Raw genomic sequence first — 144,179 nt, forward strand, 5'->3', positions numbered from 1 at the left:
TGATATCATGTATCAAAGGTACAAACAATCAACACTATTTATGACTGTTGATGCTAACCTTGATCACCTGGCAGAAGTAGAGTTTGTCACATTTCTTTACTTTAAAATCAACTGTTCATCTCTTTGTCCTTTTCCCCCATATGTTCTTGATAATTTCCAAAATTTTATTACCAAACCCTTTAGTAACAACAATAATAAGCTATCATAGATTAAATTTCCAAGAGCTCTTTCACAAACTGTTTTTTTTTGTTTTTTAGCTTTATTGAGGTTTAATTGACAAATAAAAGTTACATATATTCAAGGTGTACAAAGAGATCATTTAACATATGTATATATTCTATAATAATTACTACTGTCAAATTAATCAACACATCCATCATCATAAATAATTACCATTTGTTTGGGTGGGCATGTGTAGTGAGGATACTTAAGATACACTTTCTTAGCAAATTCTCACACACACACAAAAAGTATTACTGACTGCAGTCACCGTGCTCTACACAAGATGCCTAGAATTTATTCATCTTATAACTGAAAGTTTGTGCCCTTTTATCAACATCTCTTCTCCTTATTTCTCCTATATCCCAGCCTTTGGAAACCACATTTTTATGCTCTGCTTCAATGAGGTGGATGGAGTAATTTTAGATTCCACATATAAGTGAGATCATACAGTATTTGTCTATTCTGTTGCTTTAAAATATGGCATCCTCTTCTTGCTCCATAAATATATCATTAATCATATTAATCATATTTATTTGAATTTTCTTCTGTGCCTTACTATCTCTATCTCCACTGAATCACTTCTTTCAATAAGTTTGTTTCAGTTTTTCTCTGCCATGCTGAAGGCATTCCTCAAATATCCAATGATTCTTATTTAGTGATCACTAAGAAACCAATTGGATACTCTATGCATGTATGCATATGTTTGGGAGTTGAGGAAGTAAATCTTCAGGCCCAGAGGCTTTATTATAGGATGAGCCAGTAATGAGTTAACTTTTTGTTGAGGGCACCAAAATGCCAATATCAGTGGGTCTACCCTGTTGTCACGTCAGGTTTTTCAGAGGAAGACTTTTGAACAGCCCTTCTGAAATACAAAATGTGGAAACTGGATTTCTGGGTTCTGAGTAAGGGAAAGTACTTGGAGTGGGGAAGAATCTCATCATTTAGAATCCAAACGTTTAAAAATGTTCCTGTTTCCAGGGCAGCACTCCTCTTCATCTCCTTCTGTGTTTAATACCTCAGATTGCAAGACTCTATAATGCAAATTTTCTAGAGAATGTACTTCTCACCTTAAGTTGAGGATGAGAGCAGTAGTCAGGGTGATTTGGAGCTGACCTTCTGGTGGCCTAAAGATTTTCAAACAACTTTCTGTTTTCGGCATCCAACCTCGTCCAGCTGCAAAATAACCAGGTCTCTTCAAGGACTGAGTTGTCATATTGGTCTGTAGATATAATTAGCTTGATTCTCACCCGTTTTGCTTTTCACAGACAATTAAGTTAAAGTTAATTTGTTTTATTTTACTAAATCATTTATAATTTTTCCATCTATTCTATTTAATATTGTATGTTTTGATGTTACATATGTTTCATAGTTTCACTGAAAGTGTAGTTAGGAATTTCTGGGTGTTGTTCTCCTTGTCTTAAATAATTGGAGAAGGGAAAAATCTTTTTGAGCTGTTGTCTTACTATCAAACCAAACACAAAGTGATAGAAATGAATGAAATAACCGTGAAACCTAGTGAAATTGAGGAAATAAACTAGAATCTATTACTATACTATTTAATTAGTTGTTCTTCAATATAAATTCCTTGCTTGATAATTCTAATTTAGGTTGGAGGAAAGGTTTACTGGTAAATTCGATTATGCTTTTGTAATTTCTAAAAACTTTGAAAGTCACATTTTTCCTAATTCAGCAGGGACATCCAGTCCAAATAGAAGTTCAACTGCAGACACAGATGTGGCATGACAGAAGTGTTCATCATCCCCGCAAACTCATTGTCACCTTTGTCTACCTTGTTAGAAACCTCAATTTTTAGCTCTTGAAATGGGAACCAAAACGAACATGATATTCCTCACCTTTTTTTGCAACCAGTTGTGTTTACGGGGTTAAGTTCTGGCCAATGAGATATGAACTCAAGAAGGTATTAATTAATGCTTCTGGTTTCCTCTATTCTATTTTTCCACTGCCTGGAATGTAAAAGTGTTGTCAGTCCATCCTCAATCATGCAAGTGAGGGTTGTACACTAGAGAGAGAAAAATCAACAAGATTGAAAATATCCTAATTCCTTTGTATCTTGTAGCCCTGGACCACTTATACCTGGAATGATAGGTTTGAGAGAAATACACTTCTGTTGCATTTAAGCCACTGTTATTTTACTTTTTTTATTAGGGCAGTTAATTCTGACTTTTGCACATGGCATGCACATATTCAACTATTTCATGTATATGCATACAAGTAACAATGGGACTTCCAGATAAGTGACAAGTTACAACTTTTTAATTATCTGTGTAACTGCATTTTATTTTGTCACTTGAAAATGTACTATCCTGGTCTTCTGCCAAGCCTGGCTGGGAATTACTTTCGAGATAATTTTGGACATGAAATTGGGAATGGAATGTATTATGGTCAGAAACATTTTGAACACAAACTCCAGATGTTCCTATGACATTTTTGGAATCTGTTTTAGGGAAAAAAACTCTTAAATAATATAGATATTAAACATCCAACTTATATTATGACTGTGTTTTCTCAATGAGATGTTTGACATATTTTCTCTGCCAATTTCTAATGTTAAATTGATTTTGTTTCTAGTGTTTTTATTGACTATGCCTGACTTTGGAACATATTTGAAAAGTAGAACTGGGACTATTTGTTTATGTATAAATCTTAGAAAAATTGGAACCAGTTTAGAAATGTATCAACTAATTATCAATGATCTAAAAGGGATTTTGTCTACTTTTTTTGTGGAGAGGTCCAAGTGACTCTTATCATCTATGATGTGTTCTTTCCTCTCTGAGAATGCCTAAGAACAAGTTGTATATTTTGCTCCTCTGTGATTGTCAAACAGCTCTTTACGGTTTTTTCACTGATCAGATACAAATTCTTATAGTTCTGGAACTTAGGACAGGGTTGAAGATAGTGGCAAGGTTTTCTAGGAGCAATTTCAAGGAACTGAAACACATAAATATTAATAGTTAGAATCGTAAGTTGAATTTTGTACACATATAAACGATGACAAGAAACTGATTCTGGGCAGCACTGTCTTTGCGCAGGGAGGTAAGAAACTGAAAAGGAGCAAATATGTATTTCTTCATGTTCTCATGAGTTGGAACTAAGCAATGGGTACATATAGACATAGAGTGGAAAAAGAGACACTGGAGCCTACAAAAGGTGGGAATGTGAGAAGGAGCAAGGGTTGAAAATTGCCTCAGGTGATGGGGACACTAACAGTCCAGACCTCACCACAATCCATAGAAGACAATGTGGACTTGTAGCCCCTAAATGCATTATTTCTTACAAGTTAAATAAAATATAATAGGTATTTGCCAGAGACATTGCCCATGACACTTGGAAAGATAACTTGCATTTGTGAAAGAATACAGGAAGTATTAAGAAGCATAAAAGGCTGGGCATGGTGGCTCACGCCTGTAATCCCAGCACTTTGGGAGGCTGAGAAGAGCAGATCACTTGAGGTCAGGAATTCAAGATCCACCTGGTCAACATAGCGAAACTCTGCCTCTACTAAAAATACAAAAATTAGCTGGGCATGGTGGTGCACGTCTGTAATCCCAGCTACTCAGGAGGCAGAGGCAGGAGAATTGCTTGAACCCGGGAGGCAGAGGTTGCAGTGAGCCAAGATCGCACTACTGCAGTCCAGCCTGTGTGACAGAGCCAGACTCTGTCTCAAAAAAAAAAAAAAATCAAAAATTCAAATGATTTATAAAGACATGATTCTTCAATATGATTTACATTATATTCATCTTTCAGTAAATCTAGGCTTGGACTGTGACAGCAATTGAAAATCAGTCTCTATTTTATATCATCCTATAATAAGGCTATGGAAAGTATCCATTCACACTCTTGACACTGAGGTGTTTGAGGTAAGAATAAACCATCTTTATTTAAGTGGACTGAAAGGAAAGTAATGTCTCCCAGGGGAGACATTATCTGGTTCAAGCGTAGTGTGATAGAGGAGGTTTCACTCTTGACAAGGCAGAACGTCTGGGTCTAGACCTGTCACCTTCTGAAGGCATTCAAAGAAGCACAACTCATTTTTTTTTTTGCATTTATTTTACTTTATGATAAATTAATAAATAATTCTGTATATTTATGAGGTATACTGCAGTGTTTTGATTTGAGTATACATTATAACAAATCAAATCAAGCAATTAACATATCCATTGCCTCACCAGCTTATCCTTTTTTTTTGGTTGGGAAAATGTTAAAAATCTATTCTTTAAGCAATTTTAAAATACATAATATGTTATTGTTAACTGTAGTCACTATACAATGCAACTGATCACTAAAATTTATTCCTCCATTCTAAGACTTTGTACTCTTTGATCAACATTTTCTATTTCCTTATTTCTCCCCTTTGCAACCAAGCCTCTGGAGATCACCTTTCTACTCTCTGCTTATATGAGATTGACTTTTTTAGTTCCACATATAAGTGAAATCATATGGTATTTACCATTCTGTGCCTAGATCATTTAATATAACATAATGTACACTAGTATTACATTGTCTTGAATGACAGAATTTCCTTCTCTGCAAAGGCTGTATGGTACTTAATTGTGTATATATACCACATTTCTTTACCCAGTTTTTCATCAATAAACATTTAGGTTGCTTCCATATCTTGGCTGCTGTGAAGAATGCTGAATTACAATGGAACTGCAACTATCCCTTTGACATAGCAATTTAAATTCCTTTGGATGTATACCCAGAAGTGGATTACTAGATCATATGGTAATACTATTTTTAGTTTTTTGAGGAACCTCCATACTATTTTCCAAAATGTTTGTACTAATTTACATTCCCACCAACACTCCACAGGATTCTCTTTTCTTCACATCCTCACCCACACTTGTTATCGTTCATCTTTTTGTTAATTTCAGAATGAGATATTATCTCACACATATTAGAATGGCTACTATAAAAAAAATAGCTTGTTTCAGGTGGAGTGCTTTATTTCTCTAAGTCCCTTAATATTCCCCCTTGAAATAAGCAAGTCCAATTCCCCAGGATTAGATTTTCTTATTTTTATCACTTCTTTTCAGGCAGGCCCATGCTTTATATCAAGATTCCGAAGCCAGAGGAAATTCTCACGCCTACATATTATAGAAGCTTTAAAGCATCCAAGCACCAGGGTTTAAGAAGAATGAAACAAACCAACAAACAATTCTCATGTTCTTTATACTACATGTGATCTATGGTCTATTCCTATGGTGGATCTCCACATTTTCCCACAAAGCATAGAGTGGATTAGGTCATGCATGATGCTCATTTCTTTAGCAAATATGCTGGCTACCTACTCTACTATATCCTCTCTTCTAAGCACTATTGTATAGCAGTGAATAAACAAGTCCCAGCTTTCATGCAGAATGCATTCTAGTGAAACAAGACAGAAAATACACAAATAAGCAATAGATATTTAGCATGCCAGATAAGTGCTAAGAAGAAATACAAAGCAGTTGCTAACTATGACAGGATTCAAATTGTGAACGTGGGAATCGATAGCTGAGATGGTGTGGAGAAAAAGATAATCCATTAGGGATGAAACCAGAAGTTAGGCTGTTGGATGCTTCATCCAAATAGCTGTTGGTATTCAAACAGATGAGAAAGTTTTTAAGAAGGAAAGCAAGAGTTTGAATGGAGTAAAAGAGTGTCAACCACAAAATAAATTCTTAATAAATAAGAGTGTCCATAAAGGCAGAACCTGATGGCTACCAGAAGAGGAAAATATGGTACAACTGGAGAATATCTCTTCAAAAAAGGAGTTTTGGGTTTGTGTGTATGTGTGTTTTGGGACAGTTGTTTGCTTGTCTTTTTTATACAGGATTTCGTCAACTCTGGATGTAGAGATGTGGTCTAAGAATTAAAACATCAGGTCCATCCACACTTCTGACACTGACATCTCTTAGGTTACAGTAACCAGCTCCCATTTAAACAGACTGAAAGGAAGCTAATGCCTACAGTGGCATATCTGGTTCAAGTGCAAGTTTCTCTCCCGGGACCTGGGAGAGTATGTGGGTCTATAGCTCCCACCTGCTGAATACATAGTTAGAAAGCAGAGGTTAGAAATATGCTTATAAAATTCTTGAGGCAGAAATGTGGAAAACAGACCCCTCCACTACATGGTTCCTCCTGCTGAGAAGCTCAATGGGGGAGGAAGGATCCTCAGCTCATTATTGGGAACACAATTGCCAAACCTTTTCAGATCCAACCTGGTGATATTACATAACCAAAACAAACAAGAAAATGGCTAGCCTACTCAGAATCTAAAACCAGCACCATTGGTTTTCCATCTATTTGTCTCTTGTTTATATGATTGGTTTGTACAATATCTTGGGATCAAATTCCTGTTCATTACACATTATAAAAAAAGTACTCTTTTTATTTATTTAAAATATCATATTTAAACTTTAAAATATTTGATATTATTAAGTTCATTAAGTTTATATTGTGTTTGAATGTACTCAAAGGTGTGTAGAATTTTCCTGGGTGAAAAGGGATACCTGTGTCAGTCTGCTCTAAGGGAAAGTTTTATGCACTAGAAAATTTATTTGCATCATCACCAGAGTGTGGAGAAGAGAAGCTTGCAATCAGTAAATAGTCCATTAAAAAGAAATCAAGTGGATGTTTGGTGCTACAAAATAATTATTGTTAATTTTTACATGTGACCAGGGTATTGAATTAAAACCGAATGTAGATGATGGCGGAATGGATGCAGCAAACCACCGTGGCACTTGTATACCTATATAAAAAACCTGCACGTTCTGCACATGCACCTCAGAACTCAAAGTATAATAAAAAAAATGAAAAACAAACAAGAAAGTTCTTACCATTCAGAGACATATGCTGATATATTTTTGAAGTGATGTGATGTGTACACAACATAGGGTTACAAAATGAAGGTTCTATGGTGTGGCCTTTGGGAAGAAGTCCGACACCTCTTGCCTTCACTCCCAAACTATACCATGTCGCCGCGGTTTTCTAAAATAGACATAATTTCCCCACTGTCCCTCGTGTTTCAAATCACTAGAGTGGGAAAGTGATCCAGAGTAAAAAGGTTCATAGCCGCTCTAGTGGACTCTTGATTCTCTCCTAAAAACAACTACACAGCTACTCACACAACAACATGACAAACTCTTAACCACAGCAATGTCCAGATTTGGATGCTGCAGGCTGACAATTCCCCCTGCAAGTTCTGCTGGGGCACCTAGGCAAGGGCAGAGAAATTACAGCTGGAGGTTAAAGAACCAGAGTTTGCTGCCTTCCTCTCCCCGCCCCCACTAATTTAGCTGCACCACGCTCTTCCTTTTCCTCTCCTCCGTGGCCGTTCCCTAGCCCCTTCGTTCCTTCAGGCCCTCCAGGGCCTCTCCCCTCTTCCCCTCCTCACCAACCCCTGCTCCTCTTCCTCCCTCCCTTCCTCGGCAGCTGCTGGTGGAGACGCCACAGCTGCTGCTGTTAACTGCCTCTGCAGCAGGTCTCTGTCAATAGCACCCGCCCACGCCCGATCTGGATGCTGAAGTCGCGCACTGGCCTGGAGATGAGGGCGGGGGAGAGAGTGGAGTGGCTGGGAGAGGGGAGGGAGGAGTGGAGAGGAGACAAAAACAGCTTCCAAGCAGCGGGCGCGGCTCCACTGGACATCTGGGCAGGAGGGGGTCTCTGGGTCAGCGGCTGGAGAGCCGCCCCAGTGAGTCGGTGTCTAACTGCAATTCAGTGGGGCCCATTTACTGCAGAGGCACAGCTGATGAGGGTAGACGCCAGCCTAACGACACCTTCTGTACAACTAGAGCTCAGAAAACCCGAGAGATCCGTGGAGAAAGAGAAGCCCAGGAGGAGGAAAAGGCCCTAAGGAGCCCTGCTCCTGCGGGTTCCCTCAGGTGCTGGGGGAGACGTGTCACTTCGTAGCAAGTAAGTGCCTTTTTCTTGCTGTTCTGTGCAGTCCCAGAATGGTGATAGTCACTATCTGCCGCCAGCCTATCCCACCCACTCCTACCTGCCCCACCCCTTACACACCCTTAGGGTCCCCAGCAGGAGGATGGAGATTTAAAATTTTGAACATGCATTAATAGAGTTACTTCAAGAGTATTCTTAAACAGCAGCCGTGGTCTGTGGGCGTGTGCATGTGCGATCAGTTTTCTGATTCCATCAGGTAAGCTTCTGAAACCAACATTCTCTGTTAGTGTAAAATTCTAACCCTATATGACAGTGACTTATATTACACGATAGCATGACAGTATAAAATGGAGGAGAGGTTATGCAGATTGGTGTACACCTCTAGGAACCCTATCTCTTATTCTAAATAACAGAGATTTCAAGATTGATTTTTACAGAAGAATAGTCAGTATAAATGTAGAGAAACTGATATGACTGAAAGTGGTGTGCTCAGTTTAGTCAGCTGCGCATTTTGGTATTGACTAGATCAAGAGTTTTTGTTGTTGTTGTTGTTGCATTGTTTAGTTCTGTAAAACGCCTACCTTCTGGAGGTTTGCTTTTAGAAGTGATAATGTGACTCTGACTGTATTACCTTCAAAACTTAGGACACTGGTCAAAACAAGACAAATGATGAACCCATGTGGAATGACACATCAATGGGCCCCTTTCATTAATGAAAATGATGAGTTCCAGTTTGGATATTGGACTGAAAAATATCTTGAAGTGGAAAAGAGTTTAGATGGTGTTTCTCGAGGATACTTCCCCCCATGGTGTTCATTCAGGAGAGCAGTTTATGGCAAAGTAGAAGGAAACTGGGTCCTGTAATAAACACAGTCCTGGGCACCATACCTGCTATGACTAGTCTTAATTAAAGATGCTATAATCCAGCTGCTGTTTTACAAGTAAGACCTATAAGGAATAATTTGCTGAGGCTACCTGCCAAATCAGTGATTGAGCGGGAAGTCCAATGAAGAAATCTTTGGGATTTAGAGCCATAAAACTTAATTTCAATTTTTGTACAAATTAAGCCCGTTATTTAACTTGAGTAAGCTTTATCTTCTTTATTTATAAATGACACTCCAAAAATTCCTGATAAAAACTAATGGACAGAAATGATATGAAGGGTTTGTGAAAGTAATATGTGTAACTGTTGATTACATAAGGAATTATTCTGTGTTTTTATCTACTTCACTATTCTGGTTTTCCTTCTAAGTCTGGTTGAATATAAACATACGGAGGGCTTTGACATGCATCTCTAGAATGCACTAGAGGACGTGAAATTCAAATCCATTTCTTGCTGTCTTTTCAGTTTAAAGCATATTCTAATCGGAAAGCCTCTATCCTCAAAAAAGTGAAAACTGTGTGCTTTGGCTAGCTATGAATATTTAAACACCTTGTCATATTCTTCAAATATGCTTTACCTGCTTTCTGTTTTTAGTTTTAAATTTCTTTTTAGATGTGTAGTCCTGTTTCCTAGAGATGAAGCCATCACATATATTGGATATTGCTGAATGGATTTGGTCCATTACTTAACATAGAATAAATCAAAGTTTAGGCATAATACTTTACTCTTGACTGCAGAGATTCATTAAAATCTTACACCTGGGGATTAGGTACTATGAGTCCCTTCTTTCCCATGGATATGCTTAAAGTAATAGAAGAAAGACCTCAATCTGAACATGGGCTCAGGAAAGGGGTCAACAGATCCCAGATGGCACATGACCCTTGGTCCTTCTGCTGCATGTCAGTCTCCATTGGAGAACTGAAGCCAGAGTCAAGCACTTCAAAACTGGACATTATGTCTCCATAGCCTCCAGTGGTAGAGGGTGTGGTAGGGGATATACACTCTCACTGATTTTCCGAGAGTAGGGATATAAATACCTGCCCAAAGCATACTAGAAATAAAAATAACAGTATTTTCCCCAATCCCTTTCTCAGGGAAGAAGAATCTGAATACACTCCAGCCCTTGATCTCATTGGGCTGAGATATGCATCACAACTGGGGTATTCAGAGATTGACTCACCATCTATCACCTTAGGCTCCCTCCTGAAAGCTTATGGTGGAGACATTGGAGTAAAAGGGACATTCTTGATTTCTGGGAGTCTGATCCAATTACTTCCACTAACCATTATCAGTATTTGTCAGTGTGAGAAGAACATCTACAACCTCTGCCCACCCCTACCCCCACCCCAGCTATCAGCAATGCACCCGTTATCACATGAGAAAATCTTATACAAACAGATCTCACTTTTCTTCTCCTGCATTGGTTCCTTCTCTTCTATTGGTGAGGACTAACCAACCAGACAATTGAGGTCTCATTGCAGCAACATTGAAAGAGGGAACCTTTGAGGTTAAAGGTAAGATTTCATCTGAAGGCTTCAGGGTATATTTTTCAATTGGTGCCTATCTCTTGACCCAGCTAAGATTATGATTTACATACATTTGTTCAATTACTGCTTATTATAAATGAGGTTCCATCTTCTCATATTTCATCCTAGAATCCCTAGCAAACAGGTATCCCTGTCGTCTCTGCAGTAATTATAATTGGATTGATTCAGCCTGGTGTTGGCTAAGGATAACTAGCTCAGTGAGTGGTTCTGATGATAGTTTGAGTCAGGTGCCACACTGACCGCATAGGCATCAATGAGCTTGATGAAAATGCAGAAGCTGGGGGCCCCACTCATGGAAATTCTGATTAGAAAGGTCTGATATTATGACAGAACATTTTGTTTTAAACTAGAACGGAGGTGATGCTGATTTGGGTACCATAGACCCTGGGTGAATATATTGTGTTAAGTAGAAAAGTCTGTCTTTTCTACTTTAAATGCTAAGGTGAGGCTTCCAGTCCACCAGCTGCTCACTCTGAGTTCTCCCAGAGGCCGCATGGTCTAAGCACTTGATTACAGTCTCTTTCCCATATCTACTCTCTTTCTCTGGCTCCGGGCCTCTATGTTGGACATTGCTGCCCAACTCAAGAGTGAGACAAAAACTAAATCATGCTCACCTAATATGCTTCAAGGCACTTCTCTAGTTTCTCTCCAATTTGAGAAGGGAATGGATATCTATATGTTTGGTTCCACATTTGAAAAGCTAAAGGAGCTTTGGGGAGGGTTTTGGGGAGGGTGGGTTGGAACCCTGGAAAAACAGACATTTTCAGAGTTATCAGAAGCAGAGATAAATAGCTAGTTCTAAGAAGCTTCCAGGGTTTCAGTAAATGTGACAGTTCTAGATTTTTTTTTTTAATTCAGAGAAATGCCTGGCTCAAAAATTTTTAAGAATTATAATCCAAACAAAATGGCAATGCAAATGACAGAGTTTCCTTTTTTAAAAGTCTGAATAGCATTCTATTGTGTATATATACCACATTTTCTTTATTCATATGTGATGGATACTTAGGATTCTTCCATATCTTGGCTATTGTAAATAATACTGCAGCGAATATGAGAGAGCAGATATCTCTTTGACAAACTAATTTCAGTTCTTTTGGATATACATCATTTGTGACAACATGAATAGACCTGGAGGACATTATGCCAAGTGAAATATTCCAGGTATTGAAAGACAAATACTGCATGATCTCATGTATATGTGAAATCTAAGAAAGACAAATTCTTAGAGGTAGAGAGCAGAATGGTGCTTTCCGGAGACTGGGGAAACCTCAGCACTTTGGGAGGCTGAGGCAGGCGGATCACCTGAGGTCAGGCATTTGAGACCAGCCTGGCCAACATGGTGAAACCCCGTCTCTACTGAAAATACAAAAATTAATCAGGCGTGGTGGTGCGTGCCTGTAAACCTAGCTACTCGAGAGGCTGAGACAGGAGAATAGCTTGAACCAGGGAGATGGAGGTGGTGGCGGTGAGCCTAGATTGCACCACTGCACACCAGCCTGGACAACAGAGTGAGACTCCATCTCAAAAACCTGATATAAGAGTGAATGAGGAAAGGAAAAGATGTTGGTCAAAGTGTGCAAAGTTTCAGTTAGAGAGGAGGCATAAGCATAAGTGATCTATTGCACATCATGATGGTGATAGTTAAATAATAATGTATTGTATATTTCAAAATACTAAAAGAATAAATTTTAAATGTTTCCACTACAAAGAAATATGTTTGTGAGATAATGGATACGTTAATTAGCTTGATTTAATCATTCCACAATGTGTATGTATACGTATATATTGTATATATAAACAACATCACCTTGTATCCCCTAAATACATGTAATTACTATTTATCAATTAAAGATAAAATAATTTTTAAAATAGCAGTGCATATTTATGCTTTTGAGAAAGTTGCTTATTTACCATTTTCTTTTGCAAGATAACATATTCTAGGAGTTTTGGCTGAAATTGTCAGAGTGAGAAAGTTGAGTCCAGAATTAAGTGGACATATTGTAGAATAGAACCTGAACCAAAATGGACTGACCTATGAGGAAAACATAGCTGCAGTCAGAATCCAAGGGGAAAGTAGCAAAAGTCAATTAAGTCAGCCCAGATAAACTGTTTGCCACAGACAAGTAAAAAAGTAGGCATCAGATAATCAAAACCAAATTGGAAGTAACCAACCCAAGTGAAAAAAAAAATCCAAAAGCAAAATTCAAGTGGGTCGAAGTCAAGAGGTATTTAAAGAATGTTTATTCACACAAATGGCTGCAAAATTTCAAGTGGATTGATGTCATTTCAGTCAAGCTGTCCTTTATTCCTCAAACTTCAGCATGCATGCAAATTTTCCATTTCTGGGCTTTAGTAATACATATACATGGTGAGTTATATTCAAGTAGTATAGAAATATTAACTGTAAATGAACAGAATCCTCTGATACCTTTTTGAACTCTTTCCATAGATGTAACACTTTACTCGCTTCCAGAGGGGAAAATAGTATGATCATGCTAATGTATAAACTTTATGTATACAATCATTCTAAAACATTTTATTCAAAGGCCAATGATGCAAGTTGTTCTCAACTTTACATTTTCACTTAGTAATTGATTTGGTGACACTTTCCATATGAGCACAGACATATCCCTCTCATTTCTTTTTGTAACTAACTAGTATTCCATGACAGCAATGTACTCAAATATTTTGTTATTAGCTCCTTAGGGTAGACACTTTGTTTCTACTCTTTGAAATTAAAAGTATTAAACATCCTTGCAAATGTGACTTCTCAAACTTCAGCAAGAATTTTTATATGGCAGTTTAATTGCTGGGCCAAAGAGTACATGAAACTTTATTTAAGAAATTGTTGGCCGGGGTGGTGGCTCACACCTGTAATCTCAACACTTTGGGAAGCTGAGGTGGGCAGATCACCTGAGGTCAGAGTTTGAGACCATCCTATCCAACATAGTAAAACACTCTCTCTTCTAAAAATACAAAAATTAGCCAGGTGTGGTGGCTCATGCCTGTAATACTAGCTACTCAGGAGGCTGAGGCAGGAGATTAGCTTGAACCAGGGAGGCAGAGGTTGCAATGAGCCAAGTAGCCTTAAAAAAAAAAACTGCACCAAGTTACCTTCTCACCTGCACTGTGTGAGGGTAGCTAGCCGTTGCCTCCTTGTCCCAGCCTGTAAATGGTCATATTCATTGAGGTGAATCTAAATTATGTCTTACAGAGTTATACTATTAAAATATTGGTTGAGGCAATTTTATGTGTATTCTTTAGAATTTCATTAGCTTTAGTCATCTTTCTTCATAGGTTTCTGCTTCCTAGAAGTCATTGATAAAATTTTCATAGACTTCCATAAAAATTAGAAAAGCAATGCATTTAATATCATTTGGGTTGTAAACCCTGAGGGGAAAACATTCTAGTCAGAAAGCTCCAAGAGAAAGCCCTGCATTAAATAATTTAGCTGTGAGTCATTGTGGAATGTGAGAAAGATGAAATATAAGCCGTAATATGTCTATAAAGTGCAGTCAAGTTGACCAGATTAACTAAAATGTCAGTATAAGTTGGTCACTAAATTGCTAAATTGGTCAGCAGGTATAATTCCTACATTCTGACAATATAGATTATGTACAATGGTTGCATTAACTCTGTATCTTTACTTACGCAGATGATACCTTCTAATCCCAAGTTAACTGAGTGTTATTATCGTTACGGCTTTGTTTTTACACTTATTTGAATGTCACTGGTGCAATAGACATGATACATGATATATTGTCCTTGTCTGATACACAGCATAATTGTTTAAAAATAGTTTGAAAACAACTAAGAAGTCATTTTATCCTTATTTCCTGATGCATACAGAATGAAATTGGCATTTGCAATATTATTCTCAGTCTATTGATCCACTGTCCTTATTTTTTTGTTTCATTTTCCTTAATTTATATTATCTTGTTCTATGGTCTACATTCTTGAATGTGAACCTCAATCTTTTTGGAATGAATTAGGAATATATATTTAATATAGAATAGAACATTCCACAATTCTATTTGCCAAATCTAACCTAACATTTGTTTTATCTCCCCTAGGATCAACTCCAGTTTCTCAGAAAGCACAGAGATTGATTCTTTAGGTGCTGCATTTTCAGTTTCTTAAGATGGGAATAAATGGGAGTGAAGAGGTTGTGACTACCCTGGGCAGTTGTCTCCTGCAGGTGGAGAATCTATCTCCAGAGCTTGAGTTCATTCCTGGCAGGCTCTGCTCTGGGAATAAAACTGAGGGACAGGGGAAACAATTGGGAATGGTGAGTAGGGAAGAAGAAAAACACTGACTTCTGGCATTTCTTTTCTTCCCTGTCCTTCATTATTTCTGAGAAGATACAGCTGCAGTTGCTGTTACAGAATGTTGTTGATGCAGCCTCTTCCTTCCATGGGAACTGGGCTCTCTAGGGGGAGCATTGGCTCCCTGATTGAGTGGCCATGTAATTTGTCATCCGACTCAGGTTGTTTTTGAAAAGGTAAAGGTATGTAATTAATAGTTAATCTTCAAAAACAGACATAAATCCAACTGCCCCCAAGTAACCTAGAACTTTAGGCCACATTACTTAAACATAAGATTGGATGGGTTGGAAAGGAGAGGACAGAGTAAAAGGAAAAAGAGATCCTGGAAGTGGGTGAGTGGGAGCCGCGGGTAAAGGTGAACGTCCCAGTTGTGTTTGTTTGATTTCAGACTTTAGAGCTGTGTTGCAACAGGTCCTCCACCATGTGAATGCCAACATGGCAATGTCGTTAGAGCTGAGGGAAAACCAGTGTCCAAAGACGTAAAAAGATTGTGGATCTTCTGGAGAAGGGCTGTTGTTGAACAGGTATTTGCCTCAGCAACTCTGTCTATGCTTTATCTCTCATACTCAAGCCATCAGATGAGAAAAAATAAACAAGAAAATATAAGGTATCTGCTTGCTTTATAAAAGTGGTTGGGTGAAACTTAGCTACCAGTCAAGGCATCTTTCTGCCTAGCAGTCTGCATCAGATTCATCTCAATGGGCTGCAGCCCAAGCTATTCTGAAATTGTCTGTCTAGATTGGGCCACTGGTTCCTAAATTTTCAGTATTAGCCCCAGGAGATTTCTGATATGCAGTCCAGGGCTTGTATGATTGAAATCACTTGTACTGAGATTTTCTTTCTCTATGGCTCTCAGTACCAGGGTGTTGATCAGAAGTCACCATCCTCTCATCTTCTCTCACCTCTTAGAAACTCCAGAACTTGTGAAGTGCAAATTTGAAACTCACATCTAGTCAACCTTCCAGAGTCTGGTTCATTGTTGAAGCTTTTGTGTCTATCTGAAGCTAGCACAGAGCTAGACCTGGTGCTGGAGGTTTATGAGTGACCTTATATGACACTGGTTCAGAACTCTTCTGTCTGTTCACTGATTTAGGATATGGTTAGTAGATCTATTAGTTTAGTTCTACTGCTGAGGAGAAGCTGGGTAATAATGAAGTCAAGGAAATCTACAGATTAAGTCTAACCACAGATTAAGAGCATACTCGAGGAGGTCAGCTAGTTCTGAGAGATCCTGAAGAGTCCCAGGGATGTTCCAGTTCTGGAATTTTTTAAACAGAAGTTGAGATCAGGTCTTGGATGAGATCAGGTCTTGCATCTCAGGGGAACAAACTGTATCAAGGACCTCAGGATGAAGGGCAAGTTATATCCTGGTTGCATCATAGAGCCTCCTTTGTATTCCTCTGAGAAGCAGCACAGCCTACTTTTCTTTCACTTGTTAAATCCTAATGTGGCCACTAGCCAGGAATTTTTGGTCAAGGATTTAACAGACTGGATCCACCAGAAATAGAATTCCAGGACAATCTTGGCTCCTTTACAGCTTGCTCTTTTTGGTGAGATAACAAAGGATAATTTAGAATTCTAGAAGCTTGTTTTGCAAAGCAGTGGAAATTTGGAGAACATCTGGAGAAATTAGGAACATTGAGTTCTTTAGCATGTGGGGCTCGACGACTTTCCCAGGGTTACTGATAGGGAATCAAAGATCTTTGTTGTCTTGGAAGCTTCAAGTAGGAACATTTCAGGCAGAACCAGCTTCACTTTTTATTCCAAGAAACCTCCCTTTCTATTACCTTTATCGTTGTCATAGTCACATTTCTTAGTGAGTCAGGAGACCCTCAAAAAGATCTTATTCCCAGTGATTTGTCACCTTTTCTAGTGTTTCAACTGCCATTAAGCCTTTCTTACGCTCTTTGATCTTAGTATATTTGCATTCACATCTGACAGGGTGATTTACTTTGGTTTTCTGGCACTGTGTGGGCTTCTAATCCTATTGTGTCTGTTGACTCTCATTCTGAAGCTTAATGTCTTAGACTGTTCCTTCCCTCAAGAAGAGAGATATTAATTGTCCCATAGTAGTGGAAAATTTGACGTATAATCTATAGAACCGGGTCCACCAGTGTTTGGGGTGATTTTAATTCCAGACTGTTTCTTTTGAAACTAATTAATAAGGTAAGACTTGGTTTTTATTTGTTTACAAGTCTGTATCCCATTGTCCATAAAGGTAGTGACTATATTCATACTTTATTAGCGTTTCTAGTGTTGCTGCCTGGAACCATACTTGGCACTTAATAACTACGTGTTACACAAATGAATGTTAAAAACATAAAAACTGTACTTAAGCTTATTTCCAAATAGGACCTCCAAGAATAATCACTTAAAAAATCATAGATCCTTTAATATATCTGAAATAAAAATGTTAAAATATATAATTATAAAAATAAGTGAGTATGATTTTATTATGGAGAGACTTCTTTACAACTTCTTTCTGCAAGATAGAATATTCTAATGATGTGTTTCAAGGGATATAAGATAAGAATGGATGGAGTTACTTATGTAATCTAGAAATCAAGAGCCAGCCAAAAGCCTAGAACTCAGATCCAGAACAGATGAATCCTAGATCAGGCAGATGTACTGAGGAACCTTAGACAAAACGGGCTGAACTGTGAGCAGAACACAATTGCAAAGAATCTAAAGATAAGAGGCGTAACAAAGTTATTAAGTTGTGAAAGAGTGGAACAATCTCTGTGGCAAGAAAAAGAGTTGAAATAAAGAAAGTGATAGCCATGATGGAGTAAAGAGATGCAAATACAAAAATAATTCAAGAATATAAATTAGTTATGCCACAAACAGGCTCAAGCCTGAGCCAGTATTGAGGACTAGAGCTTGAATACTCAGAGCAGTACATGACTGTTTCCTCTCAGATGTTACATCTGTCCATCTGGCTGCCTCTCAGTCTTCCCACAGATAAATAATTCTGCCCTGGGGATTTTAAGTCATTAAGTAATAATTATGACATGTTTTGGATTACACTTAAAATGAAAAGAAATATCATTAGTTTCTTCTAAACCTGACTGGAGTCTGGAAATCTAGAGAGAAACATGCTATTCCTTATTTACCCAGCAGTCATCATCCATCAATCTCGACCCCTCAGGCTACAGCTCAGGACAAGAAAATACTGGAGTATCAGGTTGGCGGGGCTGGGGTGTGCAGGAGGAAAAGGTTTCTGAACAGCTCAAAATTTGACAGCATGTCGATGGTTGATTTGTTGTTGTTGTTGTTGTTGGACAGCATGGATGTCACTTGCAGTCTATTACGGTCTTTACAAGTTGCAAGTTAGAGACATTTGTTAGAAGATATGGTAAATATGAAGAAGCAACTCAAAATTAGCAAGAATACAATCTAACAATGATGATAAAGGACAAATATATAAAGCAAAAAAGAAAGTAAAAAGCAGAGCCCTTTGAGTTTAAAAATAATTTAAGAATGTTAAAATATTATAGATTATCATTATAGTTTATTCTTCTTTTGAGTTATCAGTAAAAAAAATTAAGTTCTGCATATCTTCTGTATAAATTCTGGGACGGCAATATTTCCATTAAAAAGAGGAGTAAAATGAAAATACAGTGCTTTAAAGGATTAGAACTAGTAATAGCTGATGTTTACTGAGTGCACAGTACCTGGTAGGCATTGTCCTAAGTGCTTTATATGTCTTAACTCATTCAGTATTCATATTACTTTATGAGGTAGGCACTCTTATTATTCCCATTTTATAGTGGATGAAGCTGAGGCATGGAGAGGTTAAATACCTTGCCTAAGGTTTACTGTTAGAAAATGATAAAGCCCAGATTTGAATCCAGATGATTTTGTTCCAGAATTAAACTTTTTTCCTCAAATATTCATAATAAAACATTTCAAACACCTAGAAAAGTTGGCAGAACTGCAAAGGATATCTATATTCTCAATAACTAGAGTCTTCAATTATTATTTTATATTTACTTGGTCATATATCTTTCCCTGTGTGCATCCCTCAAACCATACATAAATTCTTATTTTGTGATACCTTTCAAAATATGTTGAAAATCGCAGTACATCTTACACATAAACACTTGATCATTCATATGAGTAACTAGAATTCAGGATTTGTTTATTGTTTTTTTGAAGGTAAAATGAAAGCACAAATCTGAAGGGCACTATTTTATCAGTTTTGACAAATGTGCACACCGGTGTGCTGCAAATCGCTACCAGGATATTGAACATTGCCATCACCACAGAGAGGTCGTCACAGCATCACAGTCAGCTCCTTCACTACTCCCAAGATTAGCTTGCTCTCTTCTAGCACTTCATATAAATTGGATCCTATAGTTTGTCGTCTTTGATATAAGACTTTTTTCACTCAGCACAATGTTTTGTCACTCAGTCATTGTTAGGTTCATTGATTTTTTTGCTGATTGTATTCTATGGTATAGACTTCCATTTTTATTTTCATAAATCTATTCTTGTCTTGATGGACTTTTTCCAATTTTGGATACTTGTGCTTTTAAAAATATGTATTCCCATATATTTATTATTTTTCATTCTCTTCATTCCTTCTTAAAGATAGAATTTTCATCTGAAATATGTGAAAACATATTTATTTTGTCTTCATTCTTGAAGCGTATTTTTGCCGTATGTAGAATTCTAGTTTTGAATTTCTTTTTCCTTTGACATCTTAAAGATATCGTTACACTGTCTTCTGGTTTCCTTTTTATTTGGCTCAGAAGGCAGGGATTATGCTTAATCATGATTTCCTAATTTATAATGTGTCATTTTTTCCAAATTTCTTTCAAGATTTCATGGTGATATACCTTTCTAATATTTGAACCATGTCACTTAAAATATGTATTAGTGATGATAAATAAAATCTTTTGCCTTATAGAGTTGATTTTTTAATCATAAATCTTAATAGGTAGGTGCTTTTCAATATACTGCCCTTGTAATCATTCCACAAAGAATTTCATACATTTTGCAAATACACATAATTCTTTTATTTCTGTGGGTTTCAACTATTTATATTTATTTACATATTCATGTAATGATATAACCATATACTATATATATACACACACACACTCATATGTTTGTAAATATAGCTATTTATATTTACATGTAAAACCTGTCCACATCCATACAGTTTAATTATGTATATTAACCTCCAGATTTATATTTCCAATCTCTGAATTTTTCTTTTAGTTGTTTCAGATGTGCCTCAAACCCACCAAAAAATGAAAAGACAGTATCTTTCCCTAATTTCTAAGCTGATGCTTTTCTCATAGTCCATATTCTCTTTATGGATGACAGTTGGTCATACGAGCCGGATTTTCTAGGCTTCATTATCGGGACCTGTTATCTATGTACAAAGTTAGAAATAAACTATCAATATTTTTTAAAAATTAAGATAACAGGAATGACATTATTCCCAGTTAATACTTGTTTCTATTTCTAGATTATTCTATATGTATCTAACTTTAAAATTCAATATAGTTACAGAATAACAAAAAAAATAGTAGTTTATTTTAAGGATATACTATAATCTTTTTTAGTGACTGCACCTGAGATACATGTTGACTGCTTCTCTTAACTATCCAAATTATATGATTATGAACAGATTTGAGTACATAAATGTATTTGACATTTGTACACAAGGGTCAAGTTTCTGTTGCTCAAATTGCTAGGATAAAGTGTAAACATTTTAATTTATAAACTTAATACCAGATTTCACCCTAGACATATTTTATACAATATACAAAGAACAGTATACTATTTTATATAATACCAGATTTCACCCTAGACATATTTTATACAATATACCAAGAACAGTATACTATTTTATATGATCAAAAACAGAATTTTTTTTATATCCTAACGAGCACTTTGCTTCACTAGAATTTCATTTTAAATTATTAAAAATAAATTCACTTATAACTGTTTTTACAAATTTTGTTCTTTTAAATTTAAATTTTATTTTGTATTTAAATAATTGAGCCATCTAGAATTTATTTTAATGCAAGTAGTTCATGGAGTCAGGGATAATGAGAACTGCCCAGTTCTGAACCTTCCTACAGGTATTCCACAAACAGTGCAGTACAACAAGAAAAACAAATACAACATAATAGGTATACAAAACTATGCAAATAAATATAACAAACCAAAACAAAACCCACGCCATTTTCATAACTAGAAGGCAGAGAATACTCAATCTTTAAAATGCCTTTAAAAGAAAAGTAAACCCAAATTTGAACTATGTCTTATGCTCCAAAGCCTTTATGGAAATTGGGACATAAAAGAGAGAAAAAGTGATTGGTGGGAACTAACAGTGATTCAGTGACTGACACAATGTCCACTTAAGTGTGAATATACCAGTGAGAAAGCATTTTCTACAAACTTCCCACTATCAGTTATTGAATAATTTGATACTTCAGTATCTATTTCTTCACTTACATTTGAAACAAATTATTAAATTTTTTTGTAGATTCCATATTATATGAATATTTCAAATTATGCTTAATCACAGTAACAAAATTGGCATAGGAGAAATGAAAACATGTGATAGATTAAAACTAATACTTACTAGTCTGTGCTCAGACAGGCACTAAGTTGCAGCCAAGACCACAGCCAACGTCAAATGGCAAAACCAGATCAGCGGACATAAATAACATCTCGTCCTAAAACCACCAAAAATGTGACACTGGAGACTGCTGTTGGCTCCATTGATATTACTGCTTCCCAAAATGCTACTGAAGCTTCTGTTTCTCTTGCAAAAATGGATTATCCACTGCCTTTCTTATTTTGTGTCTTTAGATCTAAATTAAAAATTTTGAATTGGTGCATTGATTGGATTGGCCAAAGTCATGTGTTCACCTCTTATATCCATAAGAGGCTGGAAAAGGTATCTGATGCTTTCTTTCACTTCTCTTGCAGTAGGTCTCCAACTACAATTCATACAATAATGAGCTTCCTAAATCTAGACAGTGGATTAGCATGCTAGGCAGTACCATGTCCCCTCCAAATTAATGTCCACTATGCTTGCTCACCTTTGGTTTTACAAAACAGAAAACATTTTACTTTGACAACATTTACCTAAAGAAAATTACTAGACAGTCCCACCTTACATCAAACTGTCAGCTACTCAATTGTAAAAGTTGGTGGCTAAATTATCCCAGTGAGCTCACTGATTTTTGGATGTTTCTCAAGTAGCCATACTGAAGTATCAATTGTTTACACTTGCCCCCAAAAGGTATATCTTATAAGTATTTTTGCAGAGTAGCTTAAGTGTACTAAAATATAGATATAAATACATCTAGATTAATATTTATTTTTTATCACCTTAGTAGCTATTCAATGATGGAAAAGTCATGAAACTGATCAAACACTGTCTCCCCATTCTTATCATCATAATGAAGATGTGTGAGAAAATAAAGTAATTTAATTAGAAACATCTAATCCAGTGCTTCAAAAATGGTACTGCTTAAGCATGGCCATAAACATAATTGCCATAAAGATTATAATAAATTTTGGCTCATACTCAAATTTGAAATTTCTTTCAAGGAGAAATATTTTTTTCCACGAGAATTCACCGCATTTCCACATACTTCTGCTGCTCCTGCAAATTTCAACTGATACTAAACAGGAATGGCTTCCACTTCAGTCAACAATATAAAATATGGGTACAACAAATTTTTTAGTGTCCAGATCTTGACTTGATTCAATTGACTGTGATACAATTATTGCCAAAAGCTTACTTTAGCTATTCAATTTTTCAGAAAGCAGTCTAATGGATGGATTAACTATTAATCTTTCTATACTTTTCAGACTTTAGTGCTGTATTAAGATGGCTCACCAGAAAGTGTAGTGCCTGCACCATATTATATAAATTCCCCACAGAAATGATTTTACTGAATTATGATTTAATGATTAATAATTTAACAGTCTGCACTCAACCATCTAGAAGTTGGATGCATGCCAGTTCCATTTGATAAGTGCTTGCATTTTTTTTTTTTTTTTTTTGCAGTAAAGGACAAAGGCAATGCCTGCTGTCCTTTCATTCATTCATCTAGTCAACAACCCATTTCATTCAACATCAAAATTATCACTAAAACAATCTTCTGGGATAAGTGACTGGGTTGGAAGACAGAATTAGTACTGATGAAACCAGAGCTGTGGACCAGGATTTCTTTGTGGTTTGATTTAATCTTTAAAACTTTGTGAGATATATGAGGGATTCCAAATTTTACAGGTGAGGAAAAGTCAGGTTGTGTTACTGAGGTCTCATAGCTGAGGGGCGGGGTGGCAAACGAAGAGTCCATGATTAATTTTCTATGGAGTAGTAGTATCAGAAAAAGAAAAGGGGCATTATACTAGGACTATGCAATAGGAAGACGACCTGGCAAATTGGGTCTTGTGGTTTCAGTGGAAGGTATTTAAACCATTTTCATTAATGGCAGCATCCATGCAAGAAGTTTGTAACCTCCCTTTGTGTCTGCTTTTAAGGTCAATATTCTTATATTAGTTTAATATATTTGTTAGTAATCAGAATGGATCTCTAAAAATATCAAAAATATACTGATTTTGTTAATTCAATGCTATGTAGTTTTAGTTAGCTAATATTTCTGTCAGACTTTTATATCATGTGAAACTGCAACAAATTTAATCCAATGATCTTAACCTTAGAATGTTCCAATCTATTTAAATCATCCCACTGCTCGTCAAGAAGTATGTGCTTCTGTGTTGTAGTTCAGGGGAAGGTCTAATGTCCAAATCAACATGTTTCATTTTTGACAGTTATTTAGAAGATCTTTATTTTCTTGAGCTAAAGCTCTTTTGGCTTCAGCTCATTGATTCTAGTTCATCCTTTTTGAACAATATGGAAATCTAATTTCTCTTCCCCGTGAGAACCATTCGGATACATGGAAACAGTAAGATTGTATTTGAGTTTTTTTCCCCCTTAACTATACATTCTCCATTCTTTTAGCTTATTTGTACATGGTTTTATTTTACTTAATCAACATGCTGGCTCCATTTGAAGGCCCTTCAGTTTATGTATGTGCCTTTTAGGTGTGGTGTTCTTAGATTACAGCACAGTAGAGAAGGACTGCTTCCTGCATCTTCCATCAACACAGATAGAGATTATATTAGTGTTTGTGGCAGACACAAATTAGTATTGATTTATATTGCAATGACTATTAAGTAAAATCGCTTGACAATTTTCTCTGTTACAAAAGCATATCTCTTCTCTGCTGTAATTGTGCCGATGGGTATTTTTGAAGTTTTGAAGTTTTACAAGTATTCCTATTATATTCTTTGTCTAGTAAATTTGACTCATCATTCTCATGCAGCAAATTTTATCACAGTTAAAAATTTATATTTATTTTCCATGTATTATGTGCCAATTACTGTACTAGGTATTTTTACTCATATTATTTTGATTTATCCTCATTTAACTTGAGGAGGAATTCCAATTTATGGCTGAGAAAATACGTTCAGGATTATTAAATAATTTGAGATTTCTTAGAACATTAGTAACAGAGTTTAGGATTTGACTGTAGGTCTAAGTTCAAAGTTCATGATTTTATTTGTTTAATGTGTTTCTACTAGGTTTTTTCTCTATCACATCCTAAATTGTTGATATTTTGAATAAGTCATAGAGAATATAGATAAATTGGGTATGTCGTATTCATTGGCCACCAGCCTTTAGACAAAAATATAGGCCTATCTTATTTTAATACCATATAGCACATTTTTTTATCTTGTGAGACATTTTATATATTGACTTACTAATGTTCAATTACATATATTTTACTTCACTTTCCTTATTTAATAATCAAGGCTTATGGTGAGAAAGTAGAGCACAAATAGGGTTGGTTCATGTAAAGAGAAAAATGTCCCTGAGCAGCCAGTAACTATCACAGAGCCCATGAATTTTTTCTTTGAAGAGGTTCAACAATCTTTAGTTCTTCACCCAGAAATTTAGATACTCTTTCCACATAGAACTTGGAGATTAGCAATAGCAAGACAATATCAAGTCACAGTTGATTGCTAAGGCAGGAAACAAAAGTCTAAAACCACAACAGGATCATTCAGCAGTGCCTTTGGGATCATCACATATTTTATCATAATATAATAAGGACCATTTATAAAGATAACCAATAAGTTATTTAAAAATTATTTAACATATATTCAAGGATCTCTGTGTAAAAAATATTTTGACAGGCTGTTATTTTAAAGGAAAAAAGATTTCATATGTAAGAATAAACTTAGTTATCTAACTCCATACTCACAATTGTACTTATTCAGCGCATCTTACTCCCCTCAATAAAGTTTAATATGTGAAATATGACCATATGCATGTTTGTATATGTGTGCATATGGTACAAATAGAAATAATCTTAGCAAACTTTTGATGTCTCAGTTATGTGCATGATATTGAGCAAGACATTTGGAAATAAGTAAATTTTAAGGTGAGTTTTTATACCATTAGTCTGGGAAGACAGCTGTAAGTAGATATATGTTGCCCTTCCTAGTGCATATTCTTCCCTTTAAAATTTCCTTGTACCATATCCCTGAAACATTTGTTGAAGGACTTGGGTGTGAGAAGCCACTGCTATTGCAAAAATATTCCTGTCGTTGATCACAAATGACTGAACCAAGTGTAAATGAATCCACAGGCTGGGCTCAGTCAATTAAAGTATATTTTTATTTACCTATTTTTTGAGACATATGTTATAAGTATATGGTCAGAACTTAGACTGAAAAACCAAATAAAGTTAAGAGTGTCAATATTTTTAGTCTATGTGCATTCTTAGAAGTTAGAAAAGGATGTCATTCTTTAAGTAGAATGCTGCAGACATGAAAAGTAAAGCAAAACCCAGAAAACAGGATTCCATGAAAGGTATAAGTAGTCATCCCAATTTTTATTTTCATCTTTACTTCTCATTTTTATTTTCTGTAGTACATTTATGACACAGAAATGTACTATGTATTCTTTCCTTGAATGTCTATAAGATTGCATTTTGTATGTTTAAAATATATCCTGCCCTTCATTTATTTATGCTAGCAGTTGAAGTCTGATTCTTGCAATGAGTGGTGTCCCAATAATATTAAATAACTTATCTTTTGGTTACTTTTAATTAATAGACAAATAATGTGTTAAAGTATTAAACAACTCACTTTTGCACAACAGTGAAAAATTCTGAAGTAGAACATATGTATGTGTATATATGTGTTTGGGTGATTTCTGTCTTGGGAAAATGTTATAGAAGTAATTCAGCTAGTTCCAGCACTGCGAGAGAAAATACACAGATGGAAAATGCCACAATATCAAATACAAAATTTGTTATCTTTAATTGCAATAATAAAATTACAAAGAGGGTTTATGTGAACAAATAAAGAAAAATTAATCATTTGACATTGAGTAGAATCATTGGAAGAGTACATTTTGACAGGAATTGGACTGGAACAAATTAGTAAAATAAAATATTTGCATATGTGAAAAACGAGTAAAGTTGATGAATGGGGACTTTATACATGAAATTATATTTAACGAATAGCACTTCGAATTGCCTATAGGATAATTTGAAATAGCTACCTATTTCAAAGACTAGATCCTATATCCTAGACTAGAGTTGAAATATGTGAAAACTATGAGAGTACCCCAAATATAGAATTACAAAGATGATTACATTCAAGGGCATATATAGATAAATATTATTCAAGATTCATAATAGAAAATTGTTGAAAGAAAATTAATTTGTATAAAGCGATTGATGACAGAGAGAAAAATGCCATGAATAATTTTCAACGTAATTAGTTTGAGTTTTTATTTTCACAGTGGCTCAGTGGTTAAAGAGTAATTCTAGTCACGCAGAAAGACAATGAATTTTGTTTTTAACCTGTTAAGTTGCTGCCACTGGTGAAGTTACTACATAGACATCTGGGGAAAGAAAGCCTTTGGGAAATATTCACGTGTGCTTGGTAAATATTTGCATATGAAGAGTAATTAAAACTGTTTGCCCGTGCATTCATCAGAATGATAGATATAACAGAGGAAGAAGGTAAAACCTTAAGAGATATCAGAGTTGAAACTTGGGTTAAAATTTGACCCATGTTAAAATTGATTTAAGAAAAGTAATCAGAGATACAAAAAGAGATGGGGAGGAGTAAGGTGTAGAGCCAATGAAGAGTAAGTTTAAAGAAGAGTGTAGTCAATTGTTAAATATGTCTCACAGGGAAATGATTGGATTTGCCAGGAAAAAAGATCACTAGCCAAAAAAAGAGCTTTCTAAAAAAAAGATCTCTTATTAGAATGGAGAAGTTGAAATGTAGATTTCAGTAAAAGAAAGAGTGTTAAAAAGATGAATAAGTTAAACAGATTGAGTTACTCATGAAATTACAAATTAAATTTGATATTAAGTACAGTAAAACTCAGGACAACTTAGATTTCTACAACACTAAGGAATATATTCTTTAAATGCATGTATTCAGTTTACTGGTCTCTATTTTTCATGACCCAAACTTTTGTACTTTGTTTTTATTAATATAGCCAACTTTAATATAGAATTTTTTACAGGTACAAAATTGGAAATGTTGGCTTCACTAGAACCTAAGGGCCTTGTTCCCTTCACTAGAGAGTCTTTTGAATGTATACAACAGCGTATTGCTAAAACACATAATGAGGAACATGAAGAAGAAGATTTAAAGCCAAATACTGACTTGGAAGTTGGCAAAGAGCTTCCATTTACTTATGGAAACCTTTCTCGAGGAATGGTGTCAGAGCCCTTGGAAGATGTGGACCCATACTACCACGAGAAAAAAAATGTGAGAATTAATTGAGATTATTTTGATGACATATTTATTGTTTTATTTCCAGACGTACAGAAAATGTAATTGAGATAGGAAAATTATACAGAACTGCATAAGTTAACTCATTTTGGGAACACACATATTGGAGGTTTTTATCAAAACTAGTATCTTACTTGGTTAGGTAGTATATTTTGGATTACTTTACTTAATATATGTATTGGTATGCCTTAATGTAAGTGAAATATTTTACGGGAGCATGATGATTGTCCATTTGTGGTTATGAATTTTAAAATGCCTGTAAAATGCCTAGAATATTCTCAACAACTTAAAATGTTCAATGTGATGAGTTCTCAGACATAAGAAAAGTAAATACAATCCATATGTTACTTATCATTTTTATTCATTCATACATGCATATACTTACTCCTTATATCCAAAATGACTTTAGGCACCTACTACTATATGTACAACCCCAGTACAAGCACAAAATGCTAAATGTGAAAATAATTGTATTTAGAAATCAGAGATCAGTGTGAACCAATGAAGCTGAAAGAATCATTAAGGATAACGATGCAGAATTTGAGTTATAGCTTAAAGAGCACTTCAAAGTTTTAATAAGGCAAAGGTAAGACCTGTGTGTAGGCAAGAGCAGAGAACGGTTCTGGAAGGGGGAAAAGAGAAAGTGATGCTATAACTAGAAACTTAGCTGTTGCAAGTTGTAAAATATGAGCTGAGGTAACGGAGATGTCAACATGGTTTTAATGTGGTGATCAAAGGACTGATGCAAAGAGTGTAATGTTTAAGTAGCGTTGACCCAGTAGATTTCTAAATGATGACTGCATGGAAGAGACAGGATTAGAAAGATGAAATAAGAGAGAGTAATCCAGGCCTGAAGTCAAGAGGAGACAGAGAGAACAAAGCTGAGAAGAAGAAGCAGGATTTGACTGACTAATAATGCCAAGGTTTTCAGCTTGGAGGAGTGGTGATGCCACTGACAAAATGTAATAACTAGAAAGAAGATCAGATTCGGGGGAGGTGATGATTAGCTTCATAGTGAACAAATGTAATTTGATATTCTTGTAGAGCATTCAATGATATTAACAAATGGGTGAAAAGGAATTGCACCACATTCTCTGGATGGAAGACAAAGTTACTTTTTGAAATAAATTACAATTATTTGGAAAACTTGTCATACTGGACGAGTATTGGCGTTTTACGGTAGAAATGTGTACATTAACTTAAAAAGACTCTAGTATCTCTGAGAGCCTCCATGGGCATTATGCAACATTGTCATAAAATGCATGCCTAATCTTGAGAGCATTTTAATGAAAGTATAAGTTAAGCCCTCATCTCAATTACTTCTACATTCAGTTTTTGCTGTGTTTATGTCATAGTAATTGATATGGCACAGTAAACTTAGGGTGTAATATCATAGAGTTCTGAGTCCCCTGCAGTGTGTACAGACATGGTTGGCAAAGCGCTAGGTGTGTTATTGAAGACAAAACCAAAGATTTTGAAAAATAAAGCAAGGCCCAGAGTTACTCTTAGTCTAGTTCCCATGAAACATCTGGGGCAAGAACTGCAAGGATAGTTTATTATACAAAGTGCTGTTATAAATGACAAGTTATTTAAGCTTTTGAGTTGGATTTGGTTTATTCTGTTAAAAGTGGCATAAAATAAGTACTTTTATAATTAATAAAACTATTTCAGCTCCTAAAATTGGGAAATTATTGTATCTGATATTCCTCATTTCATCACAATGACAGATACTACATCTTATGTGAAGTTTGAGATTGTTCTGGAAAATAGCATGGAAAGCACATTTTTAAAAATCAGATTTACTTACTTTGGCTTTTTAAAATTTTTACTTTCTGTTTGCTTTTAAAATAGATGGAAAATAGCTATAGCATAGGTCAAAATGTTGACAGATTGTATGTTAGAAAAATATTTTATCAAGAAGAATTATATTGCAATTTAGTTTCCATTTAGAACATTTATTCATGAACTATTGTTGAATATATATTTTTACAAAGTAGTCCATTTTTCTATACATATAAAAATAGAAATAGTCATCTGTATAATATATAATACTGTAGTATCTAATAGATTGTATTTAATATATTTCTAGTATATAATTTATTGTATCTCAGTATATTATATATTATAAATAATAAAATATACTCTTTTAGACTATAAGCTATAAAGTATTCGCTATTTATTTTTTATACCCCACAATAAAATTTTTTCCAGATATACATATAGTGAATATATATATATACACAAATATAAAAATATACAAACTTATTTATATACAGGTATATATATCTATATGTACACACACACATTCATGAGCATACACAAGAATGCACACATACATAGATATATGACTTAATTTTAATTTCAGGATATTTCTGATATTTCATTATTTTTCGTTAGAATTTTAATGCTTTAATATCTCCATGTATTAGGTGTAACATGTTATAAATTTCTGGGTTAGATATATCTATGTGAATAATTTAATGCAAGTTTGGTTTTATTTCATAGATAATTGTTCTGAGTTAATGTACTATTTTGATGCATTGGATATTCTTTACTATCATAATCCCACATTTGATTTGCTCTGAAATAGAATCTAACTTTTAACATTCATTATGTTCTCAGATGCACTGGCTCTGGCATTTTTAAAGGATCTTTGTGAGCCATTGGGTATTGTGTTCTTCCTATTCTGTTAGTTCTCTAAGGGGACTGGAGGTTGTGACTTATGACAATAACTGTTACTGTGAGTGTAACAGTAGCAAAAAAAAAAAAGTAGAAATGGTAGACAGATAAGCCTAAATATGAATGAATACAGGTAAAATATTTCCATTTGATTTAGTCCATAAAAACATAGAAAAGTATAGCTGTTAGAGTCCAAGACTATAATGATTACTGATTGGCAGTATGTTACATAATTGATGAGATTATGTTTCTGAGTTCTAATTTCACTTGATCACTTTTCTTCTTACAGACTTTCATAGTATTAAATAAAAACAGAACAATCTTCAGATTCAATGCTGCTTCCATCTTGTGTACATTGTCTCCTTTCAATTGTATTAGAGGAACAACTATCAAGGTTTTGGTACATCCATATCCTTTTCTGTTGACTTGTTGACTTTAAACTGTGCTGACATTAAATGCAACTATACTATTACTCAACTATTTCTGCATATTTTTCTTTATTGAGTTTATATCTCATGTTAGGTCATATTGAAATCTAGATTATACTTCATCAAGTGTTCCACATTTGAAAATACAAATGAAGTATATTTTCTAATACACACAATAGTAAATATTAACAAATATTAATGCCTATTGTTCAACAAGATTAATATTTTTTCAACATTTAAGAAAATATTTTAGCTCATTGTTTTTATAGAAATATATCTTTTCCAATATTATTTATTATCTATTATTTCTTGACTATAAGCTACCCTTTTCCGGCTGTTTATTCTAATTAGCGTCCTGACCGATTGCATATTTATGTCCCTTACTAATTTGCCAAAATGGAGACCAGTAGTAGAGTAAGTTATATAATTACATTATACATAATATCATATATAATTATATATTTTAATAGTTTACATTTTATTTCCATAACATTGAATTACATATTTTATATTACAATAAATTTAATACTTGTTAATGATTAAGATACTATTTCAGTGCTTCCTTCTCATCTTCTTTGCTATTGAAATCTCATTCCTGATTTGCTTCTAACTCAAGTAACTTTCAGTCCTTTCCACTCATTAAGAAAATGACTTTCTCTTCCTTTCTGCTCTACTCCTCTCTTTCCTAAGACATACCAGTAGTCTGACTTGCTTTGTACTGTAAGGATGAAAAGGTCTGTTAAATTTTCTGGGGAAAAGGCTTTCTTGAAGTTACCTTTTGATCTTTAATATTGTTCTTAAAACTAGTTGATTTGGGAAGGTGACTATAACATTATTCACCATAAAAAAATCCTCAAATATGTACATAATAAAATTAGATCTTACACATTCCCTTAATGATAATTATTACTTATTGTGTAATCCCTATACAGAGCAAATTTGATATTTGCTGTTTTTATCACTTACCTACATAATATATAAAACTATCACCTCTCAGCTAGGCTTTAATGAAAAAGTTTTTTTTTAACCTTTTAAGTTCAGAGGCACAAGTGCAGGTTTGTTACATAGGTAAACTTGTGTCATGGGGTTTTGTTATGCAGATATTTTCATAACCCAGGTATTAAGCTTAGTTCCTATTAGTTACTTTTTTTGTGATCCTCTCCCTCATCCCACCCTCTATCCTCCGGAAGGCCCCAGTGTGTGTTGTTCCCCTCTATGTGCCCATGTGTTCTTATCATTTAGCTCCCACTTCTAAGTGAGAACATGTGCTATTTAGTTTTCCATGTCTGTGTTTGGTAAAGATAATGGCCTCCAGCTCCATCCATGTTCCTGTAAAAGAAAATTTGTATAGAACCAAAAAACCCAAATAGCCAAGGCAATCCTAAGCAAAAAGAACAAAGCCGGAGGCATCATGCTACCTGAGTTCAAATTATACTACGTGGCTACAGTAATGAAAAACTTTAATAGTCAAATGTACCAGCAAATGCCATGAGACACAACCTACCCTAGAAATCCTATTTAAAGCATTGAGCTAGGGCTCAAGGAGCACTTGCTTTCTTGAATGTCGTCTAATTTATTGGTGGTTGGTTTGTTTTGGCCTATCAAGTAGACCTGCTCTCACCATTCTGATGACTTATTCTTAAATGCTAACTAGTTATCATAGACATGGTATTTCAGAGCTGACAATGTATTATTCTCGCCATTAATATTATTTGAAACAAATTTCTGCAGAAATACTTTGCTTGGAATTTACACATTTGAAATACTTGTAAAACTCTTTGCAAGAGGTGTCTGGGCAGGATCTTTTTCCTTCCTTGGTGATCCATGGAACTGGCTTGATTTCAGCATAACTGTGTTTGAGTGAGTATTTCTTTAAATTGAGTCTATTTTAATGTTTTGCTCAGAAAATGTTTTGCATAAAAAATAGTTGATGTCTACAAAAATTTCTGCCTGCAGATAGTCTGCAAATGAAGAATATTTCAAAGTTATAGTGAGTTCTTTCAGCTGCCTCTGACCTAGTCCTCAGAAGATGCAATAAAAATGAAAGGAGTGGATTGTTTTCTGCTATTTGGAGCAAGAATGATAATGATTGAATTTGTGCATTTTAAGTGTGCCTTTTAGTGATAAGTGAGCAAAGAATCTCCTGAATACTTAGGAGAATGTCCTAGCAGATTTGATTCTCAATTCCCAAACTACATTACATGTAGCTACATTGCTTAAGACCAGTAAATATGCTAGAGATCAGAATAGGGTATCTTTAACACCCACCCCATACACAGATTTTCTGGAATGCTTCAGACAATTCTAACAATTTCATGTATATTTTTTAATACTTCTATTTAATGTATTCTGTTTTCTAGCTATGGGAATCATTACTGGCATCAAAGTGTTATTAAAAATAATAAAAAATGATTTTCTATATGTAGATTTTTGATCAGTTTTAAAAATAACATTTATAAAGAGCATAAACAGTATCTGCTATATTGTAAGCATTCTAAAATAGTGTTTCATATCACTGTAATCATTACCATCACACTTTTACTATTGTTACCATTGTCTTTGCTGTTTTGCTGTTGCTGTTAGCTAACACTTTCAGAGCCCTTACTATGTTCCAGGTGCTCTTCTATGTACTTCACATAAGTTAATTCATTAAATCCCTCAAAAAACCCTCTCAATCAGGAAGTGTTATTAACCCCACCTTACAATCAAGGAAACTGAGGCAAGAAAGATTTAAATAATTTGCCCATGTCGCCCAGTTAGTTAATGGTAGAGCATGGATTTCTACACAAGCAATCTGGCTTCAGAGTCTGTGCCCTTAATCAATACACAGTCTGACTTATACCGTCATCACCATCACCATCATCATCAGTATCATCACCATCTTCATCCTCATCGTCTCTTCATCTTTATCCTCATATCACATCCATAATTACCATCATCATCATCAGTCTAAATACTTAAAATGAGTCTATTCCTTAAAAAACTAGATATTCATTTTTTATTATAACTATCTTTTCAGCAATTAGATAACAAAAGATTTATGAACATAGGCTAGAATGTTTGATAAGAAATTAAGTGTATTCACAGTGTCAAACTTTTGTAAACTCCCATAATTTAAGTTTATAGATTAATAATTACCTGGCCACCTTCCACCATAGCAATCTTTGTCTTACAATCAATAATAAAACTGTTTGCAATATGGAATCATATGATCAAGGGAAATGTTTGCATATATGGTTTAAAAAATAAGTTTCAAAACCATAAAAAGCCAAAAATAAGTAGCATAGATGTAATTTGACTTTTAAATAACTCTAATTTAATTCCACAGGATTATTATAAGATACTCACCTCTAAGCTTCATTCCAATGCTTCAAACTGCAAGAACCTTGAGAATTTTAAAAATTATTCCTTTAAATCAAGGTAAGAAATTGCACTGAATGTCTTTTCTTCATTTTGTTTTATATACTACCATGTATTCACGTGAACTTCCCTAGTGTTGTTCAGAGGAAATAATGAATAATGTTTCACTTTGAAACCAATGAGTTATCTGATCTTTAAATTTATGTCACTCCAGGAAAGAGAAGAAAAACATTCACTATTATTTATTTGGTGTAGGCTCAATTTTTAGAAAACCATAACATAGGCATCAATTAAATATATTTTAATTGGTAATTATTACAAATTAATTATGAACTTATAAAATTCTTTTTTTTTTTCATGTTTAACAATCTTTAATTCAAATGTAAAAGTTCAATACAAGCATTTATAGGGCTTGAGATTTGTTGGTCTTTTAAAAACAAGAAATGGGGAAATGCAACAAAATGATCTTTCCACTTTTCAAAAGCTTTCAAGTAAAGGATAGATCATAGGGCCATAAAAGATCAATTTAAATCAAACCCACTTTCACCCTCTACCAATTGTCTCACACCCATTCCAAAATCTTAATACATATTCCTGAATTAAGATTTACAGTTCGGCTTTGCTTACATAACCATTTAAAAAACACTTAGCACCAGTGTACTTCCTATATAATGCCAAACAAATCATGAAACTACTTCAATATGCATTTCTTCTTTTTAAAACAAAGGGGGCAGTTATCTGTAGAAAGCAATACTCGGCCTCCAGATACATTTCCCAGAAATGGCATATGCCATTCAAAGGCCTAGACACTCACATGCTTTCAATGTAGAATACCTAGCCTAATGTGAATAGAAGCATGAATGGCAAAGTTGAAGATCAATATTATAACTATTTTTCTATTTATTTGAAGCACAGTAAAAAAAAAAAAATTGGTACACTTCGGAAATTCAGTGGCACAAGGTACACTGCCATAACTTGAGGGACATTATACAGTAAAAAAAGAAAAAATAAGGAAATAAGGAAAAAAAATTCTGTTTCAAACAACTGCATTACATAATTTTACCTGCCCAAACAGACCATTTACAAATATTAGGTCAATAAACTACTAACATCCATAAAAAGGTAGCTTTCTTACTAAAATGCAAGAATTTAAAAGATTGGTATCTAAACAGACAAAAACAAACTGGAATGAAAGCCTAGATATCACATCTAAAATCGGGGTTTTTTTGTTTGGGCCTTCGTACTCTTCTCTCCCTCTACCATATCCTGCTGGAGTTCCAGGCCCCATTCCTCTAGGACCCTGTCCACCCACAGGCCCCGCACCTCCCTGCCCAAATCGCTCAGTACGCATGTCACTTCCCATCATGGAACAACTCATGGTTGCTGGTGGAACTCCAGGATTAGCTTCATAACCTGTGCCACCACCACCTAGAGGTGGGAATTTCTGGCCTTCTGAACCATAGGGATCTCCCATGTTCATTGCTCCTCTGCCACCCATTCTCATGTCTCTTTCTCTTGGATCCATGTAGCCCATTCGGCTATAACTTTCCTCTCTTTGGCGCCTCATTTGTTCTTCCATCTTGTGCTGACGAATCATCATTTCTTCCTCTCTTCTACGTCGTTCCTCCTCTTGCCTGAATTGCATTTCTTTACGTTTCTGTATTTCTTGATTATGAAGTCTTCCATGCGTCTTAATTCTTCCTGTCATCTCATCAGATCTTGGCGCAAAAGATTTGCCTGATGTTCATGATAGGCATCTTCCATTTCACTTTCCAATTTGTCTTTTGCGTCCTTCATATTTTTTTCAACTTGTTCTCTTTGCTGTTTTTCCATTTCATCCAAAGACTTCTATCGCTGAGAATATTCATACTCAAATGTGCCATGCTGGGTAAAACGAGGAGGAGTTTCTCTCTCCTTTTGATACATTGGATTCTTCTGGGCAAGTTTTTCAGGAAGACCATCTTCATCATCTAGCTGTTCAAGTGGTTCCACGATGACTGGACGAGGAGTTGTTGTCAGCAAGAAAACACCTTCACTGCAGCGTTCAAATGCCTTTCTTGCTGCTGGTTTAGAAGCAAATTCAACAATGCCTTTCCCTGTAGATCTTCCACGATCATCCACTATTACAACAGCCCTTTCAATAGGACCAAACTGGCTGAAGGCTTCTTCCAACAATTCATCGGAAACGTAAGGTGAAAGATTACGAACAGAAAGGGCAGCAGCATGTGTGGCAAAGCGAACTCGAAACTGTCTACCTCTCATGGGTGTATCATCGAGTTCGGCTTTGGCAATTTCAGCCAAAGCTCTGGATTCAAGCTTAATAAATCCGAATCCTTTGCCTTTGTTGATAAAAACTTCTCCAGGTTCTCCATATTTAGCAAATAGTCTTTTGAATTCATCTTCCGTGATATCAGCAGGTAGATTCCCAACAAACAACCGACATCGCTGTGTGTTAAGTTTTCTCTCCAGGCCTCCTCAAGAGAGACAAGTTGGCTTTAAACCCCTCCGATTCCGAAATTTTCTCCTCGCTGCGGCCGCCGGGCCCAACGGGCGGGGGCCCCTGGTGGTGCTGCTGGTGTTAGGGCGGGTGGTGCTGGCGGCCCCTGCGAGGCTCCCCGCCACCTCGATGCGGCGGCTTCGGGTGGCCGCCAGGAGTGCTTAGGCCGCCACCCGGCTTTGGTCCTCAGGGGTTTTGCCGCCTTTGGGACCGCCAGGGCCTGGGCCCTGCTTAGGCCCCGGACCTGAGCCCGGGCCCGCCGCGGGCGGAGGCGGCGGACCTCGGGCCTGAGGAGGTGTGGTAGGGACCCCGCTGCTTGGCGGGGTGGGTAGCGGCGCCCCGGGAGGAGCCGAGGTGACCGCGGGCGTCGGGGTCTGGCCTGGCCCAGACCCTGGCTGGGTCCCCGAGGTCGGCGGAGTGGCGGGCAGGGCCGAGCTAGAGGCTGGCGGCGCGCTGCCTACTCCAGGAGCGGGGCCGGGTCCCTGAGCAACGACGGGCTTGGAAGAGTCCTGCGGCGGTGGCGGCGGCTGCTGCTGCTGATGCGGCTGTGGATGTGGCGGCGGCTGATGCGGTAGCGGCGGCTGAGGCGGTGGCTGCTGCTGCTGTTGGTGTGGCGGCGGTGGCGGGATCGGAGGCTTGGGGCCGCTCTGGCCCGGGGGGCCGCGGTTCTGATTGAGGCCCATGCCGGGTGGCGGAGCACGGAAGTCGTGAAGGCCGCCGCGTCCGCCGCCGCCTCCGCGCCTGTGGAAGCCACCACCGCCACCGCCGCGACTCCGGAACCGATCCCGAGACATGTCTGTGGTCAAGGGGCGGTCGAGGCAGAAATGAAGAAGACGCTCAGAAAACGTGGAGGCCACCTTGCTTCTCACAAAATGGCGGATGACACAGCCATAAAATTCTTTTTAGATTTCTGAGAGAAATAGTGGTCTAGACAGATGTCTAATCTGCTTCTTTCTTTTCCTCATTTTATCAAGAAACCAGTTGACATGAACAAAGTAATATAAAATAAGATGAATTCCGCTTCGCTTTGAGTGCTTGGGTAGGGTACGGTTCACGTGTCACAAAATTCATCTTCCATCAATGTGGTTGCAACTTTACCACATTGAAGACTAATTTACAGCTCTCATGCTGAAGACTAATTTACAGCTCCCATTTCTAAAGACATTCTAGCAGAGGCACACCAACACCTTCTAGTTTGTTATTGTGAGTAAATAAGAACATTTAGATAGGAACAATTCTACCCCGAACGTTAAACTGCAAATCAGAAGTGTTATGATATAGCTGTATCAAGGAAGCAAAGGAGGAATGTAATAAAAGCAAAAACAAAGTCTACAGGCAACTTCATAGACCAGAAAGAAGGCTAGATATACGTAAGCTATGTATTTATAGTTCAGGCAGAACAAAGGAGAAAAACAGATAGGAAAGTATGATGATAATTCATAATCTGTGAATATACTAAAACATTGATTTGACACATTAAGCTGGTGAATTGTAGGGATTTGTGAATTATATCTCAGTAAAGTTGTTTAATAAAAACAGTCTGTTGAATGGCAGCTTTACCAAATCTAGTGAATGAACCAAGTAGTGAGAGTTAACCTGTCGGGAATTTTCACAGCTCTAGCTCCCTTACTACTCCCCACATATTTCACCTGCATCTTCATCTTAAGATTAGAGGTAAGAATTATTAAATAAATCAGATGAATTCAAATTATAATAATAAAAGAAGAATTCATTCACTAGAGTTAGAAGCCTATAGGCTAGAAGGGAGCTCTCACTTTTTTTTCCCCCAAGGGAGAACAGAGTACACACATACCAGCAATATGGAGTGTATGAAAATATTTTGCAATATAGAAAGAAAAACATATATTTAATAGAAAGAAAGTATCCTCTTTTAAAATAAATGTGCTTAAAATTAGAAGCATACATAATAAATTATCTTTTTGTAGTCCCAACAGAAGAAAACCTAGATTCTCTCAACAGAAGATGAAACGAGATAGTAATATAGGCAAATATAACTAACTTTGAGACAAAAAAGTGATAGAAATAATACTACCCTAGATGAATATTCAATGGTAATGGAAGCTGCAAAATAGTATTATCCACGCATCAAACAAGCACACTTGTATAAGGAAAGAGTAGAGGAGTTCTGTATTCATACACTAGAACTGAAAAATGGAATGGATTAATGAAGGAGAAAAAATTGAATTCTATCTTATGCATAAATGGTGGTCCTGAAAACAGACCAAAATAAATATATTATTAAAATATTTACAGTAGAAAAAAATTTAAAAAATTTTTAACTGGAAAAATACCCTACAAATGAAAGAGATCAGCTTATAGTAGATAAATAAAATAATAATATATACTTAGACATATTAAAAAATGTTATAAATGTAAGATATTAAAGAATAAAAGTATTATAAATTCTTCAAGCAAAAAAGTGAGAAACATATCAGGGACAGGTCACTGTTAGACCTCATGTTAACATTAAAATTAATGGTGTTTGAGAGCTTGGGGAAAAGTGTAGGCAGGGAAGTGGAGACACTAGAATTCTATCCTTGACTGTCAATTTTATGTATAGTCAACAAATGGATATTCTCAGCTACGCAAGAATTCTGAAACTGTAGATGTGTATGCTTTCAGAATATCTGCTGAAAAAATAAGTATGGAAATAAAATATTTCGCAATGAGAGGATTTAGTTCTAAAAGTAATTGCAATGAGCTCTGAAACCATTTCAGCAGAGAATGGAATGCAAATTACTGTTGTTAGTGAGTTGCAAAACAGAATGCAAATATTATAAATCAGAAGTTACCACATGGATATCTGTGGATCATTCTTGAACTAGAGACATATTTTATTTGTATTTTAGAAAACTTTGAAATAGATGCCAATATTATAAAAATTTAATAATTTTATCTTGAAATCCAATTTAACTTGGATGAATTGTCAGGATAGGTCCACCTACATTTATGAATGGCAACAACCTGCTGTGGATGAGAAACAGCTGCCACTTCAAGTCAGGCAGATTCACCCAGGTCCTCTCAACTCTCTGTTTGTGTGAACTTGTGCTTCCTGGCAAGCCTTTGTAAGGATTTGAATTTGATCCTTTCTATAAATCATGATAGATAATATACGATACAAAATACATAATTTAACAATTATAACTAGGTCAAAAGTTATTAACAAAAACTGAGAAGTAACAATAGAGGAATGTGAGAAAATAAATACAGTTATTTTCTTGCCTTACGTGGTGGGACTGAGTAGATACAGTCTTACTGATGTAGAGATTTGCGTGCTATTTCAAAATAGAAACATAAATTGGATATAAGCTCTCAAAACATGTGTTTTATCTAAACTACTAAAGGAAAAAAGAGACACAGTAAATGTATTGATGGAGGAAAGAAACAGTAAATAATAAGGGGAATATAGAAATCAAAAGTAAAGGTATATTCCAATGTAAACCTAATTTATGAAAATAAATGCAATTGGTTTAAAAATTTTTATCAAGGCAGAGACTTTAATATGAAGTCAGAAATACAGGTAAACTCTATAGCAAAACGGAGGCTAAAATTTAAAAGAAGGAGGAAGTTATATAAGAAAATTAAGATCAAAACTGGCGTACAGCCTAGAACTTTATAACAAAATCTGATTAGTATATAATAATGAAAATTATTAACAAACTTAATTCTATAAAAATTTGATGGTGACTTTTTTTCCATGAAACAAAATGTCAGCACTAAAATTAAAGCTCCACTAGAAACTGAGCATACAATGGAAATATATATATCTATCTCTATATGTGTGTGTGTGTGTGTGTATATACACACACACACACACACGTACATATGCACAGACATTTACTTTTCTTTAAGAATTGCTCTTCTTAAAAACATTTCCAACACAATATGAAAAAAATTTCAGTATAAAAATATACAAAGGACTCTGCCGGCGCAGTGGCTAATACCTGTAATCCCAGAACTTTGGGAGGCCAAGGGGGGGCTAATCATGAGGTCAAGAGTTCAAGACCAGCCTGATCAATATGGTGAAAACCCTTCTCTACTAAAAATACAAAAATTAGCCAGTTGTGGTGGTGCGCATCTGTAGTCCCAGCTACTCAGGAGGCAGAGGTAGGAGAATTACTTGAACCCGGGAGGCAGAGGTTTCAGTGAGCCAAGATTGCACCATTTCACTCCAGCCTGGGCTGGAGACTCCATCTCAAAAAAAAAATAATAATAATAATATATATATATATATATGTGTGTATGTATACACACACACACGACTCATGATAGTTACCAAATAATTACACAATGCAAATTTATCTATTTTAAAAGTTTAGAGTAGTTAAGTACAGAAATTACATTGAAATGATTTTATTTTTTCTAATAAACTGCCAACAATATTTTGAAATGTTCCAGTTTTAGCGAAGGCTTATAGTCTGGTTTATACATTAGTTTGACATCTCTCAAAAACAATGTGAACAGATGTATCAACACTAAAACACTGTTGCATATTTGACACAAATATTCTAATATATATTTGGTATAATACTTTGAAAAGACTTGCTCATAATAAAAAGAATAATATAATTTTAAGTGGCAAAAGGAGGCTATAAACATGTATTTTATTATGAAGTCAAATTAAAATTGTATATTTAATCTAGATTATCACATTTCTGTAGTCATAGAATGACTTTATTTCAACCCTGTCATATTTTACTCAAGAAATCTAATCATTTGAAGTCATTCAAAAGAATAGTTTTCGATTCTCACAGTAAGATAGAAAGTAGGTATTATTTCCACTTTAAAAAATCATAAAACTAAGGCATAGAAATGTTGATTACTTGCTTGGTTAACATCACAGAGTTAGTATATTCTCACTCATATTTTGCTGAGCAGTTATTAGGATACTAAATGCACACAGACCAGCAAATAAGAGAGGAAGTGAAAAAGAGAAGGGAGGGAGGGGAGAAAAAAGTTTATACATCACAAAGTTAATAGTAATTTATTCTACGAGATATGATTATGTTATTTTTGTTTTTTATTGTTTTCTACTCAGAATTCAGCATGTGTTACTTATAATTAGAAAAATGTATATCCTTAAAGTCAGGTTTAAGTTTGAATTCTCTATTAGTATTCTGATATAAATACAGTTTACTAGATCACCGTTATGTAATTCTCATTTCTGCTTATTGAAATTCTTCACTTTTATTTAATTAACTCACAAAATTGAATTCTTATAAAGTTGATTAAAGAATAATATAGAATACTGCTGTTTCAAACTATTTCTTTTTTCAAGAACAATTTAATTTTGATTTATAACCTTACACCTTTACTTTATAGGAATCTATAAACATAGGAGGTTGGTATGACGTGTGGTAACCAAAAGAGGGAGATTGTTTTTCTTTGTCAAAAGAAACAAACAAATAATTTTAAATAGTGTGCCTGAATTATTTTGTTAGGTGTTATAAATTAGCAATAATACATAAACCTCAACATTTCATTTATTATTCACTTTCTTTATGAGACCCAAATAATTAGAATTACATTGTAAGATAAAACTGTTGATTTCGATGGAGTATGCAGTTGCTATGGGAGAGATTTGCCAATAGTGCTTTTCCAAAGTATTACATTACGTTAAAAACAAACGTTTCTCTTTCCAGGTCTGAAGTCCCTTGTAGGGATTCTAATCTGCTGCGTGAAGAAACTTACTGGTGTCATTATCCTAACTTTGTTTTTTCTGAGCATATTTTCTCTAATTGGAATGGGGCTTTTCATGGGTAACCTGAAACATAAATGTTTTCGATGGCCCCAAGAGAATGAAAATGAAACCCAGCACAACAGAACTGGAAACCCATATTATATTCGAGGTAAGAATCACCTTACCACATATATCAAAAATTGAAACTTTTGTTAAAGGCAAAGCAGTCTTCCCAGAAATGTTGAACATTCAACATCTTGCTACATTCCCAAAGGCTTTGGCTTGCATATCAGATGCTAGGTTAAAAAGGCCAGGATATTTGCTCTTTTCTTCTCAACTGCAGAAAGGGATTTTAGCTTCTGCAGTATCCAAATGGACTTCCAATGTGCTGCTAACTCATGATTAGATATAGAATATCATTTCTTGCCTATTTTTCAGAAACAGAAAACTTTTATTATTTGGAAGGAGAAAGATATGCTCTCCTTTGTGGCAACAGAACAGATGCTGGGTAAGTGGTGTTAGCTTTCTTCTATTAAATCATTATCACCTGTCAATGGTACTTAATGAAGGACCATTGCTTTTATTTTTGGCTCCCATTCGATTGCATTATCTCAGTTCATTGTCAAAACCATACTGAGTCCTTTTAGTCTACTCGGGCCACATTAACAAAATACTGTAGACTGGTTAGTTTAAAAACAACAGAAATTTATTACTCACAGTCTGGGAGGCTGAGAAGTCCAGATCAAGGTGCTGGACAACTTTGGTGTCTGGTGAGGGCCTGCCCTCTAGCTCATAGATGGTGCCTTTTTGCTGTGTCCTCACATGGCAGAAGAGGCCAGAGGTTTCTTTCACACCTCTTCTCTGGAGATACTGATCACATTCAAGAGGACTTCACTCTCATGACCTAATTACCTATCAAAGGCTCCACCTTCTTTTTTTTGAAAAGATTATTTTTAAAAAATTGAGTAAGTTGGCCGGGCGCAGTGGCTCACACCTGTAATCCTGGCACTTTGGGAGGTGGAGGCGGGTGGATCCCTTGAGCTCAAGAGTTCAAGATTAGCCTGGGTGACATGGTGAAACCCCATCTCTCCAAAATATACAGAAATTAGACAGCTGTGCTGGCATGTGCCTTCAGCCACAGCTACGTGGGAGGATGAGGTAGGACGACTGCTTGAGCCGGAAAGGTTGAGGCTGCAGTGAGCCATGATGGCGCCACTGCACACAAACCTGGGTGACAGAGTGAGACCCTGCCTTGAAAAAAAAAAAAAAAAAAACCCCAAACTAACTTGGGGGTCACTAGTTTACAGTCTTTTATTTGGGGCCTCATATGGCACGTAGTTTGGACTTTTTTCCTCAAGTTTTATAGGAATTTATTGAGGTAACAGTCTGACCTGTATTTTAAAGATAATGTGAACGCAGACCAGAAAATGGATTAGAGAGGGCAACGGGGAAGCAGTAAGACTGTTAAGACTTGAATGCAATTTCTAGGATGACCCTAGAATGCTTTAATGACCCAGCGCAGCTGTTTAGTTACTTCATTTTCCATCTGCTCCCACCCTCACCCCCAACAAATTCCCATTAGTCCAGAGTCATTTTGAGACTTCTTTTTTTTTTTTTTTTTTGAGACAGAGTCTTGCTCTGTCACCAAGGCTAGAGTACAGTGGTCAGATCTTGGCTCACTGCAACCTCCGCCTCCTGGGTTCAAGCGATTCTCCTGCCTCAGCCTCCTGAGTAGCTGGGATTACAGGCGCGCACCACCATGCCCGGCTAATTTTTGTATTTTTAGTAGAGATGGGGTTTCGCCATGTTGGCCAGGCTGGTCTCGAACTCCTGACCTCGTGATCCACCCACCTCGGCCTCCCAAAGTGCTGGGATTACAGGCATGAGCCACCTCACCTGGTGGAGACTTTCTTTCTTTTTTTTTTTTTTAAATTGTATTTTAGGTTTTGGGGTACATGTGAAGAACATGCAAAATTGTTGCTTAGGTACACACGGGGCAGTGTGATTTGCTGCCTTCCTCCCCTTCACCTATATCTGGCACTTCTCCCATGCTATCTCTCCCCACCTCCCCACCCCCTGCTGTCCCTCCCCTGTTTCCCCCCAACAGACCCCAGTGTGTAGTGCTCCCCTCCCTATGTCTGTGTGTTCTCATTGTTCAACACCTGCCTATGAGTGAGAATATGCGGTGGTTGATTTTCTGTTCTTGTGTCAGTTTGCTGAGAATGATGGTTTCCAGGTTCATCCATGTCCCTTCAAAGGACATGAACTCATCATTTTTGATGGCTGCATAATATTCCATGGTGTATATGTGCCGCATTTTCCCTGTCCAGTCTATCATCGATGGGCATTTGGGTTGGTTCCAGGTCTTTGCACCTTCTAATCACCTTGGGAGTTAGAATTTCAGCATGAATGTTGAGGGAACACAAACACTCAGACCATAGCAGAAGTATGCAATGTGGAATACTATTCATCCAATTTTACAGAAAAAGCAATAGTCAGACTAATTCAATGATTTCTTCGAGGGCAAGAAGCTAGTTAATGACAGAGCCAGGACTTAAACAAGAATCTTGTTTTCAAGAAGGCTCCAGAGCTAGTGAAAATGACCAAGAAAGACAATAGAAATCTATCCTTTGGAAAGAAGTTTTGGAAGAAAAGAAATATTAAAGATATGCTGATATTTCACTTAATATATGTTTTTCTGGCTATAATTTACATTAATAAAAAGCTCTTAAAATCAGCATTTCAAAATAATTCTTCAGAGAGATGACAAAACTGTCATGTCTCATTGTCCTATAATTTCGGATGAAAATTCCAATTCAGAAAGTGGAAACAGGGCACTTCTCAGCAGTGTGTGACCCACGTAATTCCCTCGTGTTGCTTTGCTCAGCTGAGATGATTTAGCAAACATTTGTAAACTCAGCTCTTTCTTACATTCTGGTGCCCAGATTAACAAAACGCACATGGGGGAGGAGAGCATGAGTTAGTTATATGGTTTAGTTAAATTCAGGGGATTTGGATATTTTCTCACTTGTGCAGCATATATATATACATATATATATATGTATATATATGTATGTATATATGTATATATATGTATGTGTGTATATATATATGTATGTGTGTTTGTGTATATATATGTGTGTATATATATGTATGTATATTTCTGTTGGTTTGAGACTGAGTCTTGCTCTGTCACACAGGCTGCAGTGCAGTGGCATGATCTCTGCTCAGTGCAACCTCTGCCTCCTGGGTTCAAGCGAGTTTTGCGCCTCTGCCTCCCAAGTAGCTGGGATTACAGGCATGTGCCACCACGCCCAGCTGATTTTTGTGTTTTTAGAACAGACAGGGTTTCACCATGTTGCCCAAGCTAGTCCCGACCTCCTGAGCTCAAGGGATCCACCCGCCTTGGCTTTCCAAAGTGCTGAGATTACAGGCGTGAGCCACTGTGCCCTGCGCCTGGCCTCAGCACATATTTTTTTGCCCAGCTCCTCCTGGGCTTCCATTCTATTCTTATATCCAAATGGTGAACCAATCTCTTTGTATCTGTTCCATCCCATTTCAGCTAATTCCTTTTATGTACATTCCAAAATCAAATATAACCTGAAATACATTTTTGAGATAATGGCCACGGATATTCATGATACAATGGCAAATTTCGAGGCAAGGAGGGAAAGTCATGCAGTGTTCCTTCTGCAGCAGTCATACTTGGCTGCATGGCAAACTATCCCAGCACAACAAGACAACAACAAAACTTCATTTGTTCAGATACTATGGGTCGGCAATTTAGCAAGTTCTGATGCACAAGTGATTTTTAAACCTCTCCTTGTTCCCTTAAAACTAAAACAAGTATCATGACTAAACCCAAAATAATGTCAGAGAGAACTACACAAGGCCACGGCAAGAGCAAGCCTGATTTACTGGGCCGCTACTGTAATAATGGAACACAGCACCAAAGCCCCTAAGTAGACAGAAGTATGAGGACTCCCTGAAAGGAAATAAAATAAATATTTAATTTGATCTGCCTTCCCATGTGCAAATACTGCTTATAAATTATTGATACGATAAATGTTTTCTCACCCTTAAATAATGGGCTCTAAGGGCTTGAGATGAAATCATTAGAAAATTATACCCTCAATCATTGCAGTTGTATTTTTATCAGTACTATTTTCCATCAGTTATACCTTCACTCTGATGTTCAGCTATTTCCCCTTTAATATTGGAGTAGTAAAGATATAGTTAATACAAGGCATTTTATTCTTGAAAATGGTAAGATGATAGATATTAAGTATTCTCACCAGACACACAAAAAATAAGTATGTGAGATACACATATGTTAATTAGCCCCATTTGTTCATTTCACGATACACACATATTTCAAAATAGCATGTTTTGCTTCACAAATATATACAGTTTTTGTCAATGAAAAAACAAAGAAATACAAAAATTGACTTCGCAAGAAAACACTTTTGAGGCCCCTTTTTCTTTTTGCTTAATTAACACCATTCGCTGTATCAACATAAAATCTAACTCACTTGCAACTTTTTAGCAGGCAATTGTCTGGGAGACTTACTACTCTCCCCGTGGAAGAGGGAGTTCTCTATTATTCAGGACAGATGTTTTATATTTATGATTTGGCCATAATCTGAAAGTCACCTAACAGTAAGGAGTCTTTTTCTTTGTCTTCTTTAGTCAGTGTCCTGAAGGATATATGTGTGTAAAAGCTGGCATAAATCCTGATCAAGGCTTCACAAATTTTGACAGTTTTGGCTGGGCCTTACTTGCCCTATTTCGGTTAATGACTCAGGATTACCCTGAAGCACTTTATCACCAGGTAAGAACAGAGAGAATCTGTACTGTACTTAGAAATGGCACCATGCCCTCACTTCTAAGATAATGGTCAAATGTAACATAGTTTATTAAATTTTTATGTGCAGAAGAATTAGAGGACAAAAGGAAAGAGAACTAGAATTACTGAATGTCAAACTATGTGCTGGCCACAATGCCAGGTGTATTATATCTTTAATTTTTGAAACAATTCTACAAGGTTAGAGAGAGAGAGGAGAAAAAGAGAGAGAGTGTGTGTGTTTATGTGCATTATTTTTATTTGAAGACACTAAAATTTAGAGAGGTCAGCTTTTTATTTGAAGACACTAAGATTTAGAGAGGTCAACTAGCCTCCCAAAATGTATATTAGTTAAACCTTCCCCATCTCAGATCACTGTCTTGTTCCAAAGCCTATGATATTATACATATGATAATCACTAAATAAAGAACATTTCTAGGTATTAATTCTTTAGTTAAAACATTTTGAATTTATGAGGTTACTATGTATTAAGGAATTATTTATTGAACATATAGTGTCCTGTTTCTTTTTATTCTTCTATTTCTTCTTATCCTTTTTAATATTCAACCATTCAATCATGTTCCAGTTAAAATAGCAGAAGACTTACTGTAATGAGAACTGAAATTCAAATTCTGAGAGTCTGTCTTCATAACTAATTATGTATGTGTCATAGTTTCTCAGAAAGGTATGATATTCATTAAAATGGGGATTCAGTGTTTCTTTGAAGAGAAGTTCTATCATAGTAGAAAGTACAGTGTTATTTTCAAAGCAGCATTACTTTAACTTCTGAAGTTATTTATAGTTGAAGGAGAACTTTTTTTTTTAATAGACATACACACCCAGTCCATACTTACTTTGGTTGACTTGATAAATTGTGAGCAGTATATGTATATATACAGGTCATTAATAATGATAGGCTAATGTAATATATTTGGGGCACAAAGTTTCAGAATCTATTCAATGGAAATCAAGTAGACCAAACATATATGCAGTATAATTGTATTTTTGGTAAAAAATAAAAAACATGAAAATATTGCAAGTGACATTTTTACACAAACTATATTTTTCTAATTTTGTTATACTAGTACTTATATTGGTATTTCCAGTCTTTTTGACAAGATTCAGTGTTTTCTCCAAAACACTAGGAGGTTCTTATTTCTAAAACAATCTGATCATGTTATCCTTTTTCTAAAAATGCTTCAGTGTTTTTCAAATTCCTGTGGGCCAAAGTTCCAAGTCTATATGCATGATATGTAATGCCCTTTAAGGTCTCATCTGCCTACATCTCCAGACTTATTTCTTAACATATGCTAATTTATACTCTCTGCTTAATTACTTAAAAGGTTTTCTGCTTCCTAAATAAGCTTTTCTCATACTTATTTCCATGTATGATGTACCCTTCCCTAAATTTAAGTTTCCCCTATCTGCCTGCAGTTTCATGCTTCGAATTTATGCTGTGAAATCAGGATTTCTTCTTTGAGCTTTTCCCCAAGCCCAGCATAGGAGTAAGTCACATCCTACACTGAAATGCCACAGGCCACTATACTTTCCTCAGATTGTGGTGTTTTAGTTGCTTGTCCAGCTATTTTTCTTACTTGGAGATGAACTGCCTGAGAAACTACCTTCGAACTCTTTATCTATCTGAGAAAAAAATACAGATTTTTGTCTTGTTTTAATTTTGGCTGTTTTCTCAGTATCTAACACATAGAAATATTTAATGGAACTATAATAAAAATGCAAGTGAATATTTATGGGCTATTTTACAGTATATGCTATAATAATACAGGTTTCGCTCTTTGCTTATTGCCCCCAAAATGTATGAGTTAATTTTCTTGTTAGCATTTGTTTAAAGACAGTTCTTTCCCTCTGCCAAAGAAATAGAGAACCAGTCTGGAAGTGTCCTGCTGTTGGGGCCCTCAGGATCTTTATTATTGTACTCCAAGTTTTTTTTTCTGTACTTCAAGTTTTAGGATACATGTGCAGAACTTGCAGGTTTGTTTCATAGGTATACACATGCCATGGTGATTTGCTGCACTCATCACCCCGTCATCTACATTAGGTATTTCTCCTAATGCTATCCCACCCCTTACCCCCACTCCCCAACAGGCCCTGCTGTGTGATGTTCCCCTCCCTGTGCCCATGTGGACCTGTCAGTGAGTGGAAGCAAGGGAAGGGATAGCATTAGGAGAAATACCTAAGTACAGCCCCTGTTCAAGCTAAAATGTAATAAAACTAGAAATTATGTACTGTTTTATGCTAACAAGAGCATATGCTTTTATCCTTCACTACCATCATATAGTGGAAAAAGCAAAAGTCCTGAATTCAGGCATTCTCTCATAGGCTGTGAGATCTTTTTTTCCCATCTGATTTTCATTTGTCTTCTGAAATTGATATTGAAAATAATGTTGAATAAGATAATAAACATAAAGTATAGTTGTCCTTCAGTATCCATGGGAGAATCAGTTCCAGGACCTCTGGTGGATACTAAAATGCATGAATGCTCAAGTTCCTTACATAAAATGGCATAGTATTTGCATATAACCTACATACTTCCTATATACTTTAAATTATCTCCTGCATGCTTTAAATTATGCCTAGATTACTCATAATACCTAATACAACACAAATGCTATATAAATACAATCATGTGTTGCTTAGGTGACTTCATCATCTTTCAATCAATAAGGTTAAATCAATGGAAAATATTTTATATTTGTACTATTCTTATAATTTTTTAAATTTTTAAAAATTAATCTTTCTGATCTGTCTTAGGCAATTATTATGAAATAAAAGCTAGTCAGTGCTATGTTTGGCAATCTGAAATGCATTCTGCTATCCATAAATGTCACCCACTGTAATGCCTTCATGTAAATGGATTATATGACTTCCCCATTTATCTTGTCTAAAAGTTCTTCACCAAAGCAGATACTCTGACAGGCAAAGTCCTGCTCCCCATTCCTTGTAAAGACTAATTTTTCACTTTGCTGTGATTTTTCCATAAAGTAATAATCAGAAGAAAATAATCTCCAGCCATTATCTGTCTTCATTAAGTTTCATGTATTTAAATATTCTGCTGCAAATAAAATAACTTTCCATGTTAAGGCTTTCCAGCTTCTATATTGAGAGATGACAATTCTTTCAAATATGTTTTCTCTATCAATGAAGACATAAAAATCAAATACTTACCCTAAGTTAATTGAATTACTAAGTTTCCCTGGGTTTCACAGCATATATTTTATAGCTTACATGAATGCTTCAAGTTGAAAAGCTTTTCATTTATTTCTTCTGGTGGAGCCAGTCTTTAAACTATCTTGTGATTACATTGCATTTATGACTAAATTATTTTCCTAACAAAATTTCACCTTTTATCTTAGGAGAATGCAGGAAGATAAATAACATTTTACTCTTTTGTTTTACATTCTACCTTTCCTTAGGTACTTTATGCTTCTGGAAAGGTCTACATGATATTTTTTGTTGTGGTAAGTTTTTGGTTTTCCTTTTATATGGCAAGTTTGTTCTTAGGCATACTTGCCATGGCTCATGAAGAAGAAAAGCAGAGAGTTGGTGAAACAACCAAGAAGATTGAACCAAAATTTCAAAAGACTGGAAAAGAACCTCAAGGAGGAAATGAAACAGCTGAGGTATAACTTTTTGCTTTTTTTGTCTTGAAACAACAATCATTTATTTGTTGTTGATTCTATGTTGTTGATTCATTATTATTTGCTCATGATTCTATGGCTTAGGTTCAGTTGAGACAGTTCATCACTGGTCTCATGGTGGTCACAGATTCCAAAAAACAGCAGGGGAGTTAGCACCAATGTCAAGTACCTTAAGGCTCTGCTTGTGTCACATTTGTTATTGTCCAGTGGGTAAAGCAAGTAACATGGCCAAGGTTAGAGTTAAATTGGAAAGGTACTTCCTAAGGAAATTTATGGCCATGTTTGCAAATAATCTACCACACTTATGAGATTTGTTTGTTTGGGTTTTAGTTCTTTTTCTTAGTGATAGTGATGTTCTTTATTTTTCTATATAGTTTTAAATTTTTTATAATTTCAACTTTTTTGAATGTTAAATAGTTGTTTTATTAGAGCATCTTTTTTTTATTATTATACTTTAAGTCCTGGGATACATGTGCAGAACATGCAGGTTTGTTACATAGGTATACATGCACCATGGTGGTTTGCTGCACCCATCAACCCGACATCTACATTAGGTATTTCTCCTAATGCTTTCCCTTCCCTTACCCCTACCCTGCCAACAAGCCCCAGTGTGTGATGTTCCCCTCTCTGTGCCCATGTGTTCTCATTGTTCAACCCCCACTTATGAGTGAGAACATGTGTTGTTTGGTTTTCTGTTCTGGTATTAGTTTGCTGAGAATGATGGTTTCCAGCTTCATCCATGTCCCTGCAAGGGACATGAACTCATTCTTTTTTATAGCTGCATAGTATCTCATGGTGTATATATGCCACATTTTCTTTATCCAGTCTAACAATATTGGCAAACCAAATCCAGCAGCATATTAAAAAGTTTATCCACCATGATCAGGTCAGGTTCATCCTTGGGATGCAAGGCTAGTTAACATATGTGAATCAATAAACATAATCCATCACATAAACCGAACCAATGAAAAAAACCACATGATAACCTCAATAGATGCAGCAAAGGCCTTCGATAAAATTGAATACCCCTGCATGCTAAAAACACTCAATAAACTAGGTATTAATGAAACATATCTCAAAATTTCACCTTTTAGATTCAGGGGCTACATGTGCAGGTTTGTTACGTGGGTATATTGTGTGACAGTGAGGCTTCGGGTACAAATGATCCCGTCACCTGGGTAGTGCACATGGTACTCAACAAGCAGTTTTTCAGCTCTTGCCCTCTTCCCTGTCTTCACCCTCTAGTAGTCTCCAGGTTTGTTGTTCCCATCATTAGGTCCATGTGTATCCAGTGATGAGTCCCTACTTAGTAAGTGACAACATGCAGTATTTAGTTTTCTGTTCCTGTGTTAATTCACTTAGGATAATGGCCTCCAGCTGCATGCCTGTTGCTGCAAAGGACATGGTTTCATTATTTTAAAATGCTTCTGAAAATCACAGTGCTAGAGGTGTCTTTAAGGTCTTGAAATACATTGCCTTCCAATATCTGTTTATATCTGTATGTGGTACATAATCAGAGGATCAAAAAATATTTCAATAAGAGAGCTTGCTTTTGCCACATAACATTCCTACCTTAATGCCCTGTAGCAAGAGTGACTGCTACCTTTAAAGATTTATCTATCATATACAGGTTTTTTTGTTCCAAAATGTCTATTTCTACTGCTTATAAACTATAGCTATGTTGGGTTTTTAGAACTTGACTTCTCTTAATACAAGTATAGTTTATTAATTTAAAACTACTTCAGACAGCTCATCAAAATTCACTTTGAAAAATGTTGTAACGCAAAGTGATAGAACCTTCCATAATTTAGAAATTAGAAAGTACTAAAGGGATGGATAAAAGTACTGTAGTGAAGTTGTAGACAGAAATAAAATTACTTTATTGGCCTTCTAGTTCTTTCCAGAGGAAATGCACTATGTATCATAATACAAGGAATTATTTTATTCCTGAAATAATTTGAACCAGATTAAAAACCTAATCACGTTTTACCATAATTTTCAATTATCTTAGTGTTATGCTTTAATATTTTTTTTAGATTCTTTGGCCTCAGAGCAAAAAATTTGGCTATTAATTTGACATTATTGACAGAAGTAGCATTAAGGAAGTTTTGGAAAATTGTCTTTAAAAGTATAAACTGTTCCATAAGTGTGCTTAAAGAAAGGAACAGATGGAAGAAAGCAACCAGAAGTAGCTTTCTTATATTCCTCAGGACCGAGAAATCTCACATCTCTTCCTTGAACTACCCTTCTGGTAAATGGGAAAAAAAAAAATCTAGATTGAGCCAGAGAACAAAAAATAGAGAGGAGCCGTGACCAGAACCCTCTCATATAAAGAGGATAAAAAGACTGAAGGAAAAGTAAAGGGCCAAGATACACTCTGCCATGAAGTGGAATATATAGTAAGGTACATTAATGCCAAAGGTCCATACTAAGTCGAAGATGGAAATGTTAACTTTCCTGTTTATAACCCTTTCACTAAGTCATCACCAGTGAAGGAGCTTTAGAAAGTTATTGTACCAAAAAGTGGGATCCGAACAACATGATGTAAGATCATACTGAATGACTGGGTAGCTACTTATGTCTGTAACATGCATACCATTGAACAAGAAGCAATTGTAGACTGAGTGAAGAAAACATGTATAAAAAAGGCTATTGAGTATTCCCATTATATCACACATGAGTAAGTCACAGAAAAACATATTTCAAAAGCTTTCTGTTTCCAATAAATGAATCAAGGGTCCTTCAGACTGAGTGATTAGAGTTTGAATGATATGTTGAATGTGTAATTTGTTCTGAAGTGGCATTTCACAATCTTAAGGGCTTATGGCTGCACTCAATTGTATCTTAGAATGTAACAATACTTCTCTGATCCCAGATGAAACGTTTTATTAACTCTGCTTATGAAGAACTTGGATATTTCCCAGTTTTATAATATTTCCGTTCATTTTTCTGCTCTGGATCACATAAAGCATTTCTGATTTTTATTAACATTTTTAATTATAACCAATTTCTTTTCCTGGAAGAATCCTAGAACATTTTATCATGCAGAATTTTCTGGGAAGTAAGAATATACACTATTTTTACAAGATTTTTTCCTCTTTTATTTATAAATACAAAAACTAAAAAAAAAATGATGTAAAATGGAACATATTGAGGACTCTACACATCACTGATCTGCTTGCAGACCAGTTGGATGCCAATTCTGATGCTGGAATAGCCAGGAATTACTTAGGGCTACATATTCTCACGTTATAGGAAAGTTGTAGGTCATATTGGCTAAAAGCACAGCGCTGTAGTCAGATAAATATGGATATCAGCCCAATTTAGCTACTTAATAGATGAATGATATTTGCCAAGTCTGTTAGCTTTTCTACACTTCAGCTCTTTTACCTGTAAAATGTATATATAGTACCTGTCCTATGGGTTATAGTGAGGTCCAAATGAAATAAATGCATGTAAAGCACCAAGCAGTGCTTACACTATACTAAGCAACTGAAAAAATGTTATGAAGAATATTAATAAGATTATTGACATGTCAATATTATACATCATGTTAAAGGTGGCTTTTACAGAAATTACCACACTCGCAATCTATATTAAGAACACTTGATTTTTATGGAAAAAATATCGGATTGAATAAAGTCACATTTTAGAAGTAAATTATCTCATAACAATGTAATAACATTAATATCATGCAACATGTATTTATTTACTGTGTGCCAGACTCAATGCTAAATGTTTTAGATACATTGTTACCTTTCTACTGTGACAAGCCTTTGAGATATTGGAATTTTCCCAGTATTTCATATAAGAAAATTTGAGATTCAGTCTCCAAAGTGGGAAATGTAGAACTAGACATAATATTAAACAAGATATTAAAAATGTTTATAGTATTATCCAATAAAAATTTAATTCACAGGTTATAAAGTTCATAAAGAGTCAGTTGCTAATTATAGAGAACACAAGAAGGCATGGCTGTTCCAATAGAGAAACACCCAGCAACATAAAATTCTTGTCTTTGACTATATTTAGGGATAATTGAAATAATAATACAAATGACGATAGCAGTCACATAAAATGTTCATTAAGTGTCAACTATGCACCAGACATATGATAAGTACCATCACGAATTCTCAAGTTTAATCCTCATTGAGGAGTTCCATCTGCAGAGATTGATCTATATTCACTGAGATCTGATTTCATAATGTTGAGGAAGACAATCCATGATTTACTACTTTACTTCCTTGTTATGGAGGTTCAGGGCTGAAACAGTATCATTCTATTGGTCACACAGTTTGCAGGTGAAACTTTCTTATAATTTGTCAACTACTGGCAACACCTCAGGAAGATGTTGTATATAAAATCATAGGAATACAAATATTTTTAAAAAAATTTGCCACATTTAAAATGACAGTCATAATTCATCTATGTAACTAGTTAAAATGTGATTGACAATTGTACCAAGTACTGAAGATAAAAGAGTTTTAATAAATACAAATATAATGTCTATCTTCATGAAGCTAATGGCCTAATGGATAGACTGACTATCAAATTATCATAAACACTAAATTGCATCTCAAGGACAATAAATTATGTGTTTATTGCTGTTATGAAATAGGAAACACAAAATACCAGGTACAATATATTCTTCCCAAAATCTGAGCTAACTCTAATAAGCATTTTCACCAATTGTTTTTTTTCCCAGAGACAATGAGAGAGAGGAGTACATTAAATTACACTGAAATGATATAACCTGACAAATCAAGAATGTGACTTTAAAGATAATTTATCTTTGAAAAATAAATTATGTTGGAAAAAATAAAATTACAAGATAATTGATAAAACTGCCAAGTGAATAAAATGTGTGGACCTTGTTTATATTTTGATTAGAATAAATCAACTGTAATGATGTTTTTGAACAATGAATTGGGTATTGGCTAGTATTAAGGAATTACTAATTTTGCTAAAATTGTGATCATGGTGTTGTGATTTATAGTTTTAATATTTTATTTGAAAAATGTATTATCTCTGAAATTTTATTTAAATATTTCAGAAAATAAGTAGAGCAAAAAATAAATGAAAAAGGAAGAATGGAATGTTAGTAATTGTTGAGGCTAGATTTTGACTACTTGGTGGTTCACTCTATTCTCTACTTTAATAAATTAAAGAAAACTGGGGCAAGTGGAACAAAGCTGAGAGACATGGGCCTTTTATAAAGGATTTTGAGGGCCTTTTATAAAGGATTCTCTGAGTCAGAAAAGGTTTCTATGAGAAACTGACACTTGAGCTGAGATGTGAAAAATGTGTCCAGGCTAAATGGAGTGGGCAGGGTGAGTCAGAGAATTAAAAAGGCCAGCATGGCGGCAGGAGAGTAACTCTGAGTCCAAGATGAACTTGTCAGATATTCATAGGTAAATGCGAGAGATGTGACTAAGTCCTTCCTTTTTACTGCCTTCCCTCCAAAAAATATTTAAACTAGTTTGGAGAAGAAGAATCCTAGCCTCCTTTCCCAGTTTAATTTTAATATTGGATTGTCAGAAGTTCAGGCATACGACCTTATTAGCTCTTAAATAACCAATAGAGGAAGGGTGTTGAGTAACAATCCTCTCAATTTTCATTGAAAAATAGCTATATCCTTAGTATTTGGCCAATATGTGGACATTAATTTAACATTTATAAGAAGCTCGATCAAGGTAAATATATTACAAGACAGACATGAGGTTCATTCATTTTATATTCTAAAATATATCCATAGTTGAAGCCAAATTAGTAGAGAATTGAGCACTGGCTACATCAACAACATTGTTACCACCTACTTTATGCCCCCTTCTCCACCTTGGAGAGTTCTCTTTACTGAATGGCTTCTTTTTTTTTTTTTTTTTTTTTTTTTTTTTTTTTTTTTTAGAGAAAGAGAGAGAGAGAATAGGAAGGAGAAAAAAGGAAGAGAAAGAGAGAGAGAGAATGGGGAGGAGGGAGAAGGAAAAGAAAGAGGGAGAGAGAATGGGAGTATTGCTTTCTTGCCCAGGCTAGAATGCAATTTAGTAATGGGTATTGAAAACCTCTTTTATACTGATAATTATACTTAATGATGTAATCAGGAAGGAGTAAGGGAAGAAGATAACAAACAAACAGCCAACCAATATTTAATTTAAACCTATGAAATGCTATGCGATTACTGAGGAGTGATTTACTTCCAATTATATAGTCACCTTTGGAATAGGTGTGAGGTGGTAATGTATGTTTTGTGTATTTGAAGTGGAGAGTACTATAAATATTTATTAAGTTTACTTGTTCCGGGTCTGAGTTCAAGTTCTGAATATCCTTGTTAATTTTCTATCTCGTTGATCTATAGAATCGTTAGCTCTTCTTGTTGCATTGATCCTTTTGCCATTATGTAATGTCATTCCTCGCCTCTTTTGATCTTTGTTGCTTTAAAGTCTACTTTATCAGAGGTGAGAATTGCATCTGCTGCTTTTTGTTTATTAGTTTATTTTTACTCTCTGTTCAATTGGTAAATCTTCCTCCTTCTCTCTGAGTCTTTGTGTATTGTTTCATGTAAGATGGGCCCGGATGCAGCATACCGATGGGTTTTGGCTTTTTATCCAATTAAAATATATGTAAGTTTAATACCAGCATTTGATACTAGCTGGCTGTTTTGCCCATTAGTTGATGTGAATTTTTTATTGTGTTAAAGTTCTTTGCTTTTTGATATATTTTTGGAAAGGCTGATATTGGTTGTTCCTTTATATGTATAGTGCTTCTTTCAGAAGCTCTTGTAAAGCAGGCCTGGTGGTGGTGAACTCTCTAAGTACTTGTTTGTTCGCAAAAGATTTAATTTTTCCTTCGCACATAAAGCTTAGTTTGGCTGGATAGGAAATTCTGGGTTGAAAGTTCTTTTCTTTAAGGATGTTAAATATTCGTCCCCACTCTTTTCTGGCTTGTAGGGTTTCTGCTGAGAGATCTGCTCTAAGTCTGATAGGTTTCCCTTTATGGGTAACCTGAACTTTCTCTCTAGCTGCCCTTAGTATTTTCTCCTTCATTTCAACCCTAATAAATCTGGCAATTATGTGCCTTGGGGTTGGTCTTCTTGAAGAATATCTTTGTGGTGTTCTCTGTATTACCTGGAGTTGAATATTACCCTGCCTTGCCAGGTTGGGAAAATTTTCCTGAATGATATCCTGAAGAGTATTTTCCAACTTGGATTCATTCTCTTCATCACATTCAGGTACACCTATCAAACGTAAATTAGGTCTTTTCACATAGTCCCATATTTCCTGGAGACTTTGCTCATTCCTTTTCATCCTTTTTTCTGCATTCTTGTCTTCTCGTTTCATTTCACTGAGCTGGTCCTCGACTTCTGATATCCTTCCTTCCGCTTGATCAATTCGACTGTTTAAACTTGTGCATGCTTCGCGAAGTTCTCGTGTTGTGTTTTTCAGCTCCATCAATTCACTTATATTCTTCTCTAAATTGTCCATTCTCATTAACATTTCGTTAAACCTTTTTTCAAGGTTCTTAGTTTCTTTGCATTGGGTTAGAATAAGTTCTTTTAATTCACAGAAGTTTCTTATCACCCACGTTTGGAAACCTGCTTCTGTTATTGGAATACCGGTGTAATCTATTAAGCCTTGTTCCGTTACTGATGAGGAATTGCAATCCCCTGTAGAGGGAGAGGCATTCTGATTTTGAGTATTCTCTACCTTTTTACGCTGGTTTCTTCCCTTCATTATATATTTGTCCGTCTGTCGTCTTTATAATTACCGACTTTCTAACTGGGTCTCTGACGTCCAACTTGTTGATTCCCTGCGCCGAAATCTGAGCAATCCACTGAGCCGGCCAAAAGAGCGGTGTTAAGATTGATGGTGCTTTTCTGCCCGGGAATATCCGGACTCTGCACCAAGAACTGGCGTGCTAAGGCACCAGCAAAACCGCCACGCCGGCCACAAGAGTCGCCCTGGCGACCCATGGAGCTCCTCCACTGGGAATCTCGTGGTCCGTGAGCAACTAATATTCGTCTGAAAGTGTGGCGTCCTCTCGTTCTTTGCGCTTTCACTGGGAGGTACGTGCCCGAGCTGCTAATCATCAGCCATCTTGGATCTCTCTCCTACTGAATGGCTTCTTAATGTAATTTCATCAAATGTTGTTCCTAACTGAAACAGCTCTATAAAGAGTAATTAATTCCTCTCCATTAAGGATATACTCAAGGATAATATTCACTATGCTACACAGTATCATCTTTATGAGATATGCATATGGGAAATCCCTGTCAGATCTTAATGACATAATAATTACTTCTAATCTCATGAAAATTTTGAATTGCATACATTTTCACTTACATTTTATATAATCTTACACTTCAGCTAAAAATAGTTTCTGGAATAAGCATAGTTTAAACAAAAACTCTAACCTTACATCCTGAACTTTTTTGAGACAGAGTCTCTCTCTGTCGCCAGGCTGGAGTGCAGTGGCATGTTCTTGGCTCACTGCAGCCTCCACCTCCTGAGTTCAAACCGTTCTCCTGCCTCAGACTACCAAGTAGCTGGGATTACCAGCACCACCACACCTGGCTAATTTTGTATTTTTAGTAAAGATGGGGTTTCACCATGTTGGCCAGGATGGTTTTGATCTTCTGACCTCGTGATCCACCTGCCTCAGGATCCCAAAGTGCTGGAATTATAGGTGTGAGCCACTGCACCAGCCTTTTTAATTTTATTTTTTAGACCCAGTCTCACTCTGTTTCCCAGGCTGGAGTGTGGTGGCACAATCTCCGCTCTCTGCAACCTCCTCCCCATGGGTTCAAGTAATTCCTGCCTTAGCCTCCCTAGTAACTGGGATTACAGGTGTGTGCTACCACATCTGGCTAATTTTTGTATTTTTAGTAGAGACAGGGTTTCACCATGTTGGCCAGGCTGATCTCAAACTCCTGACCTCAAGTGATCTGCCCGCCTTGGCCTCCCAAAGTTCTGGGATTACAGGCTGTGCCCATCCACATCCTGAACTTTTAGCTTACTGTTGTTTTTTTTTTTAATTTCTTTTTTTTGGTCAAGTTTTATTTTAGATTCGGGGGTACACGGGCAGGTTCGTTACATGGGCAAATTGCATGTCACTGAAGTTTGGTGTACGAATGCTCCCATCACACAAGTAATGAGTGTAGTGCCTGATAGATAGACCTTCAACCCTCACCTGCCCCCAGCCTTTCCCCTCTAGTAGTCCCCAGTGCCTGGTATCTGTTTTTCCCATTGTACTGTCTGTGTGTACACAAAGTTTAGCTGTCACTTATAAGTAAGAATATACGGTATTTGGTTTTCTGTTCCTGCATTAACTGGCTTAGGATAATGGCCTCCAGCTGCATCCATGTTCATCCAGCTGCAAAGGACATGATTTTGTTCTTTTTTATAATGGCATAGTATTCCAGGGTACTACACTTTCTTTACTTAGTCTACTGTTGATGGGCATCTGTGTTGATCCCATGTCCTTGCTGTTGTGAATAGTGCTGTGATGAACATACAAGTGAATATGTCTTTTTGGTAGAATAATTTATATTCCTTTGGGTATATTCTCAGGATTGGGCCTGCTGGGTCTAATGGTAACTCTATTTTAAGTTATCTGAGAAATCTCCAAATTGCTTTCCACAGTGGCTGAACTTACATTCCCACCAGCAGTGTACAAGCATTTCCATTTATCCACAACTTCACCAACATCTGTTATTATTATTTTTTGTCTTTTTAGTAATAGCCCTTCTGATGGGTGTGAGATGATTTCTTATTCTGGTTTTGACTTTAATTTTTCTAATGATTACTGAGGTTGAGCATTTTATCATAAATTTGTTGACTGCAGTATGCCTTCTTTTGGGAAATGTCTGTTCATGTCCTTTACCCACTGGAAGAAAAAAGAGAGAATGGAGCTCTGTAGACCTGCAGTCTGTTATTGGTCTGATGAACCCAGTATGCAGTATAATTGGCTTTATCCTCCTCTAGCTTTAGTATATGTGAAATTACAGGGGACTTGACTGACAGTGAGATAATATAATGATTTCCATGGTAACTATTATGTCACTTCAGATATACCACAGCAGAACTGGCCAACCAGAATGTTGGCCAGTTATTGGCAAGCCTCAACCATTAACTCCCTCAGTGCTGGGGCAGTGGCAGCCCCTGTCAGTTAACTTTATTCAAGAGCAGTCTTTACCTATTTACCCCAAGTTAACAAATATACAAATATTTTCATACTTTGCATGTGTCAAATGTAAAAACAGTTGGAGATCAGTATAGTGTAATATCATCCACCCACTGTCTGGTTCTTAAAATTTAAATTCAAATACTGTTTTACATCTGATCACTAGAAATATCTATGGCCATACTCCTCAAAGTTATGAATACACAGAACTTGTAATATCTACACCAAAGCCTAGGAGTTTTAAGTACCTTACCAGTGCAAGATCAGTAAAGCTGAAGAGCTCTTAAAACCATTATTCATGAGACATTATAAACAGAAAGAAGTAATTTCCTTACAGAATTATGCCTGTCCTACTCATTTAATATTATACATCATCTAAGACAACCCTTTTAAATACATTCCATTGCTTATTATTCTTCAAGACTTATTTTATTATCACAATGCCAAATAATTTTTTATTTTATCAAGAGCATTTACAAAGTTTTAAAGTTAAAATATCCTAATAAAATTTAAGATGTTCGGAAAATACTTTCTTATTACTTAGTAGTATGTTTCCTGATGAAATATTTTACAATAATCATAAACTACATACTGAATTATTTGTCAAATATGGATCATATCCCAACCATTTCCTGGTCTTTACTCTTTTTATATTTAGCCTCAGACCTCACTGTATAAAATTTTATTTAATTTTAAGAATTTGTAAATCAGTTTAATACTGCATAGAGGATAATGATTAGCAAGTGATAGAACCCAAAAATGCTTCTGGAATACTATTAGTGGGAATGTAAATTAGCACAGCCACTATGGAGAGAGTATGGAGGTTCCTCAAAAAACTAGAAATAGAGCTACCACATGTTGCAGGGATCCCACTGCAGGGTATGTACTCAAGAGAAAGAAAGGCAGCATATTGAAGAAATATCTGCACTCCTGTGTTTACTGCAGTACTATTCACAGTAGCCAAGATATGAATAAACTTAAGTGTCTATCAATGGATAGATAAGGAAAATGTGTTATATACACAATGAAATAGTATTCAGCTATTAAAAGGAATAAAGTCTTGTCATTTGCAGCAACATGGATGGAACTTGAGGTTATGTTAAGTAAAATAAGTTAGGCACAGAAAGGCCAACTTCACATGTTTTCAGTCATATGTGGGAGCTAAAAACATGGATCTTATTGAATTAGATAGTTTATTGGTGGTTATCAGAGGCTGCAAAGAGTATGTATGAGGGGATATGAAGAGAGGTTAGCTAATGGGTACAAAAAATATGGTTAAATAGGAGGAATAAAGTCTAGTGTTCAATACTATGGTAGGGTGAGTCTAGTTAACAATAACTTATTATATAGTTAAAAACAGCTATAGGAGAAGAATTGGAATGTTATCGATGTAAAGAAAAGATAAATGTTTCAGGTAATATGTATTCCAATTAACCTGACTTGATCATTGTGCATTGTGTGCATGTATGAAAATACCACATATACCCCCCAGATATGTACAATGATTATTTAACAACTTAATAAAAACGAAAGGCTCCTGGAGAATAACTGGCATTTTTAGCAAGGCTGTACACCTTCTTATAGGTGTACAAAGAGAAAGCCTGCAAAAAGAGGAAGCCAATATTAAACCATCAAATTCCTTTTCAGGCCAAGACCATACAAATAGAAATGAAGAAAAGGTCGCCAGCATCCGCAGACACATCGCTGGATGTGTTGGAAGATGCTACTCTCAGACATAAGGAAGGTAAAGTACTAAATAGTTAGACACTCACTATGGAATGTATTACTCGTAAAATTCACTTTTAAAGAAATTCAGCAATTTCTTCAGAATCTTAGATGGTAACAACAAAAATTTAAGGAATATTTGAGAATATTAGGATAAACCATGCATAAAAATTTCAGAATCATGGTGTTTTAAACATTGGAAAGAGTGACCAAAGAGCAGGAAGTAATTTTCTTTGTTTAACATTAAAAACATATTGAAGTATTAACTTGTGACTAAATATAAAGATTGTGGTATATAACATTAATATCTCAAGGTTCTTTCTAGACTTATCTCTATATTTTTTATGTGTAACCAGAAATTAACATGAACAATATCAAAAGGCATTAATTTGTAAAGCATGTAAATCTAGACATTATAAGTCACAATGTTCTCAACTATGTTCCATATTTTTTTCTTGAGAGATGCCCCTACATTTTTCTTCTAATTTGCAATTTGCTTCATTTTCTTTTGTCTAACTCAACTAAACATTAACACAATAGAGGAAATTTACTTCATTCACCTTTTTTTTTTCACCCAGTTTTTTTTTTATTTAATTAAACTTGAAGTTCTGGGATACATGAGCAGAATGTGCAGGTTTGCTACATAGATATACATGTACCATGATGATCTGCTGCACTTATCAACCCATCATCCAGGTCTTAAGCCCCACATGCATTACACACTTGTCCCAGTCCTCTCCCTCCCAGTGCCTCCCATGCCCTGACAGGACCCAAGTGTCTGATGCTCCTTTCCCTGCTTCCATATGTTCTCATTGTTCAACTCCCACCCATGAGTAAGAATATGTGATGTTTGGTTTCCTATTCCTGTTTTAGTTTGTTGAGAATGATGGTTCCAGCTTCATCTATGTTCCTGCAAAGGACACGAATTCCTTCTTTTTTTAATGGCTGCATAGTAATCCATGGTGCATATGTGCCACATTTTCTTTATCCAGTCTATCACTGATGGGCATTTGGGTCGATTCCAAGTCTTTGCTATTGTGAATAGTGCTGCAATGAACATATGTGTGCATGTGTCTCTATGGTAGAGTGATTCATAATCCCTTAGCTATATACCTAGTAATGAGATTGCTGGGTCAAATGGTATTTCTGCTTCTAGATCCTTGAGGAATCACCACACTGTCTTCCACAATGCTTGAGCTAATTTATATTCCCACCAACAGTGTAAAAGCATTCCTGTTTCTCCACATTCTTGCCAGCATCTGTTGCTTCCTGACATTTTAATGATCACCATTAAAAAGATTATTTTCTTATCTTGTGAGACGGTATCTCAATGTGGTTTTGATCTGCATTTCTCTAATGACCAGTGATGATGAGCATTTTTTCATATGTCTGTTGGCAGCATAAATGTCTTCTTTTGAGAAATGTCTGTTCATATCCTTTGTCCACTTTTTGATGGGGTTATCTTTTTGTTGTAAATTTGTTTAAGTTCCTTGTAGACAGATTCTAGACATTAGACCTTTGCCAGATAGATTGCAAGAATATTCTCCCATTCTGTTGGTTGCCTATTCACTCTGATGATAGTTTCTTTTGCTGTGCAGAAGCTCTTTAGTTTAATTAGATCCCATTTGTCAATTTTGGATTTAGTTACAATTGCTTTTGGTGTTTTAGTCATGAAACTTTTGCCCATGCCTATGTCCTGAGTGATATTGCCTAGGTTTTCTTCTAGGGATTTTATGGTTTTAGGTTTCACATTTAAGTCAAACTGCATCTTGAGTTAATTTTTGTATAAAGTGTATGGAAGGGATCCAGTTTCAGTTTTCTGCCTATGGCTAGCCAGTTTTTCAAGCACCATTTATTAAATAGGGAATCCTTTCCCCACTGCTTGTTTTGGTTGAATCCAGCAGCACATCCAAAAGCTTATCCACCAGGATCAAGTCGGCTTCATCCCAGGAATGCAGGGCTGTGGTTAGTTGTCTTGCATTGAGATGAATCATGACATGGACATACATGTGAAGTGGGTAAAGGAGCAGAAAATTTAACAGACAAAAAAGAAGAATGAGGGAGAGAAAGCTTCCTCATGCTGAGAAAGCGGGCCGCCCAAGAGAGAGTTTCTCTTCATTTAGGTTTTTATTAGGAAAGAATATTTCTGTTTTTGAATTCTGTATCAGAATTCTAGCTTCAAATCTCCCTTTGCATGCTAAAGTCACCTCGGCTTGCCAAAGCACTGGGATTACTGGCGTGAGCCACTGCACCTGGCTGGAATGTTTAACTTTTCTATTATTTCGTTTCAGAACTTAAAAAATCCAAGAAGATATGCCCATTATGTTGGTATAAGTTTGCTGAAACTTTCTTGATCTGGAATTGTTCTCCCTGTTGGTTAAACTTGAAAGAATTTGTCCATAGGATTATAACAGCACCATTCACTGATCTTTTCCTTTTCATATGCATAATTTTAAATGTATGCTTTTTGGCCTTGGAGCATTATCCAATGAGTGAACAAACTAGCAATCTTCTCAGCATTGGAAACCTGGTAAGACTCTCATTTCATATTATTTTCACTTGTAGTTTCATATTTATCATTGAACTTTTCTTTGTTCATCATTATTCCCATTATTTTATTCTGTAACTCCGATATGTTGCAATATGCATAATTATTGAATGACACATTGTGTTTATGTTTTATCTCTCCAGCTCCTACTTTGTAAATGTTATCATTAAATAGTTTTACAGCTAGAATTTAAAATTCCCCAATTTTAATTTGGGGTTCCTAACCACCTGCTTAGCAGTTGCATTACATGGAAATTATTTATTGCCACTTCCTTCCCAAGTGTACAGTCTCTTGATACCATTAGCTCATAGATCAGAGTAGGGAAGAGGTGAAATAACAAGCACCTGACACCTGAATTCTTAATTCTGATTAAAACGACAGTTGGCCCTGTCTGTTCTAACCATGTATCTTTGCCCAGGATTAGAAATTATCATTTTAGCATGGTATTTTTGAGATTCACCTGTCCTTTTTCACATACAATGCAAAAGACAAAACGTATTTCTGCGAGTTTCAGAATAAGTCATATTCAAGCAAATGTATATTGTTTAGATGTCTTTGCTTTCACTGTTTTTGTTGTTCAGTTGCTTGGTACTAATACAAACAGCCAAATGACTACCAGTTTCAAATTATATACTTACTTGATACCAAAACAGTAATTTAGTGATTTCTGCCAGTACAGTAGTACAGTTTCCATAGGTTTACACTAGGTTTTTTCAGAGGTTGAAAAATTAAATATCGCATCATATACTCCATATCTTGAAAATAACTCTTCAAAATGGAAAAGTCTTCACTCTCAAATATTCTTTTGTTTTCCTCAAGGATGAATTTTATTAAAATAATAAAAGATTCTGTATATAGTGTTTGATGTCAAGTTGTTAAATAAAACATATGAGTCTGTCCTTATAATGCGGACTCCATAACTAACCAGATCTTGACAGAGGAGCTGTGAAGAATGTGACAGTGACAAGTAAATAGTGTGTGTTACAGATTTTGTGTGTGAAGGTGCTGATACAGCTATTGGAGTCATATTCTCACCCGTGTGTTTGGTTTTAATTTAGGTTTTCATTGGAATTTTCACAGCAGAAATGATTTTAAAAATAATTGCAGTGCATCCATATGGGTATTTCCAAGTAGGATGGAACATTTTTGATAGCATAATAGTGTTCCTTGGTTTAGCAGAACTTTTTATAGCGTATATTGAAGGACTGGCTGTTTTTCAATCATTCAGGATGGTAAGTAGAATCCAATACCTAATTCTTATTTGATCAAAGTTTATCTCAGTTTCTGCAGACATAAAATGAGGCAACAGTAATACCTATCCCGTTGAGACACTGGAAGTATTAAATGAATTAATTCATATATAAAGCGTCTATTGCCAAGGAAAGAGTAAGCAGTCTCCAATGCTGTTATTTAACCACAGCATTAAAGGAAATAATGCCATATATGCAGCAAATTTGAGATGCGGTTTTAGGAAGCAAGGTCAGGATAACTGAGTACATTTGGAAAAGCAAGAAAATGAGGAGTTTCCAAAGTGGAATGCTAATATGTCACCAAAAAGCTGAAATAAGTTGAATATTTTTAAATGTCAGGTATCAAGGAAGACCAGTCAGGCCAGCAGAACGTTATTATGATAATTATTAGGTCAATACTAGAGTATGTCTATAGGGTAGGGTAGTGGTGAGACTTAGAAAATTAAACAAAGGAATAATATTATTAGAATAATGTTTATTTAAATGGTAAGCTTAGATAAGTTATGCATTGTCACATTCTGGCGACAAATTGAAGGAATGTAGAATGAATTAAGAACAATTAAGTCCATTTGATCTTATTCTGATGGTTACTTCCTAAAGGGCAGTGCATTCAGAATCCTGTCTTTTTTTTTTTTTTTTTTTTTTTTTCACTTTACATGTGCAGATCTTGCAGGATTATTTCATAGGTATACACATGCCATGGTGGTTTGCTGTCTCCATCCCCCCATCACCTACATTATGTATTTCTCCTAATGTTATCCCTCTCCAAACTCCCCACCCCCTGCTATCCCTCCCCTAGAACCCCACCCTCCAACAGACCCTGGTATGTGATGTTCCCCTCCCTGTATCTATGTGTTCTCATTGTTCAACACCCACTTATGAGTAAGAACATGTGGTGTTTGGTTTTCTGTTCTTGTGTCAGTTTGCTGAGAATGATGGTTTCCAGATTGATCTATGTCCCTGCAAAGGACATGAACTCATCCTTTTTTATGGCTACATAGTATTCCATAGTGCATATGCACCACATTTTCTTTATCCAGGCTATCGTTGATGGGCATCTGGGTTGGGCATTGTAAACAGTGCCACAATGAACATATGTGTGTGTGTGTCTTTATAATAGAATGATTTATAATTCTTTGGGTACATACCCAGTAATGGGATTGCTAGGTCAAATGGTATTTCTGTTTCTAGATCCTTGAGGAATTCCCACACTGTCTTCCACAATGTTCCACAATGGTTGAACTAATTTACACTCCCACCAACAGTGTAAAAGTATTCTTATTTCTTCTCATCCTCTCCAGCATCTATTTTCTCCAGATTTTTTGATGATTGTCATTCTAACTAGCATGAGATGGTATCTCAAAGTGGTTTTGATTTGAATTTCTCTAATGACCAGTGATGATGAACAGTTTTTCATGTCTGTTGGCTAAATAAATGTCTTCTTTTGAAAAGTATCTGTTTATATCCTTCACCCACTTTTTGAATGGGTTGTTTGTTTTTTTCTTGTATATTTGTTTTAGTTCTTTGTAGATTCTGGATATTAGCCCTTTGTCAGATGGGTAGCTTGCACACATTTTTTCCCATTCTGTTGGTTGCCAGTTCACTCTAATGATTGTTTCTTTTGCTGTGCAGAATCTCTTAAGTTTAATTATATCCCATTTGTCTATTTTGGCTTTTGTTGCCATTGCTTTTGGTGTTTTAGCCATGAAGTTCTTGCCTGTGTCTATGCCCTGAAGGGTATTGCCTAGGTTTTCTTCTAGGGTTTTTATGGTGTTAGGTCTTATGTTTAAATCTCTAATCCATCAGGAGTTAATTTTTGTATAAGGTGTAAGAAAGGGGTCCAGTTTCAGCTTTTTGCACATGGCTAGCCAGTTTTCCCAACATTATTTATTAAACAGGAAATCCTTTCCCCATTGCTTGTTTCTGTCAGGTTTGTCAAAGATCAGATGGTTGTAGGTGTGTGGCATTACTTCTGAGGCCTCTGTTCATTTCCATTGGTCTATGTCTCTGTTTTGGTACCAGTACCATGCTGTTTTGATTACTGTAGCCTTGTAGTATAGTTTGAAGTCAGGTAGTGTGATGCCTCCAGTTTTGTTATTTTTGCTTAGGATTGTCTTGGCTATGTGGGCTCTTTTTTTGTTCCATATGAAGTTTAAGGTGGTTTTTTCCAGTTCTGTGAAGAAGGTCCTGTCTTAAATCCTCACTCATAACCTTTTTTAACGAATAGGAGAAATATATACAGGATGTTGTCACCAAATTTATGGATGAAATAACAATGGCAAATGCAAAAATACATGCTAAAAGATAGTATCAAAATATCTTAAAGGCTAGTAATGGACTGAATGTAAGATGATTAAATTTTTCAGGGATAAATGTAAGGTCTTACTTTTGAGTCTAGTGCACATAATTGTGCACTAGAAAAAGTCAGGAAGTGAGGCCAGAAATTGGGAACCAGCCTTGGCAGCATAGTGCGACTCCATTTCTGAAAAAATTTAACAAAAAATAGTCATGGTGGTAGTTCATGTCTGTAGTCCTAGCTACTCAGGAGGCTAAGGCAGGAGGATCACTTGGGCCCAGGGGTTGGAGGCTGCAATGAGCCATGATAGTGCTACTGCACTTCCGTCTGGGTGACAGAGAAAGACTCTGTCAAACAAACAAACAAATAAACAAAAATTGAAAAGAAAGTGTCAGGAAACTATAGCTTATATAAAAATGATGTATGAGATTTAGTCGACTGTAAATTTACCATCATATAGTGACCAAAAGTATTAAAGTAATCTTGTTTTGTATAAATAGAAATTTTAAAATATCTAGTGAAAAGAAGAGGACTATTCAAACTAAACCTAGAATGTTGTGTTTGGTCTTTGATACATTATTTTAAAAGAGAAATACATGATAGGCCCTTCATTGGAATCCTTTGGATCCTCAAAGACTTTCAATGTCGTTTTTATATCAACATGTGGGGAAAAAGTGTTGGAAAATATTCAATATATTGTGAAAAGCAAAAACAAAAATCTTGCCCTAACAGATATTAAAATATAAAGCAAGAGGAATTGTAAAAGTATAATGTTTAATGGGAACTGATGAATACATCGGTAGAAGAGGACATGTATAGATTGAGTATACAAAATTATAGAACATATAAGATGTATTAAGAACGTACATCAAATGAATGTTCAGTAGCTGTTATTAATAATGCTTAAATCTTTAAAGGCTATATATGTGTATGTGTATAATGCTGTACATTGTAATAAATACTGACCAGGTTTTTGTCATTTATTTCTTGTTCTTGTTTTCACATTGCTTTGTTAGTTGAGAATTTTCAAGTTGGGGAAGTATTGGCCAACGTTCCAGATTTTAATGTGGTCTCTTAGTAACTCATGGGTGGCCCTGAAAGACTTGGTCCTGTTGTTGTTTACGTTCATCTTCTTTTCTGCTGCATTCGGCATGAGGCTGTTTGGTCAGAATTATGAAGAATTTGTCTGCCACATAGACAGAGACTGTCAACTCCCACGCTGGCACATGCATGACTTTTTCCACTCCTTCCTGAATGTGTTCCGAATTATCTGTGGAGAGTGGATAGAGACCTTGTGGGACTGTATGGAGGTCGCAGGCCAATTCTGGTGTATTTCTTTTTACCTGATGGTCATTTTAATTGGAAATTTACTGGTAAGTAGTCAATTCTTTTATATTTTCCTTGAAAACTGGTATAAGGTAGTTTGGTGTTTTCATGATGTGCATGGATGGGATGTAATAATCTGTAACTGTGGTAGTCCAGTAGGGTAACCACTACCCACATGTATGACTAGTCCCATTTGAAATGCGTTGTAAATATTAAATATGCACAGATTTGAAGTCTTACACAAAAAATGATGTAAACTATTTCATTAATGATTTTTAATTGAATGCATTTTTAAATGATAATACAGTAGTCCCTCCTTATCCTCGGTTGTTCTGTATGTGGTTTTAGTTGCCTGTGGTCAACCATGGTCTGAAAATATCCAGTGGAAAATCCCAGAAATAAACAACTCATAAGTTTTAATTTGAATGCCATTCTGGGTAGAGTAATGGAATCTCCTGCCATACCACTCTGTCCTGTCCTAGGCATGAAACGTCCCTTTGTCTAGCATATTCATGCTGTATATGCTACCTGTTGTTCATTTAGTAACTCTCTGGGCTATATTTAGTTAAATATATTTAGTTAAATACAAATATGTTCATATTTATTGCATACAAATTGTATATTGTATTTAACTAAATATATTTGTTAAATAAAATATATTAGTAAAATTAATTTTACCTGTTTTGTCTTCATGCTTTCTGTATGGCTACTGGAAATTTAAAATTGTATATGTGATTACATCATATTTCCATTGGACAGCATTAGCTTAAACCTTGTTATTCAATGTAATATTGGCATCATGTGGGAAGTGGTTAGAAATGCAGACTCTCAGACCCCAATCCCAGACCTATGCAAGCATACTCTACATTGTAACACTGTTCCCAGTGATTTGTGTGCCGCTTAAATTTTAAGAAGCACTTAAATATAACAATGCTGTCAGTCTTTACCAGGCATTGGAATTACCTGGGGAATTAATAAAAATATGCTGATGACTAGAACCATTCTTAGAGATTCTGATTTTGTTGGTATGTGGACATGACCTGGTCATCAGGATTTTCAGTTGATTAAATTCTGTAGTCAAGATTGAAAATCACTGGTCTATAAAAATGTTATGCATTAACTAAGAGAGAAAGCTTTTATTTTTAATTTTCCTAATAACTGAAATGGCTTTAATGAATTAAATAAGTATTTTTCACTGCATCTATGGAAAAGACAAGGCTTATAAAAGAAAATAGTTCTTACAGGAATACAAGACTTAGTATTAGCTTTTTGTTCATATGTCATAAAGATGAAGTATGTTTCCCAAAAGACTGAAAAAAATCACAAGTTAGACTCAATTTTACTTGTGCCTATCCACATTGCTTGTGTTTCACCTTGGGAAGAACCTTGTCATACACTTATTACATTGGCATTATATTTAATTCTTAGTGTATTTCTCTATCTTTATTAAACTGTAAGCACCATGAGGGAAAGGACCATAATTCTCCTCTTTATTATAAAACCTAGAACAGGGCCCAATATGTAAAAAATACTTCATTATCTTCTTCCCTTTGTAGTTATAGTAGTACACTTTTAACTCCCATAATATAAAACACCACTCTAACTGGCTGAAACAAAAAATGATCATATATATCAGTATACATAACTCATAACTTAAAATATCAAAGATATTTTCTTCAGTTTTGGTGTGGCATAGATGATCAAATGGGATCATTACAGAGAGGTATTTGTAGATTTCAGTTCTGTCTTTCTTTGTGCTCCTTGCTACTAGTATCCTCTGTTTATCAAGATGGCTACTGCAGTCTAAAGCCTCATATCTTTGTATTATATCAAGTCTAATAGAGGAAAGTACTTCTTTTCTAGAAGCCACAGACAATTTTTCCTATTGTCTCAATACCCGAATCACATGCCCATTATTAACTAATCTCCATTACCCAGAATTTGGTATGCATTTATTATGTTAAAATGTTCATAGCTATCTCTTACAGCTGCAGATGGAATCAGGTCAAACCCAAATCATATGACTAATAAGGGGAGAAAGGTAATTTCCCAAATAAATTGTATGCTTCTGTCTCCAAAAGGAAGAGTTATGGCTGTTGAGGGAAGCAACAACAACACACACATGCACATACATACCAAAGGCAAAGAAGCAGAAATACTGAGGCATTATATTATATGCATACATAATATAAATGTATATATTATATAACATAGAAATATATAACATATATATTTGCCTGAACATTCCTGCTTCTTTGATTTTGAACTCCAATCTATTTCTATTTATTTGTTTGTTCCTGCTAACCAGAAACTTAATCAATGTGCAGGGGGATTCCAGGATAAATGGAGTTACATGAACCTCTATTTCCAGTTGATTGCCATCATATTTCTTGGTTCACTAAATCCTTCCAGCTTAATTTTCCTCAGTAGTCATCCAACTGTGAGACATTATGATAATGGCAGTAGAATAAGTAGAAGGGGAAAAATGTTAAGGAGACAATCTTTGAAATTGTGTTGATCTTTTTTAACCTCATACTTTTAATGTGGATTGGTGTAAAAGGAAGGTATTTCACATTTTTAAAAAATTAATTTTGTCTTACTCTTCTAAGATAATTCAGCAGTGATTTTTAAGCTTAAGTAGAAATCTTACAAAAAGTTATTATATGCCAAAGGAAATGAATTGGCTTTTACATAGTTCTATGTCTTGTTGAGTTGTAGAAAAAGCAGAGTTCAGAATCAAGGAAACATAGGTTCAATTTCAATTCTACCACTATATTAATCCATTCTCATGCTGCTAAAAACACATACCTGATACTGGGTAATTAAGGAAAGAGGTTTAATTGACTCACAGTTCCTTAGGACTGAGGAGACCTTAGGAAACTTACAATCATGGCAGAAGGGAAAGCAGGCATGCTCTTCTTCACCTGGTGGCAGTAGGAAGTCCAGAGTAAAGCAGGGGAAAGCCCCTTATAAAACCATCAGGTACCCTGAGAACTCACTCATTATCATGAGAATAGCATGGAGGTAACCACCATGATTCATTTATTTCCCACCAAGTCCCTCCCATAACATTTGAGGATTATGGAAACTACAATTCAAGATGAAATTTGGGTGGAGACACAGCCAAACAGTATTATTCCACCCCTGACCCCTCCCAAATCTCATATCCTCACATTTCAAAACATGATAATCCCTTTTCAAAAGTCCCCCAAAGTCTTCATTCATCCCAGCATTAACTCAAAAGTCCAAGTTCAAAGTCTCACCTGAGATAAGGCAAGACCCTTCCACCTATAAGCCTGTAAAATCGAAAGCAAGTTCATTACTTACTAGATACAATGTGGGTAAGGCATTGGATAAATACACCCATTCCAAATGGGAGATATTGGCCAAAACAGGCCCCGTGCAATTCTGAAATCCAGTAGGGTATTCATTAAACCTTAAAGTTCCAAAATGATCTCCTTTGACTCTATGTCTCACATTCAGGGCATGCTGATGCAAGAGGTGGGCTCCCATGGCGTTGGACAGTTCCACCCCTGTGGCTTTGTAGGGTTCAGCCTCAATCCCTGCTGCCTTCACAGACCAGTGTTAAGTGCCTGCAGCTTTTCCAGGTGCAGTCCAAGCTGTGAGTGGATCTACCATTATTGGATCTGGAGGACAGTGGCCCTCTTCTCACAGCTCCACTAGGCAGTGCCCCAGTGGGGACTCTGTGTGGGGGCTCCAACCTTACAATTCTTTTCCACACTGCCATAGCAGAGGTTCTCCATGAGGGCTTTGCCTAGACATCCTGGCATTTCCATACATCCTCTTAATCTAGGTGGAGATTCCCAAACCTCGATTCTTGACTTCCTTGCATCTGTAGGCTCAACACCACATGGAAGTTGCCAAGACTTGGAGCGTGCACTCTCTGAAGTGATGACCTAAGTTATACCTTTGCCCCCTTTGACCACAACTGGAATACCTGGGGCACTGGACACCAGGTCCCTATGCTGTGCATAGCAGGGAGGTCCTGGGCCCAGACTACAAGACCATTTTTTCCTCCTAGGCCTATGCCTAGGTCTCTGACATGCCCTGGAAACATTTTCCTCATTGCCTTGGTGATTAACATTTGGCTCCTCATTACTTGTGCAAATTTCCACAGCCAGCTTGAATTTCTCCCCAGAAAATTAGTTTTTCTTTCTACTGCATCATCATGCTGCAAATTTTACAAAGTTTTATGCTCCGCTTCTTGAACACTTTGCCGCTTGGAAATTTCTTTTGCCAGATACCAAGAATCATCATCTCTCTCAAGGTCAAAGTTCCACGGATATCTAGAGAAGGTGCAAAAACCCACCAATCTCTTTGCTAAATCACAGCAAGAATCACTTTTGCTCCAGTTCTCAATAAGTTCCTCATCACCATCTGAGACCACCTTAGCCTAGACTTTATTGTCCATGTCATTATCAGAATTTTGTTAAGACCATTCAACAAGTCTCTAAGAAGTTCCTGACTTTCCCACATCTTGCTATCCTCTTCTGAGCCCTCCAAACTGTTGCAACATCTGCATGTTACTCAGTTCCAAAATCGCCTCCACATTTTTGGGTATCTTTACAGCAGTGCCCTACTCTCTGCATTACCAATTTACCGTATTAGTTAATTCTCATGCTGCTAAGATACAAAAGGCTGGATAATTTACAAAGGAAAGAGATTTAATTGACTCACAGTTTCACAGGGCGTAAGAGGCCTCAGGAAACTTACAATCATGGTGGAAAAGAAAGCAGGCATGTCCTTCTTCTCATTGCAGCAGCAAGGAGAAGTGCAGAGTGGAGGTAGCGAAAGACCCTTATAAAACCATCGGATCTCATGAAAATTCACTATCATGAGAAGAGCATGGAGGTAACCACCCCCATGATTCAGTTATCTCCCACCGGGTCCCTCCCACAACAGGTGGGAATTATGAGAACTGCAACTCAATATGAGATTTGGGTGGAAACACAGACAAACCATTTCAATCACTGAATAAATAAGTGACTTTGTGCATATTACACAGCCTCTTTAAACCTGACTATACTTAGTGGAGGAATGAACATAACAATACTTGTCTTACAGGGTTATTGTAACTTAAATGTAATCATGTAGCACCCTATAAGTAATTCATAAATGTTTGTTTTCATTTCTTTAAACTCTAGAAAAATTTAACCTTTATATTTCCGTCAGATTTTTGTTAGTTATTTAATATTATTAACAAGTTTTAGTTAGGCAAATTTTAAAGACACTTTGTCATTCCTGGTGTTTTACCTGTAATTCAGGTAATTGTTATCAAGTGAAATATAGTATCTGACTCTGGTTACATAAACCAAACACTGAGGGATAAAAACATGAAAATAAAAGAAAAAGAAAACAATATAAAATTCAGTTGCCTTTTAAAAATAAAAAATTTAGTCACAGATACATGTTATTCCATATATATATTTGTATAATCCCAAATTAAATATGTGTTAAGATATAATTCAAGCAATTTAAAATTAAATTGCCTCAATACATGTTGAATTCCTTAATACATGTTTATTTGTTGATTACAATTCAGAAAGTAGTTATTTAAATTTTGAACTTTCTCTTTTATGCTGCTTGATTTTGCTATGAGTCACTCAATTCTCACTCAATATGTGGAAATCTTTGAAGTGCAAAAAACCAAAATTCAGGGAAATTTTAAAAAATGTTTTGTTTTATTCACATTATTTCACCTTTTCTCTCTTAACACAAAATATATGTTTTTAAATCTGGTTATAGATTCTGTGACTAGAATAAAGTTAGTCTGAGTTTATATAATAGAAATCTCTGCATTTTCTACTCTATTTTTTGTTAATGCTCAAATTAGAAGTAGTAATCAATTCTCTGTAACTCGGGCCACTTACACAGCCTGTCTTTCCTTTTAAATACTTAAAGAGAGTAGGCTATTTTTAATTCAGACTGTATCTGAACAAAGCAGTAGAAATTCTTAGTGTCATAAAATTATTTTCTTATACTACAGTTTCAGAGCGCTTTGCACTTTTAAGATTAACTTCACTTTTAGGTTTTTAACATTTTCACCACATATATATGTATATATATGTGTGTGTGTATATATATATATATGAATGTATGTGTGTATATTTGTGTGCATGTGTGTCTAGGATATAAGAAATCTTTGACATAATTTCCTAAAATATATAATTAGTATAGCATAAACTTTTTCTTATTCAAATCCTAGCACAAAATCTATTTTTATTCATTCTATAATTAATTTTTAATATAAATATTTATTTATTACCTATTTTGTGCCTAGCAGTGCGCTGGTTGTCTAACAGTAAACATAGTTTTTGTTCATATGAAGCTATAGTCACGAAACACACTAACACCCTTCCCTTATTTTACACTGTGTCTAATGCTTAGCCAAACAATGTAAGAAAAGGAAACAAACAACTATCTTGAATTACATCTGGTCTTACCAACTCTTATATCAGGAAGCTGTTGTCCTTTGAGAATTATAGAGTTGCTAATAGTGTGGCTCCTATGGGGACCATGGAGCTCCTACATAGATTATCTATAAGAAAACCTCATTGCCAGAAGAGACTCTAGTAGCAGAAGAGTTGTACTAATTTCTGAAGCTATTAGCATTTGATCATTGTCCTTTCTCTTTCTATTTTTCTCTTCTGACAATCTTTCATTGTGGATTATAGAAAATATCTATCGGTTTGTCAGATGCTCTCACCCACAAAACATTTCTCATATTGATATATCTTGTAACCTAAAGTTTATTGCTATGCCAAAACTATGAATAATATTATCTATTTGATGACTTTATTCACTGCAATAATACTTTGATTTTTCTACATGAGTCTTATTTGAGGTTTCTCTATTCCTAAAAAGAAGGAAGAGCTAGGTAGAAGTAAATGTAACCCATTACGATTAAACACTATTTGGTGGGAAGGTCTAATTATTCCAGGTGTGTATGTTCATGAACAAAACAGTAATTATCAGAGTGTTTGAGAAACTCAACTGTTCACATTGATCTACAATTTTGAAAGAAGTTTCAAAATATGAGTCTTTGGAGAGACATACTTATCTTATATACACAAAAATTCCACAATTATCCAAAATTATAATTTATGCCCCGCAATTCCAAACAAGTTTAATATCTGATTCTCTGGAAAGTGACTAGTCCTTGATCATATTTCTAAGTGATAGTAAAAGTCAAAATAGTCACTATCTTTGAGTTCAAAATAATTAAAAGTATTAGGAATGATTCTTCCATCACTAATCTGTTTCTTGTTTGACCAAATTTACTACAACAGATAATCAACCAACCTTCCTAACAACTGTGTTTTCATCTCACAAGAGCCACTAGATATGGCATTTAGGACCATGGAGAGCTCTTTCCCTGTCTAATTCTTCCTGGGTTTGCAGAGTTATTACATGGTTTCCTGAGACAGGGCTGAAGTGAAGTGAGCTTCCTGGAGGAAAAATTTATATACTCATCTTGGGTGAGATAGCTTGACTCAGAGAGAAAATATGCTTTGGAATGAAGCAGACGTGAAGATCGTCTAATCTATGTAACCTTTGATACTGTGATATTTGACATCTGTAAACCTTGCCTTTTTCATCTGTAAAAGAGAAAAATCATATTGCATAGGATGTCATAAGCTTAATATAAATTATTGCTACACAAATCCCTAGCACAGCACTGACCCATTGTGTAGATGGATAAGAGCTGAATAGTATTATAGTTCATATCCTTTATTTCAAATCTCAGGTCAGCCTTTTGTGGTCAAATTTATTTTTTAAGTTAACACGTAAAATCGTATGTATTTATTGTGTACAACATAATGTTATGAAGTAGATATATATTGCGGAATGGCTAAATATAGCTAATTATCAAATACATTACTTCATATGGTTATCATTTTTTGTGGTGAGAATGCTTAACCCATTTATTCCAGAAGTTGCAATTTCTTTGTGTGAAAAATCAGACCTTGGTGATGACCTTGAACAGCAGGATATAAATAACTTCCACAAGCTTAGCGTTCCAATAATGAAATAGGAATAAATGGGTTAATATCCACCCTCTAGTAGTAGAGAGCAGAATGGCAATTACCAGAAGCTGGGTTGGTTAGGGGAAAGTAGAGATTGAGGTGCTGTTGGTCAAAGGACATATAATTACAATTACAAAGGAAGAATAAGTTCAAAAGATGCATCATACAGCATGGTGACTACAGTTATTAATTATAATATATTATAGTCTTGAAAAATGCTAAGAGAAGAGATATTAAATGTTCTCCAGTCAGTTTTGTAAACAAACTTCTTATTGTTTAAAATGAAACAAAATGAGATAAATTTAGCCTCACTTTACTTCCTTATTTAGGTACTTTACCTGTTTCTGGCATTGGTGAGCTTATTTAGTTCATGCAAGAAAATAACAGCTGAAGAGAATGATGAAGCAAAAAATCTCCAGCTTGCTATGGGAAGGATTAAAAAAGAGATAAACTACGTGCTTCTTAAAATACTATGCAAAAAACAAAATATTCCAAAGGAAACAATGGACCATGTAAATGAGGTATATGTTAAAGAGGATATTTCTGACCATACCCTTTCTGAATTGAGCAATACCCAAGATTTTCTCAAGGATAAGGAAAAAAGCAGTGGCACAGAGAAAAACACGACTGAAAATGAGAGCCAATCGCTTATCCCCAGTCCTAGTGTCTCAGAAACAGTACCAATTGCTTCAGGAGAATCTGATATAGAAAATCTGGATAATAAGGAGATTCAGAGTAAGTCTGGTGATGGAGGCAGCAAAGAGGTAAGATGTTTGAATGTCCTGATTGATTAGTGGTGATTTATAGTATTGTTGATAAGTAAGTAAATCGGTGCTGATGTTCCACAATCAGATTACCCAGTAAATCCTAGCTCCATCACTCCTAGCTCCATCCCTCTTAGCTTATGATTTTATGCTTCTGATCAAATTACTTAAACTTTCTAAGTTTCAGTTTTCTTGTATTTAAATGAGGCTAAAATGGTATTTACTCCATAGTGGGGATAATAGTACATAGAACAATGCCTAGTAAAGATTAAACACTTAGGAAACATTAGATCATGTAATCGTGAAATTCTATAAATTAATAACCAGGCAGTTTGGGGGTGCTGAAAAGTATATGGAGGAAACCAAAGTTTTTAAAATCAAGGTGTGTGATTTAAGAAATCACTAAATTTCCATGGACTTTATCATCTTTAAAATGGGAGATTAAATTAGAAGAGTGCTACAATTCTTTTTTTTTTTTTTTTTTTGAGACGGAGTTTCGCTCTTGTTACCCAGTCTGGAGTGCAATGGTGCAATGGCGCGATCTCGGCTCACCGCAACCTCCGCCTCCTGGGTTCAGGCAATTCTCCTGCCTCAGCCTCCTGAGTAGCTGGGATTACAGGCATGCGCCACCATGCCCAGCTAATTTTTTTTGTATTTTTAGTAGAGACGGGGTTTCACCATGTTGACCACGATGGTCTCGATCTCTTGACCTCGTGATCCACCCGTCTCGGCCTCCCAAAGTGCTGGGATTACAGGCGTGAGCCACCGCGCCCGGCCTACAATTCTTTCTTGATTGCTAAAATTCTAAGATTTGAGTTGGATCATTTCTGCACGTACTTTGACATTGTAGTTAAGTTGGACTAAAAGAATTTTAAAAACCATTAGTCTGAATTGTGAACACTTGGTAGCTTTATAATGCACTGGTTTTATAAAAATGTCAGGATCACATTCAAAGAAGGGTAGATACTATTGTTTACTTAGCTTCTAAAATATACACCCTGCTGGAAACAGTTTTATTGTCTCCATTTGCAAGCAGCATTGTGTTTTAGTAGGAGGTGTAGTTTCATAGAAAGCTACACCTACAGAGATCACATCTGCACAAGGGCTTTTTACTTTGGACCCCACTAGGGAATCATTTCAGATCACTCAAGGGCACTGGAGGGTCAGGAAATGTTTCTTCTGGTTCCCATCATCTCTGGCACCATCGTGTTTCCCAGACCTCTTGTGTTTTGGCAGGCAGATGCTCTCTGCAAGAACTTCACAAATTGGTTTTCTAATAGGAGTTCAGTTTCAATTATTCAAACTCTTTCCATCACCTACTAAAGTCATCTTTATTTTAGAGAAACATTTTCAATCCATATGCCCAATAGTCTAGAATTCATTCATCTTTTTAATTAATACCATTACTATAAAACAGGCAGAAATTCTTACTCAGCACACTTCTCAACATTCATTAAAGATTTTGATTACCATGCATTTCTGGGTAAAATTGCTATTTACCACAGCACATCATGTTGAAGTGTCCTGTAAACTTCTTGCTAGTCTCCTTAGAAATTCTGGAGAATGAAAATACATAGGAAAGCTGTAACTTAAAATAACTGTAAATATTGAAATTACAGTTGTTATTTATGCTGCATAGTTATTTGGTCTTGTTGATTACTCACAAAAGATTTATTCATTTATTTATATATTTAGTTAGATGCTTTCTAGATGATGTAGCCCATGACTGCTTAGGATGTTGATATACCCACAGCCAAAAACAAAAAAAAAAATATTATAAATGATCTGACAATTCAGAGATACACTCTCTTGTTTCTTTGGTATTTGCACTTCCAGCCTATTTTTATTAAAAAAAATGTCTGTAGTGTATATTATAAAAATAACATCAAAATTCACATTGTATTTTGTAACTTTTATTTTTTTGTGATGCAGAAGTACATCGTAGTCACTTTCTCATGCCATTAAATAATCGTCTATCAAAATAAATGATTTATAATTTGAGTCTTAATTGATTTATTTTTAAAATTAGAATAATACCATCTCACAGGAATTTTGGAAGAATCACATCAACTGGGTTATATACAAGGCTTTTTACAACTCTTTAAAAATATAAATGTAGGATGTATAATTTTAGTTATTGAGTGCCAAATATTATGTTTAAATTACTTAATGCCTAGTCTCAAATAAAAATATTGTTATAGATTTTATTTCATTAGAAATAATAAATCAATTAAGACTCAAATTATAAATCTTTTTTGATAGAAGATTATTTAATGGCATGAGAAAGTGATCACAATGTACTTCTGCTTTACAAAAAAATACAAGTTACAAGAATATATAAAACTAATGAAAATAATAAAAATATCTGTTTAAGAGTAATATTCTGCTGGATACTTATTTTATTTTTAGTTGAGCGCTATAATGATTTACTGACTATTGACCATGTAAGGACTAAAGCAAAAAAGGCTAATTATATTTCTTTGACACTTACTGTGTATAAGTCCAAGAGGAAGGAGAAAATATTGATAATTTCTTTTTTTTTGGCACTCTACTTTGCCTAGATTTTTTTCTTAATTTTTAAGAAATAAGATTGGTTTCATTCCAAATGTTAAAATGCACTTGCCTTAATTTTTGTTTTAATTAGAAAATATTACTTATATGCTATTAACCTTAGAATTTTGGTGATTTTAAAGAATGATCTATAGCATACATGTTATTAAATAAGTAAAACAAAGCATTGTGAGAAAATAACTTTAAAAAAAGGCAAAGAATATCATTTGCACTATTACTTGTGTAAAGCAATGACCACCTTATTCTACCCAGCCTTGACCTTCAGTCAAAAGCAGAATGAGAAAGAAAGTCAATCTCTGCATTTGGGCACTTTTCGTAAGACTGAGCCCCTTTCCCAGGCCTGTCCTTGTCCCTGCTCCTTGTGCCTTTCCCTCATTTTACTACATGATAAATTCATGTCAGTCCCATCCTATGATGACATACATAGGACCATCTGTACTGAATTTTACAATGAAACCTAAGTGCACTATTATCTACCTATCTTTAGCATCAAGGGATGATTTGTTTTTATTCTACTCATCTAATTGAAATAGTATATATGAGACACTTGTGACTTACTCCAAGAAAACTTTGGACCCCAAATCCTTTTGTGAATTGGAGACAGCCTATACATCTTTAAGGAACAAAGTGTTATTAACTAAATATTAGTTTTAATCTAAAATGTTATTTTAGATTAAATTAAGTATCACAATATTATTTAAACTTCAACTTGTACCAATCTGTATTTTAATATCAGTCATGAATTGGCCTAAAGTCTTTTAAACCTAATAATATTATTTCTGTATGAATTTTTTCTTACTTCTGAAAATGAAATAAACTTTAGCCACAGTGGGTAAATGAAACTTTACTCACTACCTTTTTGGCCGGACTTTACTTTTTAGAAAATAAAGCAATCTAGTTCATCTGAATGCAGTACAGTTGATATTGCTATCTCTGAAGAAGAAGAAATGGTCTATGGACATGAAAGGTCAAAGCATCCTAAAAATGGTAAGAAAATTTTGTTAATCTTGCTAGGAAACTAATTTGAATTATAAGTTGTCAAAACGTATATGTTCCATATCCAGTGTGTCAGTCAATTGACTGAAGCCTTATATGTTTCTTAATATTCATGTTAAATATATAAATGTCACCATTACAATTTGTTTTCCTCTGAAAGTTATAGGCTGTTTTTTATATAACTAACTTAAATATTGGCCCCATTTCATGAGCTCTAAGAACACTTCATTTGACGTCAATATATATAGGTATATGTGTGCGTGTGTGTGTGTACACACACACACACATTTCAGTGATGCTTTAACTCTACTGATTTTCTGTTTTACTCCTAAATCATGCTTTATTCTAAAGCACACAGTGGTTTAGCTATCAGTATAAAATCAAATATGAACATTATGTATTTTTACTCAATATTACTTACAGCATGAAAAATGTGTTTTGGAATCATCATTATCAATAATATTTCACTGCCACAATACTTCTCATAGTATAATTTGACACAAGACAAAATTCTAAAATAAAATGTTTTGGTCTGAAACTCCACCTACCTCCATTTCTTTGTTTTATCACCTGTATGTCAACCTCTTCTCTAGCCTCAGGTTTCCATTTTGCTAACCCTTTTGGCTACAGTGTAGAGTGCAGCCCTGTACACATGTACTCTACTCACAAAGTACCCCACAGTTCAGATTACTTCCGTAATAGTCTCAATCAAAATTCCCATTTCCATGCCACCTAAGAACTAGAATCAAAGCAATTAATTTAATTTAATTAATGTTATGCCTCTTAACATCTCAGAAGTATTTATGTTTTTAAACAAGAATCTATGTTATGTCATGTGAATCTTCAGAGTAAATTTTTAGGCATTATATCAAAATGTAACATTTAGAATAAGTGAGATATTTATGTATAGTTTCTTTTGTGGTATTAGTGAATATCTACTCTCAGACTGTTTACCAGAGTAGTGGGATGTTCTAAGTCATTTCTGCTTTTCACAAGGCCTTTCCTCTCCTTACCGCCAAACTGACAAGTCCAGTTTTCCTTTTTCTGCTCAGTGATTACAGTGGTCACTACACCATGGGTAAAAATTAAATGTTTATAAATCAGAGACTACCTAGATTAGAATTTGTAAATAAATAATTGCTATGCCACATAATAGAAAGTTTCAGTTGTTTACTTTTTCCTGAGTTTTCTAGATTGTTGTTCTTACTAGTTCCATTCTTGACAGGTTATAGACGTGCATCTTCACTTGGTCAAATCAGTGGAGCATCCAAGAAAGGAAAAATCTGTCGGAACATCAGGAAAACTTGCTGCAAGATTGTAGAGAACAATTGGTTTAAGTGTTTTATTGGCCTTGTTACTCTGCTCAGCACCAGCACTCTGGTAAGTGAGCAGCCAGGGTGCTTGATAGTTTGCTGGGGACAAATGTATTATAATTCTGTTAATTCAGAAAGTCAACACTGGGGTTACATTTCCAAAAATACACAGTATAGCACCAAAAAATGCTACATTTCATATTTTGTGATTTTAGTTTTAAAATCTAATTATTATACTTTCTCAGAAAGTTTATATATGCATCATTCAATATTAAATTTAATATTGCTTTTTAGTATATTATTTTGCAATAATTGAATTTCAAAATATATGATTGACAGTGGGAAAACAGAATGTGAATAGATACCTAATTCTTCTGATTTTAATGAAGTTTCATGTGTGAAACATTTTAATAATTTGCACATCCAAATCTGCTATATTATGCTTCTACTTAAAAACTTTGTTTTTAAGCCACTAAATTTGCAGTAATCTGTTACAGTCACAATAGGAAACTAATACATAGCCCTCTCTGGATCCATTCCCAGGAATGCTCCTCCATTTCCCGCTAGTACATGTTTCTAGGTCCTGCATAGGTATCAGGTTTTCTGGTATATAATCCTTCTCTTTCCTTAGCAATCTTAGTACTTCCCAGCCCACTGTATGAAGAGAGTTGACTCTACTTATACATGAGATGGCCAGGAGGGGAGGTAGAGTTAGACCTTAAAGAGAATTCTTAAAAGACACGTATCCTATTGTAGGCCTCTTCAGAATCCTCAAGAAAGACTCGATTCAGCTCGATCTTGTAGGGAGGCTCTGGAGCCCAGACTGCACCACACAGTTCCACCTTGAGTGATTCAAAGGGGCTGGCATTTATATCTCTATGTCATTCAGCTGTTGATTTTGTTGGGTCCCTCTAGGAATGAAAACATTGCCTCTCAGGTGGGGTAGCTCTTGTTTAGCAGAGGCAATTCTCCAAAGAGGGCTTCAGTTGTGTGCTATCAAGCAACACTCAGTCGCTGTGGAATAGGTAGATTTGCCAGCAAAGGAGTCTTGGTGGGCAGCTCCAACATCTACAGTGTTCAATGTGTACTTGAAAAGCGTATGTCATATGCTGTACCTGGGTGCTATTATAGTTTCTTATTTCCATTGTTCCCATCAACTATATCCTTAGTGATATAGGAAAGATGTTTTACTTTTGTTAGCTACAGAAAGAATGTGTTAAATCATCCCATCATGATTGCTTTTCTTTTTCCAAATTTTCTGTTATTGGCATAGGTTTTTGTTTATATATTTCGATGACTCATTATTTTGGACATACAAATGTACACTTGCAGTATTGATCTCTATTATTCTGAATTATCCTAAGATATGTATATTGACTAATTTGATATTAACTTTATTTTTATTAGAATTTACATGATAAATCTTTTTGTTCTGAAAATATTCTTGACCTTCTCCTTTCCTCAGTTAGGGGCCATTTGCTTTTTATTGATACAGCAGCTCTGTGATACCTTTACAAACAAATGCTTTTTAAACTGTATACTGTTTTTCTAGTTCTTTGCAGCAGGATCATTGGTCTGGTGAAGTCTACTCTACTCATGCTAATTGAAGTGGAGGCTTTTGTATATCTTTTTTGTTATATTTTGCATTATCTACCTGAATAATTGAATAACGAATAAATACATGTGACAAAATAAAATTTTTAAAGAACTTGATATTTATAATCTTTATGGATACTTTTACACCATAATTGGTTCAATTAAAAGTCATAAAATCTATTGTTATTTTGTATTTACTTCCATTTAACAGTAGGTTTTAATTTTAATCCTTGCTTACCTTTTTTGTTCTTTTATGTATATTGATACTGAAAGTCTGCCTGTCTGTTTTCAATGCTATAACATTTATGAAATTGCTTTCAATGACATGATCAGACTTTACATATTCCATAGTAAAATTAAGGTTGAAATTAAAACTAAGAAGCTTTGGAGAGACAGTTGTAGTTTTAAGTAATCGTCAGTGTTTCCAGTGGTTTACCTGATAGCCTTATGAATTTCTAAAGACATTTAAAAAACATACCTGTTTCTCTGTGAGTAAGTGGCATACATCTGTGAGCTGGCTACCTGGAATTACAGATAAGATCCATGTCAGATATGACTAAAGATTTTGTCTTTTATGTTAAGTTTGATTAACTGATTTTGGAGGGGAGTTTTGGATCACTGTTTAAAACAATTATGAAGCCAGGTTCAGTCTCTATAAGAAGTAGTTCTGTGACTAATTAATGATGTCTGCCATAGGCATGGCATCAAATAATAGTACTTATGGATTATGTCAATAAATACAAGCATAGTGAATCAGGCCTTGAGCCTACAACCTCTGACAGTGCTCACCATATGCTAATTAGAGGTGAAATTTTGTTCCCTTCTATATCAAAAGAGTTTTTAGAAATTATATGTACACCTAATCCTTTTTTTTTTTTTTTTACCCACAGGCTCTTGAAGATATATATATCGATCAGAGAAAGACAGTTAAAATTTTATTAGAATATGCTGACATGATCTTCACTTACATCTTCATTCTAGAAATGCTTCTAAAATGGATGGCATATGGTTTTAAAGCCTATTTCTCTAACAGCTGGTACAGGCTGGACTTCATGGTTGTTATTGTACGTATTTTAAAGCCAATTTAAAAGGCTATTTGATTTACTTTTTCTTCTTCACTCTTACTCTTTCACTTCATCTCAATTTATTGTATCTTTCCTTTCCCTGTCTCTCTACATTGTCGGTACATGACATCTTTCTTAGTTTGTAACGCTTAACATCTATCATTTTCTTCTCTTTCGAAATTTTAAAAGTTCAACACTTTATTTCTGGATTATTATAATAATCACCTTGAATATACTGCTAATGATATGTTTGTTGTACAGTATCCTGAAGATATATTAGCACCCTAAAATTTTTAATTCTTCCATTGGTTCAACTCTTAAATCATATATCACAATTAGACTACTTATGATGTTCACCAGTACTGGGCTGGTCCAAGCTCCCCAAATTTCTCATTTAGACTTCTATAATAGATTTCAAGTGGTGTTCCTGCTTCTGCCCTGCACACCTTCATTCTGTTTTCCACATGGTATACAGAGGAACTGTTGTGAAATGGGAGTCAGCGCATGTCAATTCTCTTGAAACCTTATGGTAAATACCCATCTCATTCAGGGCAAAATCAACAATCTTTGCAATCAGTGCTCCACAAGTCTCTGTGTAATCCAAACATATTCCCTGCTATTCTCCCTTTCCCCTGTCCAGGTCTATTTACTGATCCACCAGCACCAGCCTTCATGGAGCACCTCAAATATGCCAAGATTATTTTCATCTTAGTGCCTGTGCACTTATTTTTCTTTCCACCTGGAACTTTGCTGGCTTTGATGCCTTAGCAAAAATGAAACCTTTGAAAGTCTTTCCTTACAACCCTATTTAAAACCGCAATCACTCCAATATTCCCTTTCTGTTTGTCTGCTTACTTCATCTCCATACCCCTTATTAATATTATACCATTTGTTCATTTACTTTGTTTATTGTGTATTTTCTCCCACTAAGGAGTAAGTTCCATTAAGGTAGAATTTTTTTTCTTGTTTTTTTTTCCCCTCCTTTAAGTCCTGTGTCTAGAGCAATTTCTGTCATATTAGAAGGTTCTCAGTAAATTTGTTCAATGAATGAATGGCTTTTGATTCTACAAACAATGATAGAAGCTCCTCAATCTATAATTAATGATTTAAAATAGCTGACCTCTCTTTTCTAAGTTGGTTCTTTAAAATTAGCCTTCTACTCTAGCCAAACCATACTATACCTGCAACTTGACTTCCTGTTTCCTAGTCATTGTTCTTCTGTGTCCAGATTCCTTCATGTTTATGAAAATGATACCCAAAGTTCAAAGCCCACTTCAAGACTCTGTCTTTAATTAAGTGTAAAAAGAAATTTTTCATATATGTTGACTTGAAAATATAGAAAAATCTGAAGATATAATAAAAGTTAATCTTAGCCTTACCTTCTTACTCACTATTTATGAACATTTGTTAACGCTAAATATGTTTCCTTTTAAAATTTTACCTTAGTATCTGGTTATACTTTTTTGTAATGTATATACTTTGACATAACAATATTCATATCTTTCTTGATGCCTATCCTCTGAAAGCCTATCTTGTATATTGTCTTAACCATATTTGTATATAAATGCATTTGTAAATATATTTCCTATTTTTTTTAATGAACACACTGCATACCATTACTGTATTACAAGTAATTATGAAACCAATTCTTAATCTAATTTCAAACTAAAAAAATATAACTATAAATCATTGATCATAAAGAATATAAAATGTATAACTTTTATTTAATCTCACTAAAATATGTTCCTTATTACCAGAAAATAGTTTAATTTTTTTACAGTGATTTTAACACTGAATGATTTTCTTATAACTTTATGTATTTTGAAATATACGTAAAAGTGATTCACAAATTTACTGGTAAGTTTTTATTGTATAGCTCTGTTGTGATAAATACAAAGTTTATTTTACATGTTATTTTTATTAATATGAATCCTATTTACTCTTTTTTTAAAATACATATATAGGTGTTTTGTCTTAGCTTAATAGGGAAAACTCGGGAAGAACTAAAACCACTTATTTCCATTAAATTTCTTCGGCCCCTCAGAGTTCTATCTCAATTTGAAAGAATGAAGGTAAGAGATAAGTTTCAAAGCTAATCTACAGATTTTTATTTGGAAATGCTAAATTTGCACAAATTGGCAAGATTTGTTGTTTTCTCATTTGTACCTTTAACAATATTAATACAACAAAAACCTTACATTTCATTACTTAGAAATAGAGAGGAATAAGTACATTAGTTATGCTTATTAAGATTTAAGGTTCTTACTGCTCATAAGGTATAAAAACTAGTAAAGACAAGTAAAAGAAACTAGTATTTGAGAGAGAAAACATAGTTTAAAAAGCATATTTCTACCCCATATACACATGCATATTAATGAAATTGTCTCCATTTTAAAAATTTGTCAGAAAATAAAATGTCGATCAGTTAACAAACTTTAAAATTATACATTGTATATACTAAATGATTACTCACTGAATGAAAGAAAAGTTTGAATTTTAAGATAAATTTACTATTTTTAATGTCACAATTACCTGTCCTGTCTTCTTCACTCACATGTTAAAACCTCTTCTAAACAATGTAAAGAAAATTAATAGATTGAATATTATAAAATTGCCAGTGTTCAATCTTTTGTGCCTAAAATAGAAATCCGATAAGGCTCAACATAATTAAAAAAAAAATGGAGTCGGAGAGAGATCCAAGATGGCTGATCACTAGCAGCTCGGGCTCGTAGTTCCCAGTGAAAGCACAGAGAACGAGAGGACACCACACTTTCAGACGAATATTTGTTGCTCACGGACCAGGATTCCCAGCAGAGGAGCCCCACGTGTCGCCAGGGCGACTCTTGTGGCCGGCGCGGCGATTTTGCTGGTGCCTTAGCGCGCCAGTTTTTGGTACAGAGTCTGGAGATTCCTGGGCAGAAAAGCACCATCAATCTTAACACCGCTGTTCTGGCCAGCGCAGTGGATTGCTCAGATTTCGGAGCTGGGAATCAACAAGTTGGATGTCTGCTCAGAGACCTAGTTAGAAAGTCGGTAATTACAAAGACAACAGATGGATAAATATATAATGAAGGGAAGAAATCAGCGTAAAAAGGCAGAGAATACTCAAAATCAGAATGCCTCTCCCTCCACAGGGGATCGCAATTCCTCATCAGTAACGGAACAAGGCTTAATAGATTACGAGTGTGTTCCAATAACAGAAGCAGGTTTCAAAAGGTGGGTGATAAGAAACTTCTGTGAATTAAAAGAACTTGTTCTAACCCAATGCAAAGAAACTAAGAACCTTGAAAAAAGGTTTGACAAAATGTTAACGAGAATGGACAATTTAGAGAGGAATATAAGTGAATTTATGGAGCTGAAAAACACAACACGAGAACTTCGCGAAGCATGCACAAGTTTAAACAGTCGAATTGATCAAGTAGAAGAAAGGATATCAGAAGTCGAGAACCAGCTCAGTGAAATGAAACGAGAAGACAAGATTGGAGAAAAAAAGGATGAAAAGGAATGAGCAAAGTCTACAGGAAATATGGGACTATGTGAAAAGACCTAATTTATGTTTGATAGGTGTACCTGAATGTGATGAAGAGAATGAATCCAAGTTGGAAAATACTCTTCAGGATATCATTCAGGAAAATTTTCCCAACCTGGCAAGGCAGGGTAATATTCAACTCCAGGTAATACAGAGAACACCACAAAGATATTCTTCAAGAAGACCAACCCCAAGGCACATAATTGCCAGATTTATTAGGGTTGAAATGAAGGAGAAAATACTAAGGGCAGCCAGAGAGAAAGGTCAGGTTACCCATAAAGGGAAACCTATCAGACTTACAGCAGATCTCTCAGCAGAAACCCTACAAGCCAGAAAAGAGTGGGGACCAATATTTAACATCCTTAAAGAAAATAACTTTCAACCCAGAATTTCCTATCCAGCCAAACTAAGCTTTATAATCGAAGGAAAAATTAAATCCTTTGCGAACAAACAAGTACTTAGAGAGTTCACCACCACCAGGCCTGCTTTACAAGAGCTTCTGAAAGAAGCACTATACATATAAAGGAACAACCAATATCAGCCTTTCCAAAAATATATCAAAAAGAAAAGAACATTAACACAACGAAAAATTTACACTAACTAATGGGCAAAACAGCCAGCTAGCATCAAATGCCAGTATTAAAGTTATATATATTCTAATCGGATAAAAACCCAAAACCCATTGGTATGCTGCATCCAGACCCATCTCACATGCAACAATACACAAAGACTCAAAACAAAGAGAAGGAGGAAGATTTATCAACCAATCAGAGAGTAAAAATAAACAAATAAATAAAAAAGCAGGAGATGCAATTCTCGCCTCTGATAAAGTAGACTTTAAAGCAACAAAGAGCAAAAGAGGCAAAGAAGGACATTACATAATGGCAAAAGGATCAATGTAACAAGAAGAGCTAACTATTTTATAGATCAACGAGACAGAAAATTAACAAGGACATCCAGGACTTGAACTCAGACCCAGAACAAGTAAACTTAATAAACATTTATAGAACTCTCCACTTCAAATACATAAAACATACATTACCACCTCACACGTATTCCATAAGTGACTACATAATTGGAAGTAAATCACTCCTCAGTAATCGCATAGCATTTCATAGGTTTAAATGAAATATTGGTTGGCTGCTCGTTTGTTATTTTCTTCCCTTATTCCTTCCTGTTTACATCAAGTATAATTATTGGTATAAAAGAGGTTTTCAATACTCATTACTAAACTGCATTCTAGCCTGGGCAAGAAAGCAATACTCCCATTCTCTCCCTCTCTTTCTCTTCCTTTTTCCTCCTCTTCTTTATTCTTTTTCTTTCTTTCTTTCTAAAAAAAAACAAATGGAGTCTGTGACCACCACAAGTAATATAAGTATGTAGCTATACAGTGTGACCTATTGTATACAGAAATGGCAGAACACATTCAAATGTACCTTTTATTTTATAATCATACATTTATGTGTTTTTGCATTTTTATTTACATAGATTTTTCTCATGTCAGTCTGGCACTTTGATTACTACCTAATATCACATATTCATTGCAATGGTAGAATGTAATGAGAAAATTACTAATGTTTAGCCTTTATCTCTATAGTTGACACATTATATGTTAGGTTTAAACTGCTATTAGTTGAGAAATCATAACACTTAAATTCTTTCTACTTGATAAAAAATGAATGTTTATCTTTCTCTCAAAATTTGAGTGATTATTATAAATACAAACAGAAATATAGTTTAAAATATGTATTTTATTTTAAATACAATTTCAGAAATTTTAATACCACTTTTATAAGATTGTGTACATATATACATGTATAAGTACCAGTTCTTAAGTACATTAATTATATTTGTATATATACTTAGTCCATGATTGATGATAATCTTATAATTCATACAAATGTCTGGTTGACTCATTATAATAGTACTTAGGCCAGATCTGTTTCTTAAATACATTTGATTTATTTATATTGGGAAGTTAATATTTTGATTATGTGGCAAATACATAAAAATTCCTATTATGATAATATTTCATTTATAAACCTCAGAAACAAAAAAGCTAAAATCATAATTGTAATTTATATGATAACTTAAGAAACAGACTTCATTAACCATGTCATGAAGATCCACAAGGTGGTGATATTCCCCAGTGCTTTTAAACCAAAATAAAGTGGAAAATAAGCTGAAAAGAAAGTGATTTAATGGTTCGATAAGATTGAAGTTAAAATGATGAAACAGGCCAGGCACGGTGGCTTACACCTGTAGTCCTAGCAGTTTGGGAGACCGAGGGGCCAGATCGCTTGAGCTCAGGAGTTTGAGACCAGCCTGTGTAACATAATGAGACCCTGTCTCTACAAAAATTACAAAAATTAGCCAGGTGTGGTGTGTGCATCTGTAGTCCCAGCTACTTGAGATGCTGAGATGAGATGAGGTGAGAGGATCACCTGAGCCTGGGAGGTCGAGGCTGCCGTGAGCTGAGATTGCTCCAATACACTCCAGACTGGGTGACAGAGTGGAGACTGTCTCAAAAAAAGAAAAAAAAGATAGCCGCATTTCCAGTATAAATACATAAATACAGTTTAGTGCTAGGAAAATATTATAGAATATTCTAACATGTAAACTACAGAGGGCCTATTTACTCAAAACACACACACACACACACACACACACACACACACACACACCCCTAAATAAATATGTAAATAAAAATAACAAACTCTTCTTTATTTTTTTAAAAAAAGATAATACCAATTCTTTTTCTTAATAAATTTAGACATATATAGAGAAAAAAGCTAACAAAATCAACAAGTTGTCTGCCCCAATTTAGAGAAAAGCAGGAAGATATTTGCCAGGGTAACTGACTGTCAGAAATTAGGCACTGTAACATTTAATGCTGAACATCATTAGACTGGCAATGAGACAAGGGCTGTGGACAATTCAAGGTCAGGAAAACAGTAGCCATGCTTAGGACAGAGTTAGGTTCAGACCTGAAGCCTCCTCTCAATCTCTGGAAGTTCTGTAAATGATCGCTGAAGATATATCATTATATTAGGAAGCTACATGCACAGTTAATGATTATGTCTTTAATAAGTTTAAGGTCATAGGTACTGTCTACTTTTCAAATGTATGTGTCAACTATATCCACAGTTTTTATTCTCTATATATGGATTTTTCTAAGACACATGGCACTTTTCTTCAGCAGAACCATCAGTATACCTTTTAAAATGTTTAAAAGTATTAACAAAAGATCTGTGATCTGGTTTCAGAAATAAAAGTGTTACTGAAAGCACAATTAAAAGCCAAAATATTAATTCAAAGACAGACAACTATGGAATATAAGCAAGAATGTACAGGGAAAAGGATTAGTATCTAGTAATGGTTGAAGGAAGGAAAGGTTAGAATGGTAGAAAACAGAATCACTGGTGCCTCAGGAATAAAGTGAAAGAGGAAAGGCCAGGAGAGGGAAATCAAAAGTATGAAATTAAGAGAGGCTGAGCACAGTGGCTCATGCCTGTAATCCCAGCACTCTTTGGGAGACCTAGGTGGGTGGATCACCTGAGGTCAGGAGTTCAAGACCAGCCAGACCAACATGGTAAAACCCTGTCTCTACTAAAAATACAAAAAAAAAAAAAAAAAAAAAAAAAAAAAAGGTGAGGCTAGCATGGTGGTGTGTGCCTGTAATCTCATCTACTCGGGAGGCTGAGGCCTGAGAATCACTTGAACCCAGGAAGTGGAGGTTGCAGTGAGCCAAGATCGGGCCATGTACTCCAGCCTGGGCAAAAAGAGTAAAATGTGGTCTCAAAAAAAAAAAAAAAAAAGGAGAAACATAAGTAGTGGAAATATTAAAACTATGATACTAGATATAGCAACTGATTTGCATTTGCCATAGCAGCTTCAGTGGAGTAATAAGAATACAATTCTAATTTGAATTTTACTCCTACTCTGGAGTGACTCACCAGTGACACCAAATGGTTCAGTGAGGATTGAATCCTTGTGAAGTACAGCAACCATTTAGTTTCCTGAAGCCTTGGCTTCATTGACAGTATAATCTCTTGGTCTTCTGATTCCCCTGACTACTCATTCACATGTTATATTTCACTTAAAATCTAATACATGTATTTTAAGATAATCTCATACATACACACAGGTTCAATTATCTTGAATTTTCATTTCTGTCACACCACAGGAAATCAATAAGCATATATATCATATAATATCTTATATATATCATATATATTATATCTTTTATATGCATATATAAGCATATATCTTATATAATATATCTGATATATCATATATTATGTATCTTACACATTATATATTGTATAATATACATATTACATCTTACATATATTATATATTATATATCTTATATATAAGATACATATATAAGATATAGATGCTTATTGATATCTATCATTGATATATGATATAAGATATATATAATATATAATTATATCAATAAGCATCTATATCATATATGTAAGATACATGTATATCATATATTATATATACAATATATATCTTATGTATCTTATATATAAGATAGATATATAACATGCATATTGTGTATCTTTGATATATAATAAATATTATATATTATATATAAGATATATAATATATATGCATATATATTAAGCCAGTGAAATAATTACTTAGTCTAGTATTTATTTTAGTATTTGTGCTAATCAGCTCTGTTTTCATTTAATGATTTTTTAGTACCAACATTTTAAGAATATCTAGATTTGAAAATTTTTTTAAAAAATAAAAATTCAATTGCTATTTAGGTTATTTCAGTACCAGCATATGGGCTGTTAAATCTTTAGATATGGCTTTTTAGGTTCTTTTTTTAACGTATGACATTGTATCAATTAGTATTTTCAATCTGATCAAAAATTAAAACAATTTCACATTTCTTATCTAAAGTTTACATTTTTTTTAAATATGCCAGGTGGTTGTGAGAGCTTTGATCAAAACAACCTTACCCACTTTGAATGTGTTTCTTGTCTGCCTGATGATCTGGCTGACTTTTAGTATCATGGGAGTACACTTATTTGCTGGCAAGTTCTATGAATGCATTGACCCAACAAGTGGAGAAAGATTTCCTTCATCTGAAGTCATGAATAAGAGTCAGTGTGAAAGCCTTCTGTTTAATGATTCCATGCCATGGGAAAATGCAAAACTGAACTTTGATAATGTTGGAAATGGTTTCCTTTCTCTGCTTCAACTAGTAAGTACACTTTTGACTTTTCCTTATTAATTATATATTCATCCATATTGTAGGTTGAATGCAAAGGACAAAGTGTGAAAAATTAATACATTTGGTTATAAAACATTTTAGCAATTAGTAGATAAATGTAATGGGATATACAACACTAGACTCATTTAAAGAGACAAAAGTTAAATATTGTCCCTGTCCCATTGGAAGAAAGAAGTGGAGATGCAGGAAAATTTAACAGAGGAAATACAGGTACTGGCCCAAAGTATTTTTAACACCACTGATCATGTTATAGGGTAATGTATTAGGATTCCCTGGAGGAACAGTATATACATTATATGTATATATAGTAATATGAGTTTATTAAGTATTAACTTACATGATCACAGGGTCCCACACTAGGCTGTCTCCAAGCTTGAGGAGCAAGGAGAGCCAGTCTGTGTCTCAAAACTGAAGAACTTGGAGTCCGATGTTCAAGGGCAGGAAGCATCCAGCATGGGAGAAAGATGTAGGCTGGGAGCCTAGGCCAGTCTAGCCTTTTCACGTTTTTCTGCCTGCTTTATATTCACTGGCAGCTGATAAGATTGTGCCCATCAGATTAAGGTGGGTCTGCCTTGCCCAGCCCACTGACTCAAATGTTAATGTCCTTTGGCAACATCCTCACAGACACACACAGGATCAATACTTTGCATCCTTCAATCAAATTGACACTGAATATTGACTATCAGAGGTAATAATTCTTTGGTCCCATCCAAGTCACTTGTTTTTATCTCTTTAGTATTTTGAGAAACTGCTACTCAGTGACTCAATATCTAGCAGATATGAAGAGGTAAACAATTCCTCTCATCTCTCTCACAGAAAAGCATATGTATATAGCAGCCACAAGTCACCATGACACATGGCAGCATGTATTTATTCACCATTTATATATCTGTTTCTCTATTTATCTTTTTCTAGTCATATTATCTTAAAATATTTTGTTACTAACTACAAATAAACTAAGTACTTGAAATAGTTGTTAACAGACAGTATAATAATGAAAATATTAAAGATCCCAATTACACAGTATGTAGAAGTGTGGCAAGCCTGTATCAAATGTTTCAGTGTACTAATAACAGATTGAGATTTTACTTTTTATTTTCCACGAAGTATAAATTTTCATAAGACTTATAAATGTGTGTCGTTTTTACAGGCAACATTTAATGGATGGATCACTATTATGAATTCAGCAATTGATTCCACTTCAGTAAGTATAATATGATTTTAAAGCCATTGTTAGGATACAAGTAAAGTCACTCTTGTAATTCAAGCACAGAACACCAGTAATAATGAATAGAAATCAAATGCATTTCAGGTTGAGTATTTCATTGGCAATGAAATTCTTCCTTGGTTATTATATACAATGATTGAGGCCCCATAGGCCCATTTGAAAGATTATCAGATTTTGCAACAATGACGAATGAGATAAACTTTAAAATTCAAATAAACAAAGCAGTGATATCCTTTTGCCAAACAGCAAAAAAGAAAACAGCTCCTTAGGTAGCGTTGTCTGGTTTTCTTGTCATAAATTGTTTTATAAAACTTTTTTTAAAAAGCTAATATCAATAATTTGCTTATTTTAAACTTCTAGATAAATATGCAGCCTCGTTTTGAAGACAACATCTACATGTATTATTACTTTATCAACTTTATTATACTTGGAGTATTTCTTCCACTGAGTATGCTGATTAGTGTTATTGTTGATAATTTCAACAAGCATAAAATAAAGATAAGTATAAATATTGTTTGTTTATCCAATGTCTGAGAAAATCAAGCATATATATATATGTAAATTCCCTGCTTCAAATAATTGGCTTTGGATTCAGCTTAATGTCATTTTATTTGACGTGTATCTTTAAAAATCATGATTAATGTTCTTGCACATTGATGAACATTGCTAAAATGTTCATCTTTACATTGATTTCTAAATCCAAAATAGGTACTACACAGTCAAGTTTAAAAGTTAAAAATTACAAGTGTCGGGCCAGGCGCGGTGGCTCACGCCTGTAATCCCAGCACTTTGGGAGGCCGAGGCGGGTAGATCATGAGGTCAAGAGATCGAGACCATCCTGGTCAACATGGTGAAACCCCGTCTCTACTAAAAATACAAAAAATTAGCTGGGCATGGTGGCGCGTGCCTGTAATCCCAGCTACTCAGGAGGCTGAGGCAGGAGAATTGCCTGAACCCAGGAGGCGGAGGTTGCGCTGAGCCGAGATCACGCCATTGCACTCCAGCCTGGGTAACAAGAGCGAAACTCCGTCCCAAAAAAAAAAAAAAATTACAAGTGTCTGTGTATATGTGTTTTGAAAATAATGATGTGCTAAAAAATAATTACAGTAAGTAAAATTTTATATCTTCACAAATATATGAAGAGTTCAAGAAAAAAATACTCTTTTACTTTGTTAGATTTAAAGACTTCATAATCATAGCCAGCACGGACATCTTTCTAAGTTAGAGTAGCTCTTTCTGCTAGAAGTAGAGAGAGTCATAAATCCTAATTGGATGGCCTAAGTAGGAGTGCTTGAACCCGATAAGACAGAATTCAGAGACAGAATTTAATTACTGCATTTCATGCCATTTCTAAAAAGAGACTCCCTTCAGGGTCTCCACAAACACAAAGAATTCAAAAGACATCTAAGTCAACTTATTGTACACGGGTACCTAATCTCTTTTGGAAAGCCTTCCAAAAAAGTCAAAGCAAAGAATAGTTTAATGTTGAAATTTTATCTTCAGCCATGTAATCAAACTTTAGCCATGTGTAAAAGCTGGTACAGTAGATCCTCCTTATCCAGTAATACCTGAAACCACATGGTAGTACTGAACCTGATTGCTGTAAATTGGAACATGTTTCTGTTCGTGTTAAGATGCCTTTTCCATGACTAAGGCTTATCATGCACCGTGGCCATATGCAGTTTGAGGCACAACAGCAAATCAAGCATAATTTGTTTTTTGTTATTCACAGTTTCATGGACAGAAGATTAATTCATACCATAGATTTAGCAACCTTGACATACTGTTTTTTCTCTCCTTAAGTCCAGCATTTTCACCTTTTCTCTTAAAGAAAGCACTTTGCCACTTTGCAGCTTCTTTTCGGCACATCCAAATGCCAGCATCATTTCTTTTGCGTTTGGGGGTTATTAATTAAAATAAGGATGACTTGAACACAATCACTGCGATAATAGAGATGGCTGCAAAGTGACTAATGTGTGGGTGGCATAGACTGAGTGGCTATGCTGGACAAAAGGATGATTCACATCCCAGTCTCCCCAGAGCAGGATGGCACAAGATTTTACCATACTACTCAGACCCATGTGAAATTTAAAATGTATTTAACTACTTACTTTTAGAATTCTTCATGTAATAATTTCCAACTGTGGTTGACCATGGCTAACTGACACTGTGGAAAGTGAAACTTCAGATGAGGGGAGACTACTGTATATCACTCTTGAGTCTCCACTAATGAAATAGGAGTAGAGAGCTGAGTGATAAAATGTGATTTTGTTTGGATGCTTCAGCTTTCTACAAGTATCGACCTTGTAAGATAATATACTAGGATTTGCTTCTAGGCTTTGAATTGGTGACTGCTGTCAATTTAAGTGACCAGGTCCTAATTTAGAGAAAATATTTCCTAATTCCTAGGACATGGCATTATTCACTTCACATATATTACATAAGATACTGAAATTAGCACTAGAAACACAAAAATGAATGAGCCCTCAAACATGCTATGAAGAAGCAAGCACAAGGTACTTTTGGAATAATAGTAAAAAGTATCTTCTGATAGTATTTGAAAAATAAAGCAATATACAGTCATATAAAAGTGATCACATATGATTATTTTTGTTCATTTCTGTTTACTAAAAGACACAGATCAACTTTTCCTTTAGCTATTGAGCTCAACCTTTCTTAGTAAATATTTCCACATATCTCCTGCTGTTTCTCCTTTGTCCCTTTATACAACCGTATGTGAAAATAGGATTGACAATCTCCTAGGAAAGTGCACTTAGAGATTACTGAATTTTGGTCACTATTGGCATGTAATTTTGTATGTGCTTTTTATGGATTTTTGGCAGAAAGTCAGATATGTTCAAGCATGATTTCATTCATTGCAGTTAAGCCTTTTTTAGAGGATTAAATCAGTAATTGCCAAGTCTTTAAAAGGAATATTAACATAAGGGAACATTTGGATTAAGTGTGATTTTAATGTCTTTTTCTTTCCTTTCATTACCTGGGAGGCTCAAATATCTTTATAACAGTTAAACAGAGGAAACAGTACTCCAGGCTGAAGAAGCTAATGTATGAGGACTCTCAAAGACCAATACCTCGCCCACGAGTAAGAAATGTCTAGATTTTTTGAAACTTCAATAGAAGTGTTTTTTATATATTCTCTTTTAAAAACCTTGACAAATGCTTTTGACAAAATTTTCGGGTCCCTTGACAAAGCTTTTAATGGTCATTTTGTTTGTTCTGACTATATGTTATAGTTTGGCAAAAGTTTAGGTTCACACTTACTCTCCTATTTATTTTGGGAAGAAAACTGTAGAGTATAAAGACTGTATATAGGTATATGTATCCTGTTAATAGGACTATTACACCTGTTTTGTTGTTTGTTTCTTCCCACAGAACAGGCTCCAAGGATTCATTTTTGACTTGGTAACAAGCCAAGTTTTTAATGTCATTGTTATGGTTCTTATATGTCTCCAAGCAATAGCCATGATGATAGACACTGATGAACATAGTCTACAAATGTACATTGCTCTCTACTGGATTAACTTAATTTTTGTTATTCTATATACCATGGAATGTATACTGAAGCTCATCGCTTTGCGTTGTTTTTATTTCACCATTGCATGGAACATTTTTGATTTTATGGTGGTTATTTTCTCCATCACAGGTAAGATTTTGTTTAGTCAAATTTTATTCATAATAATATTAATTCAAGCAAACTCTTACAGTAAATATGTCATGAAATATAGTCTCCTAATAAGCAAAACAGGTAGGGATTTTAAAAAAATTTTCAACAGAAATGCTTCACATTTGTATTCATACATATACCACCCATGCCAGATAGAGATAAGATGTTCAAAAATATTTCTTGAATAACAAAGACTTTGCATCACAAGCTACCAGGTGAATGCTTAGTCACCCCTTCATATATATGTTAGTTTTATAATATATGTTATAATATATGTTAGTTTTCTAGATGACACTAGAAAGATTTTATGTCTTAGGATGATGTAACCTTTCAAGTTCACTATTATTTCCTTCCCTCTAATCTCTGAAACTATTTATAATTTACACACACTAGAGTTTCAGGCTTCAATGAATTTCTTGCTTGTTTTCTCTTACTTTGGAGATATCGCTCTTTTATTTAATAAATACACTTGATTATTTTCTATGTGAATAAATATTGTGCTATACGCAAAAAATTCAGTAGTAAACAAGATAGGCATAATTTCTGTGTACACATAGCTTGGAGTCTATTAAAGGACATAGATAATTAAAAAGTACATTTTAATACCATGCTATTGAGGTTTTGGTAGAGAAGGCACAGGGTGCTACAGCAGCACAGCAGAAGGAGGTGACCTCATCAGTAAGTAGAGGTAAGAGAAAATGTTATGGAAGGCGTGAAATCTACTTAGAGACTTTTCAGGTAAGGAGATAGCCAGGCAGAGAATTTACTGTCAAAGAGTTTCAGATAGAGAGCAGATTTCTGCTTCCCCATAACACACATATTAGGATGCAAGTTCCATGAGAATAGAAACAATATTTAAGAGTTTATTGCATCAATATTTAAGAGTTTACTGTTTCTACTGTTATGGGGAATAACACACATATTAGGATGTAAGTTCCATGAGAGTAGAAACAATATTTAAGAGTTTATTATTCTATGTATTGAGTAGTAGAAAATGTAGATAAACTGTTTGCCCAGATGTGCTTCCAAATGGTCACTCATTCAGTTGATAGTGGAAACAATGCAACTAACTACTGAGAAAAACTGTTAGAAGCTTCAGAAAAGAAGAAGCTATTAGAAAAACCGATAGAAAAGTACATGAAGACAGGAGGGAGCTAATTGGAAGAAGGCAGAGGATTGATGGAATTAGAGTCCTATGAGAATGAAGAGAACTTCATCAGAGAACTGGAAGGAAAAGCAATTGCAGTCAGAGAGAAAACAGTTTGAAGTTTCAGAAGGCAAGATATCCTGGGTCCAGAACGTGGTTATAAATGTGGATTTGTAAAATGATGGAGAAGAGTGTAATAACATGAGAAGACCAAAGACAGAAACTGGCTTTTAAATGGGTTGTTGATGGTGGGTACTAAGGTGAAATGAGAGACAGTAAGTCAATTATTGAAGTCTTCAATGAAAATGAATGAAGAATGAGTAGACCATAAAGCCAAGGAGTGGTAGGAAATGATGTCTTTGAATGGCATGATCCACAAAGTGTCAAAAATTTATTTTATTTTTTCTTTATAAAAATAATAGGAAGGAAAAGTGACCAGAAGTCACATTAGGAAGACAGAAAGATACCTATTTTTTTCTTTCTGACCCAAGGAAAGTGGAGTGGGGAAAAATGAGCTCCTTGCATTTGAGAGGGTTGCAAGGGAAATAGAGTCTTCAAGATAGAGGGAGATTTAACCATCATCCTCAGCAAACTAAAACAGGAACAGAAAACCAAATACCACATGTTCTCACTCATAAGTGGGAGTTGAACAATGAGAACACATGGACACAGGGAGGAGAACAACACACACCAGTGCCTGTTGGAGGCTGGGGAGTGAGGGGAGGGAACCTAGAGGACTGGTTGATGGGTGCAGCAAACCACCATGGCGCACATATACCTATGTAACAAGCCTGCATGTTCAGTACATGTATCCAAGTGGGTTTCTTTAGTAAAAGTAAAGAAAAGCAAAAATTTTAAAAAAAGAACCACACCCTTGAAAAAAAAGAAATTGGGTTAAAAAATTTAGTTTTGGGAATGAATAGAGATAGGGTGAGGATAGAACATCAGAGGGAAATGTCATCTTAGCCAGAGACCAAGTTTAACAGAAATGTTGAGACATGATTCCTCCAGATTCAACAAACCTACCATATCACTTAGAAGCCTCATGGGATTCTTCTTTCCATTACCGTCTCAACTCAAAATAAACTACATTCTCTCTAATGCTTCCAGAGAATATCTCTTAAACCTTTGTACTTATAATTTTACCTTGTTTTACATTTCTTGTCTTAATCACTGCCATATTTTACTCATCTAACTACCACAACTACAGAAAAGTTCTAAACAAAGACTTATTTATTCAGTTCACATTTAAAGTTCCTGGAGCCCCAGTAGTATTTATGAAATAAAGAAATTAAATTACAATCTATAAATAACTGAATACCAGACATTTCTATAATTGTATTTATCAATTAGGTCTTTCTGCCTTATAATTATTTTAAATGTCCAGTTTAAAATAATTCTAAATTATAAGTTTTCTGAAGTCAGAAATCATGTCGTTCATCTTTGCATATTTGTGTGATAAATTTATTAGGCATTCAATCAAGGTTGCGTGGAACTAAATGCCTTCATCCAATAGCAATAAAAAAATCATGACTATTGTCCTAGATTATAGAATCAGGTCATCTGTAATTCCAGAAGAACTTGATCTATAATACTCTTAAGATGATGTTACAGAAGAATAATCTTCCAACTTTACCTAGATACCTGAGCATTGATACAACTAGTATTTGGCTGACCTGAACTTTCAAGATGCTAACTGTTAAATGAGAATGGTTAGTAAAATGGAAGGAATTAATAAAGGATTAATAAAATATAGGGAAAAACAATTACCTATAAAATAATTTATAGTCTTTAAAACATAATTGTATCTGAATAATTGTATAGCCTGCCTTATCTTTTCCCACCCCCAGGACTATGTCTGCCTATGACAGTAGGCTACTATCTTGTGCGTCCTTCACTTGTGAAACTGATACTTCTCTCACGGATCATTCACATCCTGCGTCTTGGAAAAGGACCAAAGGTGTTTCATAATCTTATGCTTCCTTTGATGCTCTCCCTCCCGGCATTATTGAACCTCATTCTTCTCATCTTCCTGGTCATGTTCATCTATGCCATATTTGGAATGTACAATTTTGCCTATGTTAAAAAAGAAGCTGGAATTAATGATGTGTCTAACTTTGAAACCTTTGGCAGCAGTATGCTCTGTCTTTTTCAAGTTGCGATATTTGCTGGTTGGGATGGGATGCTTGTTGCAATTTTCAACAGCAAATGGTCTGACTGTGATCCTGATAAAATTAACCCTGGGACTCAAGTTAGAGGAGATTGTGGGAACCCTTCTGTTGGGATTTTGTATTTTGTCACTTACATTCTCATATCATGGGTGATCATTGTAAATATGTATATTGTTGTTGTCATGGAGTTTTTAAATATTGCTTCTAAGAAGAAAAACAGGACTTTGAGTGAAGATGATTTTAGGAAATTTTTTCAGGTATGGAAAAGGTTTGATCCTGACAGGACCCAGTACATAGACTCTAGTAAGCTTTCGGATTTTGCAGCTGCTCTTGATCCTCCTCTTTTCATGGCAAAACCAAACAAGGGCCAGCTTATTGCTTTGGACCTCCCCATGGCTGTTGGGGACAGAATTCATTGCCTTGATATCTTACTTGCTTTTACAAAGAGAGTTATGGGTCAAGATGTGAGGATGGAAAAAGTTCTTTCAGAGATAGAATCAGGGTTTTTGTTAGCTAACCCTTTTAAGATCACATGTGAGCCAATTACAACTACTTTGAAACGAAAACAAGAGGCAGTTTCAGCAACCATCATTCAACGTGCTTACAAAAATTACCGCTTGAGGCGAAATGACAAAAATATATCAGATATTCATATGATAGATGGTGATAGAGATGTTCCTGCTACTAAAGAAGGTGCCGATTTTGGCAAAGCTAAGGAAAAATCACCTATTCAAAGCCAGATCTAATCCCACTTAACACCTCTTTGCAATTTTCTTCACATATCTGAAAAATATTGAAAGCTGAAACCAGAAATTAAAAATCAGAAAAAGTAGAGATAATGATCAATTCTTTACAACCCATGGTAATTAAGCTTGTATTCACAAGACTTCATGCCAAATTGACTTTTTGGCACTATATCTAACCAGTCAAGACAACCCTTAATATTGCTGCAGTGAGTTTAAAGCAGGTTAAAGTGGCCACTTGACAATCTCATGTTTGTTTTCTTTAGATGGCTTATATTATTCATACCTTCTAGGGAATGAAGGGAAATGGTGATATAGATACTCAGCAGCAGGGGCTTTCTTTTCTATTTTATGTCTAATTTAGTGGGCTTCAAGTCGCCACTATTAAGACTTACTCACAAATAAGCAAATACTTTCCTGATATGTGATGGTGAAATGCTACCGGCCATTAAATCATAAACTTGCCTAGACAAATGCCAATTGGAAGAAGGAGAGGGCAGTTACTTAGAAAGAGTCTTTGAGATCAATCACGGAGATTCCTGGGGTGATTAACATTGCATTTGAAAAAGATTGGTTGAAGCTCTTATGTTCATTTTTGTATGTTCTTGTTCTCTTCTTATTTTGGAACTGGCAATGAAAAGGATTTCACTGTTCTCTGTCTCCTGGTTTCTCATTCTGTTTGGCTAGTTCCACCTAAGCTCTGACTCTTGAACAGGACAGATTCATAAAACAAGAAGCATAAAGGAGAGTTATGACCTAAAATTTTTTTGCATTTTCTTCTCATTTACATCTATTTTTTTAGAAAGTATACATTTACTAAAAATGATCTAATAGATAATAGGTTAATAGACTCAAGCTTACCTTATTATGAAATTGATGTATTTTTACCAGTTATTTCTAATGTAAAATTGAATATGTAAGATCTGACAAATGTATGTTGAAATATGAATTAGAAAAGTTGAGAGCTATTATTATGTACAGGGATTTCCATAGTGTCTTGACCCTTAATTAGGAAGTTGTGGCCACTTCAAAGTACTTTTCACTGTACTTCATAATTCTTTATAACTTAGAGAAAGACGACGTTCACTCAAACTATGAGAACTATGAATTAGGAGACAAAAGCTTAAATTGGTTGTTGTTTTATAACGTTAGTTTGTACAGGTGAGTTTTCCCTTATATATTTATATTTTCAAGTTTTCTAATCTCATCACATGCATCAATACTCTATAAAATGTTTTATATTCAAAGAACTTTAAAATCCTAAACATTAGTTTTCACTATTGAAATTATTTTTTAAAGATAGGCATAGACGGTTGTCCTTTGACTTATTGATACAAATATAGTCATTTACTTCCATGTAGTTTGAGATTTTAAGAGTTATTTCAACTGTATGAAGATTGATTTCAATGTGCCTACTAGGCCCTAAAAGATTCAGAAAGAAAATCTGTGTACTATTGACTTAAATGTCATCATTTAATATATTATATAACATTCAATATATTTTATGTATTAGTAATTGTATTTTATTATGAATGCATGATCTCAAGCCTTAACTATTATCACCTTTTTCTGCCCCTCATAAATTAAATAACCTAACCAAGATGCCTTTGGGGAATGCCCTAAGCAAATGTAATTTCAGGGTGGTGGTGGTTGTTTTTTTTTCTATAAATGTTCCTTCCCTTTCTCCTCCTGCTCTCTGTCATGTTACGGGGACCAGTGGGGAACCAGTGTTAAATTGGTGACAATGTGATAGCTGGTGCTTCATCTAAGCTTCTCAGTTTTCTATTTCTTAGGAATGCTCTACTGTGGAAACCTTCAGATACTTAAACTGAATCGTAACTTGCTTCTGTTAATTGCATAAAGACAACACACTGATTTTAGTTTGAAAAGCGTATCTTTTTCTTGTAAACTGTGTTTGCCAGTTACCTTCCAAAAGCTGTGTAAAGAATTATTTTTAACAAAGTCTTAACAACATATCTTACTTTTTACATACTATAGAAAATAATAAATAAAACTTGTTAACCACATTAAGCTATGTTTGTTTTTAATTTTATAAGTCAGTTTGGCAATTTTATGTAGTATATTTTTTAAAAATAAGGTTTACATTAAAGTTTGTTTATTCAGACTTAAAAATAGAAACAATTGTACTTTCTTTAGATCATGTAATTTTGTGAAATAAATTTTAGCATGCTTACCAGAGGCTCCTATACATTAACAAGATGTAAAAAGAGCACTCCTCTTATCAAAATTATAATGATAATTTTACTAGATATATTTTCATATTATTAGAATTTACTTTCTGGAAGATAATACTGAAATTAAATTTTTTGGTACACTACTATTTATCAATTTCTGCATCTTCAAAAATTCCACTGTGCTTCATTAACAAATTAATACACTTGAAATTGTTTTAAAGATAATAGTAACAGGTACCACTTACTGAGCACACTGTTATGCCCAGCCTTATCCTACGTATTTATCATGCATGAAGAAGTGATCACTCTTCATGCACATTAGTTGGATTCTAGGATGTGTTCGTATGAGGGAAAGAAAAATGCATGAAGTGATCACACTTAGTTTATAGATGAAGAAAATTAGGTTTAGAAAGGATACGAAGTTTTTATATGGCAGAGACCTTGTAAGTAAAAAGGTGAGGACTCTAAACCAGGTCCAGTTCCAGAGCCTTAATGTACTCTCTCTCACACTCACTCTCTCACTCTCTCTCTCTCTCTCCATCTCCCTCTGTCTCATTTTCCCCCACTTGGTGGAGGAAATTTTTAAAAAGTAGAGACGTTCCCTGGAAAAAGGGAAGGCACAAGGGATAAAATTATAGAAATTGAAAAATTCAACATTTTGTGAATGCTGAATACGAAAGGTAAACTCAGATCCTATTCAGATAAAGATATATCTGAGACTGAAGAGCATACTGACTGCTGGGGGGAAACATAACTATGCAGCTGGTTATAATATATGATAATTTTTATACTACGGGCGTATATTGTAATACACATACAGGCAGGAATAATGGGTTCTGTGTTGGATATCAGAGGTGAAGTGAGTAATATGGGCCCCTGCAGAAAAAGGAGGACTTTATCAATTAAAGAAGGCAATTTCATTCAACACAGAGGCACTTGTAAGGAGAGGAGTCCACGACAGAGAGGAGACCTAGAAATCCAGCTAATAGTTCTTCAGCCTGGAGGATAGAGAGATACGAACCAAGGAGGTGATGAAACTCCTATTGCAGAGATTAGCTAGAAAATCTGAGCAGAATTACTCTGGACGTCTTGAGTCCCTTTTCAGGCATGCTTTATTTTTCCCTTTGGTTTTTGAAATTTCTCTTCTCTTTTTTTTTTTTGAGACAGAGTCTCACTCCATTACCAGGCGCCAGGCTGGAGTGCAGTGGCACGACCTCGGCTCACTGCAACCTCCGCCTCCTGGGTTCAAGCATTCTCCTGCCTCAGCCTCCCGAGTAGCTGGGACTACAGGCACGCACCACCACGCCCAGCTAATTTTTTTGTATTTTTAGCAGAGACGGAGTTTCACCATGTTGGCCAGGATGGTCTTGATCTCTTGACCTCGTGATGCGCCCGCCTTGGACCCCCAAAGTGCGAAATTTCTCTTCTCTTAGCAGTGTCCATAAATTCTGGGTCTGCATTCTTAGCTATAATGGTCAATGAAGAACTGAAGTGAATGACCGAGTCTTCACTCCACAGGTTGGAATTTTCATCTTTATGTTAGGTAAACTAAAACTTTCAGGCTTAGCTATTTAATAATCTCATCTGTATGGAAACCTCTATGTTCAATTACTTATAATCATACACTGGCTCAAATAATTCAATCTCAACTCTAGCCTTGGGTTCTACTCACTATCCAGGTGGCATAACCTATACTCCTGGATTCTAGTCTGGGCTATTTGAAAGTCTACACCTTCAAATGATCAATAAGTACTCAGTCCACATTTATATACAATTTTATCATCATCGTTCATTATTTTCTCCCTCTGTTTTTTCCTTTTATAAAAATCTGTTGAGCACCTCCTGAGTATTAGGCACAAAAATTTGGAGATAAGTAAGATTGCTCTTATCCTTAAAAAGTTCTTTCTTAGTGTGACAGGTAAAACATCATGTTGGGACTATTTGTTAACTTCCTTCCAATAATGGAAATCCCCACCAATGGCTAGTGGAAAGTCTTACTGAACTTAGCAAAAAAGCTGAATCTTGAACTAAGTGTTCAAGTAAATGGTATTTTATTGGGGGTCTTGATGAAAATGAGGAATGACATCCTAAGCTGAAGTAACAGCTAATATAGAAGTATGAAAAATAGAATCCATAAACCCTAAGTCTCTCTACTTGTATGTTTATGCAAAAAGCATTCAGAAAATGGCATGAGATGGTAGAGTTGAATTCTAGGATGTGTTCATATGAGGGAAAGAAAAATGACAACACAAGAGTGTTAAGGTTGAGATGACCTCAAAGGAACACTTAGACCGGGGGCAGTGGCTCATTTCTGGAATCTCAGCACTTTGGGTGGCCTAGGTGGAAGGATTGCTTGAGTCCAGGAGTTCAAAACCAGCCTGGGCAACATAGTGAGATCCTGTCTCTAAAATTCAAAAAAAAAGGAGAACACTTAAAGTGGGCTTTCTCGATTACTGAGCAAAACGTATCTTATACATTAAATTGCTTGTATTGTCTATCCATCATTCTTTTAAAAATATATTTATTGAGACACAACATACAATGAAATTCTCCTGTAAAGTGTATGATTAAATGGTTTAGTATTTTTAAAGAGCTGTAAAGCATCACTGCAATCTAAGTTTATATTTTTATCTCTGTTGAGAGTCACTCCATATTCTACCACCACCTAACCCTAGAAAACCACTAATTTCCTTTCTGTCTCTATAGATTTGTCTGTCCTAGACCATTCATATTAATGGAATATACTGTATGTGATCTTTTTTCTTTTTGTTTAATTTTTATTCTAAGTTCAGGGGTACAAGTGCAGTTTTGTTACATAGGTGAACTTGTGTCATGGGGGTTTGCTGTACATATTTATTCATCACCCAGGTAGTAAGTCTAGTACCCATCAGTTATTGTTCCTCATCCTCTCCCTCCTCCCACCTTCTATCCCCCAATAGGACCCCAGGGTGTGTTGTTCCCCTCTATGTGTCCATGTGTTCTCATCATTTAGCTCCTACTTATAAATGAGAACATACAGTATTTGGTTTTCTATTTCTGTGTTACTTTTCTAAGGATAATAGCCCCCAAATCCATCCATGTCCCAGCAAAGGACATTAACTTATTCTTTTTTATGGCTGCATAGTATTACATGATCTATAATGAACCACATTTTCTTCATATACAGTGTGGGTGGGAGTGTAAATATGTCATTTGTTTTGTGACTGGCTTCCTTTATTTAGCACAATATTTCAAATGTTGTAGCAGATATCAATACTTCATTCCTCTTTATTGCTGAATAATATTTAAGTATGTAGATATATTATAATTTATTTATCCATTTGTCATTTGGGTTGTTTCCACATTTTGGGTATTATGAATAATGCTGCTGTGAACATTAGTGTACAAGTTTTTGAGTAGACACATTATTTCAGTTCTCCTCACTATATACTTAGAGGTGAAATTGGTACCACTATGTTTAATTTATTGACAAATTGCTCTACTGGTTTTCAGAACTGTTGCACCATTTTATGTTCCCACTGGCAACACATGTAGGTGCCAATTTTTTCACATCCTTGTGAATATTTGTTATCTGTATTTTTGTTTATAACAATCCTGAGACTGAAGTAGTTTCTCACTGTAGTCTTGATTTGCACTATTCTAATGGCTAATTATGTTGAGAAGATTTTCATGAGTTTACTGGATATCTGTATATCTTCCTTGGAGGGATGCCTATTCAAATCCATTGCCTAGTTTTAATTGGATTATTTATCTTTATTGCTGTTCTTCCTACATTTGGGATAGCAGTTTTTGATTAGACATATTATTTGCAAATATTTTTCTCACGTTATGTGGGTTGTCTTTTCACTTTCTTGATTGTGTCTTTTGATATACAAAAGTTTTAATTTTGTTGAAGTCCAATTTATCAAGCTTTCACTTGTACTTTTTAGATATTTGAGAAACTATTGTCTAATCCAAGTTTATAATAATTTACTCTTATGTTTTCTTCTAAGAGTTTTGTGCTTTTAGCTCTCATATTTAAGTTTATGCTTCTGAGTTAATGTTTTGTGTGTATGGCTTAAGGAAGGGGTCTAAGATCATGCTTTTGCATGTTGTCCTCCAGTTGTCCCAGCACCATTTGTTGAATATTGTTCTTTCCCCATTCAGTTGTCTTGAAACTCTTGCTGAAATCAATTGACCATAAATGTAATAATTTATTTCTGGATTCTCTATTCCTTTGACCTGTATATCTATTCTTATTCCATTACCAAACTGTTTTGATTGCAGTAGTTGTGTAGTAAGCTTGGAAATAAGAAGACATGACTCATTCAACTTTGTTCTACTTTTTTTCAAGATAGGTTATTCTAGGGCCTGTCCTGCTTCTACATACATTTTATGATAAGCTTGTTAACTTCTACAAAAAAAAGCAAGCTGGGATTTTGATGGGGCAAACATCAAAACCCTATCAAAGGGAATCATTTGGGCATTTTTGCCTTATTTTTCCTTATTCATTAATATGGGATGTATTTTACTCTTATTAAGAAGTTTATCAATTTTATTGACTTTTTAAAAATAGCCTTTTGTTTTATTGATTTTTCTCATTGTTTCCCATTTTTCTGTTTTATTGGTTTCTGCTATTATCTTTGTTATTTCATTCTTTCTGTCGGCTTTATATTTATTTTTCTCTTTATAATTTCTTGAGTTAGGTAATTAGGGGTTTGTTAAGACATTTCTTCATAGCCAATATATCCTTTAAGATTAAAAATTTTCTTTTTGATGCTATTTTAGTTGCATTCTACATATTTTGATATGTTATAATATTTTTTCATTCACTTCTATGTATTTTTTTATTTCCTTTAAGGCTTCATCTTATTTAGAAGTGTGCTGTTTAATTTCTACACATTTGAAGATATTTCTTTTGTTTTATGTTGTTAATTTATAATTTTAATCCATTGTGGTCGGATAATACACTATCTTAGTAACTGCTTCATGGACACTTGGAGAAAATGTGTATTCTGCGATTACTGGATGAAGTATTGCAGAAAGTTTATTAGATTCTATTCACTGATTATGTTGTTCAGATAATCAAAATATAGAATCTTTGCTGATTTTCTGTCTAGTGTCTTATCACCTTCTGAGAAGGAGCTATTGAAATTCCCAGCTACAATTATGAAGTTTTCTGGGTTGTTTGTCCTTTCAGCACTCTAAGATTTTGTTACATGTATTTCAAAACTCCGTTGTTTGATGCATATATATATATATGGGACTGGTATTCTTCCTGATTTCCTCTGAGGTCAACTTTATCAGATAACGATACAGTCCATTCTTGTTTTTCTTTTTATTAAGGTTTGCATGGCAATTTTTTTCATTATTTTACTTTCAACCTATATATGTCATTGAATTTGAAGGGAGTTTCTTGTAAGCAGCTTTTAGCTGAGGTATACTTTTTAATCCATTTTTTGTTGGTGTATTTAGACCTCTTACATTTAAGGCAATTATTGATATACCAGTACTTAAGATTGTCATTTATTATTTGTTTTCTGTTTGTTTCCTCTGAACTCAGACCTGTGTTTCTCTTTTCACTTCTTCCTACATGTTTCTGGAACATATGTTAAAATTTCATCTGGTTTAATTATAGTGATTTTGAGTGTATCTCTTTGTATATTTTTGGTAGTGGTTGTTCTGAATATTACTGTATCTGTCTCACTATCTATCTCTTTATGACTCTACTGATAACACTATTTTAATCTTTTGAGTGAAGTGTGAAAACATTATTCCATTTAAGTCCCTTTTCTTCCCCATTTTTGTAATATCATGAGAATCAGATGATGCTACAATTTTGTTCCAATCATCAAACATCACTTATTAAGCTAATTGTATGTACCCATATTTCTGCTTTTTGCATTATTACTTCTTCCTTCCTGATGCTCCATGACCTCTTCTTTTATTCATCTTTCCTAAAGAAGAATTCTATTCAGCCAATCTTTAAGAATTATGTCTACTAGAGAATGTAAAATATCTTATGTTCTCACTTACAGGTGGGATAATGGACTCTAGGGACTCTAAAGCAAGGAAGGTGGAAGGGAGATGAGGATTGACAAACTACCTATTAGGTACAATGTTCAATAGTTGGGTGGTAGGTACACCAGAAGCATACACTTCACCATTAATCATGTAATACCCATGTAATAAAGAAGCACATGTACATCTTGAATCTTGAAAAAAAAAACAACTATGCCTCATGGGTTCACATTCACAGCTGAAAATTGTACTTCTCTAGGAGGATTTTTCTTAAAAAGTACATCTATGTTGTGTACAGGATTTTGGGGAGTTAATGCTTCTCATTCTTGTTTTACAATTTCATATTACTGTGTTTCTTATTTAGAATCATTTCCTTGACGTCAGTGTATTGTGTGTTCAGATTTACCTATGTGTTACAATTGAATTTCAGTGTCAATTTGCAACTCTATGTACATTTGAAGTCAATGTGGGGTTTAATGAAAATATGAATCAGTCACATCTATCACCATCATCTCTCTCTGGCTGCATCATCTACCTCTCTCTGGCTGCATTCCAGATTTTTCTGCCTTTAGTTTCTAACATTTTAATGCTATATGTCTGGAAATTTTTCAGAAATGCATATTCAGTGGCCCTACTCTAGATGAAATCAGAAATTATGGGAGTGGGGCTTTTGTTAGCAAGCCCTTCAGCTGATTCTAATGCACAGCAAATAAGAAAAAATTACCTAGAATCTGTATCAGTAGCTACTAGTCATGTGGTTGTTCAAATTTAAATTAATTAGCAAATAAAATTAAAACTTTAGTTGCTAACTCTCACTAGGCACATTTCAATGGTTCAATAAAAACCTGTATCTAGAGTCTACCATATTTGACAGCACAAATTTATTACATTTTCATTATCTTAGAAAGCACTACTAAGCAACATTGATTGAAGAATAAATGAAATTTCTCAGAGTAGTGTATTTGTAACTATTTATCAGCTGTACTGGATACCTTCATTTTGCTCTGCCAGAACTGCTCTTTATCATTCTCCTCCTTGCCCTAAGCTATTAGATACTCACTCACAAGAGCTGCTTCAATGGGTTCTCCTGACCTCTGGCTTCTGGTTGGGTTTGACCAATGGGAAGCACCAGACCAAGTGTTTGCTCCCTCCCCAGGCACTGGGTGTAGTTTCTATTCTTTACCTATGGTCACAATTTTTATAAATGTCTCTTACATCTACATCTAATCTCTAGGGAAATTTTGGTAACTATTCCCTTCTTGTCCCTTCAGTCTTAGAGGCAGAATCCCTTGGTTTCTCCGTAAACCTCGCCTACAGTATTTACAGGCCCCTTTGCTTACTTTTCTTTAGATGATCTCCTTGGAGTGTGACTTCTTCTTTCTACAATAATTGTGTATCCCTGATTCACGCATCAGCTGAACTTTTGGCCTTTAGCAGTTTCTGAAACTGAAAGAACTCAAATTTCATCTATAGTAGTGTTCCCCAGAGTAAACTTAAATCTTATTTCTCTCCATTAAACTCAAGAGAGAAAGAAAGAAAAATGAAGGAAAGATGGAAGAGTGGAGGGAAGGAAAGAAGGAAGGAAGGAAGAAAGGAAAGAAGGAAACTATCTATCATAGGGTGTATCATATGACACTTGTATTTTGTTGAGTATGTTGCACAAACTTGGAACCACAGTAGAGTTTCTTATAAAAATGGGTGCCATGCTGTGTCACTCTGAGGAGTAAAACTACAGACAATTTAGGACACACACAGCAATTAAAACTCATCAATATTTTTCTTAATAAATAAGAGATTTAGATGGAATAAAACTTTATTTTTTACTAGATATCATCATTAAGATTATCACATTCTCTGAAGCCTAAACCTGAATATATTTTACAATGTTACCAGGTAGCATAGCTGTCTAACATAATATCCTGTTATGATTGGCTCTTTATTAACCGTGTAGGTATAATAAGCAGTAGTTGCTAAGCCTGCATTGACTTTTACTTTTTTGCTTAGTAGAAATCTCTCCAAGATTCCTACAAAAACAAACTGGAAGGAAATTATTGTGAACCCATAAAACAGTGCAATGTAAAACAGGAATGCCTTTTTGAGCACTGAAGTGTTTCACCTTGTTTCATATGTGAAAGAGACCCCTTCGTTTGCTTAATAAACATTTCTTTTTAATTGTTCTAACAATCATGCTTGATAGTTCTGGTCGATAAAATGATTTGTTTTCTCAACTGACTGAACCTTCTTTAGATCAAGTTGGAGCACTGAAATATTTAGGACAAACAAGATTCCATGATAGTAACATCAGTTTGATTAAGGAAGATGTGTTGTGTATTTTTCTTTTACACTAGAAAAGTGATGAATATTTATCTCTAGGATGTCTGCTTTTCTCTTGACCTTTAAATTACTAAATATATTGCTGTGTCTTCACATTGCTTTCTGCAGAAATACCACAATAACAACAACACTAAATCCTTCCAGTGTACACAAAGATTCCACTGCCCTGCAACCAAGCACGACCAGCCAAGGTCTGCTGGGGATCTCTGCTGCTGCAGCATTTTATGCAAACAGGAAAGGTCTTGTGAATTACGTACAGTTATAAACAGGTGACCATATCAAGCTTCCTTCACTTAATGCTATTCCCAAATACGCTCTGCGGGAAGTAATTGGATACCTTTATTAGCCATTGATCTATACAGGAAGAAAGTGTGATGAAAAGCCTTGCAAGGCATTGATTGCATGTGCATTAGCTTGCGCTAATCTGCAGTACTTTTATAGAACACTCACATAAATTAGAGCAATAACCAGAATTCTATCACTAAACAGAAATACAAAACATTTAAAGGCCTCAAGTGTGAAAACTCAGAGAAATTATTTCACTATAGAGTATTTAAGAAGCAAAAACAGTTGTCATGAAGCCATCTTATAACTGGACAAGTGCTTGTGATGTAGTATTCAGTGCTGCTGTGCCACTGATGGAATAGCTTGCAGGATATGAATCCACTCTGGCCTATTTTCTTAACACCGATGACAAGAAGTGTCGAAAAGTGCCAGGTACCTTCCTGGAAGAGCTATCATTATTCTCCAGTATGATCACATTACCTTTTTATTATTTTAGATGAAAAAATAGAGGGCATCTTTCCCCTAATCACAGACTATACATTAAACCTACAAGACAACAGCTTTCGTGCATTTACTTCAATTAGTCAAAATTATTAACACAATTGGCGAAGTGTAATTGCTGCTACTGAGAGTGGAAGACCCCCATGGTCTGATCATATACTACAGATATAAGCCTCTTGACTTTTTACACAAATCAACAAGAAAATGGAAATGTGTTATACTATCATAACTATATCATGAATTATTAAGTAGTAAAAACTTATAGGCATGTCTAAGACATTATAATGTTGTCTGTATGTTTTATATTGTTTTCCCTTGGTGAATATTGCTATTAATACATCTTGTATCATATTAATTTTATGTGATTTTTTTTCTTTCTGAGATTATCAGATAGTCATTCATGTCAGTGCTCTGGAGATTCTTTGTTGTTGATTATAAAAAGTTTTACTTAATCATTACTCTGTTATGGTTATGATGTCCATATCTTAGTTATCCTGCTCATATTCATTGGTTTAATGAATAAAAATGAAATATTCTAATGCTGAAGAGAAAAAAATAAAATTTCAGGCTGTCATTATTGTGAGGGCACAATCACTGAGAAAATTTGATATATATATTTTATATATATATATTTTATTGCACTTTAGGTTCTGAGGTACATGTGAAGAACAAGCAGGATTGTTGCATAGGTACATACATGGCAATGTGGTTTGCTGCCTCTATCTCTGTCACCTATATCTGGCATTTCTCCCCATGTTATCCCTCCCCAACTCCCTACCACCCACTGTCCCTCCCCTAGTCTCCCCCAACAGACTCCCCTCCCTGTCCATGTGTTCTATTGTTCAACACCCGCCTATGAGTGAGAACATGTGGTGTTTGATTTTCTGTTCTTGTGTCAGTTTGCTGAGAATGATGGTTTCCAGATACATCCATGTCCCTACAAAGGACACAAACTCATCGCTTTTATGGCTGCATAGTATTCCATGGTGTATATGTGCCACATTTTCTTTGTCCAGTCTATCACTGATGGGTGTTTGGGGTGGCTCCAGGTCTTTGCTATTGTAAACAGTGTCGCAGTGAACATACATGTACACGTGTCTTTATAATAGAATGATTTATAATCCTTTGGGTATATACCCAGTAATGGGATTGCTGGGTCAAAGGGAATTTCTATTTCTAGGTCCTTGAGGAAGCACCACACTGTCTTCCACAATGGTTGAACTAGTTTACACTCCTATCAACAGTGTAAAAGTGTTCCTATTTCTCCACATCCTCTCCAGCATCTGTTGTCTCCAGATTTTTTTAATGACCGCCATTCTAACTGGTGTGAGATGGTATCTCAATGTGGTTTTGATTTGCATTTCTCTAAAGACCAGTGATGATGAGCATTTTTTAATATGGTCGTTGGCCTCATAGATGTCTTCTTTTGAAGTGTTCATTCGTATCATTCACCCACTTTTGTATGGATTTGTTGGTTTTTTTCTTGTAAATCTGTTTTGGTTCTTTGTAGATTCTGGATATTAGCCCTTGAAAATTTGATGTAGTTAAGGTTATTTAAAAATAAAGTTAGGATGTTCTGTTTCCATTTAGGATGGGTTAACTGTTGTGAGAACTGCTGTGTCATTGTAAACAACTACAAAACGAGATAAAAGGATGAAACAAATGTCTTTAGACATTAAACAATAGGTAACACAGGATTGTGAAACGTGACAGAAGGGATCCTGAGACAACAAACATTTAAGGATCCCTGTCCTGTATGAAATGCTGCTATGGACCTGACTTAAATACACTTCAAGCCTCAAAAACATTAAACTAATGTGAACATAGTTTAAGTGCCTGGCATATTTTAGAAATATAGTAAAATATAGCACATTATAACATTCACAATGTCTATTATCCAATGAAAATATTTAGGGTAAAGAAGAAGCAGATAATATGACTCTTAACTAGAAGGAAAAAGAAACAAAAACAGCTACAATAGAAACTATGAAATCAGCAGACTAGAATATTAAACTACATAGTATATAGTATAACTATGAAAAAAACATAAAGGAACACATAAATATAAGAAGAAGAGAAATTGGAAATGTTTTTTAAATACCCAAATGGAAATCCTAGGGATTTTTAAAAATCATCAAAAATGAAAAATAAACGGAATGGATTTAAATGCAGATTAGACACTGCAGAAGAGATCAATGAACTTGAAGTTGTAGGAATAAAAACTGTCTACATTTAACAAAGAGAGGAAAACACAAAGTGCTTCTGTGACCTATGGGCCAGGATCTAGCAATTTAATACATGGGTAATATTTCCAAAATGAAGATTAATAGATTTTTTTAAGACAAATACAAAATAATTGAATTTACTACCAGTAGTGCTATACTACAGTAAAGGCCAGAGGAATTTCTTCAGGCAGAAAGCAAATGATGTCAGATTGAAATGTGGATGTAAACAATAGATGAAGAGCACGAGAAGCATAAACATGCAGATTAATGTCAAAAACATTTTATCATTTTGAATATCTTTTTAAAAATTGTGTAATGCAAAGATAAAAATGTCTGTTGTCGATAATGTATTTGTAATACATATTACATATATACAAGAAAAATGTTTAACAACAATATTACAAAGGACAAGACTGATGAAATAGATTTATACTGAATTAAGATTTGTAAACGACACATGAGGTGCTATAATATTATTTAAAGTTAGGCTGTGATAAGTTGAAATAATATATTGAAAATTGTAGAGTAATAATTAAAAATATAAAACAAAGAAAAAGGCTAATAAGCCAATAGAGGGAATATATTAAAATCCTAAAAACAGCAAATTGTTTTTAAAAAGAAACATTTGTAAAACAAAAAGGAACAGATTGGAAGAATAGAAAACAAATAGCAAGATGATTGACTTAAATGACATTATATATTGATAAAAATGTTAACAATTACATCATTTAAATACTTCTAAACAGGACGTAAAATACAATGTTGTCAAATAGATATTTTAAATTACAAAACCCACTTTACATGTGAAGATACAAACAGATTAGCAGTATAAAATTGGGATAAAATATACTGTGTGGACACCAATTCAAAGAAATTTGGATTGACTGTATTAAAATTGAAAATACATAGATTTATAAGAAAGTGATGTTATCAGAGATAAAGATGTATATTTTATAGTAATAAAGGAGGGAAATTGACAAGAATAAATAACAATCCTAAGTGTGTATGAATATAATAGCATAGCTTCAAAATACATAAAGCAAAACTGGTGGAGATAAAAGGAAAAATACACAATTCCCAAATGTAATCAGAGATTTCAACACTTCTCTTTCAGTAATTAGTAGAACAAGTACACAGGTAGTTAGAAGTAATGTAGATGTGAACAACCAACTTGACTTTACTGATATTTACAACACTCTTCTAACAATGTAAGACATATCTTTCAAGTACAAGCAAAGTATTAACTGAGACATAGTAAGCTGGGACATAAAACAAGTGTGAACAAACTTGAAAGCATTGAAATTATTTAAATATGTTATCTGACTCCATCAAAATTAAACTGTAAAGCAACAAATAAAAGCTATATGGAAAATCCCCTATTTTTAAAAAAGAGAAAAGTTATATATAAATGATGCATAGATCAAGGAAGAAATCAAAAGAGATGTAGTAAATCTGTCTTTATTTGCAGACAAAAACATTACCTACACCTAAGATCTCACTAATTTTTTAGAAGGAAGAAACTATTACACCTAACAGAATTTAGCAAGGTACGAAGTCAATAAACATAAAGTGTTTCCCTATAATATAATTTAATTATTGAAAAATTAATTTAATTAGAATGTCGAATTCAATGTACAAGAATATTTTTTAAATAAAATACTTAGAGATAAATTTGACAAACTCTGTGTAAGACCTGTACTCTAAAGACTATAAAACATTTTTTAGAAGACTTAGAGAAGACCTAAATAAATGGAAAAATAAATACATTCCTCATGGATTGAAAAATCCAATATTGCTGAGATGTAAGTTTTTTTCCAAATTAATCTGCAGGTTCAACATGATCCCAATCAATATCACGGTAGATATCATCAAACCAATTATAAAACTTGTATGGAAATGCAAAGATCATAGAATAACCAAAATAAATTCGAAAAGAGTAACAAAGTTGGAGGACTTTTGTTATCTGATTTGAGAAACAACTAAACAGCTACAATAATCAAGGTAGTATAGTATGCAGGTAAGGATTATGTGCCAAGCTCAGTGTTTAGGTTTTTATATAAATGCAGTCTTATTTTATTCTCATAGACTCACACAAAGCAGGTGTTAGTATTCCTACGATGAGAGAACTAAGGCTCAGAGTGTTTAAATAACTCTCATAATAACACAATTAACAAGCTTCACCTGCTCTGAAGCCTAGTCTTTTAAAACACTGTAGTAATGCTTTATCCCTTCATAGCGTTGTTTCATCTTCTTTCTAAAAATAGATGTTCTTTAATACTGACTCTAAACATACTTGTTCAAATATAGAAATTTCAAACTTAAATGTAGGACAGGACAAGATGACATTTCATTATTTTGTAGCTCATTATCAGTCATATTTCAAAGTAAAATCACTGAAAAATAGGATAGGAAGTCAAGTGATTACGGGAATAATGTTAAAGAAAATAAATTAGTCAAAGGGAGTCATTATGCTTTTAATTCCCGAGAACTACAATGTCCTTGCCAACCAAAGTTGATGATACAGATCATTTTCCAAATATATATGATAAAGATGTCTTCCAAAAACCTGTAGAGTAGATCATTTAAAGCTGTAATGAGTCAGTGGTCATCATTTCAGCTTTCTATCACCCTTCTCTTCCTTCTCCAGATCCCATGAGGCTGATGGTTGTGATGACATCTTTTAATGCCAACAGCCTAAAAGGTCAGAAAAGGTAATTGTGTCAATTGGGTCTCAGTTTGCACATCTCTGGGGGTCTGGTTCAGATATATATTTTTGAGGGTGTCCAAAAGTTACAAGAATATATGGATGGCTGAACCTTCAGACAGATCCCTTTTCTCCCAACAACCTAATTGAATCATTGAATTTGATACAGTTTGGCTGTGTCCCCAGCCAAATCTCATCTTGAATTATAGCTCCCACGATTCCCACGTGTCATGGGAGGGGCCTGTCGGAGGTAACTGAATCATGAGGGTGGGTCTTTTCCATGCTATTCTCCTGATAATAAGTCTCACGAAATATGGTGATTTTATAAGGGGGAGTTTCCCTGCACAAATTCTCTCTTGTTGCCACCATGTAAGAAGTGTCTTTCTCCTTCCGCCATGATTCTGAGGACTCCCTAGCCACATGGAACTGTGAGTCCATTAAACCTCTTTTTCTTTATAAATTACCCAGTTTTAGGTATGTCTTTATCAGCAGCATGAAAACTAATACAGAATATGATGATGAATACTCCGAAGAGAACATGGAGTGCAAGTTGTCTGTGTTTATTAAGTCCAGAATTTTTGTGCATTGTTTAAAGTGGGGTACACTTCATGGTTTAACCACACTACAAGGTCTATGGTAAAGAGTAATATAAGAAATACTAGGATCTCCAGACAAGAGGTTCTCAATACTAGCCCATGACTGATACTAGTCAATGAGGAATTTTTACCTCTCCTCAACTTCTGACTTTTCCATGCTGGAGAGTAATACCTTAGTCTACGACATAATTATAAACAGACATAGTTATGGGGCAGGGTGGGGCTGGGGGGCACTTCCAGTTTCTTTCCCACAGCTCTTACGATTCTCACCACTAGCCAATTCATGCCCCGGCCTCCAACCCTTTCATTCTCATTCTTTCATAGAATGAGAAAAAGTCATAAATAGTGTCAGATGCTAGAAGATGAGACCATTTTCCTCAAAACTCCTGTAGTTTTTCTAGAATGATATTACATGTAGCAACTGACTTCCTTTTCCTCAATATTACTATGCAATAAAAACTTATTTCTGATACAGAAGAGTTGGGGAACGATTTGTATGGGAGTTCATTAGGAAGTACTCTCTGTAATTGTAGCTGAGAGAAAGCAGGAAGCAAGATTGGGCAGAAGCAGCAGCTAAACCGCAGTGCACCTGCAAAAGCGGCCTCAGGGAACTCATGGGAAGCTCTAGCCTGCACCCAAGCAAAGGAACAGTACCTTAATCCTCACATTAACTAGTCATCAGATGTGGGCTCCCTCTGAGAATGGGTCACATCTTTGAGTGCCGCTGCTTCCTTTTGTTAAAGACAATTCCCAGAGAGAATCACAGCTATGAGCTATCTGCATTCCATACTCTTTCCAGCTGAAGAAATGAATCAGTTGTTGTTAATAGTTCCTGAAGGGGGGGTGGGCAAAACACCACAGTTTTCTCTATATCTTATTACCTGGCATACACTGGATCCTGGGATATACTCAATATTTGTTTTCTTCTCTGTGTATTGCTATCAAATATGGATCCCTAATATGACAAGTGTGAGTCCAGAAAATAATTACATACAGTATGATATTGTAAAATAAAATTGCAACTTCTAAATTTTGTAAATAAACATTATTTCTCTACACATTTAGAAATAGATTGATAATTTTTTTATGTTAAAAACACTATTCAGAAATTATGTTCTTTGTGTACTCCTTTGGTGTTAAAATTACATTTTAAAAGTATGTAATATAGGTATTAAATAATATATTTGGCCAGTTTTCTTAAATGACAATATTATGTTAATCTCTATACATTCAACTTCTAACTAAATATTTCCACTTGGCTTTCTCCCAGCATCTCAAAATCAGTATGTATAAAACTTTACTCACCATCTTCCACCATTACATCTATTTCTCTTGCAGTAATAATTCTTTTGCAAGTTAGGGGGGAGTGTTAATGAAATAATCATTGCCATCTATTATCACTAATGTCAAAAACTTTCTTATCTATTTTATGTACCTCTATCTACTCTCCTGCCCAAATCAATAAGTACTTACTTCCTCTCAATTCTACTTTAAGAAAACAAACCAAAAATCCTACCTCCTCTGACCATACTGCTCCATTTTCACTTCTCTAGTTTCTTTAGGTCTTTATTTTTTCTCTTGTGTATTATTGTTCAAACCCTTCTTCCCAGCATTATCAGAGTAATACATTTTTTTCTTTCAAAATAAGAATAAGGCTTCTGAAAATAAAATATGATGATGACAATTTATATATTCACATTTAAAACGTCTAGTTCAGGCAACTGAGCAGAGCATATTCAAGACCTTTATCACCCATGACTCCTCTCCTCTGGGCTTACCTTCCCTCATTCTCCCCAGTGCTCCCTCAACTTCATTGGAACAGTAACTGAAGATTTGCAAAGGGCCTTGTTCTTGCTTACCGTATTTCCTCTGCCTGCAATTCTCCCTCAAGCCTCATCCATCTGATTAATTCTTGAACAACCTTCCAAGGCCAGCTCAAGCATCACTTGTTCTGGGAAATCCTTGCTGGAGCCCAAATAAAGAATTATAATAAAATGTGACACATATTTTGATAGGAGATGTTCAGGGCATAATGGAAGCATGGAGGAGGAGAATCTCACACATACTTGTCAGGTCAAGCATGGTTTAGAGTGTATGATACCCAGGATCTGAAGGACAAAAGAGGTCGCTAGGGCATGAGTGCTGGGGCAGAGTGGTCCACCAAAGGAGAGTGCAAAAGCAAAGGCCTTAATGCTAGAAATCAGAATGGATGTTAAAGAATTTGACCTTGATCCTGAGGACCGCTCATTAAATGAGAGAATGTAGAGAGTTGATTAGAATTAGGAATGCTGGCAGTTGACAGAGCAGGATGGAGACTGTTTCTATAGTCTAGAAGAAAGATCATAGCATTCAAGCTAAAACAGCAGGAGTAATAATAGAAATAAACAAGTTTGAGAGACTTTAGCATAAATTTTTCAAGAAAAAAAGAAGAAATATCTGACAAAAGTAAGTTTTCTCTATGTTTCTTTCTCCTTTGCTTAAATAAAACAAACCACCCTTTCTTTCCAAGGGACCACTGAATCTCCAACACTTGCCCTCAACCTCTTTGGCTTTTGTTAACAGGTGCTAGAATTCCTTTTATTACATTTGTTTGTGAAGAAAAGAAATACAAAGTTGACCCAAAAGCAAAGATAAAAAGTTCTGGCATAGTACTCTTATCGTGAATGTCTATATTTCATCAAAACAGGCAGAAACCATTGTCAGATACCTCTCCCTGCATCTGCCTTTACCTAATACTGCTCTGCTTTTCTCCTTCTCCTTTCTTTCAAGAGAATAAACTAGTGAAGGTAGGAAAAAGTGAGAGGGGATATTAAAGGTATCATTCAAGTTTCATATCTCTTTAGAAGACTACGAGTGTCTATTCAAAGCCTGGCCGCACTCAGGAATAATCTCCGTTTAACACTGCTTCAGGCCTTAGAAGACAACCAAGGGCCTGCATCTAAAGAGAGCACACCTCTTCTGAAGAGTGTGACTCCAGCACCGGCGCCATCGCCTACCTTCCCTCAAGTGCTTTTCCTCTCTGTGCATCTACCCTGTTGTACTCTACTCATTGGATACCCGTCTAGCCAGTGCTTCTATCTGTTACCTCAAACCAGTCTCATCTTGAATTTCCTCCAATCCATTTTATTGTAATGGAAGGAGTAAAAATATTTTCATAAATTTAACAAAGTTTATTTGAGATGCTATATTTAATAACAAATACTTCAGAAGATTTTTTTTTAAATTCCAATATTTACATCCATTTCTACTGTTCCTCTGCCTTGTCTTGCTTTAAATTTATATATATTTCTGAAATACCATATTTTCTTTCTTTGTTATTTTTTGTTTGTTTAAAATCAAAAGAGAATATAAACACAAGGTTATATGATTAGAGAAAGGCTTTTCTGTATCATGTGTGCCCTTTGCAAAAGCTAAATAAATATTTGTGGAGAAAAATCAAGTAATCAAAAAATTTCATTAAATAATTATAAATTGTTGAAAATATGTCTCAGCAGGAACAAAAAGAAAAAAAATGATAATCTAAATCAGATCTGTGGAGTTTACTAGCTGAAATTACCTCCTTGCAAATTATTCTTATATATAAAGCAGTCAGAAGTGGTTTCTTCGCCTTATCTAAAGACGAATCTTGAGTCTGAACACTAGCAAAATGTACTTTCTGGGCCAGGCAGAGTGTAACCCCAGCACTTTGGGAGGCCAAGGCAGGCAGATCACTTGAGGTCAGGAGTTTGAGAGACCAGCCTGGGAAACATGGTGAAACCCTGTCCCTACAAAAACACAAAAATTAGCTGGGTGTGGTGGTGTACACCTGTAATCCCAAATACTCAGGAGGCTGAGGAGGAAGAATTGCCTGAACCCAGGAGATAGAGGTTGCAGTGAGCCAAGATTGCACCATTGCATTCCAGCCTGGGTGACAGAGCAAGACCCTGTCTAAAAAAATACAGAAATACACACACACACACACACACACACACACACACGACTTGCCTGTTGCTTAAAATGTTAAGAAACTACTAATAAAGGGTTTTTAGATCACTTCATATAACAAAACATTCTACTTATTTTGAACACCAGGTGGCAGTAAATGTGGCACTTAGCCAAAATGAAGGTGGGAGGATGAAACTGATTTTGAACTTTACGTATGCAAAGGAATAAAAAATAATTTCGTACAAACTTTCCTGTTAACAGAGAAAATCGAAATACATAGAAATGAGAAGACATGCCCAGAGATACAGTAGTAATTGGTAGATCAGAAAAAAGCTTCCATACTCTATTCATTATACTACAATGCAATTTAACTTTTTTGACATGTTTGATTTCAACTCTACAGGTTTATTTGCAACGAATTACTGAAAGATTTATTTGTTTAATATTTATTTTGTTCTTCTACATATAACAAATTTTATTTTCAATTTATAAATATAATGTAGGCAGCCAGTGTTTTCAAAATGTGTATGTTGCCTTTAGGAGACATAGAAGAACCACTTCTTTATGGAGACAGTGCAGCATGGTGCCTAAGCACACAGGCTCGGGAGCCAACTCATTTGTCACCTTGGCTCTTCCATATATTAGTTTTGTGGCCTTGGGCCAGTTGTTTAACCTGAAAAAAACTGGGATTATAATAAAATTGCCTACTTCTAAGAGTTGTTGGCTGGGCACTGTGGTTCATGCCTATAATCTCAGTACTTGGAAGGCCAAGGTGGGAGGATTGCTTGAGTCCAGGAGTTCAAGACTGGCTTTGGCAACATGGGAGACCCTATCTTTACAAAAATGAAAACAACTTCACCAGGCATATTAGTCTGTTTTCATACTACTGAAAATAACTGCCCAAGACTGGGTAACTTATTTAAAAAATGGAGGTTTAATTGACTCACAGTTCTGCATGGCTGGGGAGACCTCAGGAAGCTTACTATTACGGCAGAAGGCTAAAGGGAAGCAGGGACCTTCTTCACATGGCAGCAGGAGAGAGAAGAGATGAGAGAAAGAGCCCTGATAAAGCCATAGACCTTCTGAGAACTCACTCACTATTAGGAGAACAGCACGGGGAAAACTGCCCCCATGATCTAATTTTCTCCCGCTCTCAACAGGTGGGGATTACAAGTCACGATGGGATTGGGTAGGAACACAGAGTCAAACCATACCGTCACGTGTAGTAGTGCGTGCCTGTGGTCCCGGAGCCAAACCATACCGTCACGTGTAGTAGTGCGCGCCTGTGGTCCCGGAGCCAAACCATACCATCACGTGTAGTAGTGCGCACCTGTGGTCCCGGAGCCAAACCATACCGTCACGTGTAGTAGTGCGTGCCTGTGGTCACAGAGCCAAACCATATCATCACGTGTAGTAGTGCATGCCTGTGGTCCCAGCCAAACCATATCATCACGTGTAGTAGTGCGCGCCTGTGGTCCCAGCCAAACCATACCATCACGTGTAGTAGTGCGCGCCTGTGGTCCCAGAGCCAAACCATATCATCACGTGTAGTAGTGCGCGCCTGTGGTCCCAGAGCCAAACCATACCATCACGTGTAGTAGTGCGTGCCTGTGGTCCCAGCCAAACCATACCATCACGTGTAGTAGTCCGTGCCTGTGGTCCCAGCTACCCAGGAGGTGAGGTGGGAGAATCTCGTGAGCCCAAGGGGTTGAGGCTTCAGTGAGATGTGATCATGCCACTGCACTCCAGCCTGGACAACAGAGTAAAACCTTTTCTCAAAAAACAAACAAACAAAAAGTTTGTTACATGGATTAAATGGGTCAAAAAATAAAGTTTATTAATATAATGCCTGGTATATGTTAAAACTTCAATAACTGTTATTAATCTCACTGGCAATAAACAAAATTTCAAGGGTTAAATCTATGACTTTTCTGTATATTTTATAAAATCATGCTGATCATTTATTATACAGTATTATTTTTATATGGTACTACCATTCAAATTGTCTTCTTTATATTTCACATGAAAATACATTTTCAGAATATCAACAGGTCTTTTGGAGTGTAAATAAATTCAGACTTTACTAAAATAGACCTCCAGTTTAAAATATAACACATTTGATTAGACACTATACAGATATTCTGCTTTTTGCAATTTTTATTTTTTATTTTTTTCACTACCATGAAAACTTGAGTCTTTTCACTGAATTGCTTAAAATACAGCCACTTAAAAATAGTGAATGAAATTAGGCTGAAAGCAAAAGAAACGTTAGGAAAAAATCCTACAACAACGGTAATCAATAATTTGAAAATTTTGACTTAAAAGATAAACTCTAACTGAGCAGTCTCCAGCCTTTTTGGCACAGGAACCAGTTTCCTGGAAGACAATTTTTTTTCACAGACAGGGGTGAGGGATGGTTTCGGGATGATTCAAGTGCATTCCATTTATTGTGTACTTTATTATTATTACATTGTAATATATAATGAAATAAGCATACACTCGCCATAATATAGAATTAGTGGGAGCCCTTAGCTAGTTTTCCTACAACTAGATAGTCCCATCTGGGGGTGATGGGAGACAGTGAGAGATCATCAGGCATCAGATTCTCATAAGGAGCACGCAACCTAGAACCCTTACATGCGCAGTTCACAACAGGGTTCGTGCTCCTATGAGAATCTACTGCTGCCCCTGATCTGATGGGAGGTGGAGCTCAGGCAGTAATACAAGCAATGGGGAGTAGCTGTAAATACAGATGAAGCTTTGCTCAGTGGCCTGCAGCTCACCTCTTGCTGTATGGCCGGGTTCCTGATTTGGACCCCTGCTCTGACTGATTATTACTTTTATGATAACAACTTGCAGTGTGTGAATCTTTAAATAAGAAACTTAGTATTTAGAATGTGGATTTCTATAAATAGTGAACAAGTCCTTTACCTTGCGTTGAAGATCCTTGGACCACTAGGTCTCTGTAGACCTCCCTATCCTCACCCCTCTGTAAAGCCCCTCTAAAATCATCTGAACCTTTGATCCACAAACTGATTCTTTCCCCATCATTGCTTTAAAAGCTGCTAATCTGGCAAGAATCAGTTATCACCACATCTTAGACGACACATTCAAATTTGCCAATCCTCCATCTGAAGGTAATCAAAACAACCAGAAAATCATCTACATTTTCAAACTCCATTTCATAGTACATAATGAAACTTTCAATTTAGTAAAGATAATGGAATAAATAAATTTAACTAGCTGTTATCCCCTTTAGAGTAGCAGCTTGGGAAGTTACATCTTGTATCATTAGTGATAGGTTTGCTGAAATATTTTTAAATTTCTGTTTTGGAACTATCTTTGGGACCTACTTATATGTCTTTTTAAAAATTATCATTATTATTATTTTTAGAAACAGCATCTCACTCTGTCACCCAAGCTGGAGTACAGTGACAAGATCACAGCTCACTGCAGCCTTGACCTCCCTAGCTCAACTGATCTTCCCAACTCAGCCTCCCAAGTAACTGGGCCCACAGGTACACACCACCATGTCTAGCTAATTTTTAATTTTTTTGTAGAGATGGGGTTTCCCTATGTTGTCCCAGCTGGTTTTGAACTTCTGGACTCAAACAGTCCTCCTGCCTCAGCATCTAAAAGTACTGGATTACAGTGAGCCGATGTGCCTGGCTGTATGTATCTTTGAGGGAAGAAAAATTTCTGATCCTTGAGAATTAACTTAATAAATGTAATACAAATATGTTAAGTGACTATATTAAAATACTTATTAAAAGTTAAAAATGATCACAGCTTCCTATAAATTATTATAATTATAAAGCAAATGTTACATTAATATTTTATTTCCAATAGTATTAATGAATATATATTATTCTATCTGCTATTGTTCCAGACTTTTATTTGCCTATATGAATACATTTGCCTCTATGAATACATATGAATACATTTGCCTATATGAATACATATAATTCAAATAGGCAAATAAAAGTCTGGAACAATAGCAGTCAAGCTGTTAAAACAGGTTGTGAATGAACTTTGTGATTATAGGAGTCATTGATTTCTATTTTGAACATATAAGCATATATATATATATATATATACACACACACACACCTTAAATATTATTCCAAGTGAGTGTTGTCTTTATAATACAGTGAATTTTCATTTCTGATATTGTATTTTTCATATGTAGAAGTTCCATTTTAGTATATTATATCTTCTTTTTCTCTCATATTCAGATTTTTTCTCATATTCAGATTTTTCTTTGCTATCTTGAATATACATAGCCCATTTAACATTACAAAATTTAATGTCCTAATTTGTTAATTCCATTATCTTTGTCATTTCTGGATCTGTTTCTGTTGATTGATTTTTCTGCAGGCTCTAACTCATATTTTTCTTCTTTGCATGTCTGGTGATTATTTTTTATTGGATGCCAATCAATGTGAATTTTATGTTGTTAGATTCTTTGAGATGTGTTGGATTTTACTCTGGCTAACATATAAGTAAATTGAAATCAGTTGGGTTCTTTTAAGCCTTGCTTTAAGCTTTGTTAGGATAAATCCAGAGCAATGTTAGTTAAAGTTAATTCAGCCTCACTACTAAAACAAGACCCTTTTATGGAGTCTACCCACTATCTCATGTGTTATGAGGTTTTTTGACTTTGGGGAGAATAAGTTATTACCATCCCTGTGTGAAGTTCAAGAATTTTTAACCTGCTGCTTAACATTTCAGTCATGTGCCAGGTAACACTCCAGTCAACGACAGACTGCATATACGATGGTGTTCCCACAGATTAAAATACCGTATTTTTACTGTACCTTTTCTGGGTTTAGATATGTTTAGACATACAAATACCATTGTGTTACAATTGCCTCAATACAGTAACACGCTGTACAGGTTTGTAGCCTAGAAGTAACAGGCTATACCATAAAGCCTCAATGTGTAGTAAATATACCATCTAGGTTTGTGTAAGTACTCTCTCTGTGATAACAAAATCGCCTAGTGCCACATTTCTCAGTACATATCTCTGATGTTAAGCAATGCATCACTGTTGTTCTTTCTCTGGCTCAGGGTATTACTGTTCTCACACAATTGCACGATGCTGTCAAGCAAAAACTCGAAGTCTTTTTCTACAGATCTCTGGTATATTCTCTGTTCAGCTCCTTTATCTTAGGTATCCTGTCCCAAACAAACACATTCTAGCTCCCTCAGCCCATTAAACTCTTATTTTGTGGCTCGTTATGCTTCCCTCTTCCTGAGCTGTGGTTTAGAAACCTCGAGTAGTATCCAGAGACAATGGTTGGCTCACTTACTTTCTCTTCTCTAGGGATCACAGTTTTATAGATAATGTGGCCCAATAACTGAAAAGTAGTGTTTCATATATTTTGTCCCCTTGTCTAGTGGAAGACTTCTACAAGAGAATGTTGATAACAGTAGTTTTGATCAAAAAGAACTCCACAGAAAGCACGTTATCAGCAAAACCATTGTTAGGATAAAGGACCCATTAGAGGACTATGATCTTGTGGGAAAAATTCTTCAAGAATAAGTAATCAATCAATATACTTACTAAGCGTCTACTACATGCAAGACAAAACATTTGTTTTCTTTTTTTCACATCAGTTTTCTGGTCAAAAAATTCCAGACCATATCAAATTAGACCAGGAAACACTCAGATGCTGATACATTTAGGAAACCTCTTTGTTCAGTTATTTTATTATGCATAATTTGTCCATCTCACCATTCCAATCTACGTCTGATAATCTTTATTGTATATTGCATCTTTCTTTTTTTTTTTTTTTTTTTTTCTTTGAGACGGAGTTTCGCTCTTGTTACCCAGACTGGAGTGCAATGGCGCGATCTCGGCTCACCGCAACCTCCGCCTCCTGGGTTCAGGCAATTCTCCTGCCTCAGCCTCCTGAGTAGCTGGGATTACAGGCACGCACCACCGTGCCCAGCTAATTTTTTGTATTTTTAGTAGAGACGGGGTTTCACCATGTTGACCAGGATGGTCTCGATCTCTTGACCTCGTGATCCACCCGCCTCGGCCTCCCAAAGTGCTGGGATTACAGGCGTGAGCCACCGCGCCCGGCCCTGTATATTGCATCTTTTAAAAATTATAGTTCTATTTCTTTCTAGTCATAATTTGAAATTCTACTTTTGAATCCTACTTTTTAGCTATATGTACATAAAACTTGTAAATTTATTCTATTTTCACAATAATTGCTTTTTTCTTACATCATAATATTGTCATGCAGCCAATATTAGAAGATAAAAGTATTTTTTTAATCTTGTTTATTTTTCAAAAAACCTCAGTACCCAGTACCGTATTGTTTAATTTTACTGTCTTAATATTGCTATTTTTTGTTCTTCCAGAAATTTCTATAGTTTTGAAAATTGAGTGGCAATTGGGGAAAAGACAGAAGTATGGACATCCATTTTATCACTAAGGGAAATAAAATTCTTACTCCTATTGTGGTATTGATTGTATGATGTTAGTTAATTTCTATGACTCAACATCACATTTTTCTATCCACGTTACAGGTCATTTGTAAATATTATTAGGAACTTATTGGTTATTGGCTTGTACAACCAGACAGCCTTTGTGTTTCCCTTAATTCGAGCCTACAATTTATTTAGTTATTTATTTATTTTTGAGACGGAGTCTCCCTCTGTCACCCAGGCTGGTGCGCAGTGTCAGGATCTCGGCTCACTGCAACCTCCGCCTCCCAGATTCCAGTGATTCTCCTGCCTCAGCCTCCAGAATAGCTGGGACCACAGGCACGCTCCACCATGCCTGGCTACTTTTTTGTATTTTTTAGTAGCGATAGTGTTTTACTATATTGGCCAGACCGGTCTTGAACTCCTGACTTTGTGATCTGCCCACCTCGGCCTCCAAAGTGCTGGGATTACAGGCGTGAGCCACCGCACCCGGCCCTACCCTTTAAATTTTAAAGGCACCATCTACTTCTGTCGACATCTGACACTGTCATGTAGTGTTTAATGAACTCTCAGGGCTGTGCAGTGTAATATTTAACAAGAAATTTAGAAAGAGACTTTTTTCTGGGTTTCAACAGAGATAAAATTTCTAGGGCTGCCAAAACAGCAATAAAAACACAAATAGGATAGACTAAAAGTAACACACTACAAAATGTTCTGGAGACTAGCCATGGTACATAAAAAATGGAAAGGAAATAAATAGTGGGACCATGAAAGAAAATTGGGAAAATAATGAATAATATACCTAATGCTTTGCCTATGAGCTCACAGGCAAAATCTTACAAGGTATCCCTCAGTCAGACCAAGAGGATTTGATTTTTGGTTTTATTCTTTTCCAGAATTTTATGTTTGAACATCTCTGACAAGAACCTAGATATACTGAGAATATTAAGTTCTTGTTAATGGATGCTTAGAGTGAAATATATAATATGTAATATATATAAAACATAATACATAACAACGTAATATATGTTATACATAAAATGTAACACATGGGTTGTATGTAATATATAATACATTTTATATTCCACTCTAAGAATATATCTAACATATGCATTATTCTAGATGTAACAAAAATGGCGCAATCTGCAAGACACATAATTGATAAGGTGAACTGCATTAAAATTAAAAACTTCTGCTTCGCAAAAACAAGACAACAAGCCACAGTGTTGAATAAATATCTGCAAAAGACACATCTGACAAATGACTGGTAGCCAAAATATACAAATAAACCTTAAAACTCAATAATAAGAAAAGAAATAACCCAATGAAAAAATGGACCAAATATCTTAACAGATCAAAGAAGATACACAGATTGCAAATAAGCATATACAAGATGATCCACATTATACATCACAGGGGAAATGCAAATTAAATAACACTTATGGTATCAACAATGGCCATGAGATACCACCACGTATGTATTAGAATAGCCAAAATCCAGGATACTGATAATATCAAGTTCTGGCCAAGGATGTGAGGCAACAGGAACACTCATGTATTGTTGGTGGGAATACAAAATGCTCCAGCCACTTTGAGGACAGTGTAGCAGTTTCTTAAAAACTAAACAGACTCTCACCATACAATCCAGTGGTTTTGCTCCTTGGTGTTTACCCAAATGACTTGAAAACTTACGTCCACACAGTAACCTTTACAAAGATGTTTGTGGAGGCTTTATGCATAATTGCTAAACCTTGGAAGCAAACAAGATGTCCTTCAGTAGGTGAATGAATAAACTGTGGTACCACCAGACGATGGAATATTATTCAGCACTGTAAAGAAATGAGCTATCAAGCTATGAAAAGCCATGGAGGAAAGCTGAAAGCATATTGCTAAGTGAAATAATTCAATCTGAAAGGGCTATATTCTGTATATTGCAATTACGGGACATCCCAGAGATGGCAAAGCTATAAATATACTAAAAAGATCAGTAGTTCCCAGGGGTTGAAATGGGAAATGAGTAAGTGGAACACAGATAATTTTGGGGACATTGAAATTACTCTTGAATGATACTGTAATGGTGGATACATGTCATTATACATTTGCCTAACCCCACAAAATGGACAACACCATGAGCTAACCCTAAATGTGAACTATAGACCTTGGGAGATAATGGTACCTCAAAGTAAGTTCATTAATTTTAACAAATGTTCAGTTCTGGTGGAGGATGTTGATAATGGGGTAGGCTATTCTTGTGTGGGGATAGGGGGCATGTGGAAAATCTCTGTACCCTCCTCTCAATTTTTCTGTGAACTTAAAACTTTTCTAAAAAATGAAGTCTTGAAAATCAAAGAATGTGGCATTGCTTGCATCTAATAAAAAAGATCATCATTCCTATTGCAGTTGAACTCTTCTTCCTATTATCTGCCACCACTCAAGGAAGAGAAGGTGATTTGTCCAGGATATGGCACTGAGAATTATCCCAAGTGACCTAGTTCCCCTTCAGTGTATAGCCTCAGACACTGAAGTTTCCTTTCTTCAATAGCACATCTTACAAGTCAAGAATGTAAGGTCCCAAGCCCCAGGACCAACCTCAGAAGCAAATAAAACAGCAGGGAGAGGTAGCCCCTGGGATTTGATTTCATTCCTGTTTACCTCTAAGCATCATTTCCATGATAGAAGGTGTGGAGGTAAACAACAAAACTACAAATGCCCATCACTAGTGCTTATCCTGCAAAGTGATCTGCCCTTTTGAGAGGCACCCCATTGCCATCCTTTAATTTATTCTCTTAGTGGAAATTTCCTGTTTCTCTTTGAGAAAGATAATTAAATCCTGTTTCCATTGTTCCTCCAGGCTGCTGTAGAAAACACACGCGCACGCACACACTCCACGCAAAATGAGGTTTTAAAATTTATTTTCACAGTCGCTCCTACCAGCTCGGAAATTCAGAACCCATATGACTAATGGCATGTCCAGATGATCGGGTCCCAGGCCTGGAAAAGCAGCATTTTCCCCATGTTTCCTTCCCAATCTAGGACAGCCTCTGACTCTTCACCGCGTCTTCGAAAGAAAATGTATTATTTTCCTGCCTGGAAGACTCTGCAATTCAATGGATTATTTAAAAAATAAAACAGCAAACACAGCCTAGATACCGGTCTTAAGCGCCGACGCCCCTCTCGCTGTTGTGAGCGAAGCTCCAGGGAAGAAACCAATTCCCAGCCTAGACTCCTCAGAGCCCAGGGCCCGGGAGGCGCTGGCCAGGCGGTGTGGTCTGGCTCCCCACCCACTGCCCCAGACTCAGGCCTTTGCCATTGGTCCCCAATTCCTCTGTTCCGGAGTTTTTCTCCAGCTCTCCACTAAGCCACAGAAGTGGCTGATCGGAAACATTAGCAGATTCTGCTGAGCAGGAAGGGAGGGAAGGGACGATGGGGGCGGGGGTGAGGTAAGGGAAGGGCTCTTCTGGCTGCATCTAATAAAACACACACACACACACACACACACACACACGTGCCCCTATTGATGGCAGGTCGTGCAACCCCCTCCTCCGCCTTCTATTAGCGAATGGTGCAGAGGAGCGTCTCCACCACCGCGCCCCTACACGGGTCTCCGCCCTGCGCCCGCAGAAGTGGAGGGAGGAAGGGAAGGAGGGAGGGAGCAAGGGGTGGGGACCCGGGCTAGCAGGGAGGAGTGGAGGAGGCTGAGCGGCGCAGCTGCCCTCGGGGAGGCGGGGCTGCTACCTCCCCGGGAGCGCCCTGGCAGGAGGGGCGCAGTCTGCGTGCAGGCGGTCGCCGGCGCTCCTGCTGCGCCTGTCGGCTTTCCAATTCCGCCGGCTCGAATGGGGCTGGACTAACCTGGGTGCCAGCGGCTGGCGTCCCCGGAGCAACAGGAGCCCAAAGAAAAAGAGGCAACCCGGAGAGAGCGCAGGGGAGAGAGAGGCCCGCGCCCTCCCCTGGGGCCAGATTCTGCATGTGCACCCGGTGGGAATGATCCTCTGGCTAGGTCGCAAGTAAGTGCCTTTCCCTTTGCTTCTTCTGTGTGGCAGGAGGAGAAACCCCCCGTCTTTCGCCGGTGCTCGCCTCAACCGCCACACCCACCTGTGCCTTATTTTCACATCTCGGTTCTGGCACCCAGTATTACGCCACCTGGGAAAAAGAGAGGGGAGAAGCTTGCCCAGGTGGTTCCAGCAATGAGAGGAAGAGGAGCTGGGAGGGTAGTTATTTCGAAAGCTGGGCAACTCCTTTGCCGGCTTTGACCCTGTGGGTTTGCTGCCAGGTTCTGAAACTGGAAAGGAAAGGTAGCCATGCCTGGTGGTTTACTGTTTTTTATTTCTTTCTGTTTACGCTAACATAGTTGTTAGATGGGCTTCAGTTCAAGGAGCAGCTCATATTTTTTACGAGCAAAAAGTATGTGCCGTATTTCCCATCTGCAAAGCTGAGCGTGGAGAACCAGCATAGCAGATACTACCTGTGGGGGCAGAAAAGAACCCCGCACCCTTTAAGAACACACGAACGCAAATAATTAACAGAACAGCTCTACCCCTATTTCTCAGCGCAGTTTATTTTTTTCAAACGAATAAGCACTTTATAGTGAAATTCAGAAAAGATGCAGAATCCTTTTAACTTTTTATCGAATTCAACTTAGGAAACTCATTTACTTTTAGGAAAAAAACGGATATTTTCGTCCCTTATATTCAAGACAAAAGATCAGAACAAGAAAATAGAAACGTTAATGTCAGTTTTTGTGATTATAGTAAACATTTCACTCATTATTTTACTTTTTTTTTTTTTTTAAGTTGCAGCGTTCATAGGTTAGGCGAGAAACTGAGGGGAGTTTTTAAGAAGCTCGTGTCAGTAAGATAAAAGCCAATCAAAGTAAGCTTTTAAGAAAGTGATAGATTGTCAAGTTACTGAATAGGAAGTCAGTGTTGGGAGGTTCAGTTATTTAGAGAAACATATTTAATATTCTTTTCTATTTCTTCTTCCCTGTAGACAAGTTAAAGATGTTCTCTCTCTTTCTTTCCTTGTAATTTAAATACATTTTAATAACTTTTGCTTTAACATCAATATAAACCTATTTTATATAATCTGCAAACCAAATCCAATTATTAAACTGTTCATTTTATTGAAAATTCTTCAGATTTTTCCCACTATTTTAAAAAGTTTAAACTAGAATTTTCTTTCTCATAATTTATGGTGAGATTTAAATATATATATATATTGATTATTTGAAAACTAGTCTTTTCTGATCCCTATGTAACAAATTCTCATGATTGTTAGTCAAGCTTATCAACAACCAAATTCTACACAGAATATGGCATTTTATGTAAAAGAGAATGTGCCCTCTGTTTAGGCTTCTGATAGTAGTTTGGCTTAATATAAGTTTTTTTTTTTTTTTTTTTTTTTTTTTTTTTAGATGTTTAAAAGGAGGTTTCCTTAAGTAAACCACTGTGCAGTCGTGGGACACAGTGATGTATTTTTACAGAGACTGGATATATGGTATGCCATGATTTCTATGGTGCAGGGCTGGGCTCACTGAGTACCTGATGCTTCCACAGGAGAAAGATGAGTCAGGTCTGGCTCTCTGCCAAAAGAACCCTGGGCCTCCTGTGACCTAGGGCCTGCAAGTAATCATGGGAACTCTTCTGTGGTAATGCTTCTGTGTTTTTACTACCTGTTGCTGTGCTGTTTCAGCAGCTAAATAAATAAATAAATTCAGAAAAGCAATCGGTAGGGTCCTATTTACTTTATTTAATATATTCAACCCACTTTCTCTGTGGCAAGGAAAAAAGTAAAATTTTTCATTTTGCATGAAAAATAAAAACTAGTTTTTATCCAGTTTTTATTCCTATTAGTTATGCAAAAGAGTGTGAAGCACTAGAAGGTTTTATATGGTATTTTTCTAAGACAAGTCATGATCTTGTAAAGGAGCTTAAAGTTTATTAATGTAAATGGAATATTCTGGATGTCAGAATGATAATAAGTTATGACTTTTTCTAAAACGCTGTCTCAGATTCTTTCCTCCCATCTTCATTATCTGAATAAATGGCTTTACCATCCAAGTATTGAAATCACCTTTGATTGCTCTCTTCCTTATAACCTCATTTTAGCCGTATCCAGCCTGTATGTAGATCGCTCAATCTTATCTCCCAAATTTATTTCTCTGTCTTCATACATCTCAGATGCATCTCGTTCACCCTCTTTTCTGTATCTATACTGCCACCAAATTAGTTCAGGTCATCATCATAATTTACTTGGAATCCTGCCACAACATCCACAGCAGTCTCTCTACTTCTGTAATTTTCTCTTGTGCAATTCATTCTCCATACAAAGCAATACCATCCTGTCTCTCCTTACAAACATTGGCTCACAACTGCATTTTTTAAAAAAAGACAAAGAAATAAACACTGCTACACAGAGACCAATTAGCAATAACAATAAATGCCTTCCTCAGCATGTGGTTTACTCTCTGTCCTGTCCCTTCTCTCCAACCTCACCGGAACCTATTCTGTTCTCATTAAGGTGCTCCTGCCCAGGTGATGTTTCAGTGGCTAAAACCCAGGAAACAATAGCACTCCTTAAGGGCTTTTCAAATGCTGTTCCCAATGCCTGAACTCTATGCATGCTCACTCTTTCTCAAACTTTAAATCTCAGCTGAGGTTTTTTGTTTTGGAAAGATCATTTTTGATCATCTTGCCAAAAGTAGGTTGTCCCCTGTTGGTCTTGATCTTGGTACCTTATTTATTTGTTTCTTTCATAATGCTTGTTACAGCATGCAGGCGTTTTGTGGATTTGCATACTGAATAGACTATGTCTTCATTGTTGACTTAACTTCCAGAATAGTGCCTGGTATCAAAGAGTAGGGTGTTTGTAGATATTTATATAAATAATAAAGTACAAAAATATGGATTCTTCCAGCATAAAGCTCATCAACCCTGGAAACATGCATTTTGTGATTCTATTTATTTTTTATTTGTTGACCATTTAGTATGTTTACAATATTCTGCTATAACTTTGAGGAGGTAAAATAAACAAATCCAGAGATGTATTCTCATCTTTTAGCAGTGTGGATGATAATGTACTCAGAGGTAAGTAATTTGTAAATTCTTAGAAAGGCAGTGACCACAAATGTACAAAAATACATTGTAAGAAAAAATTAGATTGCATAAACTAATATAATTTTAGTACGAGTGACTCTAAATCTACAATGATGACCTTGTTAGGTTTAAATCTGTATCATCTACCAGGAATTTAAGGGCCAGTCAATAGTCACTGACTATAAATTTAAAATATTCTTTTAAAATAAATATAGATACTTATGTGAGCTTAGTTGATAGAAATACAGCCAGATGAGGCTGAGGACATAGATTAGGTTTCCACATGGTCTAAATTGATGTTTGCCCCAGGTACAAAGGGCACTTTATCTACAAATTTGAAGCATCCTCTAAGGAAGTTTCAAAGAAGCAATGTGGGCTTATTCATGAAGATCCATTACTGTTATTAGAGTGGAAATAAGAACTGCAAACTTCATGCTGATCAGTGACTGTGTCATATTTATACGAGAATTTTACTAAACACACACGCACACACACACTTTGTATGGTAATTTGCCTGCCCTCTTTATTTTTCAAGACTGTACTTAAAGATATTAAACAAACAAGTAATTTCACTATTATTTGGTTGAAAATGTAGCTATGAGTTAGGTGACAAACTCTGATTAGTGATTTTTTTTTAATGTAGCAAATGGCCAGCCACAGGTTTTTTAGTAAATAATTTGGTTACTACATTACATCTTGAAAGAATAAATTCTTTCACTAATTATTACCAAGGATTTTTAAAAATTTGCTCTGAAGAGGGCATATCGTTGTATTGGAGAGCATCTGTGTACTAATTGAAGATGGTCCTCCATATTACACATCACAAGTTAGCTAATTTATTCTTTACAGAAGTATTGTGACATCTTCCTTTAGAACTATGTAGAGTTAGATTACCACTTGAGAGGCAAGGTCATATTAAAATGGATATTATAAGATTGCATAAAAATATTTTTATATGAGGATTTATGAGAGCATCCAGAGAATGTGGGTAGAATACTTTTGTGGAATATGAGATAACAATTTTGGTGTCTTGCCATTCTAAAAAATTAAATTTCTTCATTGAAGGTTTCACTTACTCTTTCCTTTCAGCATTGCTGGAAGGAAATGCTTTAGGCAAAAGGGAAAGCCATCAGCTCTTGGCAGCTAAAGGTGGAATAAAGTTTGAAGGAATGAAACCCTTCTTGGTGGCGAGGAAAAGTGCCAGACCATGATAAAGTGGGGAAGGAAGAGGGGAACGCCTTATTGTGCCAGTAAGCATAATATGCCACAAACAAATTTGAATTGGCATATTTAGAATTGAATTCTTCTATATATTTTAGCCCTATTGAGAAAAGAGTTCTTTCCACAGCTCTTTACATAAGAACTTACTGTAAGTAAAAAATATGCTATTATTGTTTCTTTAATACAGGAAATGAAATACCTTTAGATTTTTTTAAAGTGATATAACTTGAAGCCAAAAAATGCCATATATTGTTGTTAAAACCTACCATTACTTTAATTGTAATTTCCTTGGTATTCATTTTATGAGTTCCTTTTTTGTGTGTCAAGTATTTGAGAAACTGCTATTACTGATCATACTTTTCTTTAAAATGTCTTCTTGGATTTTTTACAAAGCTTTCTGAATCATTTATCAAAATACAGTAAAACTCTAATTGCACCTATGATTGTTCACTTGGAAATTTAGAAAGAGTGAGTACATTTACAATGTCATTAAGCTAGCATCCTGCCCTGAAATGAATGCCCTTTTTCTTCTTTATTTCCTTCTTCTCTCCTACATCTCATCTTCTAAATGTTTAATATGTATGCCAGTAATGAAAATTTCACTCCACTTTGAGGTCAAACTATTAATACAAATAATTGGAAAATTGGGCCTCTAAAGAAAGGTAAATAAGATTAGATATATGCATTAAAATATAAGTATTAAAAACATTTCCATGGAGATTTTTAATAAAAATTGTATGTGCTATCTGCATACCTAGACTCCCTGTATTATCTGATATTTTTTTAACTGGGGGTAATTTCGCTGGATGTGGTATCTGTCAACTTTTACTAGTTGCTCCTATGCTATATGTTTTTAAATCCAATGTAATTATTTTTAAAATATGTCATCTTCTTGAGAAATCTACACTTTAGAATTTGAAAAAATAAGTAAATGTAGATATTCAAATCCATGAAGATGAGTAAAACAGGAAAAATTAGAAAAATGTTACATGATAATAAAATATCATGCCAGGCACATTTGGTCACACCTGTGGTCCCAACATTTTGGGAGGCTGAGGCTGGAGGATTGCTTGAGCCAGGAGTTCTAGATCAGCCCGGACGATATAAGGAAACCCTGTTTCTACAAAAAAATTTAAAAAATTATATTTCATGTATTGATTTAAACTCTACCAAATTACTATTCTTTCAAGTCCAATAGACAGTGTATATTTTAGGGTGTAGAGTAACATTTTAAATAGGATGAATTGAATGCTTTATTGCTAAGTGATGCCTTTACTTTATCCGAGTAATTCCTGCTAGGTAAGTATGATGGAACGAATCTTTTTTTTTTTTTTTTTTTTTTTTGAGACGGAGTTTCGCTCTTGATACCCAGGCTGGAGTGCAATGGCGCGATCTCGGCTCACCGCAATCTCCGCCTCCTGGGTTCAGGCAATTCTCCTGCCTCAGCCTCCTGAGTAGCTGGGATTACAGGCACGCGCCACCGTGCCCAGCTAATTTTTTGTATTAGTAGAGACGGGGTTTCACCATGTTGACCAGGATGGTCTCGATCTCTTGACCTCGTGATCCACCCGCCTCGGCCTCCCAAAGTGCTGGGATTACAGGCTTGAGCCACCGCGCCCGGCCGGAACGAATCTTTATAAACGATCCTTTTATGGAACAAAATGTTATAAAGTTGAAGTGATGAATTTGTTTCCTTCTTAATAAAATATATATTCTTGTTACCCCCCGTCCAAACTTGGCTCATGGCAATTCAGGTAGGAAAAAGGGAAGTGGCTTACTCATGGATCAGCTGGGAATAAGGTTCTGCTTATTCATGAGATCAGCTGCCAGGTTTTTAAGAAGGAACACTTGTAGAACAGCTAGGCAGAGAAGTGCCTTTCAAAATTTATATTACATCTCTACTATGTTTCAGACCATAACATATTTTATAAAATGTTAAAAGCACAGAGAAATCAATTTGAGTTCAAATTAGTAAGTTAAAGAAAGGTTTTTTCCCAAATATTTTCGTTACTCAATATGTGGTTTTAGTCAAATATTAATTTCTTAAATATTGCTTCCCTGTAAATTAGTAGTATCTACTTCTAAGGGCTAGTGCATATATGATATATATAGTATATTATATATATATACACACACACACACACACACACACACATCCTAATTTGTTTTTTCCAACATAGCCACTTTAGTGTCTTACACATGATAAGTAGACATAAGTAGGTGTTAATAATGGTATGTAAACATTTGATAACTTAGAATATTATCATCAAAATGCTTTTTTTTTTTTTCCGAGATGGAGTATTGCTCTTCTTGCCCAGGCTGGAGTGCAATGGCACCATCTTGGCTCACTGCAACCTCTGCTCTCTGGGTTCAAGCTATTCTCCTGTCTCAGCTTCCTGAGTAACTGGGATTACAGGCATGCACCAGCATGCCCTGCTAATTTTGTATTTTTAGTGGAGACGGGGTTTCACCATGTTGGCCAGGCTGGTTTTGAACTCCTGACCTCAGGTGATCTGCTCACCTTGCCCTCCCAAAGTGTTGGGAATACAGGCATGAGCCACTGGTATCTGGCCTCTTTTTTTTTTTTTAAACTAAGTTTCAGGGTACATGTGCAGGATGTGCATATGTGCAGGTTTGTTACATAGGTAAAAGTGTGGTGGTTTCACTCTGTTACCCAAGCTGGAGTGCAGTGGTGTGATCTTAGCTCACTGCAGCCTCTGCCTCCCGGGTTCTAGCAATTCTTCTGCTTCAGCCTCCTAAGTAGCTGGGATTACAGGCATGCGCCACCACACCTGGCAAATTTTGTAGTTTTAGTAGAGATAGAGTTTCACCATGTTGTCCAGGCTGGTCTCAAACTCCTGACCTCAGGTGATCTGCCCTCCTCGATCTCCCAAAGTGCCATGATTGCAGTTGTGAGCCACTGCACCAGACCAGCAATTATCCTGTTACAAGGAAAAATGCAGATGGAAAAGTTTACATCCTGCTAACATTACTGATAACATTAATGTAACAGTCTTGTGTATGGAAGTCTCCTTAATACTAACTGAACAGTTTGTTAAGGGATTTTCATATGCTCCGTTTAAATCCTCATGACCACCAATTTGAGGTGAGAACACTAAGGCACAGAAATTACCTAACCCTACCAAAGACTCACAGTGGTTACTATACTTGAGTAACATGCACATTTCTTTTATAGGAAATAAATCTTACATATTCTAAGTATATGTTTGCACATACTCCACACAGATACACCTGATGGTTATGTTACCCAGTATTCCATAAAACATTTTCAATCCTTAATGGAGCTAAAATAAAATTATATTTGGGATCAAACATACCAAATCATGTAAATACAGTAATAGAGAACAACAAAAAAAGAAAGATGGAAGATTGTTTCAATTTTCATCTTGAGTATACCAATTCCTGAGAGGTACATTGTATTAAGTCAAAATTGAGATTTTGATGGAAGTTTGAAGACATTATAGAAAGAGTACTTATGCATTTTAAGTGTTTTTGAAGTTGTTTTATAGGTTGAATGACTTCACTTTCCTGGTCTAGGGGTGTCATTGCACTACTCTGACAAACATTACTGATACTGATTACTGACTTTGCTATGATTCCCATATTTTGTTTTACTATTTAAAAAATTAAAATGGATAAAAGGACTTTTCCAAGGTAGGAAGGAGTTGAAAAAAGAAGATGGTATAAGTAAAAGGGATATGTGTATGAAATGTCTAGTGTGGGCCAGGCGCGGTGGCTCATGCCTGTAATCCAGCACATTGTGAGCTGAGGCAGGCGGATCACCTGAGGTCAGGAATTCGAGACCTGACCTCAAGTGATCCACCTGCCTCAGCCTCATAATGGCCAGCATAGTGAAACTCCATCTCTACTAGAAAAAAAAAAAATGCAAAAATTAGCTAGGCATGGTGGCGGGCATCTGTAATCCCAGCTGCTCAGGAGGCTGAGGCAGGAGAAGTGCCTGAGCCTGGGAGGTGAAGGTTGCAGTGAGCCAAGATTGAGCCATTGCACTCCAGCCTGGGCAACAGGGTATGACTCAGTCTATAAAGTAAAAAAAAGAAATGTCTGGTGTGAAGTTCATTCCAAAATGGAAAAGAAACAGGGATTGAAGCTATGCATATGAGATCCTGGGGCTAGTGGATGGAGAAGTATGGAAAGCAAAGTGATCTTGTGCAGGATGAGATGACGGTGTTCATATATCCTGGAAAATAAGAATTTAGATATTCTATATTGGAGGAATACAAATATTTAAAGCATCACAAATTGATGCACACAAATGAAACCTAAATCACAGT

At 35.5% G+C, this 144,179-nt stretch overlaps 1 protein-coding gene and 1 pseudogene across 4 annotated transcripts; one reads left to right on the top strand and one right to left on the bottom strand.

The window, feature by feature from the left end:
• Nucleotides 1-7,826: 7,826 nt before the first annotated feature.
• On the top strand, nt 7,827-106,379 carry SCN7A (sodium voltage-gated channel alpha subunit 7). Of its 4 annotated transcripts, XM_064382640.1 has the most exons (26): nt 14,915-15,061; nt 15,268-15,403; nt 27,478-27,725; nt 30,718-30,835; nt 31,180-31,270; nt 32,588-32,716; nt 34,185-34,276; nt 42,377-42,583; nt 42,853-42,922; nt 47,104-47,245; nt 50,692-50,898; nt 62,740-62,836; nt 65,109-65,347; nt 66,424-66,597; nt 69,928-70,284; nt 78,615-79,049; nt 82,502-82,607; nt 83,842-83,996; nt 86,416-86,589; nt 88,554-88,661; nt 95,070-95,348; nt 96,529-96,582; nt 96,967-97,104; nt 99,605-99,709; nt 100,000-100,270; nt 103,289-106,379. In XM_064382640.1, the coding sequence occupies exons 3-26, from the start codon at nt 27,492-27,494 to the stop codon at nt 104,353-104,355; spliced, it is 5,049 nt and encodes a 1,682-aa protein (XP_064238710.1). In that variant the 5' UTR covers nt 14,915-15,061; nt 15,268-15,403; nt 27,478-27,491; the 3' UTR covers nt 104,356-106,379. The 4 variants fall into 4 exon arrangements, with proteins under 4 accessions (XP_064238712.1, XP_064238709.1, XP_064238711.1 ...); XM_064382642.1 differs by lacking the exons at nt 14,915-15,061; nt 15,268-15,403 and adding an exon at nt 7,827-8,139 and having other exon boundaries at nt 27,466-27,725; XM_064382639.1 differs by lacking the exons at nt 14,915-15,061; nt 15,268-15,403 and adding an exon at nt 7,827-8,139.
• On the bottom strand, nt 35,726-37,507 carry LOC105725411 (splicing factor, proline- and glutamine-rich-like; annotated as a pseudogene).
• Nucleotides 106,380-144,179: the final 37,800 nt, after the last annotated feature.

The sequence above is a fragment of the Aotus nancymaae genome, unplaced genomic scaffold, assembly GCF_030222135.1.
Source record: "Aotus nancymaae isolate 86718 unplaced genomic scaffold, 86718_ANA_hifiasm-v0.15.2.pri h1tg000029l, whole genome shotgun sequence".
Taxonomy (NCBI): domain Eukaryota; kingdom Metazoa; phylum Chordata; class Mammalia; order Primates; family Aotidae; genus Aotus; species Aotus nancymaae.

What these genes read in the sequence shown, in the direction of transcription:
- SCN7A (XM_064382642.1), top strand. Translation starts at nt 27,492, where the DNA reads ATGTTGGCTTCACTAGAACCTAAGGGCCTTGTTCCCTTCACTAGAGAG. An exon ending in AATTATTCCTTTAAATCAAG is followed by an intron (nt 34,277 to 42,376) that starts GTAAGAAATTGC and finishes TTCTCTTTCCAG; the next exon opens with GTCTGAAGTCCCTTGTAGGG. An exon ending in TTTTAATTGGAAATTTACTG is followed by an intron (nt 70,285 to 78,614) that starts GTAAGTAGTCAA and finishes TTCCTTATTTAG; the next exon opens with GTACTTTACCTGTTTCTGGC.